The 144,179-nt window shown below is 37.9% G+C and overlaps 4 protein-coding genes across 5 annotated transcripts in view; 2 read left to right on the top strand and 2 right to left on the bottom strand.

Moving 5' to 3' along the window:
* eepd1 (endonuclease/exonuclease/phosphatase family domain containing 1) overlaps positions 1–25,421 on the top strand; it is a 56,298-nt gene extending 30,877 nt beyond the window's left edge. The window contains exons 2-7 of one of the 2 annotated variants that reach the window (XM_012964232.3): positions 1–32; positions 9,194–9,304; positions 18,910–19,044; positions 19,796–19,922; positions 21,664–21,858; positions 24,793–25,421. The exon at positions 1–32 is cut by the window's left edge and continues 20 nt beyond it. In XM_012964232.3, the coding sequence (XP_012819686.1) occupies positions 1–32; positions 9,194–9,304; positions 18,910–19,044; positions 19,796–19,922; positions 21,664–21,858; positions 24,793–24,986 (794 nt within the window). In that variant the 3' untranslated portion in view covers positions 24,987–25,421. 2 annotated transcript variants of the gene reach the window in all.
* Positions 25,422–28,388: 2,967 nt separating this feature from the next.
* On the bottom strand, positions 28,389–41,472 carry kiaa0895 (KIAA0895 protein). Its single transcript, NM_001114073.1, is given in 7 exon segments — positions 28,389–29,374; positions 29,758–30,078; positions 30,330–31,879; positions 33,752–33,884; positions 34,116–34,259; positions 36,600–37,279; positions 41,243–41,472. Coding segments are annotated over 5 exon segments (1,296 nt in total). The 5' UTR covers positions 41,268–41,472; the 3' UTR covers positions 28,389–29,374; positions 29,758–30,078; positions 30,330–31,565.
* Positions 41,473–52,310: 10,838 nt separating this feature from the next.
* Positions 52,311–82,790, top strand: LOC100491625 (anillin actin binding protein). The gene is made up of 24 exons (XM_002939414.5): positions 52,311–52,623; positions 59,146–59,299; positions 60,944–61,228; positions 64,404–64,750; positions 65,143–65,416; positions 66,717–66,901; positions 66,980–67,060; positions 67,848–67,962; positions 68,175–68,288; positions 69,167–69,429; positions 69,621–69,772; positions 70,941–71,088; positions 72,273–72,408; positions 72,516–72,689; positions 73,798–73,924; positions 74,593–74,641; positions 74,751–74,807; positions 77,154–77,189; positions 78,782–78,803; positions 79,004–79,116; positions 79,852–79,938; positions 80,448–80,555; positions 80,690–80,862; positions 81,091–82,790. The coding sequence occupies exons 1-24, from the start codon at positions 52,606–52,608 to the stop codon at positions 81,212–81,214; spliced, it is 3,342 nt and encodes a 1,113-aa protein (XP_002939460.1). The 5' UTR covers positions 52,311–52,605; the 3' UTR covers positions 81,215–82,790.
* Positions 82,791–83,783: 993 nt separating this feature from the next.
* On the bottom strand, positions 83,784–130,294 carry aoah (acyloxyacyl hydrolase). Its single transcript, XM_002939415.5, has 21 exons — positions 129,864–130,294; positions 125,212–125,307; positions 122,989–123,055; positions 120,139–120,238; positions 117,447–117,506; positions 115,250–115,329; positions 112,848–112,896; positions 111,672–111,742; positions 109,948–109,996; positions 108,253–108,301; positions 106,763–106,857; positions 103,207–103,298; positions 100,405–100,487; positions 97,405–97,438; positions 96,537–96,611; positions 94,299–94,471; positions 93,312–93,370; positions 93,020–93,079; positions 89,808–89,904; positions 86,970–87,046; positions 83,784–84,678 (listed from the first exon to the last, which is right to left on the bottom strand). The coding sequence occupies exons 1-21, from the start codon at positions 130,015–130,017 to the stop codon at positions 84,550–84,552; spliced, it is 1,749 nt and encodes a 582-aa protein (XP_002939461.2). The 5' UTR covers positions 130,018–130,294; the 3' UTR covers positions 83,784–84,549.
* Between the last annotated feature and the right edge of the window lie 13,885 nt (positions 130,295–144,179).

Below are 144,179 nucleotides of genomic sequence, written 5' to 3'. Positions count from 1 at the left end.
AGGAGCTGTCTGACAAAGATGCACTGGAAAAGGTAATTTTAGTCATTGTTTTTCTTTCATTAACATGCATTAAGTGTTATAGAGCAGTAATGGCTGGGAAAGTAGAAACCCCTAAGGCAGTTTATGCACAATGTTGCTTTCAGCATCTTGTTTCCATATGCAGAGGGTCACTTTTTTCTTTAGGTCTGAGGCGACTTTAAAGGTTTTTATTGATCCTGGTCATAGTATATCTAGTATTAGTAAATCTAGAGCAAGTGGACTTGTTGAGTAATCATTGAAAGGTGTGAGGGATACATAACCATCATGCCCAAAAGATGCCATACTAAAGGTATTATAGTACTGGAAGTGCACATCAGAACACTGCTAATTTGGCAGAGACTGGTGTTTTAGGTATTTATAGTGTCCTACATTAAAAAGAAAAAAATTGGCCCACAAATGTGTTTGTCAGTTCTTTTTGAATGTACACTGATGTTATCAGTGACATTTTCTATATAGTTTTTACAAAGGTTCTCTGCATCCTAGATAAGAACAATAGAAGACTGACTGTACCTTGCAAACAAACATATGTATATTATCCATTATACAAAGTACATTATTAAGCTCATTAATATTCCTAATTTTATGTCCAGTAATAACAAAAAATATTTTCATAGCAATGTCACTAGTGAATAAACATTAACCCATTTGCTAGTATGATAAATTTGTGATAAAAAAAAAAACTACAATAATTTTTGTAGTACTCATAGCATAAAATTTAAAGAACACATTTTTTGTGCATAAGTTATTATAAGTTTAGTTAGTTAACTTGTGGTCCCCCATGCACCAGCACTAGATGTGAAAGCAGGGGGTGGGAAGATGGAGGTATTGATAGATAGGGCCTAAAGCCATAGAACAAGGAGGGTTCACAGAGTCTACTTATCTTATCTGAAAGGGCATTTTCTTATCCCAGGCTATGCAAAACCTTTAGGACTCTGGTACACGGGGAGATTAGTCGCCCGCGACAAATCTCATTTGTCACGGGCGACTAATCTCCCCGAACTACCATCCCACCGGCGAACATGTAAGTCGCCGTTGGGATGGTACACGCTGTGCAGGCGATTTCGGCAAATTGCGCCGCCGCGTGTGCCATCCCACCGGCGACTTACATGTTCGCCAGTGGGATGGCAGGTGATGCCCACTCTGGGAGATTAGTTGCCCGCGAACAGGGAGTTTTGTCGCGGGCGACTAATCTCCCCGTGTGCCAGAGCCCTAAGGGTGAAGACACACTGGGCTATTAGTAGCAGCTACTTTTTCAAGGCTACTAAACTCCAGAAAATCCACTGCAATAGATAACAGTGAGAATTGCCTCTACTAAAGCACACATAGAGACAATTATCAGTAAATAATCAGCATTGTCTATTTTAGTAGCCACGACAAGTAGCTGCTACTAGTAGCTCCATGTGTCTTCACCCTTAGGTATCTTCTAGATATTTTCTTATAATAGTTCTAATGCTGGGGTGCCCTAAGTAAGCTGCAGTCAGAGTAAAAATGAGATGCCTGCAGTTAAAGGAAACACTGCCATCTACAGAATTTTTAACAGTAAGTGAACTGCACTATAAAAGAACAGCCATCACTGATGTCAGTTTTAACAAATAAATGCCTGCCCCTCAGTTCACTGAATGGCACAATAACATAGGTTTTTCTGGGTGGAGTGTTTGGACTTTGTCCTGTTACTGTATATGCCTAGCCACATTCTCAGAACTGTGTCCATTCAGTCTATGAGGCAATTTTAGAAAGGATTTATAGGCATTTTCAGTTGCTGGGTTAAAATTAATTTGAGTACAAAATCAGGGCTCATTAATATTTCATAACATAATGTATAAGACTTTTGGCATGCTTTTAGCAAATGTTTCCATATTGTATATTGTTGCAAAAATCACAACAGAAATGTTTGTCATTTAAACGTATATTACTGTAACCATTTTTAATTTATTCCCTCAATAAAGAAATTTTAAAGCAAGGACCTAAGGCATCACTTAGATGTAAGGAAGTTAGTAGTAATGAAAAGGAAAGCATTTAAAAACTGCAGGTCAGAGAAAAAAGACTTTCCTTTTAGAGAACATAAATATTGCAATACGTATTATAAGCAATCAAGAAGGCAAAAATAGATTATGATGAACTGATTGCTTTGTGTGCATTTTTTAATGTACAGTATATAAAACAGGAATTTGTGTTTGGGACTCACTCTGTAATGGCACAGGTACTTAGCTCAAACAAGATATTAGTGTCTCACATAGGATTTGGGGGCTTGTTTACTAAGATTGAAGATAAATATCACCAGTAATGTTGTCCATAGCAACCAATCAGATCTTTTCTTTCTAACTAAGTAGGTGACTGTTTAAATGTAATTGCTGATTGGTTCCTATTAACAACATCACCAGAGATATTTATCTTCCATGTAAGTATAGTACAGGTATGGGACCTGTTATCCAGAATGCTTAGGACCTGGGGTTTTCCGGATAAGGGATCTTTCCATAATTTGGATCTCCATAACGTAAGCCTGCTAAAAATTATTTAAATATGAAATAAACCTAATAGGCTTGTTTTGTCTCCAATAAGGATTAATTATATCCTAGTTGGCATCAAGTACAATGTTCTGTTATTATACAGAAAAAGGAAATCATTTTTATTAATAAAAATTAGAATGATTTGCTTATAATGGAGTCTGTGGCAGATGGCCTTTCCATAATTCGGAATTTTCTGGATAAGGGGTTTCCGGATTAGGGATCCCATACCTGTACTTAAAAGTTTGAGCAAAGAAAATGTGTGACCATGGCCTTAGGTCCAGAAGGAATATTCCTTTGAGTACTTAAGAAGCTGAGTTTTGGCCAGAGTTATTTTTTATTTTCTCACTCCCTCGAAAGTTTGTTAAGGAATCACATTCAAGATTATGCTCTGGGTTGTAATAAATGGGCAAAAGAAGCATTTGCTCATGGTCTAGCAAAAAGGGGGCCTGCCATCAGACTTTCATCTGCTAAAACTTGTGACTAAATTATTCAACCAGAAATCACAGACCACCTACTTTAAATCACTGTAACCGTACAACAAAATATTCATTTTGTGGATATGGCTTATCTGCTCCCATGGCTGTTGGGCCAGGACAGATTACAGACACTTCTACTATGGTAAGCATAGATAATTTCTTTACCAGCTGCATTATTATATTTGTTAGCCTGTTAGGTAGATCTTTGCCTGGGCCCACTGGTATCAGAAAGCTTTATGGCTTTATAAAGGACAGATTGCGTCAAACACATTTAATGTGATTTATGGGGAATAAATTGGAACAGTACTTACAGTGGGATTACAGTCGATGTTATCTACTTGATTCTTGCCAAAGCGTCATCCTTGCAGAGGTAGTATGTTAATGTTGATGCTGATAATGTTACACACCTGGTATTAAATATTATGTAAGCCACTAATGCCCTTAAAGGGCATGTCAACCCTAAAATAAAATTTAACTTAATTAAAAAATGTAATCCTAAGCAATACATTAATTAATTACATTCAATACATTAATACATTAATAAAATTAGAATAGGGAGTGATTTATCATCGCTATAATCGACAAGACTTGTAAGTTATATCCTTAGGGCTGCTATTTGCTTTAGGAAAATGTGATGGTGAATGGAGGGGATACATGCAGTATGGGCTGGGGAGTTGTGCCCAACTTATATACATGAAAGGAACATTTAGGGTTTGCATATCCTTTGAAAGCCTTTATTTGTCACTGTCAGGGCAGCTCATGCAACGTCTCGAGTGGGTTTTTCTAATCAGGTATTGTTTGCTCATATTGCAAAATATTTTTCTAATATGTTTCTTTATATTAGGAAATTGGTAATCTTTAATTTTTTTTAGGTATTATAAAAATTCAGGCACATCTAGGAAGCTTAGGTTGTGCTGAAATTAAAATTGTCTACTGATAAAAATAAAGTACAGAAAGTCTACTGCACAATGGGCCATTCTGTATTGTTAGTTATTTGTTGTTTGTAAGCTTTTACAAGCAGGTCCCCTTAATCTTACAGTATTATGCACTCATCTTAATTTATTTAAAGTCCCACTTGCTCTAAAATTATTTGAAAACAACTTGCAACATAATACACAATAGTGAAAATAAATTCAAATGTCAAAGGTGTCTCGTTTGGTTGGTCTGTGTTCTCCCTGGGCAGGTTTAACCATTTTTCTTTGGCCAACAGGCTCTGCTTTTGCCCACACAACTATAATAACATAATAGCTACAAAAGCCACGAAGACTGTACAGTGTGTTTGCTAACATGCACAGTCCTATCAGCTTCTGTAAGCTTCTGTTCCGCATTTCCATTTAGGCTGGAGTGGTGGGTAAACATTTAAACATTTATTTTTTCCCCACTGATAGCTCTATTCCCTTGCCCCCTGTTTTTTTGTATTTTGCTTGGGATAGCACTGTTGTTAATACACGCTCAGTTTTGGCTTTCTCCTCTTATTTCTACTTGTTTATCATGCTACAGCTTTGTTACAAAAACCCTTCTAAAGTGACCAGATTGTCTTACATTTATAATCTTGTATTTTTTTGTTTACAAATTTTTTTTACACAGGGACTATCAAATGAACAGTTCAATGAAAGTATTAGAACATCCAGCATCAATCATAAATTAACAATTAGTGGATTGTTGTTGCTGGGGTTTAGCTTGACAGCATCCACCAGAACCTATTGTTGTGTCTGGTAAAGGATTATATTTCTTAACTGAACTAAATTAAAACTAAAGATACTTTTGGCATGACGCCCAACAGATTATTTTGAGACAGGTGACCTAGTTATAGCACCTAGATCTAGATATAAGGTCTATATTTGCTGGCAGTGATACAAGTGAAAATTTAAGGGGGTTTAAACTAAACCACTCAAACATGTAATTCAGATTGCTCCTATATATTTTGACATAGTAGATGAGTTGAAAAAAAAAACAAACCATGTCTATCCAGTTCATCTTGAAACCTTCCTAATTGCTGGTTGATATAGAGGAAAATTAAAAAAGCCACTTCTGAAATCTCAATTTTGTCTCTGAGGGGAAACAATTCCTTCCAAGGGGTCAATAAGACCAGTCCCTGGATGAACTCAAACAGTCTCAAAGAGATTTCCACAACTTCACAGGTCCCACTGTCTCCTTTCTTAAGTAGGAACCTCCTTTTTTCTAATCTGAATGAATGCCCTTGTCTGCTGAAAGGACCTAATGATAAACAAAGCATCAGAGTTTATTGTTATTATATCCTTCCTAATTCATCCGTTCTACAACGTAAACAACCCCGACTTAGCCAACCTTTCTTAATGTTTTGTCTCTGCTTAAAATATAATTATAGGATGATAAAGGGCATGTTCCAATTGCCCCCACACATAGTCCTTCTCACATTAAAAGCTGTATTGATGTAAGTGCAAAGGTAATCTTTGTAGATCAACACACAACTAATTCTTAACTGTGCAAGCAACACAGTTTTAGTCACTTATTTTAAAGGGGAATTGTTCTGAAATTAAAACCTGACTTTATCTCCCACCTTTTCATGGTTCCCAAGGAGGGCTTATTCTAACCAGTGTTAGAACTCAAGAGGCTAGTATTGCTGACTTGCAGCACTGGGGTCGTGAGTTCTTTTCAAGCCAGGACACTATCTCCAAGCAGTATGTTCTCCCTGTGTGTGCGTGGGTTTCCACACTCCCAAAACATAAAGGCAGATTAAGGATAAGGATGATAAGGATCTTAGTCTGTAAACTCCAATGGGGTAGGGAGTGAAGTGAATGATGTATAATCTCTGTAAAGCATTTGGGGCTTTATAAATACAGGTATGGGACCTGTTATCCAGAATGCTCAGGACCTGGGGTTTTCCGGATATTTCCATAATTTGAATATCCATAACTTAAGTCTGCTAAAATTCATTTAAATATTGAATAAACCCAATAGGCAATAGTTTTGCCTCCAATAAGGATTAATTATATCTTAGTTGCGATCAAGTACTAGATACTGTATTATTATTACAGAGAAAAATGAAATCATTATTAAAAATAAGAATTATTTGCTTATAATGGCGTCTATGGGAGATGGCCTTTCTGTAATTCGGAACTTTCTGGATAACAGGTTTCCTGATAAGGGATTCCATACCTGTACCATAAATAAAGAAAATAAATAATAATTCTGGCATTTCAGGCCAATGGAACACACCATTTTCCACTCTTGAAGGAAAAGCAGATCCATCTTGCACCACCCCCTGTAGTGTAAAGAATGAATATGATCCACCTCTTAATGCACACATGTGGCTGATTTTGGTCAGAAAATTCAAGTATTTTCTGCTGGAAATCCTTCCTGTTTACAGACTAGCAGATCTCATTAATTCCTGTCACTAAACTCAAGATAGGTGCAGGATGGATCTGCCAAATATGTCAGCAAAGAAAATGTAGTGTGTGCCATTAGCCTAAAGTTTGATATCTAAATTGGTATTTAATTAGAAATAATAATAGATAAATCATGTAGAAAAATGTTATTCGGCTTTTTACTTCTATAGATTTTCCTATCCTAGCAAAGCAGCAGTACAATATGAATAACACAATGAATCCCCCACTGAGGAAAACTGATAGGAAAAAACATTCCCATGGGTAAAATTAATGGTTTACATAGCTTTAGGTGTGTATTGTTGGCAATATTTTCTTGTTGGCTAATCCAAAGCATTTCATAAGTAGGACCAAACCCAGCAAGAGAATTCAGGTTCTGTTAAGGTCTTCCTGGCCCTAAGGAAAAGTTATAAAGTAGTTTCGTTCTTAAGGCTGAATAGAAATGTTGTCCTTGGAATTAAGGTTTTCTGGGCTGTGTTCCTGAAACTTAATTTAGTAACTGGAAAATGTGCTTTCCCAGATGCTGGCCTTGATTAAAAGTCATTAAAATCAGCAGTCATTCTTTCAAAAGTTTCCTGCAAAAGGAGGTTTGAGAAGTAAGATTGTAAGAAAACAACTCAAATGGTTGCATCCACTAGGGAGATTTGTAATATTTGGCCATTTTAATAGATGTTTATGGCTGACAACACTCTTGACTTTTCAGGCCATGTAGTTAGGTCAAGGTCAAGGTAAAGGTGAAGCTCCAACCCTTCATCTAAGGGAGTGGATTTTACCTGACAAGTAACACCAAAAAAAATTGTTATTATATGATGATTACGCACCCCAAACCAAGATTTACAATAACCGGATTCTTTATACAGTTGGAGCGCCCCCTTCTGGTTAGACTGTCAGACTGGGTGTTGCTTGGTATTAGCTAAAAAAAAAGAGGAACAGAAAAAAGAGAGGGAAAGAGAAAAAATAGAGGAAACAATATGGATAGGAGGATACAGAAGAAAAATCATTTTATAGTGTAGTATCTACAGTGCAATAGTGAACTGACTTTTAAATTAGAATTAATCAATCATACAAGTACTAAGATACAAAAAGCATACATTTATATCTATAAAGTGCTTTGTATGCAACAAATAGTGGCAACTTCATAAAAATATAGGACATAAGGTGCTTTGTGCAGTTACTCCATAACCAGCCCCCAAACATACAAGCCGTGTCTTAAAAAAACACCACAACTCTCTGTATAGATAATTATCTATTTATCACACATCTCTCATGCTTCTACTCACAAGATTTACTTTAAAGGTGACAGAAAGCTACTGATGTGGTTTCTAACCAATGGATTAGCCACAATAGGGCAAGCTAGAATGCTATATTTATTCTGTAGAATGCTTTACCATACCTGAGTAAGCAGCCCTAGAATCTGTCTATTTTTTTAAGAAAAGTGAGTGTTTATGGCTGTATTTACAGAGACCTTTCTGATAAAGCTTACTTCGTTTAAGAAAATCTATTTCTTATTACTGTGGACAGTAAAATACAGACTTTCGTGTATAGAACAATACTTTGTTTTAAAAACAAGTTACAATTATACTCACAAACACATTTATATTAGCACTTATCAGACACAAGTCCCACATATGCCTGGCTCCTTCATTGAGACAATAAAGTTTGAGCAGGTAGAAAGTGGGAAAATAAAGATAAATTAATTTAGATCAGACGTCACTGTTTAGGAAGAAGCCAATAAGCAGAAAAACGTGCCAGCAGCGGGGCGCAGGACACAAGGAAACCCATGCCAAGGACTAAACTTACCCTTACTGTATGCAATTTGTTATTTGCATGAGATATGGTACACTTTTTATGAATTTATATAGATATATAGAATGAGTTTTACTGTACTACATAGCTCGGATAAATATGTTACATATGCGTCATTGTCATCATCATCACCGGTAGGTCGAGAACAGGCATAAATATTGCAAGATTTGACCTCACCATCACATGTGACAAAGCCCATAGGGGCAAAGCGTGCATCGGGCCTAATTTGAAATGCGAATATAATTGTGCCTAATACTGGGAAATTGATTGGTGCTTCTGACTCATAAGCAGGTGCCAATGTAGGGGGTGGCTTTGGGAATTAACTGAGAGACTCGTTATCCCAGTAATTGTATCTGTAATAATTTGACTCTAACACCTCTGAGAGAAACATGAATACTGTGTGCAGTCAAGCAGTAACCATACTAATTGTTTAGTAAACACGCAGGCCAGATGCTTCTGTGAGGCCTAGAGATCTTTAATATAGCAGTGTTGCAGGTGTTTTGATGAAGTACAAAAGTATAATTTATCAGTAGTGATTTCACACTACACAGAGCAGTAAATAGTACACAGTTTCTCGGGGTAGTGTTAGGCCTTTATGAGAGGTATTAGATACATATATAAACAATTTAGAAAAAAAATTGACTCTATATACCAGCTTGATATACCAGCACTTTGAATTGTTCAACTGAGTAGTTCAGAAATCGCAATATAACTTGATATACCAGCACTTTGAATTGTTAAACTGAGTAGTTCAGAAATCGCAACAGTTCCAGCCCAAGTGCAAAGCAGATTAGATCACAAACAGTTTTAGTAACATCATGCAGTTTTCCTCATGTAAAGTGTGTAAAGGCCAGGTAAAGGATCTGTTGGGTTGTGTTATGGGAAAAGTAAAATCACTTTAAAGTGACTAATATCTAAATGCAATAGGGCAGACTGGGGCACAGGAAGGTATACTGAAGAATTGTTTAAAACCTAACTTGTTTAATTTTTATGTTTGCAGTTATGCACAGAATTAAATCAACCATCACTGCCTAACATTCGTAAGTGGAAGGGAATAAGGGGATCGTGGAAGTGTGTTATTTCTGAAAAGCCATTATCCAGCTCAAGTGAGGTATGTGAAATCACTGTACCTGCTACCTAGCCGTGTACTTAAAGGAGAACTAAACCCCCCAATTCTCAGCCCCCCTCCATTACCTTCCCTCATTGCAACATCTAAAGTGGATATAAAAAGTCTACACACCCCTGGTAAAATGTCAGGTTCCTGTGCTGTACAAAAATGAGACAAAGATAAATCATTTCAGAACTTTTTCCACCTTTTAATGTGACCTATAAACTGTACCACTCAATTAAAAAACAAACTGAAATCTTTTGGGTGGAGGGAAGAAAACCAAAAAAAACTAAAATAATGTGGTTGCATAAGTGTGCACACCCTTAAACTTTGTTGAAGCACCTTTTGATTTTATTACAGCATCAGTCTTTTTGGGTATGAGTCTATCAGCATGGCACATTTTGACTTTGCAAGATTTGCCCACTCTTCTTAGCAGAAACACTCCAAATCTGTCAGATTGCGAGGGCATCTCCTCTGCACAGCCCTCTTTAGATCACCCCACAGATTTTCTGTGGACCATGGCTTTTGCTGTGGGATGTGACTAAAAAAATGTCAGGAAAGACCAACTAGCATGGGCGTCCACAGAAGGGGGCAAGAGGGGGCACTTGCTCCCCCCCCGGAAAAGTAGCAAAAAAAAAAAAAAAAAAAACCTTACTCCGTTTCTTCACTGTCCCCTCAAGCCCGTTTTGCTGTGCTCCGATTGGATCTTTCTTCTTGTGGATTCTCCAATCAGAGAACAGCTTCCTTGACAGACAGTAAAATTAACCAATCAGAGCACAGATGCACACAGGGATCAGGAGATTTTGCAAACTGGTAACAGAAATGAAGACTGAAAAGAAGAATCTGCAGCTGTAATTTTACCTAAGAACCAACTCTCAACTTTTGCTGCAGTTTTCATCCCACAGGTACTATACCCAGGTACTATACCCAGGTACTATACACAGGCACTATACCCAGGTACTATACTCAGGCACTATACCCAGGTACTATACACAGGCACTATACACAGGTACTATACAGTTCTAAAGAATCACTAGCTGACATTAAATTGTTTTTTGCCTGACCTGACATCTATAATAATTTATAATCTATCGCCTACCCTAACAGATGGAGGGTAAGTTAACTCTTTCCCTCTGAAAAAGCTCATTATGTGTTTATATATTTGTTGTTGTTTTTTGCACTTACTATTTTTTTTTTAATTTTTGTCATTGTTTTGTTCATTTATAGTAAGTTACAGTGGAGCCAATGTTGTGTATCAGTGCCAGTGTTATAGTGCCAGGGCCTGAATATCTGCCATCTGTACCCACTGCTTCTCACTGTATATAATGTGCTGGGTTTGTAAATACGGACTGCGTCTTACTGTATATAATGGAGAGTCAGTACCCACTGCCTTTCTTGCTATAAAACTAACATAAACACATCTAAAGGGGTGGTTTACTTTTAAGTTAACCTTTAGTATGTTATAAAATGGCCTATTCCTAGCAACTTTGCAATTGGTCTTCCTAATTAATTTTTTTGAATAATTTGCCTTTCTCTTCTGCCTCTTTCCAGATTTCAAATGGGGGCCAAAAAATATTGCTCTGTGAGGCTACAATTTTATTATTATTATAATTTTGTATTACTTATTTTTCCAAGTAGGCCCCTTAACTATTCATATTCCCATCTCTTGTTTAAACCACTACCTGGTTGCTAGGGTAAATAAGACCCTAGCAACCAGATAGCTGCTGAAATACCAAATGGAGAACTGCTGAACAAAAAGCGAAATAACTGAAAAACCATTAAAAATAAAAGTGAATTCGAATGCGAGGTACCCCTTTAAGCTAACTGATCACATATTTACATATTTACATACTAAACATTTTAGGGTAAAAAAAAAAAAAAGCACCCCCACCCGCACTTTTGCACAGTATCCCTGGGAGTCAGTGGGAACGGCAAAGAGGTAGTTGGGAGGTTAACTTTTTACGCCAGCAGCGAATCCACTAAGTGTCACATTAGCTGTAGGTCAGTCTGTGTATGGGCCATCTTTAGCCTCCCCCCCTTGGAAAATTTTCTGCGCACGCCCATGCCAACTAGAGCATCTGAACTTTATTTGGGGTTAATCAGAGGCACTATAAATGATGGCAGGTGTATCATTTAACATGATTTTGAATGTGATTGCTTAATTCTGAACACCGCTACATCCCCAGTTAGAAGAGGGTGTGCACACTTATGCAACCACATTATTTTAGTTTTTTTGGTTTTCTTCCCTCCACCTAAAGATTTCAGTGTGTTTTTCAATTGTGTGGTACAGTTTATAGGTCACATTAAAGAATAAGTAACCTGACATTTAACCAGGGGTGTGTAGCCTTTTTATATCCACTGTATTGCATTTAAAAGTTTTCCTGTGTGTGGACTTGACATAAAAGTGCAACGCTGAGCTTACAAGTGCCATCTTCCCCTGTCTTTAGATCCTCTTCTGTCAGTTTGCCGACACAGATTTAGCAGGAGTGTGCAAAGTTGAATCTACGTCTGGAATCAGTTTGGACTGTACAGGCTCCTGCAAGATTCATATCGGCGAACTGACAGAAGAGGATCCAAAGACGAGAAGATGGCACTTGTAAACTCTGCTGCTCAGCTCTGCAATTTTATGCCAGGTCCACACACAGGGAAACTTTTAAAAATAAATAGTTGCAAGGGGGGCTTAGTCCTTTTTTTTTTTTTTTTTTTTACATTACACATTGTAACGGGAGTGTTTTTTTCCTTGTTGTGGAATGTGCTACATTGTTGTTACCCTGAATATTTTTTGGCAAGAGCATGTTATCTGGTTGTTCTTTTCAGTATCCTATAAGGCTGTGCCAACTTATTTTTGGAGCAGCTTATTTAGGGGAAATTTCAGTTACTGAATTTGAAATAGTTACTTGTTAGAAAATAAGAAGCACAATAAAGACATGAACGTGGTGTAGTTTTAAAGGGATTGTGGCATGCTTTTTATAGTGTACTATAACACACTGTGTAAATAATTCTACCTTTTAAAATTTTATTCTAGAGCAAAGTGATCCTTATTTTTTTTTTAGTTTTAATAATAGTTTGTAGGCAGCCACCCCAGTTCATTATGCATGATCCTGTGCTTCAAAAACAACCAGCACAGCACAATGCAAGTCCTTTCAGACAACTATTTAGTTCTTATTTCATAATAGTGAACAACTCAGCTTTTGCTTCTATTTCTCTCTATCACTAGGTGGAGCATGGGAACTTTTACTAATGCAGACTATTTCTGACTTTTCCAGCCTTCAGATTTTATGCTGTTTGGAAGGGTTGGGGGGGGGGGCGGTCTAGGCTGTCATGAGCCTCTGAGCGCCTCTAATTGTATATACAGTAATATATTTGATACAGATAACATTTGAAATTGTCTCTTACTGTATTTAATGTGTTTGGGGTGTCATTACCACCCTCTGCCTCTCACTGTATAATATATATATATATATATATACATAAATATATATTTTAATGTAAATTGACAGCAAGTACAGGTGTTTGTCACACCAAAAACACACATTAAATTATTTTAACAACCATCTGTACTGGCAGTATTACACATTAGTATTACACATTAAGGCTGTGGTACACAGGGCATTTTGTCCTCCAGCAGTCAGATCAGCAGAAATGCCTTGTTAGCTCTCTAGATAATATTAAATAAAAGGAGTGATGAACATGGAACAGTGAAAATGAACCTCCACCTATCACCTCTACATGTATGTTAGCTTTATTACATTTCTTATCAGAAGATGTGACTCTATGTGCTGGAGCACTTAGGGAGATAGCAGATGGGGTGCTTTGTTGTCCACAGAAAATTACACTCATAAAGGGCAAGAAAGCAACCAAAATGCTTGGGGTGAGGAACCTGTTTTACTCACAGTTATTTACTTAGGGAATACTTCAAAGGTATTTTCAGGTACTCCTGCATGGAGCAAGATTTCTCAAGGTTGAGAAAGTGCCCCATTTGCCATTTTGCCTTAAGTGCCTCCCCTTTCCTGTCACTAATAAATGTGGCACTAATGAAGGTACGCAATGCTGTACTGACAGGGAAAGCCCCCCCATTCATTCTGTAGCACCCTGGGTTCAAAGGGTGAAGGCCAGATGGAAAAAGTATAAAAAATATGGCAGTTTGCACCATTTTTTTGCAGTTTGCACTCTTTTCTGCACTTTGTAAATGAGGTCCTATGCCTATGCCTATGTCTTTTTTGCTTTTGCATTTAACCTATTCAGTGCCAGCTGTTTCACATTTCCTATTTTTCATAATATTTGTATCCTTCTCTTTAGGGGCATTTTCTTGAAGGAAAAACTACAGTATATATTTTGTATATAATATAATATACCTGCATTTCCTTTCTAAATATACCAGAAGTCCACTTCTGTAACAAGATATGTGGCTCTAATATCCCCTGAATATGCTAGCACCAAATTTGTATTTTTTTTTTAATCCTTACTTGTTTCAAAGTATTGCTGAACTATACAGAATTCATGACATGACTGTGCCCCCCATAGAAGTGATTGTCTTCACTATGACCGGCAGTGGGTTTGCTCCTATAACTATGGAATAAACAAGCTAGAAGTCCATGAGGAGATACTCATAATGTTTGTTTGTGTCAGGGAGAAGATTATTTTATTTTAGGCATTGGAGAGACAGAATGAGTTGCTAGAAATATATAGCCTGTAAGGGGTAGCCTACCAAATTTTAGGGTATCTGATGCCTTCTGTCTCTTAAAAAAATGTGTAGCATTGTAGAATGCAGTAAAATTAGTTATGTGCAGTTTATGTCCAGCAGTTTAAAGGTTTAAACTGTTACATACTTAACCAGGATCAATGTTCCCCCTAAGGTGTGCATGCACACAAATATTGAGGCCAGGGCACACATCACACAACAAATTGTGGTGTGCACAAAGAATTTTGTTTTAAAATATTTTTTTTGAACTGTAAGAAAAGCAGCTTTGACATAGTGAACAAGACACCAAGACCTAAAGACTTTTTAAATTCTTTTATAGGCCTTGTTAGTAGATGGTTTCCTGCAGTGCAGCATGTTCTCCACCTCTTTATTATTTTATACAGATACCATCATCAATCGCCATACGCGTTTTGTGCTCAGGTACACTTAATCATAAGATATTTAAAGGTAATCCCCACCGATCAAAAGTGCAGACCAATTGACCGACCAATCATAAAAAGGCTTCACATTAGGGCACTCTCATTTCACCAAATTGGCGCCCTCATGTATGAAGTCAATTCAAAGAACAGAAAAATGTATTTGATGTTATTTAATGTTACAAAACATTAAAAACAATATTAAAAGCATAGACTATTCTAAGTCCAAAATGTATATTACCAAATTATTGGCATAAAAAGCACACAATTTAGAAGAAATTAGAAATATTCCTTAAGACAATTCATTAGAGAAAAAAGTAAGAACAAACAAGAACAAATTAAGTCATATACAGACACTTCCAGATGGAAAATAACAAATCACTGTTAAAAATTATCAGTAATGGTTGTCAAAAATAACACAAGATATCATATTCACTGTTCATACAAGTGGATATCTGGTGGCAAGAAAAAATAATCCATTTGGTTTCATGAAATAATAGTTTCTTGAATAAATCACATCCTTTCCTACCCAAGGAAACCCTCTCAATATCCTGAACCATGAAAGAATTTAAATCAGAAGTCTTTTTGAGACTTTTTGATCTGATACCTGGTTGATTTCTAGATGCCTTTGATTATTTTGTTATCATTGTTTAACACTCATACCATTAGCACACATTTGTTGGTTTACTTCATTTTTGTAAACTTTCCAAAGTATATAAATATACTAATCTTTTATTAGCATGATTTTATTTTAAATAATTTCTTCCACTAGTGGTGTATATTTATTTAGCTAAGGACATCCCCTATCTGCCTATAATCCCCTCCAAATGCACTTGTACAGAGTAATCCTGTCCCCTCACTCATGCTGACTTATCTACAAATTCACATAAATAAACTATAGATGCCAATACATATACTAATTGTAGATTTTAGTATCACAATAGCCTTTGACATTATGCTTATTCAAGAAATCATCCAGGCCCCTCTTAAAGGCATTAATAGAATCTGCCATCACAACATCACCCTGTGGGGTATTTTACAACCTCACTGTCCTCACCGTGAAAAACCACCTACGCTGCTTCAAATAAATGTTCTGTTCTAATCTAAAGGTGTGACCTCTGGTGTGTTGCTCATTTTTATAGGAAAAGGTTCACCTCATATTTATCTATAATCTGGTTTAATGTAATCATGTCCCCTTTTTTTCCAAAGAAAACAACTCCAACCATGAAAGTCTAACTTCATAGTTTTAATCTTATATTAACTAGAACAGAATTACAGTCTAGCCTAACTACTACCTATCATTTTTAAAGTGAAATAATTTTTTATTATGTTTCTTTTAACTCCAGACCATTGGAGGAGATTACTGTTGTCAATAAGTTTTTGGTATTATTTTGGGCATGTATCATTGATGACCTTAATGATAGGGGTCACAGAGGAGGGGGCCTGAGACACGGCTTGTCACCAACATACAATGGTGCGTTGACATCCTTACCCCGGCAGTTTCACAACAGTTCACACTTCCAGTCATGTACTTTGAAGGATTAACACCTTCATCAATGAGAATCTTGGTACCATTGTGATTGGATCATACCTTCTTACACCAGTCAGTTTCAGCTAACACCTAACTGAACAAGTTCAATGGAACCATTGTGATTGGATGTCTGTGACTCTACTACCATCAAGAGTTAAAAAACCGGGGAATTCCCTTCCAGTCATTTGAACTGAAGAAGCCACTCTGATGAGTGGTGAAAAGTTTTCAAGAAAAAACTCAGAAAAGTCCAGTTGTTTTAGACTTAATTCTACTAGATACTGTATATCATGACCTGGATGAATGAGAATCTTCATAGACACAGAAGTGATGCAAACCAAGGAATTACTTTATTGTCCTAAGCTTCTACATGAATGGCAACAATACAGACTTAAAGCATTAGTGGCCATTCTCTCCTTTATGTAAACAATAAACACTTATCCTTTCCCTACACTTAACACTTAGCTGACCTTGCAGTCTAACCTAGCTGGCTCCCACCTCTGAGTCAAGCTATTCAAATATCTGCTATCCCATAGCTCAGTGCTGTCCAACTTCTGTGGTACCGAGGGCCGGAATTTTTCTGGCCTACATGGTGGAGGGCCAATAATGGAAGCCAGTTTTGACCACTCCACTTTTTAAACCACACCCACTTCAAACTACACCCATGTTATCACAAGAGCTTTTAAGACCATCCCTACATTAATGGTGGCAACACAGCAAAAACCAAATGGTTGGTGCTCACTGAAGGGATATCACCCTTCATTCATATGTGAAAGAATTATATTGTCATATTAAGACATACACTTAAATCCATATCCTCCTCTTCTGTGGATAGCACAGCAACCACCAGCATATAATTACACACCTTAGGGACCATATAATGACTATTTCCAAATGCTAACAAACTCCCAGAACAAACCCCTGCCAGGTTCACCTCCCACAGACAGCTTAGGGCAGGGAGAGTAAGGCACACACAGGCAACATAAGAAAAGGCAGAGTATGGCACACACGGGCAGCATAGGAAAGGCAGAGTATTGCACACACAGGCAACATACGAAAAGGCAGAGTATGGCACACACAGGCAGCATAGGGCAGGCAGAGTATGGCACACATAGGCAGGGTAGGGAAGGCAGTGTATGGCACACATAGGCAGGGTAGGGAAGGCAGAGTATGGCACACACAGGCAGCATAGGGGAAGCATAGAGCAGGCAGAGTACTGCTTGCCCTACCCTGCCTGTGTGTGCCATACTCTGCCTGCCCTCCCCTGCCTATGTGTGCTATACTATGCCTACCCTCCCCTGCCTATGTGTGCCATACTATGCCTGCCCTCCCCTGCCTATGTTTGCCACACTATGCCTGCCCTATGGCACACACAGGCAGCATACAGAGACACAATGCTGGATGTGTCAGAGGGAATGTCTTAATTGTGAACAGGTGAACAATGTGAGTGATTACAGCCTGAGGTGTGAACAATTCAGGGGGAAAACAATGAAGGCATTAAAAGGTGTGAACAGTACAGGGGATTACATGATTAAACAATACAGGGGGATTAGTGGTGAAAAGTGCAAAGTTATACACTTTGATAGAAATAATAAAAATGTGAGTTACACACTAAATAGCAGTGTGTTGACAGGATCCTTAATTGAGCAGGATCTGTAGATAAGAAGTTTTCTAATTCCAGATGTGCAACTAAACTGGTTAAAGGGGATGGCACCAGAGGCCATCCTTTAAGATTAGAGGAACAGAACTTTCAAGCAGCGTAGGTGCTTTTCTACAGTGAGGGCAGTGAGGCTGTGGAATGCCCTTCCTAGTGATGTTGTGATGGTAGATTCTGTTAATGCCTTTAAGAGGGGCCTGGATGATTTCTTGAACAAGCATAGTAACCAAGGCTATTGTAATACTAAAATCTAGCATTAGTACTGATGTTGATATATGTAGTTTATATACGTTAATGTAGAGATAGGTTTGTATGGGTCTACTTGTGTCCGCTGGGGTTCTATTGGAAGGTTTGAACATGATGGGCTTTGGTCTTTTTTAAAATCATATCAGCTATGTAACTATGTAACCTTTCAACACAAGATCTAAATTATGTTTGGAACGGAGCTTTGTGACCCAAAAGAATTGGTTTAGAATGAGCACAATTTAATTGTTACTGACTATTGTAGCAAAACATTTTTCTTTACTGTAAGGGGGTCATGGAGACCTAAAGGGTTCAACAATAGAAAAATTATTTGGCATGCCACTCGCATATCTCCACAGGGTGCTTCAATTCCTTGGCTGCTCCCAAGCCACTCCATACTTTTTACAAAGGGAAGAAGCACACCAAATCGTCTGCCATGCCTTTCAACGCATTCACCAATTGTATGAAAGTTACTTCCTTTGTAGGTCCCCCGAGGATATTGTCTGATACACAATACATGCGCAGATTCAATTGTTATTTGACCAAAATAATCTAACCTGTCAAATTGATTAAACAACTGATCGGCATGGTAGGAACTAGGAAAATTATCAGGACTATAATTCTGAGCCCACACACTGTCTGAAAATCTTAGAAACTAGGTTTTATTGGTATGTGTATGACCAGCTTTAGGCTTATGTACTCTTACTGGCTTTTATTTTCCAGGAGGCACATTTACTGAACTGTTGCAAAGAATACATTTTCAAAACTAAATACCCTATTTTTTTTAACCTCAATGCAATATTTCCTCAAATTCCAGACTAATAGCTAACTCCGATGGCACTGGAAGTGATGCCATCTGCACACAATATCAGAAAACTGGGCACTGCAGGGGTGAGATGCAACACTCTGAATAGGTTGGGGAGATTAGGGCATGCATACCTGAGGGCTGCTACTCTTCAAGTATTAATACATTCAATATTAAAATATAAGTAAAGATATTTGCTGCATTTTTCACTTTTTCTTATGGAGCATTATAAATGGGTTTTTTTCTTTCCATTTCAGAAAGAAGAATATTTTGGTTTCATGTGGGATGTCTCAGCTGGCATAGAACTAAAAAATGTTATTTTAGCAGAAAATATGCAAACTAATGGAAATGGCAAGCACATGTATCTACAGCCCTACATTGCACATTTTAAGGTATTTGTTCTCATTTATTAGTGTGTATATTTAATGTGCACAGTGCTCTGGAATGGTATTTGGTATTTTATGGTATTTTATGTGGTATTTAAATGTTTATACCCCAGAATGTATGGAATACAGCCTTGTGTAGCAAGCTTAGGTCAGTTTAAGCCTTTAACCCTTTTTAAAATTACTTTTATTTGGTTTTGTATTAGAAGAAAGCTGATATAATTCATATGTTTAAAAATAAATTGCATACTCAGCCGGGCATTTATTAGACCATAAGGGGCAGATTTAGAATTTTTCTATGGGATTTTTAGAAGTTTATTTATCAAACAGTAAACTCTAACTTTCACCCATTAAAAATGGAATGAATTGAAGAATGTTTCTGTGGTGAGCGCTAATCTCACATTTTGATAAATCTGCCCCTTAATTTGACTGTAGTTAGCAAGTTATTTGAAAGTTTGTTTGTATTATATCTCTATCAGCGCTACTTGATTATAGAGTGCTGTTAAATTCTGCAATTAAGTGAAATAATAGTAGAGGCAGTTGAAACAAATATTCCAATAATTGATATTCACAGAAAGATTAAGTGCCACACGTTATGAGACATACAAGGAAAGTGGTCTACCCCATAGATAAATGGGCGGGTAACTTACATAAACAAATTGAAGGAAAATAGGTCCTATAAACTGTGATAGTCTGTAGTATGCATCTTTAGTTATAATCTAGTAAAGATCTACTATAACTTTGTCTTTTTTTCCTGCAGGTTGGAACATGTGATGTGGCCTTAGTGAATATTCACTTGTTCCCTCCAACAGTGGAAACTGTGAAGCATCAGAATGACACATACAAATCAGCAACCTTTGGCCAAACGCTGCAGGAGACCCTGAAAAGTATGTAAAGCAGCCCTGGCTGGAAATAGGATCATGTACCAGCCTGCCCCTGAAATGCCATTCCTAGAATCTTTCCTTTAGGGGAAGCACTAAAATGACTGTATTGTAGCATCAGGGAAATAGCAAGTATACAAAAAGCAGTCCTTGCTAAAACAAAATATATATTCATTTTTTGTTCTTAATTAAACATTTTAACGTGACTTAAGAGCAACATTTTGAAGATAGAGCAAGAGTATAATTATATGTGAGGCAGACCCTGGGAATGCTGTAGTTTCAGTCTAAAATGTCTTAAAAGGTATTTTTTTAATTTGAAATAGCATTGGAGATGAATGTTGCTAAACTCTGCCTAGCAGCAGCCCTTTGCTCATTTTGTATGTTTGTAGTACAATTGAAACTGAGCCTCATTATCACAGATAGAAATCGAAAAGCCTACAATCCAAAAGACATTTCTTGTCCCTTAATACAACTCCCTGTAATGCAGTATAGGATAAAAGAAAGTCCGATCGGCGCTTTATTCTGATGTGAATAGAGATGCTAGCAGCTCTCACCCAATAAGTCCACCTTGCAGGACTGTCACACAATCTTTAAAAACAAACTTTGTGGGAAAGCGCAAAACAATTTTCCTTGTGCAGAATTTCTAAATCTTTCATTTCAATGCATGTGAAGTATTCCTTTATATAGGCCCAAATAGTGAAAGTGCAGTGCAGTGCAATACCAACATTCTGGGGAGATTGCCTACTCAACAGATGTGGGGGATATATGAGCCAAATAAATACACAAAGTCTCCAAAAACCGTCAAGCAAAAAACATGAATGCTAGGTAGTGAAGTATGTCTTTTTTAATACAAAAAAAAATACTGATCATATATAAGTAAATACTTCACGTGCACTGAAATGAAAGATTTATTGTCTGTTAAATTCTGCACCAGGAAAATTATTTTGCGCTTTACCGCAGAATCCCTGTAATGCAGCCTTGCTCATTTAGCTATTCTTTCTTTGTTCTATAGATGTTCTGCTTTTCCTGTAAGTGCTGAAAAGTAGTTGCGCTTATCAAGTAGTGGTGTAACTTCCCACAGTCTCCTATCACTGTGCCTCATCTTGCCGTTTTCCTAGCCATCCCCTGATTTTCTGGTTTTCCTGGGATAAAATTAGTGTGCGCATGTGGAGAAACTGCATAGGAGCAATGTACACATGCGCAATGGGTGACTATTGACTTCAAGAGGAGTTTATGGGCAGACGCAGTGACACGTGCCGCGAGTCCCTTGGATTTGCGTTTCAGTAAGTTGACAGCTGTGCCCTATGTGAACTAGGGCCAGGTTTGCCAACCCCAGTTTATAGGCCAAACACTAATATAAATAATAATGAATATAATATAAATAATAATAATCCCCCTCTCCTCTCCCTCCTTGCAGAGTTGATGACACTCAAAAGTATCCCTCTTTGTGAACCCTATAATAAGAATGCAGAGTTGTGCCAGGGTTTACAGGCGCCATCTTTGGATCCTATTCAGTCACTGCACCAACCCAGAGCCTGTAGCAGCATGCAGAAGCTGGTGCCTGTGAACTACACTGTGCAACTCAAAAACTGCATTTTTAAGGCAGCTTTGCAAATAGGGAGATTTTTGAGTGTATTAGACTGAGTATTGCCTGTTTGCTCTATCTAAGGCCTGCTTTCTTATAACAGGGAATATAATATATTTACAGGTATATATATTTATTTTATTATATTTTTTCCTGTGTCAGGTGAGAGAGATGTCATCATTATGGGGTGTTTCAGTCTTCCAGCAGACGCCAGTGAGTTTGATTCACTGAGAAAAGAAAAGTTCCAAAACCTGCTTCCTCCTAACACCTTTACCAATATTAGCACCAAGAACCCGCAAGGCAACAAGTCCCTGGACAATATCTGGATCAGTAAAAGCCTAAAAAAGATTTTTACAGGTAATAATGCTAATAATGGGAAAGAAATGTCCCTTCATTTACAGCCCTTTTTCAGTACCCTAATTATTTATTTATTTCACAGCAATTTTATCTCATGTTTCAAGGGTACATAATCATGACACCAGAGTTTGCATATAGATGTAGTACCCTTTAAATGCTTTTGACGTACAACTTAAAAATATTGCAGATCATTGCTTCTGTGTGCCAAAACATATAGATCCCTCTCTGATCTTAATGTGCTACTTGTGTACACAGGCCTGAACATCAAAGTAATAGATTAATGGAACATATAGTAAATAATACCATAAGATAACAGGTTTCCTTATCTGGAAACCTGTTATCCAGAAAGTGGGAAGACCATCTCACATAGGCTTCACTTTAAGCAAATAATTCTAATTTTTAAAAATTATTTCCTTTTTCTCTGTAATAATAAATCAGTAACATATAATTGATCCAAACTAAGATATAATTAATCCTTATTTGAGGCAAAACAATCCTGTTGGGTTGAATCATTGCTAAATGATTTTTTAATAGTCATAAGATATGGAGATCTGAAAGATCTCATCTGAAAAACCTTAGGTCTGGAGCATTCTGGAAAACAGGTCCTATACCTGTACTTTAAAGATTAAAGGGGTAATGTGATAAATGGTCTTAAGTTTGCTGACATCTAGTAACCAAACAATCAGATGTTTGTATTAGGATACTGCAATACTGGGCTGATTCTTGGCTTGCAAATAATGCAGACTGAGAATCAGCCCTTACGCTAGCATCTGCCTTCTCCTGTGCCTGTACATTGAAACGCTTCATTGGTTCGGATGTAGGCATGTATGACACAGTGACACAGATGGCATTGCAGGGAGATTAGTTGCCCGTGACATCAAAGATTTGTCGCAGCGCAACTAATCTCCTTGTGTCACGGCCCTTAAGTTGGAAAACAGGGTTGAGACCCAAGAATTAATTAGAATAAATGAATTACATATACTGTATATTTTTTTTAACCACAGTGTTGTTATTGTTGTTATGCTGGTATGCTGGTGACAGATAAGTGTTTTCTTCAACACTGTATTTCCACCAACAGAGAAACTGCTCTAGAAACTGTGCTTGACCTTCCATTAAATTTAATGGAAACTGCCTTTCAGTTCTGGAAGAGGTAGTTTTTAGCCAAGGGATTATGTACATCCGCCCTAAGGGCTCTTCATTCCACTGCGGTAGGGGAATGTAGGAAGAAATGCAGCCTCTTCTTTCAAATGACTTCATACTCAGTGAGGCGCAGGCAAGGGCCAAATGCAGGTGGAGTGCATTACATTGCATACCGGCTGTGTTCATCTGAGAAGTTTTCCCTGTCTTCCAACAGGGCATTAAATAACTAGGTTATCTTCAATTGAATCTTCACTTCAATTCCTCCAGCCCCACTTTTATGTAACTTTGCCAAGGTATTTCCCACTTGCTTCTAAAGCAGAGTTCTGCACTATATCTCCACCAGCTAACTGCTGATAACTTAGGTCCTAAACCATTTCACACAGCAAGAACCTCATTGCTTAGGGAAATCTAAGACATAATTCCTGATGATTGGAATGAAGTGGCAGCAAATCATACAAAACAATGTGAGACTTTATTAAGTGGCTAAGGCTCATGCCCATGATATAATATGGCAGGTGTCCCATGATTAAATTATACTGGGCCCTTTTTATAATCATTATGGTGGATAATCTGGGAATCTGTAATATTGCTATCCGCTGAATCGGAGCATCTCTCCCTGTAGTTCAGGGGTCTCAAACTCGCGGGCCATTTGCGGCCCTCGGGCCATTTGCGGCCCTCGGTACAGTAATTTGTGGCCCGCACCAACGCCTTCTCAAAAGCAATGACTGGATTGCGATTCAAGGGATAATGCAAGGCACGGCGGGCGGGAGCTGCTGATTGCGGAAATGACGTTATGCCATCATAACAGTTATTATGGGAAGACGTTCTGTGTGCACAATTAGCTGCTAAGGAGCTAATTGTGCACACAGAACATCTTCCCATAATAACTGTTATGATGGCATAACGTCATTTCCGCAATCAGCAGCTCCCGCCCGCCGTGCCTTGCATTATCCCTTGAAAGCCAATTTTTTGTGAAATCCCTTATGCGGCCCAGCCTCATCCTGACTTTGCCTCCTGCGGCCCCCAGGTAAATTGAGTTTGAGCCCCCTGCTGAAGTTGCTTCCTGGCAGCACCTACTCATCAAGCCTAACCCTCAGTGTAGAAGTCTGGGGTAAATAAAAAAATGTGGCAAAAGCTGGTGTGAATCAGACCACCTCCAGACCATTTCCAGTAACGATCAGCCTTGTATACTCTGCATTGCCTTATTTAAACAAACCACAATATAGACCATGACAATTTCAATATTCAACTTTGTTCTTAATAAAATCCAATAACATTTACTTTTAGCAATAGGCAAAAAGTATGTTCATCATGAGTTCTGTTAATTGAACAATATGTTAAAGTGCACATACTGCCCCTTTACGGAGGTGAAAGAATCTATTTTAGGAAAAGCAGATGAGCAAGTCCTCACAGCTATGTTTACAGAAGGGCTACTAACTAACCAAACCTATTCTCATTATACTAGTACATTTAATCAGAATTAAAGGTCGTTAATATATGTATTTATTTTGGCTTGTTTTTCAACTTCTATTTAACGTCTCTATAAAAATATGTTAAACCCTGCTTCATACTCTCTAATACTATTCTTATTCTTTAACCTTTGTTTAATTATTGTAAGATGTTGAACTTTACTAAACAATTGTACATTTAATAAGAAAATTTACACTCAATCAGGATATGATAGATCCAAACCATCTGGCTTAAATTCAAATGTCTTTTTAATGTGGTGATTTATTTGATTCCTTACAGAAATAGGCATTATTAAAATAAAAACTTGTTTGCCTTCTGTTTCAGGATACTCCTTAGTTGTAAGAGAAGGCCTTACAAATCCCTGGATCCCAGATAACTGGTCCTGGGGTGGAGTGGCTTCGGAACACTGCCCTGTGCTAGCAGAGTTTTACATGGATAGAGACTGCAACAAGAAGGAAATGGCTACGAAGGCAAATGGAATGACAGCGGAACGCAATGACACAAAACATGAAAGATGAAAAAAAAACAGAGTAGCTGGGTCATTTTAGTGGAACAAGTGGGTAATATCCCTCATGTGTCGACTGTAAACTTTAAAAAGGAACTGCTATGCCTTGCACATCTTGCATATTAATGTTTGGTTTCGAATATCCCGCAACCTCTCATGCTAGAACTGGATATTCTAGAGTATCCAATTGCAATAGAACAGCTGCTGTCTGTAACTTTTCTCTGCCTTCTGTGGCCGCTTGGCTGCACATGGACTTTTGATATGGATATACACTGTGCAATAGAGAGAAAACGATCTTTATACATTTCAGTGGGACAATACAGATTTCTGGGAAAGATTTTCTTTTATTTTTAATGTTTTTGCTAAGCAATGCAATAACATAAGACCATTAACACTGTCATTTTCCTTAAAATTAATTAAATTACACAAAGTAATGAAAGTACTTTTATTAATTGTTGTGTGAGGTCTCCTTTAAGTTAAAAGTTTGCAAGAGTCAAACGGTATCACACTAAATGACAGGAAAATGAGTTTGCAAAAGAGTATTTTTCTAAAAAAATATATACAGTTTGATCTGGATTCCTGCAATTTCTTAACAAGAAAGAAAGTAGTATTTCAGTAAGCCCTCTTATATCACATGCCTCACCCTGTGGAAGCGCAATGCATTATGGTACCAAAGAGAACCGGTGAAGTGGGAACAAATGGAGAGAAACCAATGCAAACCACTGGAACACCAAATTTAAATGGGTGTTCTTCTATAATAAGGTTTTCCTTGTGTCACAGCTTAGAATTAGTTAGTAAGTGAAGCCTCCTCTCATTGTTACAGGCACAGTGTAGCCGAACACTGGGCACATTACTATATAAGTTGGCTTTCAAATCTTTTATAAAGAGCTTGGGGTTAATGCAAGCTGAGCATACTGAGCACTAAGAACAAACACTGCATTCATTGCTCTCACTGTAGCATAATAGAATCTGTTCAGATGCCCAATCTTTTTTTTTCACAGAGGTTATGTCTTTATGGCAAAACACTGCATTTCTCCAATCGTTTGTCCTTTCTTTGTTAGTCAGTGACTCTATAAAGGAGTAAGCACATAAACTCTGAAACTTGTATTTCAGGCACATCCACCTCCACCAGTGCCTAGACAACAAAAAGAGCTATAAGCAGTCACCTCTGGGGATAATTTGACAACAGACTGGCTTTTCAGGCAAAGTAAGGCATAGATATATTGATGTAAGTGATAGATATAATAATAAAGAATCACAGAAATAAACATATTGAGAAACAGGACAGGAACAATTAATCCAAAAGCACACCCAGCAGTTCATACAAAGTGAAACCAATAATAGTAAAGGATGGAGAACTGGAGTAGGTTTTACAGAGGCAGAGGGCCTGAATAAAACGATAAGCCATAAAAAGTAACAATAACATTGTATCTTTATTGGAGCTTTTTTGGCTGCTGAAGCCAGTGACCCTCGATTTGAAAGCAGGAAAAAGAGGATAAATATTTCAACAACTTTGAAAAATATATAAAATGAAGACTAATTGAAGAGTTCCTTCAAGAACTTGAAGAACTGGCTATTCTATATCATGCAAAAAGTTAACCAAAAAGTGAGCTACCTTTTCAACTACCTCATACAATACATAATGGGGATTGTAAGTAAACTTTCTTTTCAAGTGGAGCTACAAAGACGACTGTATAATGAATTGAGCACTGGACTCTGAGTTGACTATTCCAGGACTTCAGTATTGAAGAAATTTTGAAGGTTTGAAGGCTGAGTTTTCCTGCAGTCACCTGCTGTGGAGAATTACCCCACAACATGCCACCACCATGCTTCACTGTGGGAAGGGTGTGTTTATGATGATGATGTTAAGTGTTTGGCTTACCCCAAACATAGTATTTAGTCTGATGAACCAAATGCTCAATTTTTGTCTTATCAGACCATATAAATTTCTTCTAGCTGACCAGCGTTTTCCACATGCATTCTGTCAAACTGTAGGAGAGATGTCAGGTTAGTTTTAGTTAACAGCGGCTTTCTTTTTGACACTCTCCCATAAACCTGCAACTGGTAAATTACTAGATCAAAAGCTATATGCATAGTCTTTTCAATCTCAGCAATTGAGGCTTGTAACTCCTTTAGAGTTGTCATAGGTCTCTTGGTGACCACCCTCGCAAGTCTTCTTTCACTGTAACTCACTTTTGGTGAATAGCCTGTTGTTGGCCAATTTACATATGTGCTATATACTTTTCATTTCTTATAATGTTCATACCCTAGGGGGCTGATTTACTAAGACACGATTTCGAATCCGAATTGGAAAAATTCCGATTGGAAACGAACATTTTGCGACTTTTTCGTATTTTTTGCGAGTTTTTCGGCGTCTTTACGATTTTTGCGTAAAAACGCGAGTTTTTCGTAGCCATTACGAAAGTTGCGCAAAGTCGCGATTTTTTCATAGCGTTAACACTTGCGCGCAAAGTCGCGCCTTTTTCGTAGCGTTAAAACTTAAAAGGCGCGACGTTTTGCGCAAGTTTTAACGCTACGAAAAAATCGCGACTTTGCGCAACTTTCGTAATGGCTACGAAAAACTCACGTTTTTACGCAAAAATCGTAAAGACGCCGAAAAACTCGCGTTTTTACGCAAAAATTGTAAAGACGCCGAAAAAAACCGCAAAATTACCGATCATTACGAAAAAAACGCAATCGGACGCATTCGGCCCGTTCGTGGGTTAGTAAATGTGCCCCTAAGTCTACTAAAATACAAAATTACTGAAATTAGCATTTAGTACAAAGCTGATCCAGGTACTGGTCTGATTTTCATCACAGGGTAACAAAGGGCTTCTTCCACCCTCTGAGGCACATTTGAGAGGCTTTTGATGGTGTTTTTTTTTTTTTTTCCTTTCTCTGATCAACTAGTGATATGGTCATTTAGACCAAATCATTTAACACCATAGACATGAGTCTTTTAACCTAAATTTGGCCAGCAAACTACCAAATGAAGCTCAACAATACAAGTAACATAACGTAAATAAAAGTTGTATACTAAATGGTAATGTGCTGGGTGCATCCTTAATTGAAAATGATTTGGGGGTTTTGTGGATAATAAACAGTGTAACTCTAGCAGTGTCACTAAATAGCTACTAAAGCAAGTAAATCTTTGTAGTGTAGGCTATGCCACAACTCTGACACCTCAAAGAATGAATGTGGCATAAACTCTGCTTATGGTGACAAGAAAATAGTTAAAACATACCATTTATTTATATAATTAAAAATCTTGGACACTATGTGAAAATGTAAAACAGAACATGTTGTGGAGACACCTATGTCCAGGATGGGCCACTGGGCAATTAGCCATGCAACGCTTAAGTAGAAAAACAGTAAACCTCAGCTTCAGCAATCCCTCTTAGTGATGTAACACAAATAACACAAATTATTTTTATTTTCATTTTACAATAAAACAGTTGACTATGGTATCTTAAAAAAGATTGTGCAGCCACCAGAGCCCCTTGATATTTACTATACAGCCACTGGAAATATCTCCCTAAAATCCAATACATTTTCTTTTCAACATTAAATAAACCCAATAGGATTGTTTTGCCTCCAATAAGGGGTAATTATATCTTAGTTGGGATCAAGTATAAGGTACTGTTTCCTTATTACAGATAAAAAGGAAATCATTTATAAAAAAATTTAATTATCTAATTAAAATGGAGTCTATGGGAGATGGCCTTCCTGTAATTCTGAGATTTCTGGAAAATGGGATTCAGATAAAGGTTCCCATTCTTGTATCACTTATTAGTGTTCTCACTAGCTGGGGTTTGGCAAACATTGTATATCCTACAAATCATTATCTTAATACTTGGAGGCCCATTTATCAACATACGGAATTTAGTGGTTTTTCAAAACTTTGAAAAAATGATTATGAATATTTTCACTTAAACCACAAATGGCAAGTAATTTGTTAAAACAGCCTTAAATAAAAAGCACAAACAAAAAAAAACAGGGAAAAGAATGTAAATTAGAATACTAAAACCTCAAAATAGTTTTCGCAAGAATTTTCATGTGCATCAAAACCTCTAAGACCACAAATTAAATAAAGATTGTTACGATTTGCCTAGGACAGCTCTCATTGACTTCTACATGACCTCAACAGCTCTTAGACGTGGTTTTTATGCTTAATAAATGGTTTAAAATTAATAGTATAAGCCTAGAATTTTAGCGCTAAAAATATGATTTGTGAAAATGAACAAAATGTAAATGTTAGTGAATGGGCCCCTTAGGTATTGTATACAGTCTTATTCTTAAAAAAACAGGTTGCTTTTAAATAAAGGCTTTGCCTCCACCCCAATAAATGCCTTATGTGGTTAAAGGAGAAGGAAAGCCCTAGTCACTTGGGGGTGCCAAAATGTTAGACACCCCCCAGTGACTTTAATCGCTTACCTGCCTGCTCGGGTTGGTGCCCCTGAAGAAAACAGAACCAGCCCGGGATAGCAGTGAGGGCCTCCTCCTTCCGCGTGCGCTTGCACATTAGAGTGAAAAACCGATCTAAAACAACAAAGTTGGCTTTTCACTCTAATGTGCATGCGCCGACCCAGGGATTCCGCGGCAGGAGAAACACGGAAGAAGGAAGCGCTCGCTACAGGTACCCCGGGCTGGTGCTGTTCTCTCCTAACAGGGGCACCAGCCCGGGGTTAAAGGTAAGCGATTAAAGTCACTTGGGGGCGCCTAACATTTTGGCACCACCAAGTGACTTAGCCTTTCCTTCTCCTATAACCATCTGAAATGTTTTGTAAGGTATCGTATATGCATCAAGTTACAATGAATACAAATGTTACAGAATTAGAATTACATGTTGCAATTTGCTTTAATAGTTTTTAGTTGACATTAAAAACAAAACTTCTTATTGCACGATTGTTCTCCAGTTTTCAAAGATGGCCCTCATCTGATGCTCAGTCACTGATCACTGCTAGTTCTGCATCACTCAGCGCATTCACTTGCATGATCTTCTCCAAATATCTCATGTATCGATCTTTGTCGTGGAGGAACTGAGGAATCCGTACATTTTCCAATACTGCAAAGTCTTTAAGATGATTTACATCTTCATAGGAAACCTTTAAGTAACATATATTATAAGTCAGACTCAGGCAAGACAAATATGTAAGTAACCAGGAAGTTTTATTTCTTGTATTCCACACAAGTTTTTAGATTTTTTTTTTTATTTGTATAAGGCCAGCCTTGCAATATTTCCAAAGCTGCCACCATATTCACGTGTACATTATAAGGTGGTTATGAAAGCCAAAAAAACATTAACATTTAACATATGCAGAAAACATTGTAAATAAAAAAAAAGATAAATATGTACCTTTCCCATGGAGGTTAATAAGCAGAAATCTATGGTTTCTCTGTGCCTCAGAAGTTGAAGAATGCCATCTAGATAAACCTGATCTTTATTGAAGCAACCTAGAAATACAAAAAAGACAAATAAATATGGCTGTTATGCTTTGCAAATAGTAAATTGGCAATACATCAGCTACTGATAAAGTTGCTTTCAAGGATTTGCAGTATTCTAACTACAGGTATGGGATCTGTTAATCAGAAACCCATTATGCAGAAAGTTCAGAATTACAGTCCTGGAATTACACAATCACAGCAAACAGGCAGGTGCAATTTGTGGACACTGTTATCAAGGCAAGCTTTGTATCATGCCAAAATCTTGTGTATGTGATAGAACAGAGATAGTATAGGCATCTGCCTATACTCATGCACTGGTTACACAATTAGATGGTGAGGAGGGAGGGGAAAAATAAGATAAGAATTGTAGTGACATATAGAAAGTGCTAAATGGAAAGTCGCGGGCGACTAATCTCCCCGTGTGTCAGAGCCCTAAGGCATGAAGGCGGAGATCTTTAAATGCTTTTATAATGGGTATGGACGTGTTAATATAAAAATGAATTTGTGTTTCATGTATAATTTGAAAAGGATTCTTATTATACAGCTTTTTATTTCTGGGTGACAGGTCCCCTTTAAGGTATAGAGATCCAAGTTATGAAAAGACCCCTTATCCAGAAAACCACAGGTCCCAAGCATTCTGGAAAATATATTTGAGTTTTTAAATAGGTAATGTAAGTGTTGAGAATTTTCTCTGCTGCCTGCCATGGGATGCCATTTGTACCTACAAATAATTCTGTGAAGGCAATACAAATCAGTTAACTGCTACACCAGGGATCCCCAACCTTTTTTTACTGGTGAGCCACAGTCAAATGTAAAAAGACTAGGAGAGCAACACAAGCATCATAAAAGTTCATGGGGTCTAAAATAAGGACTAAGATTGGCTATTAGGTAGCCTCTATGCACACTGTCTGCTTACAGAAGACTTTATTTGGTAGTAAATCTTGTTTTTATTCAACCAAAACTTGCCCCCAAGTCAGAAATTCAAAAATAACTACTTTGGGCGCACTGAGAGCAACATCCAAGGGGGTTGGTGAGCAACATGTTACTCACAAGCCACTGGTTGGGGATCACTGAGTTACACTAATTACATGGTGGCACCTTGTAGGCCTGGATAGGTAATCAATAAATCATCATAAATAAAGTTTTTTCATTTACCTGGCAGTGATGTATCAGTCAAGCCTCTCTTTGCTCGAACACAATAATCCCACCTTGTGTTTGGGTCCTTGACAAACTGTCCCACATCTTTAAAGAGTTCAACAAAAGACATACAACTTGCTTTGTAGACAGTATAATAGAGAAGCGCGGCTCTCCACAAAAAAGGATCTTTGCGGAACAAGACACTATGGATACTTGCAAGGCCTTCTTCTGTTGGGTTGACTGGCTTTAGGCCATGCTTTTTACGCCCATTGCTGTTATTCCATGGCTGTAGGTTATTGTTCATTCCCCGAAAATAATGTGTACCTGCATAACAAAATTGTAAAATTTTTAAATTATAATGTTGTCAAGGCATGTCCATGCATATTACTCTGTCTGAAATACCAAATGGAGAGCTGCTGAACAAAAAGCTAAATAACTGAAAAACCATTAAAAATAAAATAGGACCAATTGCAAATTGTCTCAGAATATCAGTCTACATTATATTAAAAGTGAATTTAAAGGTGAACTACCCCTTTAAGCTAACTGATCACAAATGTTTGCAGATCCCCTCCTCACAGAAGTGCACGTATGAATACTTTTACAGTGGTTGGGGGGTTCATTTTTTACACCAGTAGCAAATCCACTAAGTGTCACATTAGCTTTAGGTCAGTCTATGTATGGCCCATCTTTAGCCTCCCCAAACAAAAGAGTCACCCTCTGCTTATGTTTTCCCCAATGTACAGGCCCCTCTGTAAACTATATAAACCAACATTTCTCACTACTTACTCTCCTTGTGTCTCCCTTAAAATCTCCTTCAACCTTCTAGCCATCCAATCCTCAGCCTCACCGTTATCATGAAATTCTACTGTAGACAATGAGGCTAACAAAAACTAGTTCTCTAAAAACCTAATCCGTCAGATTCAACTTTTAATTGTATCACACACCATCAGTGAATTACATCGGGAGAGAATACTTTCTCACCCACTTAGGCAGTAACACGCCTAAGCTCCCTCCCTAGCATAACTCATGGCATAGGTCACATCCCTTGAGGAAATCCAATCTTCATCTTGTTTTGTAATTGTTACTAAGCATTTGCCCTAGATCCCTAATAATCTATCCACCCAATTCCATCACATTATGAACACTAGCCCTAGTCAAAATACACTCCTATAAACTACACATTCTGGATATTTTAACAAATGGCAAAGAGGCTACTCTATTCTGTCATAGAATATTTTTTATTGGGCCTTAGTTTACACCAGGGTGTAAGCTGAATCTAAAGTCAGGCATGATATTCCACCCATATAACTGACCCATGGGGTGATCTAAAGGTCCCCATACACGGGCCGGTAGTAGCTGCCAATATTGGTCCCTCGGACCGATTTGGCAGCTAATCGGCCCCTGTATGGGCACTCCCGATGGGCCTGCCCGACCGATATCTGGCCTGAAATCGGCCAGATCTTGATCGGGCAGGATAGAAAATCTAGTCGGATCGGGGACTACATTGGCTCGATGATGCGGTCCCCGGACCGACTTTTCCTATGCACGTCATTATAATTTGATCATTTGGCCCCAGGACCAAACAAAAAAATTATCCTGGGTTCTCCCGATATCGGCCACCCGTAGGTGGGGATATTGGGAGAAGATGCGCTCGCTTGGCAACATCGCCAAGCAAGTGGATCTGCCCGTGTATGGGGACCTTAAGACTCCATAAATCACAATTCTGTAAATCTATGTACCCATTTTTGCCTTTGCTTCCCCATCTCCACTCCTAGCACCACTCAGTGCCACAAGCTGTTAAGTTAGGTGCTATAACTCATTGCAAAAGATAAACGCACCTGCAACTCACACAAGAATGCTCCTTAGACTGACTCCTCGCTGGATTTGTGTGTAGGGCAGTAGGCAACCTATTCTAGACAATAAGTTAAAATAAAACATGTTTGCAGATTCACTAAGAAATTTGGTTCACATATGCTAAATTCACCACTGAAACAAAAAGTGTGTTCCTTAAAGCCTACCAAGCTCACCTGCAATTACAATGTAATACAGTTTATTTACAGGATACTTGATGTGTATTTTATTAATCCCACAATTAATCATGGTCTGAAGCATGGGAAACAACACATTTAACCAATACACTAGTATTGGGCTGTTCTCAAAGTCTAGTGTATAAATGACACGGAACAAGGTAAATACCTATTTCATGTCTAAGCATCCCTTCCAGCCACTGCTCACGAGCTGTGGAGACATTGATGGTTAATGTTGGACAACCATTTACCACTGTCATAGCTGCACGTGAAAGGAGATCTTCAGTCAGGTGAACGACAATCTGAAATAGAATGTCAAAGTGTTATTCCCATCCCTATCAGACTTCAAAGAGGTTTCCATGATATGGTCAAAATAAATATAAAACCTATTTTAACCTAATTTTGAAACTATATGTATAACCATTTTTGGTTCCTATTAAATGTAATAAAACCATCACAAATCTGTAATAAACGTTACCTGTACAAATATTCTAGTTATTAATTTTAAGGCAAAGCTTCCCCTGAAAACCTACCTCACCCAGGCAACCTTCTCTTTCCATGTATTTACGCACTTGGTACCGTATCTGGTTTTTTGAGAGCAGACTTCCCCCAGTGGCTTGTTCAAACTTCTCATAACTTCCATATTTATTTAGTGCCCTCAGCATAATATTGATGGCCTGCACACAAAAAGAACAAATAGATAAAGCCCATAAAACAAAGATAAATGAAATTGTGAGTGCTTGTCTCTAGAGCTGATCAGCTGCTACTTTTTTCAGTGCTTATTTTAACCTACACTCTGGAGTTGACCAGCTCCTACAAACAATATACAGCCATTATTTGTACAGTCAAAAGGATGGGGGGGATGCTAGCACTCAAATTCAGAGTTAATCCGTTAAAATACATTTTCCACAAATTGAGGGGTTAGTACTATTTCTTGCCCAAAATATGTTAAGCTCAAGGCCCCATTTAACAAGAATCCAATACTGCCTGCTGTGTACTAAATATTGAAGTGCATTTAAAAACGTTCAACCACTAGCAACAATGTGCATTATATATGATTGATAACATCAAGTGGTAGAACTGTGTTCACTTTTTCTAGTTGGGTTCATAAGGAACTTATTTAAACACTGGACTCCCAGCAACAAACCTATTTATCAAATACAAATAATGAATAACTGCAAATACACTCTGTCTTTGTGAGAGCTCATCTGCTTATTTGGCTTTAAATATCATCTGTATGCTGAAGAGACCCACACATACTTTTTCACCCCTTTATTAGCAGTTAAAACTGAGACTCAAATCTCTAACTGCCTCCTAGCAATCTCCAGTTGGATTAACCAATGCCACCTCAAACTGAACCTAACAGAAACTGAACTGATAATCTTTCCACCTAAACCTGGTCCTACCCCCCCCACACACTCAAAAACCCTGTCAACTTGGCACATTGTTTGGGGGGATCTTTGACTCCTCTCTCTCCTTCTCTGACAATATTAACACCACTGTCAAAACCTGTCACTTTTTCTTACACAATATTGCAAAAACCCATCCCTTTCTTTCACCTGCAACAGTTCAGAAGCTCATGCATGCTCTTATCCTATCCCGACTAGACTATTGTAACCTGATATTAACTGGCCTGCCTAACTCTCAGAAGTCCTTATGGCTTCCCATTAAAGGAAAAATAACTCACAAACTCTTCACAACCTTCAAAGCCTTTCATTCCTGTGCACCTCAGTAGATCTCTTCTCTTGTGTCTCTATATGTTCCTGGCTGATTCTTCCACTCATCTCAGAGCAACCACTTAATTGCACCCCCCACTACTACTGCTGTTTCCCATCTTAAAATGTTCTGCCTTGCTGCGCCTTATATTTTTAATGCCAACCCTGAATTCCTTGGGAAAGAATCCTCTTTTAGTCCTTTCAGAACTAAACTCAAAGACAACCTTTTGGGGCACTCTCATAGCCCTGAACTGGGAACTGGCACTTATATTGCACCGTCACCCACTGTAACCTGCAGCACTCTGTAAGTTACCCTCCCATTTAGATTGTAAACTCTACAGGGCAGGGACCTTCATCCTCGTGTCTCTTTGTTACTTAGCTTTTTGGAATCTTTCATGCAACTTTACTTTTTATTATTTTGTATTCATTATTGTTCAAGTGAATTTTATATCTATAATTGTAACAACCCTCTGTTTGTTGTATTAATTTATTTTTCTGCTGTACAGCACTGATCTATATAAATAAAAGTATACATACAGTATATACATACATACATACAAATACTATGATAAATGACATTGGCAACCTGACCAGAGCTAAGACCAAGTCTTAACAACTTTCCAATATTCAAAATTAAAGATTGAAAGGGTTTATTTATAGTTATATTAAATATAATTTAAATCTTTCCTGCAATGATATTTCTAACTTTTATAGCTAGTAAATTGGCCTGTGAAGAAGCTCAAGGCATTGTTGAAAATGTAGTCTTGGATGCAGGAAAGCAGACTTCTACATTGCAGACACAAGCAGTGTCAAAAAGTACAGACATATATGGCTTTCAATTGCAATTATATTCACAAACAGTTTTAAAGGAGAAGGAAAGGCTAATAAAGCGTTAATCTCAAGCTGCAGGCATACCTAATTTTAGAGTTATATATTTATCAATGAGAGAAAGTAAGAGTTTATTTATTAAACAGTACTCTAAAAATACCCCAAAAAATAATAGAAAAAAGTGGAATTTCAATCTGGTGGACCGTAGTGAGCACTAATTTCAATCTTTTATAAATATGCCCTTATTTTTCCACAGTGGGAGGCAAGGATGACAATAATACAGTGGGTGCTTGCTCACAAAAAGATCACTGCATTGATTTGGCAAAAGCCAAAAGAATGGTTTAGAATAGGTAGGAGACCCTTGCAATCAAGTCCAGCAGTCCAAATCTAAAGGCTAAACTATTTGTTAAGAAGTTAATCCATGTGTAACTGCTCCCTCTATATAAATGGAATAAAATAATTGTAAATCCATACCTGTTTAAGAAATCTGTCAGATGCATTGTTATATCTGTCTAGGACAGTTGGTTGGGCGGGGTTGGCATATTCAAACTGAGGGTTGTAAGTAAATTCTGACTTGAAAAATTGAATCTTCTCTCTCTCCACATTTGAAGGTTTTATGGCATTTAATATACAACATTTCTTCCCTGAGATGCCATTACTTGTTTGAACTTTTGGCAGAGGAGTAAACTCTTTTTCTTGGTTCAGAACTGAAAAGCAGTGTTGTCTCTGTGCTCTGAGTTTAGGCCTGTGCAGGAGACCTACGTGGCTTCCTCTAACACATATGCTTTGTGACATTTTCATACTGTTGGGTTTATTACTGGAGACACAACCAGGTAATTTCTGTCTGATAAATAAACAATCACTGTGTAGAACATTGGTTCTATTTTTTTGGCGTTCCTTGGTGTGCATTGTAGGTTTGCTTGCCTTTTTGTGCTTTTTGTTTACACTTTGTGAGGACTGCTTTTGATGGTGTGGTTTCTTTTCCTCCTTTGTTTGAAGGAGAACATTATAACTGCTGGTTCCTGTTGTAAATGTGTCTCTAAGGATACTGGCTGATACTTCAACCACTGCCTTCTCCATGTCTGGGCACTGTTTATTGTCAATATTAAGAATGGATTTTCTGGTAAGTTCCTCCTCAGGCCAGTGTAGTTCTTCTGCATTAATAAAAGCAAAAGAAGCATTGAATGTACCAAGACTGTACTGTGCAGTGTATCTTCAAAACAGTGTACAATTTAAATATGCAAACTGTACATACTATACAAATAGACTATTATCACCAACACAAGCTACAGCCGCTAAAAATCGCAAATGATATATTAAACGTTTACAACTAAAACAATATTATTTATGATCTATAATCTGATATTTTTGAGTTGAGTTTTTTTTTAATGATATTTATCAGTTAATCAAGTGGAAAGCACACTTCTACAGGATCAACAGCCAACCATCATGTAATGTGCAACCTCTCTCAAGTGATTTTATTTTTTCAGTCAAAGAATAATATTCTAGGACTGCTATAATTTGGCCATATATGTGTGTTGTTATACAGATGAGTAGGAATCTGTTAGTCAACATGTTTTGTGGTTATTTTATTATTTTTTACTGAAAAATTTGAAATATATATTTTGAGATATAGAAAGAGTAAAATTACAAACCTAAACTATGGAAAGACCCCTTACCCAGAAAACCCGAGGTCCTGAGCATTCTGGATAACAGGTCCCATACCTGTATACCTATACCCGTATAAAAATAATTGTAGATCTTAAGATCATGATAGCCTTGGGTATTGTGCTTGTTAAAGAAATCATCCAAGCTACTCTAAAGGTCCCCATACATGGGCCGATTATAGCTGCCGATTCGGCAGCTTATCGGCCTGTGCAGGGGCAGAACCGAGGGGCCTGAAATTGGCCAGATGTCGATCGGCCAGGTTAGAAAATTCAGTCGGATCGGGGACCGCATCAGCTCGTTGATGCGGCCCCCGAAACGACTGCCCCATTGCCGTGTGTAGAATTCTATCGTTTGGCCCCAGGTGCCCGTGTATGGCTAGCTTTAAACCAAGGAAAAACAATCTGTTGCAAAATTATAGTTAGTACAAACTTTTAGTTGTTTTCATCTAAAGCTGGCCATACACGCACCGATAATATTGTATGAAACCTCGTTTTATACGATATTCGGTGCGTGTATGGCAAGTCAGCGAGGCGACCGATATCGCAGGAGGCTGCAGATATCGGTCAACTCACTGATCAGGCGGGTTAGAAGATTTTGATCGGGTGCCATTGAAGGCGCCAGAGCAAAATCTATGTTCAGGGCTGAATTGGCAGAAGGAGGTAGAAATCCTATTGTTTCTACCTCCATATCTGACGATTCAGCCCTGAATGTCAGTGGAGAGTTGGAATGATCAGCATCGTATCGAAAATCGCCACGTGTGTGGCCAGCTAGCGCCCGCCTTTTCTCTAGCTAGTTAGAACAATTAGTCTAGCCAATTGTTCATGTGTTTTAAGAAGAGTTTCCTTGAGGCTGACACGTCACACATAATGGGCCAGGTCCAATTCAGTGAGAAAAAGATACCTTATGGTTTACAAAACCCATGGACAAGATTCAATTTGAGTTGCAATTTAATTCAGAAAATCTTATCTCACTGTTTATCACGTGAAAACTATTCAAGTCTAACTGAATTAAATCTGGCCCAATATATTTTAAAATTGTTGGTTAACAATATAAAATAAATTTAAGTAGTACAGACCTCAGTCAGGCAGAGTGCTACAGAGTGTACAGAAGTGATTGGGAAGTTTCTACTGAGATTGTGTTGCTGTGGTTACCAAACACAGTCTCTTTTGTTGGGGGAGTGTAGCTGACAAGCAAGCGTCATTGCTCCGCAAAGAAATCTTTTAGTGCAGGGCTTGGGGGGCTTAATATGCACGTGTTAGCCCTGAGACAATTTTTTTTTTAAAGATAGATATTGACAATTTGATTTGCTATGCTTTTGAAATGAATTTATTGCTTACAAACACTGGAAATCTCATTTATCTGCAAACTGCTGATACGCACAACACCAAAATATGCCCAATAATTGTCCATCAATCACATTACCTGACAGGGCATTCCACAACCTCAATGTTTTTGTTTATTTCTTTGTAAAAAAAAAAAAGATCCTCCAGTATCTGACTATAATGTCCACTAATGTAATTCCTAAAAAGTATATAAACTATAAAATGACAAAATTTTGGAATATTGGTTGGTTGTTAGTGCCAGATCATGTACACTTCTTGAAGTAGGTTTCTCCCAGGGGTGTTGTTGGGTTCTCTACTAGGTTTACTTTTATTTAGTTTGTTAATTTATTACTTGGAAGTAGAAAGTAGTGTACCAGTGTTTACCAATGAGAACTGTTTAGGCCAATTAAAGGACAATGAAAGTCTAAAGGCATTCTTTTTAAGTACTTACTGCATATCTAAATTCCCAGATCCCTGCTTGCTTCTCTAAAATATGGTGCTGGCAGCCTATAGCAGTGTGAAGACTACAGTGACATCACTGAAATCTCTCTCCCCCTCCTGTAGGTGCCAGCGGCAGCCTTCCTGTTCTCTGAGCATGTGTGTAACTTGATCCTCTCTCCTGTTCTGAGCTTCACATGCCCACCAGCCAATCAGAAGCGGATCTGGCAGAGGGGAGGGGGGGAGGGAATGAAACACATGTGCAGTATGAAGCAAGGAGGGAAAGGAAGGGAGAATACCTTTTTAGAGATGGCTGCCTGTTCTAGAAAATGTGAAGTAAGTGTGACTGAGTAAATATTTGATTAGGTGAGCCAAAAGTGTGGCGTTTTTACTAAACAATAGGAGGACTATTGGGCAGTATGCTTTTTAAATTTTGACTTGCATTCTCCTTTAAGACCATTCAGGATGTATAATTATTGCAGTGGGATCTGGATAAGCTGGCAATCTGGGCAGCTAAATGGCAGATGAGCATGGCATGATATGTAAGGTTATACACCTTGGATATAAAAACATGCAAGCCACTTATAGTCTTAATAGCAGTAAGTTAGGCAAATGCTTGCTGGAGAAGGACCAGGGGTACTTGTGGATAAGAAACTTAGCTGTAGCACGCAATGCCAGTCAACAGCAGGAAGGGCCAGCAAGATATTGTTGTATTAAAAAAAAAGAATACAGGTATGGGATCCCTTATCCGGAAACCCGTTATCCAGAAAGCTCAGAATTACAGAAAGCCCGTCTCCCTTAGACTCAATTTTAATTAAATAATTCAGAATTTTAAAACTGATTTCCTTTTTTTCCTGTTATAATAAAACAGTACCTTGTACTACTTGGCTATGTTTAAAGTCTTTCATTTGCCCTGGCTTTATTTGCAATAAGGATGCAATGGTTATTATTGCATTTTTTAATGTACTGAGAACAGAAAGGTGCCCATTAAATTTGGTCCTCCCAAGTATAATGCCAGATAGATAGGAGAAAAAAAAACACACAGTTCTTCATGTTGTATAGAGGGCTGGCAATAAATGAACAAACAGTGCTGTGCTGAACAGCACAAATAGTGATGTGCCGTTAATCTACTTTTGTTTTATGGCACATTATTTCACATAAATACTTGCCCTGCCAAGGTACAAACTATACACAACATCACATTTGCATACAATATTATGCTACTTAAAGCAAGATTATTTGAAAATATCATAACAAAAAGTCATATATTCTTTTGATTTTTTTTTAATTAATAATTATATCTGTGATCCATAAAAATATTCTGTTGCAAAAGGGCTTTTTTCTCATTATGACCACATGGGTCTGTGTGTGTGTCCCTGACAAATGCTTTTGGAGATACAAAACTGTGCTCCATGTTTGATGAGAATTGTTTTCATTTTTTTCTATATACTGAATCAGAAACACCTATTTATAATATCATCCACTAAATATATAGAAGAACTAATGCTATAATATTATAACAGATGGTTATAGATGTGAAAGAGATCATGCAATAGGGTTAAGAAACCAGTAATGTGCTGCACTGCGTCAAACAGATTCACTATATATAAATGAAAATGTCTTACATTAAAATGAAAATATTTATTTTGGTAGAGACCATTGTTTTATGTTTTTATAATATCTACTCACCAGTTACGCAAATAGATTCAAGCATTTTGTCCTTGTACACCTTGTAATTCCTTTATTAAAGGTGTGTTGAGTCCTTCTTCGGAAAATGTTTATCAGTCTTAGTAAAAGATTTGACACGGTATCTCACCCTGTGTAGACCAGACAGGTGGAAGGTTAGCTTGATGCAGTCCATGAGAATATCTGGAAGATTTCTGAAAAGACAGACAGAGCCAGGCTTCTGTCTGACTTTCAGCCTGTGGCTATTGTTCCACTCCCAGTGACAACAGCAGAAAGCTATATGCTGGAGTGGCTAAGATGGTCTCTATGGCAACTGTTTGACGTGCGTCACTGAAGCAATGAATTGTAAAACTGAATGTTTTGTACTGTAAATAATATTGTATGTATCATGGTCTGCCAATGTGTTAGACAAAATGCTAGGTATACAATTTTTAACACAATACAGTTACATATAAGGAATTATTTAATAATACAAATTCAAACAGAAAACATGAAGGCTAAATTAAATACATCTAAATTTAACAACAAAGTCACCTGCATACGTTCACTATTTTCTATGCTTGCACCAAAACTTAACTTGCATCATCCTGTTAGATAGTGTCCTTTATTTATATATAGCGATCACATGCCACATTAATCATCTCTTTTCCAGTGTAAATAAGCCTTTCTGGTCAGCATTTTTGACACCAGAAATTAAACATTTTCTATTTTTTCATGTCAGTATCGCTTTAAATGAGTCAGCTATTTAGTTCTTATAATGGCTCATAACTTTATATTTAACCCCCAGCAAGGATGAAAAAATTCAACTATTCTGCAGAGTTTTGTTTCATAGGCAAACAAAAATACTGTGCATATTTTTCAGTAATATTCTTCAAGTCATAAATGAACATCTTAAGTAAAAATCAACCCAAAACTACTCTCACTACATGATCTTTCTGCCAGTTCGAAAATTTGTTTGACATGATTTGTTCTTTATAAATACATGTTCAGTACTAATTATAATGCAGTTCTCCAGGATATAATGTCAATTGAATTCTTTTCTATAATGGCAAGCATAAGAAAATAAACCCTTTTAAATAATGGAATTGTTAGTTTACAGTGCAGTGGAACTGTACCAGATGACATGGTGTCTGAACAAAATTATTTATAGTGGCCTAGCATAAAAAGGAAAAAAAAAGTCTTAAAGAACTTATGGTTGTATTCCTTTATGGCCCAGAGACTAAATCAAATGAGCTTTGCTTAAATGTTTGAATACCACTGACAGCATGCTCAATTTAACCTTTTTCTAATACTATTGCAGAGTGAGTCTTTAAAAAAAATAAAGCAATTAATTACTCACTTTCTCTTTGTCCCTTGTCACGATTACTGCTTTACACCACTCATGTAAAATGCCAAGCTGAAAAACCATTTATTTCAATGAGAGCCAACAGAGGCAATCATGGGAACTTTTAGCCTAGCTGGAATTGACCATGCTGAAAGTGTTTGTGACATTAGCTAAAAGCTTATTCTGGTTACAGATGGGCCAGGCCAATCTGTAAAATCGCATGTAAAAAATATGGGGAAGCTGGGTCAATGCATTTCTAAAATGGCCAGTTATCTTATGCACATGCTGAAAGTGACATTGAGAAGCCTCTGTGTAAATAAATCTATGCCCAAACGGCAGCCTGTAAGGCTTTTAGATAAGAAGTGGCTCATTATAAAGAGGTTTCTAAGAGGACTGCTGCTTTGTTTTAAAGGGGTTGTTCACCTTCAATGTCCAAATCTTATTAAACCACCAACAATGCTCTCAGCATGTTAGAAAATCAATTTTCTGTAAAAAAAAAAAAAGTAAATCAGTCCTTCTGTCTCTATGATCAGTTTTCTGAAGTGATGGGAGTGGCCTATTTGAACCTGACACACTGAGAACTTCCTATATGCTTACATTATCATGTCCAGGCTTTGCCCTTCCTTTTTTCCTATTGGACCATCATTGGTTGCTTGTGCCCCCCCAGCACTGGGTCTGTGCAGATGTGAAGGCTTGTTCTATTAATGTGAACTGTTAGATTTGTGAATATCAGGCAGTAGGTCCAGGGTTCCCTCAGCACCCTGAGTCAATCACTGGAGTTAAGTTGCAGAAAAAGAATAGGGAGCACACATCACCTGCACCCTAAATAGCAGAAATAATGCCAAGCAGACTTTAGAAACATTTCCTGCAACTGTGCCCCATTTGCACAAAGATTTACTAATCCACGAATCCGAATCCCGAAAGAGAAAAAATCGTATTGGAAATGAAAATTTTTCGACTTTTCGTATTTGTCGCGAATTTTTCGCCGCTGTCGCGACTTTATCATATTTTGCGAGACTTTTTCATCGCCGTCACGATTTTTTTGTATTGAGCCATAGTAAACGGCGGAAAAACCAATCCGATTTTTTTGCACCGGCGACGAAAAAGTCGAGGAAAATATAAGAAAAAGTCGCAACGGCGGCGAAAAAATCGCGGGACATACGAAAAAGTCGGGGAGGCGACGAAAAAGTCGCAAAAATACCGATCATTACGAAAAAACGCGTTTGGACGCTTTCGGTCCGTTCGTGGATTAGTAAATCTGCCCCTTAGTATATGGCAGGGCTGAAACCAGTGCAATTAGCATCCGAATTTCATAACCAGCCCTCAAGCATCAGCTTATATAACAGAAGATCCTAATTTTCTGCTTGATAATTTACAATGACCCCTAAGCTTTGCTTCCCACACAGCTGCCCACAGCACAATGAGCATGCGAGTGTCACTAACACTTCTAAAAAAAATCTAAAATGACAGCTTTAAAGGCCTGGATCATTACTAATATTCAAATACTGAACTTTTAGTCTCCCATGTGGCAAGGATGTTTTATTCCACTAAAATGCTAAAATAACACAATTGTTTTTATTTACTTATGTTATTGCAGTGTATAGAACTTTAATTTATAAAAAACACCAGTACCCAATAACTGCCAGTTACTTATAATTCTGGGGGCAGCATGTTTTCAAATGTTTGCTAAAGTACCAGAATCCATAACTTTAACAGAACAATTGCAATACACTTAGGGGTATATTTATCGTGCTGTGTAAAAAGTCATTACCGATGATGTTGCTCATAGCAGCCAATCAGATGCTTTGCTTTGGTTTTCTAACTGTTGAAATCTAATTTCTGATTAGTTGCCCTGGGCAACATCACCGGTAATGCTTTACTCCACTTTTTACATAGCATGATAAATATACCCCTTAACTAGTTAATTCTAACTCTGGGGGCAGCATATTCGCAAATGTTGCACTAAATCCTTAATTTTTGGATTTAGCCAAATCTCCCACAAAATATTTGTCCAAAACATGTATGTATGTATAACTTTATTTATAAAGTGCCACAAGGGTACGCAGTGCTGTAAAATTACACACAGGGAGGACAAGTGTTAATAACAAATAAATACAATAAATATATATATATATATAAATACACAGGGAGAAAGTGCCATGTGGTATGAGACACAGTAAGAAAGAGGTCCCTGCCCCATAGAACTTACAATCTAAGTGGTTGGGTAACATACAGCCACAAATTGGAAGGTAAGAGTGCACCAGGTATAGGCATTTGCCCTTAAGCGCAGAACTACATGATTTGCAGTAAGAAACAACATCAGAACTAAAATATGTATGTATGCTTTCAGCCTAGAGCTGTAAAGGCAAAGCAATACTAATATCTCCCAGGGATGCAGTTATTAGGCATTCCCCAGTGATTCAAGTCACTTACTTTTTACACTGGGTCAGAACCCCTCTTCAAAAATCAAACTAGCCTGGGGTACTGTATGCTCAGCACTGCCACCTGGTATTCCCTGGCAGCCCTGGACAAGAGCTGTGCAGTACTTAATACTTTCTCAGATATCTGTACTGCCCCTTTTGCTTTATGGAATCATTAATTCTCATTGATTCATAATGATCATTAGAATGTATCATCACAAATACTGATTCATAACAAATCAAATACAAAAATGAAGGCACATAATGACCAGTAGTAAACAAAACACTGATTGAGTAGAAGTGGTGGTCCAGGTGCAGCAGCCCCAGACCCTCAGCATAGGGTGCATAAAGCAAAAAGCAACAACCACAATGGGCATATAGGCACTCTGGAAACTCCACAGGGGTCACAAACAATTTTTAAAAGTAAAAAAGACTTTTTCAAAGTTACATTAAAACATCTCCAAAGGGTTGCACTGAGGTATCACTAATTGCTAGCAGGAAAACTTTACTGAATGACACTGCTAACCGGGCCCATTGTACAGTGTGCTTAGTTAATCATTAAGGTAAATATCCTTTCTGTTTAATTAATTAACTCCACCAATTACAAAAATGTAGCATAAGAAGATTTAGAGATTTCAATAAGGCTGAATACAGCTTTGATTTTCCATGGTTATGGCACAATTTCAAAAGTACTTTCACAACCGAGCAAACTTTTATGTAACCCAGCGAGGGAATTTATAAAAGTGGTGGTGTTTAAGGAAAAATAAAAAACTGGTGTGTTTGCTTCAGAAACCCTACTTTATATAAATACCCTGCTCTGTAGCCACGGGGGCAGCCATTTAAAGGAACAGTGTTTTAAAGTAATTAAAATATAATGTACAGTTGCCCTGCGCTGGTAAAACTGGTAAGTTTGCAACAGAAACACTACTATAGTTTATTTAAATGAGCTGCTATGTCAACACAGGGGCAGCGATTGAAGCTGGGAAAAAGGAGAAAAGGCACAGGCACATAGCAGGTAACAGATAAGCTTTGTAGAATATAATGGGGTTTTATCTGTTATCTGCTAAGTAACCTGTGCCTTTTCTCCTGTAAATGGCTGCCCCCATGGCTACACAGAAGCTTTATTATATAAACTATAGTAGTCTTTCTAATGAAAACACACCAGTTGTACCAGTACAGGGCAGCATTACATTATATAGTAATTACTTTTATACACTTTCATTTTTTGGTGTTACTGTCGCTTTAAGATGGAAAAAAGGAGAAAAGGCACAGGATACATAGCAGATAACAGATAAACACCATTGTATTCCAAAGAGTTAATCTTTTATCTTCTATGTAACCTGTGCCTTTTCTCTTTTTGAATGACTGCCCCCATTGCTACACAGCAGGGTATTCATATAAACTATAGTAGGGTTTCTGAAGCAAACACACCAGTTTTACCAGTGCAGGGCAACAGTACATTTAATTACTTTTATACATTTTTTGGTGTTACTGTTCCTTTAAGTGCTGTTTTCATATCTACCACTAGATAAGACATGGGAACATTTAAGTGCAGGTGTCAGTTAGCTGCTATTTTGCTACTTTCCCATTGTTCTGTTGGGGGGAAGCAAGGGAGTGATATCACTTCAACTTGAAGCTAAGCAGTAAAGAGTGACTGAAGTTTATCAGAGCACAAGTGAAATTACTTGTGACACCTGAGAAACTAGAAACATGGCACATTTCAAAATTAAATATAAAAAAATCTATTTGCTCTTTTGTTAAAGGGATTGCAATGCAGGATTCTGTTGGAAAAGCACTATTTTTGTTCACAACAGAATCACTTTATATGTGTGTAGCCCACTTTAGCGGATTCTTTTGTGGCACTAACAGTTGGAGCACGATACTTTGGCGCTACAGGAGTCCTGAGCCCCCGCTTACTATGGGGGTTTACAGGGATTTCTTCCCTTAATGGCGTGCCTCCACCCAGGGATGGTGTTGTGAAACTGTTATCCAACCCCTGGGAAACGATCAGGATGCTATGCCCCTTTGGGACCCACGTACTCCCGGTGTGATGTACTCACTCTTTGAGTTATTCCTTACCAGCGTAGTAGTGGTCCTCTGGGCTAGGTAGATACTCACAGCAGACACAGTTGTATACAGAATGAATGCTATGGTTTATTCAGGCAGAGACCTCTCCAGGAGCGGCATATCATTTATACACACGGCAGGGCATATCTCCTTACTTCTCATTGAGAACCTTTTCCTGTTGGTACTACCTCACGGGTTTCCCAGATGTGCTCCCATCTAGGTGCTATCCCCGGTACTATCGGTGAGACCCTCCCTTATGGAGTTCTCAGTACCCATGCTAGGAGTTACACCACAAGGACCCACATCAGTACTAACGTATGGCACCCTCAGATCCGGACTCCTGGACTAGCGGGGATTGGTCCACCTACCTAGCCACTTAATGCCCTGCACTCCAGAAGATGTAATGCTGGGGGGTCTTAACCCCACTACCACTCCTGGAGGGGCAATTTCCGCCCATTCTAGCTTGGTGTCCTACATGACACTCCTAGAATGTCCTATTACAAGAAACTACTATCTAATAACTCTATCAGGGGAAGCTCCTGGTCCCAGGAGCTATCCCAGCCTAAGGTGGCTCAAGATCGCTCACAGCACATGGCTGCAACCCTTTATATAGGCCTATGCACCACCCGGTGGCCATAACCCGAACTACAGGTATACTCCCTGTTAACTATGTAGACCCCAGTCATCCCAATGTCCCGGTTTAACTAGCACCAACCAGTGGCCTAGTCTAGGGGTGTCTGTCCTAAGGGCCCATTTTTGGTAAACCCCTACATGTGCATTGCACTTTTTGCATGCAACTATGGGCAGTGCACACAGAGATAACACAATGGCAAAAAAAAAACCAAAGGCTCCCTATTTTTTTAAATGCTGTCTAACTTATTGCAAGTACAGGTATGGGACCTGTTATCCAGAATGCTCAGGACCTGGGGTTTTCCGGATAAGGGATTTTCTGTATCTTTCTCCATAACTTAAGTCTGCTAAGAATCATTTCAATATTGAATAAACCCAATAAGATTGTTTTGCCTCCAATAAGGATTAATTATATCTTATTCGAATCAAATACAAGGTACTGTTTTATTATCACTAAGAAAAAGGAAATCATTTTTAAAAATTTGAATTATTTGCTTATAATGGAGTCTATGGGACTCAGAACTTTCTGGATAATGGGTTTCCGGATAAGAAGGAAGGATCCAATACCTGTAGTAAAAATCCTTTGGAGGGCTATATCTGGCCTGCAGGCCCCCAGCCTTGTTCTAATACATGAGATGTAGGTAAGACAATTTTATTTTACTAATTACATTTCAAACAGAGAAACAACATTGTTGTTTGAACATAATGGATACAAATACAGAGCAAATGGGCAAAGTATTTGTGAATGCAAGGCCAAATGGCATTTGTGGCCCATTGTTTGCCAAAAGAATACCCAGTGTATACTGGGTGTGTCCAAATAGTGCAGGAATTGGGGAATAAATAAATAACAGTAAAAAATGAAACAACGAAAATGTTGCACAGAAAATAATTGTCGCCCGCGACTATTCTTTTGACGCCTGCGACTATTCTTGCGACAATTTGGATGCGCAACTATTCTTTTGATGCCTGCGACTATTCTTGCGACAATTTGGATGTGCGACTATTCTTTTGATGCCTGCGATTATTCTTGCGACTATTCTTGCAACAATTTGGACGTGTGACTATTCTTTTGATGCCTGTGACTATTCTTGCAAATATTCTTGCGACAATTTGGACGTGCGGCTGTTCTTTTGATGCCCGCAACTATTCTTGCAACAATTTTTGGACGTGCGGCAAATTTTTCCATCCATTTCTCAAAACAATCCGTTAATGGCAAAACGCGGAAATTCGCAGTGAATCCATGCCTGGCAAAATATTTCGCCCATCACTATTAAAAAGGTATTCACAGCAGTTTAAGTGTCGGGGTCCATCTTAACACCTAAAGCTTGTGCAATACTGACTGCAGAAGGGTTACTTGAAGTTTTTTTCCCTGACACAGTCTCTTGTTTAGAAAGCTTAGTCACAGGATAGCATGACTAAAAACTATGGAATTTTTTAGCCGTTGAAAGATTAAAACAATATCAGCTTTGAAAAAGGGACATGACGGAATTTTGCACTTTTATGAGCCAAACTCATCTGACTAAGTAAAATGAAGAAGCACATTCTCTTAAAAGATGTCATATATGCTTGTGAAATTGCAGTGGCTCTAAGGAATGTAACTTTAACAACCAAACTTTTGAATATATTAATCGCATACATGTGCATTTTAAAAATCTTTTTTAATGCTCTTCCTTGTGACCACCTTGGAGTGTGTTTACTAATTTAAATGTTATGTGCAAAAACATGCACATTTGTTACCCACAATCTAGTATTATTTTCCAGTATTCTGAGGTTACATTTACTAATGCTCAATTTTTTCAGTTTGGATTTTTTGACACCAAAATGCGATTTTGTTGTGGAAATAAATTTGCAATATTTTCCGTGATTCATTATGCAACAAAATCACAAAAAAAGACACGCCATCTGAAACCTGTTGAGATCATGTAGAAGTCAGTGGCAGATGCCCCTTTTACACCTGAAAGATCTTTCTTTGATTTTTGGTTTTAGAGGTTTTCAGGGTTTTTTATTGCTGTAATTTGTACAATATGAAAAAGTCAGTTTTCACATTTTCCCACATCTTTTTTCATTCGTTCTTTATCAGTTTGGATTTTTTGATAAATGACGATAAATGACGATCTGTGGAAATAAGTTTATTTGTGGTTTCAAAAACTATAAAACCATTAAAATTCTAATGTTAGTAAATGCCCCCCTAGTGTACCTATGGACCACCACTAAGTTGTGTGCGGTGCAACTTGTGTGCAGTTTGCCAATGCAGATACAAAGCATTTGCAATGGTACATTGTGTGCAAATGTTGTTTTGCTATCTTCAGTGCAGGTGGCAGTGAAACTGGCATTATAATCTGATTTGTAAGTGCAAAATGCAATGGGAGCCCTGGAAGTTACACCTGCTTAATTCATAGGCTAATTTGAGTGTCCCTTTGTGTTTATAATCGTTTTTTTACACCTTATGCAGCAAGGCAGAAGTAACAGCAATTTTAGTGTAAGATCGGGTATAGTGGAGGATGACTAGAAGCAAGTACCTTGCTAAATAGTGTTTTATTGAATACAAGTTTACTTTTTGCATGACATTAGGATATGAGCCCTTAAAAATGTAGCCAGCTAAAGACACTCTCACAGAGACAGATCTTGGCCTTTTTTCAGCAACAAAACAGTGTTAGTTCCAAAGTGTTTGATTAGTTACAGTTTAGCTGGGGCCCAGTGCTTACTGTAAGTAACCGCTATTATGTTGCCATAAGCGTTTACAAAAACTTCTTATAAAGTGTTAGGGCAGCCATACATGGCCTGACCCATCAGCCCATGTGCCATGTGATGAAAAACCGTGCGAGGTAGCATGTAGTTTGGTCACCTTTCTGTTGTTCTGCTTGTTTTGGCCTTGAGGCAAATGATCAGAACATCAGTAAGCAAGAGGATCAGCAGCTTCACTTTATTTACTTATGCATCAAACATTGGCAGGTTTGGTGCATTGACAGATTGTTTTCAAACCTGCCTGACTGGCGAACCAACTGATATTTATAATATGTCAATATCATTCAGTAATGTTGGGCCATAATACACATACCAAAGTCATTTGAAACAATGTTATTAGTGCGTGTATGCTTACCTTTGCTTATATACTCCATACTGATTTCATTATTACATCATTAGCTTCAATAGCTTGCTGTCAACCAACAAAACAAGCATTAACAAAACAAGAGCAGCAGTTTAGGCAGTACTCAAGTATTTCTGTTGCCATGTTGCATAATAATATGCAACATACAGCCAAAGGAATCCAACAATTACCTACAGAATAGTCATGGCCATTAAACTTATAAAGGGGGCTGCATCTAATACAGATTGTGCCAAACTGTGCAAAACCATTACCAGTAGTCCCAGTATGGAAGGGCTAAAACTTCTTAACTTGAGAGATACATGTTAAGCTTTAAGCCAATGACTGACTGGTAGTTTTGTTGCCCTAGATTAGGGGTCTTTAAACTACAGCCTGCGGGCTGCGTCCTCCACCCTGGCTACTACCTGTCTCCCTTAGCATGGTCCTCAGCCCCAGTGCAGCATGTCACCTCATCCCACCGGGCGACGTTAATGACGCATCACATCACTGCGGCCCACGCTAATGACATGTCACGTCTCAGAGTCCTACTGGCCAACGTTAATGATGCGTTGCACTTGTTATGGCCAGAAAATACCCTGCCATAGACAATACTGAGAATTGCCTCTGCTAAAACATATGTAGAGACAGTTATTAGTAAATGATCAGCATTGTCTATTTTAGTAGTACTAGTAGCTCTGTGTCTTCACCCTAAGGGCAGTGGCACACGGGGATATTAGGTGAGATGGCATACACATCACTTTGGTCTTCCGAAGTTACCCGACGTTGTTTTGCAAAAATGTAAATTACCTACCTAAACTAGCCCGATATTATCCTCCTTTAAGGTGGCGACACATGTAGCAATTCTGATCGTTCCCACCCTCTACTAACGTTCAGGGCTGAATCGTCAGATATAAAGGTAGAAACAATAGAAATTCTACCTCCACCTGGCAATTCAGCCCTGAATGTAGATTTTGCTCGGGCGTCAAAATCTTTTAACCTGGGCGATCGATCAATATCCGCAGCTTTCTGCGAAATCGGTTGCCTCTTTGAGCCGCCATACACGCACCAAATATCGTATGAAACCTCGTACTATCGGCCTTTACTCAGTTAAATCCTTGACACCGTGAAACATAATTGTTCAATGACATAATGAAACATAAGTTATAGAGTGACATATAGAAACATAAAAGTTATGGAGTTAGATCTAAACACAATGAAACATCAGTTATGGAATTAATTCCAGGCCATAACAACATTACAGTTTCAGTAAAACATAATAAAGTGAAAAGAAAGCAAATTTTACAAAATTTAAGGAACTACTATCTTTACGAATGTGTTAAATTTTAATTGGCACATACAAACTCTACATTCTGTAAGCCGGCCCGCCCAAGCAGCGGCTACAGTAAAAACAACCTCCCCATAGTAACCCTCCGGGAAGATCATCCAAACAACACGCCCGTCCACTGCCCGGCTAACGCTCTCCCTCAATCCCCAATGAATACACTTTACTTTCCTGCAATACAAACCAGCTTGCAAGGAGCCGCCCACCATTCGATCCGGGGTGGGCGTGTCCCATACAGCACAGACGGCGCACCCGTGTCATGTGACCGGTAGTGAAGCACGGCGGGCGAAATTCAAAATTTTGAATCGCCCCTGGAGCTGTTAGAGACAGAAGGGAGAACGGGGAAGCCAAGCGGCACAGGAGAGAGACGGGTGCGCACAAAGTACACACAGGAGACTGGAAACATAAAAAGACTGCTGCGTATACAAGCAGGTACACGTGGCTGTGATATCCAAGGAAAGGTTAAACTTCCACCCAGGGGATCGGGCAAAATTACACATGGATCCGTTTACAGAGGTAAGTGTGGCTTTGTGCTGCCGGCCCCGCTTTCCCTATTCGCTCCACACCACCAACATGCCTTTCTATCGTGGTTTTACAGTTTCATTCCTTAATGAATACTAACTGGCCATCGGTTGATTTATACACACACATATATGTTTATATAAAACGAGATGCCCCGGTCAGTAGGTTCTTTGTTTAACAGAATGCCTCCAGGGGCGCCATAGAATCCGTTCCAGTGTAGCCTGTTCCACTGAGTGCTATGCTAAAAGGAGATACAGCTTTGGGCTTGGCTTTGCTGGATGGTTCGATATTAGTTGTGGAAGAAAAATGAAATGATTTTAAGTAACAGAAATTCAGACTGGGACCAATACAGAGACTTTACTTCATGTAAACTGTGGAAAATACTTCAAAATATATTTTAATATTGCTGTTTGAGTCCAGTGAAATGGAGAAAATGTATTCTTAATGGACATGTCAACCCTAAAAAATATTTTTTTGCCTAATAAAAAAGAACACCATTCTAAACAACTTTTCAATATCAATTTATTAAAATTATTACTGCTTTAAAAGTTATTTATAAATGTAATTGCTATAGAAAGCAGCATTTGCTGAACTCCTTGTTGTTACTTTTTAAACAATGTTGCAAGTGCCAGGCTCCTCCAGCAAGTCAGGTCTGTCAGTCTGCTGGCGTTTGTTACCTTGTTTCAATAGTCAGAGCCACCAGGGCAGAGAATAGAAAGAACAGGCAGACACTACTTTTAATAGCAGTCCTTTAAAGGCAGTCACTGAGGTTATTACGATCCCACAAAGCATTTTAGTTGGAAATGTCCTCCCAGGATACCATCAAATGATCAAAATGACTGGGGCTGCTGGCACACAACAGCAAGGATGCTGAGTTCAGTGTTTTCTTAATAAATTTGATTCAATGTTTAAAGTGCAATCCCCCAGTCCAGATCACAGTAGGTCACAGACTCCCTTTGACGTCACTTGCTAAAAATGTTTTGGGCAAGCTCTGTTAAAAGGCTGCAAAACAAACATATTCAACAATGCATTGTGTGTCAGCAGCAACTCTTATTGTGAAAGTAAAGATACCCTGCAGTTTTCATTATCCAGTATCAAATCACGCGTGGGGGGGGGGGGGTGATCTGCAAGTAATGACGGTTTTTGTGGAACCTGCTTAGCATTTTTGGGAAAGTGTCCGATCTCACTAGCCTTTAAAGGAACAGTAACATCAAAAAATTAAAGTGTTCTAAAGTAATTAAAATGTAATGTGCTGTTGCTCTGCAAAAAAACTGGTGTTTTTGCTACAGAAAACCTACTATATAAATAAGCTGCTGTGTAGCCATGGGGGCAGACATTCAAGCTGGAAAAAAGGAGAAAAGGCACAAGTTACATAGCAGATAACTAGTAGATAAGCCCCATATAATGGGGGTTTATCTGTTATCTGCTAAGTAACCTGTGCCTTTTCTCCTTTGAATGGCTGCCCCCATGGTTACACAGCAGCTAACTTATATAAACTATAGTAGTCTTTCTGAGGCAAACACACCAGTTGTAGCAATGCAGGGCAACAGTGCATTATATTGTAATTACTTTTATACACTTTCCCTTTCTGGTGTTACTGTTCCTTTAATTAAATGCATGTTAACATATGGATGCAGCTGGTTGAGCTGTCATTTTGGTCCAACTAGTTTTGCTTGCATTTTTGATGTCTGTAAGAATTTGACCTGTACTTTATAGTTAGATGGATTTTTCATATCAGAACATAAGACTTAATGTATGCTGATTAAATTCTCCGAGACCTTCTACAGCATAAATGTGATCCTGTCAACTTTTCCCATTTTATGATGTTCATAAGTTCACTTATCTACTATGGCTAGTTTTTAAGGCTCTGGCACACGGGGAAGATTAGTCGCCCGCGATTAACTCCCTGTTTGCGGGCGACTAATCTCCCCGAGTTGCCTACCCCTGCCATCCCACCGGCGAACATGTAAGTCGCCGGCGGGATGGCAGACGCGGCGGCGCGATTTCGCGCAAATCGCCGAAAAAGACTCGCAAGTCTTTTTTGGCTATTTCCGGAAATCGCCCCGCCGCGTCTGCCATCCCGCCGGCGGGATGGCAGGGGTAGGCAACTCGGGGAGATTAGTCGCCCGCGAACAGGGATTTTTATCACGGGCGACTAATCTCCCCCGTGTGCCAGAGCCCTAAAACTTTTGTATTCTTATCTTTAAAGGACCAGTAATGCCTTAGCTGAATGGCTTTTATTTGCATTTAAATTTAATGTGCCTGCAATTGTGTGTATTTGTAAAGTGCTGGCACATTATTGGACTGTGATATACTGGAAGTTTATTTGAACTTTGAATGTGATGAGACATCTTTGTTAAGCTTATATTTGCGTGGTTTATTTTCCCATTCAAATTTTGAATTTATTCTTGTTTGGTGTGACTGTGAGTAGCATTTTTTTCCTTTTAAATCAAAAAGAGCAATATGTACAGGGAGGTGGCATGATTTTTAACTGATATTTGCTACTAAGGGAACCATGGTCATAGTTATGGCAACTTTTATTACATTGTATGCGTCAGATTCACCATGTTGCCGCATGGCAGCTGTCTGGCAATGTGAGATAGCATTTTGTTTCTCTTTATTTAAAAAAAAGTACCATGAAACCTACTTATAGAAATGGTTTTAATAAAAAAAAATGTGCCAAATAACCATACAAAAACATCCCAGCCATTCTACTGATCACTTTGCCAGGCTATTCAGGAGAGATGGTGGCAGTTGATACAGTGTACTTTAAATTCTAGAATGCCAGCCGTTCCCCACCTTGAGTGCCAGTAATCAGTACATACATATTTTATTCTTTGCCTTACAGTTTTCAAATGGTAAAGTTATAGTTTACTGTCTCCCTGAATGATTTTCACATTTCCAAATTTAGAAATTAATAATAGGGGGTAACACATTTCATCAGTGGAGAAAGGCACATCATTGAGCACTACTAATTGCTGCAGATTGAATTTTGTTAGTTACACTTTTCAATCTCTTGATGATCCAAGGGCCACGAGCGGCTGCTAGGTTACCCAGTATGGCCCTATCTGATGTGGCGTTGGTTACGTTGCTGCAGAGTTTAGGAAACTGGAGGAGTGAGCAGGGTAGGCAATCCCTTGCAATGTCATTGTGGATGTTTTGCAAAGGCTTACAAAGTAGCTGTGTCCTCAAGTATAGTAATGCTTAGTGCAGGCTATGGGCAGTAGTTAGGGATCTAAAACACAGGCTTTTTTTTGTTTTTTTGGCCTTGATCTGCATTTGAGGCACAGCGTTAAAGGAACAGTAACACTAAAAAATAAATGTTTTAAAATAATTAAAATATAATGTACTGTTGCCCTGCACTGGTAAAAGTTGCGTGTTTGCTTCAGAAAGACTACTATAGTTAATAGAAATAGCTGCTGTGTAGCCATGGGGGCAGCCATTTAAATTGAAAGGAGAAAAGGCACAGGTTACATAAGAAGATACCAGATAAACTGTGTAGAATACAATGGGAATCTATGCTACTTATCTGCTTAGTAACCTGTGCCTTTTCTCCTTTTTTCAATTTAAATGGCTGCCCCCATGGCTACACAGCAGGGTATTTATATAAACTGTAGTAGTGTTTATGAAGCAAACACTCAACTTTTACCAGTGCAGAGCAATAGTATATAATATATATTAAGTATTTTTATACACTTTCATTTTTTGGTGTTACTGTTCCTTTAAGTGCACCTAAACACACCAGCTAATTGATTGCATTATATTCAGCGTGGTTGTACTATAAGAATTCAGGGTTGTGTTTTATGGCTTTCACGCTTAATGGTATTTTTTTTTTTTTTTTTGATGCTACGTGCACGTTCTTGTGCATTCAGAAGAGAATAAAAGAGTAGAGTGAGTGTTTGGAACTGACAAAATGCACTTAGATGCATTTAAAAAAGTGCATATAAACACTATATGCATATTTACATGCTCTGTCCATTTGTAAATGCATAAAAGCCTGTGTGTAAGAGCCCTTAGACATAAGGAATCACTCACTCTAATCCTTCACCCAAAAACTGTTCCTAGTATTCAAACTAGGTTGCTCTACTGGTGCTTTATTATGCTGTCTGGTTGCTTATGGATCATAGGGTTAATCAATACCCAAAATGGCAAGTTAATGTAAGGAACTTTTCTTTTTGTGTATTCACAATACAATAACTTTTTTCTGTTAGCTGGAGTGAATATTGCCATTGACACTTCCTTGTGTAGGTTTTCCATTAGAAAGCAGTTTTTTCCTCTTATACACTATCCCTCAAAGTTTAATAAGCAGAAAAAAGCCCACAGGCTTTTTCATTCAAATAAGCAATGTATATTTTATTCTTACCGCCTTTTTTTTTTTTTCTCTCTCTGGGATTTGTTTGGTGGTTTGAAAACAGCTCAGAACTTTCCTCTTGATTACATCAGCACATTTCTGTATATTCCATCTCCAAGCATTTTATCCTTAATTGGTAAGATGCAGCTCTTATTGCACTGCAGATATAGAGATCGTTGGCTGAAAGTATTGGGCAGTATTCCAGCTCATAGCTCATGAGGAATGCTCAACGTATCCGCTGTACTTTTTGCATGCTGCAACGTGAATGACTGCTTTCCCAATGCCAACAATTATTATTACAATTTAAATATTTATCATTGAAACTATTGGCTGATTTAAAAAGAAACGGATATGAGTGTTTGTGTCTCTACAGGGGCATTAGGACCAGTCCCTGCTTTCGCTTTTTGTATAAAGCATTTACTTTATTTACCTTGTGTATGTATAGGATCTCTTATCTGGAAACTTGTTATCCAGAGAGCTCCCAGTTACGGGAAGGCTACAGTGAGGTATTTAAGGTTTTTATGTTCAATTAGCACCTACAAATGAACTACAAGTATGGGACCTTTGATCCAGAATCCTCAATCTGAGTTTTCCGGATAATGAATCTCTCCATAATTTGGATCCCCTTACCTTAGTATACTGAAAAATCATTTAAACATTAATGAAACCCAATAGGATTGTTTTACCTCCAATAAGCATTAATTATATCGTACAAGATACTGTTTATTATTACAGAGGACAAATTTGGAAAATTGCAATTACTTGCTTATGGTGGAATCTATTGGAGATGACTTTCCTGTAATTCAGAACTTTCAGGGTTTCTGGATAACAGATCCCATACCTGTATTTATTTGCAACAATTGTTTTATATGGGAAACTAACATATTTTCCTGTACAGCTCAATGATTGACCTTTTGACATCTGCTTATCTTTATAGCAGTGAAGTAAACCCAGCTTGGCTGTTATCTGTAAGGCCAAGGGCTCATGTTGCAGATCATCTGCTTTCTTCACCTGTGGGGTTTTTTTTTTTTTTTTTTGTTTTATTTTACAGGCAGAGGAAAGTAGATCTGCTGTCATGCACTCCTTTCTGTAGCTCCATTGATAGGCATGGCAATGGCTTGTATAGAGTTGTATGGAGTGGACATCTGCTTGGAAATGCGAAAGTATGCATTTTCACCCCAATATCCATGTCGTGTAGCTCCACATCGCACATGCGCCACACACATACGGGATCAGGTGGAGGAAAGTGGATAATCCCCTTTGAGTGCCACTACCCTAGATATGAGCAGTTTTTCAACTTGAATAGTTGCCGCCATGGCTGCAATCAACTTATTTATTAAAACTATAGAAGTGTTTCTAAAAATATTTTCCCCCAGAGCAGAGAAACCATTTATTATATTGAAATACATAAATAAAGGTTTTTACATGCATGTCTGTCACAGTGGTGACCAAAAACTAGATTGTGGTCTCCCAAGTAAATCCTTGGCCAATGGCCAGTAGATCTTTACAAATAAATACCCTCATTAGTGTTTTCTGTTATTCAGAGTTTAATAAATATATTTATATTATGTACCTAGTGCTGTACAACAGAACAATACAATAATACTAATACAATAGAACAAACAGAGGGGCTTTACAATAATAGATACAAGTTAATACAATAATAATCTTTAATGCAGTCCCATAGAGCTTACAGTCCAAGTGGGAGGGTCACTTACAGATGCAGATAGGAGGCTATTAAGTGCTACAGGTTATTGACACTGCAATAAGTGTCCGTTCCCAGTTCAGGAGTTAGCAAGTGCTCCAAGAGGTAGTCTAAGTTTTTCTCAGGACACAGAAAGGATAAGTAAAATAGAGAGATTATGTTAATTTAAAGAACCTAGATAAGATCTTGATGCAAGAGCGTTCTTTTAGTCAGCACCTAAAATCACACTTCATTGCTGTCTGTGACTGTCACTTGAGCATTCTAATTCAAGTGCTTGCCTCTTAAAGGGTAAATATACCTCCTTTTTTGACATTAGTCCTGTTAATATATACTGCTCCTTTAAGAAAGACGTTCACACTTCATTGTTTGTGTGTATAATATTAAAGTGTATATATACTGTTAAAATATGTATGCTTAATATATACTCTATACTCTAATATATATATTGTGTTAATCTTAGAAATTGCTTGAAAGAACACGTGCCAGGAGGGAGAACTTGCAAAAGAAAATGGCTGACAGGCCAACAGCAGGAGCACGACCAGCAGCACTAAACAAAAGGCAAAGGGAGCCACTTTTAGAGGCAAATAATCAGCCACCAGCCCCTGCTGAAGAAGGTAAAATATAAATTGTGCCAGGAGTACAACATTAACTCTGACAGGAACTGTACACATTGGTTTATTCAATATATCACATAATAAAAGTTTATTCAGCTTTACTAGTTAAAGAACCAGCCTGTTTAGATATGTATATAAATGATTTTGTGACGATTAAAATTCTAGCCCGTTTAAAGTTATGGGAAAAGTGTAACATGCAATTACATCACTAGATGGCAGCAACCCATTAGGTTGGTCATAGTTTGGAATCCTCTGGAACAGTTTCTATATAAACGAGTCAAATTAAGTCTGTGTAACCTACATCAGTGGGTTTGGAGAATAAGAGTCTCTTTAGCCTGACTCATGGGTGGTCGACTGAAGAAAGTGCTTTCCCAGCCCAGGTCCAGGTGAAAGAGGCTTAACGTGCATAGAACTAGCAAGTGACAGGTTAGACCTGTAAATGTTAGATGTGAGTGTCAGCCAGGTGTTGTTCTCCCAGGAAGTATGAATGAGGCCCCCCCTAGTGTGATAATTTGTTCAGTCTACACAGGCTCTCAGTAGTGAACTGGAGAGGAGAGAGAGAAAACTAGCAAAGGCCATCAGTGCTTGGAAGACTGCATTGTTTGTGACTGTGATAGATTGCTGCAATAAACTATGGTTGACCACAGATTGTTATGCAGTTCATATCTCATTTTGAAAATATGTATTTTCGTACTGGTAAATAAGTATATGCGTGTATATATTTATATATAATAATAAATACGTATTTCTTTATTTTTAAACCTACACTGCCCTGAACTTTATTTACACCCTCTGATCCTGAGTTCTTTCAGACTACAGACTACAGTTCCCCCTTTGCTTTACACTTTTATAGTGTAAATATATACACTTTTATACACTTTTTATTTTAGCTCATAACAAGACTGAAATCTTGACTTGCCATGCTATAGTGTAGAAAAATATCCATGCTCTCCCTTACTCCAGCCTCTACACATGTCAGAATCACACTTAGATAACTTTTGATATATTAATATAGAAAGTTTAAACAGGAAAAGACCTGAGGATTACCAAATCTTTTGTAATAAGGTATTTTCCCTGTTTAACATTTTGCCCTCCATGTTTTAAAAAAAAGTTTACATGCACTAAGCTAACTGTTAAACAAAACTTTGTTTCGTACGATAATCAGTATGGCAGTAGACGAGGCGACTGATATCTGCAAAGATCTTGGGTATCAGTCGTCTCGCCGATCGGCCGGTTGGAAAATTTTATGGCACCCAAGCACAGGCAGACATTTAGTACTGAATCATCAGATAGGGGTAGAATTGTTTTTTTTTTTCTACCTGCATTTTTGATAATTCAGTTTTGAACGTTAGTGTAGTCTATGAAAAATATTTTCTGCAACCATTGGTTGTAGGAAAGCTACTAATTGTAACGTGTATGGCCATCATAATTTATTTTGGAGATGGTACAGAATTTTTAATTCATTATACTTAAAAAGTTTTTTTAATTAGATAAAGCTCATGATGACTTTATTTTTGTGAGTTAGTGGGGATGCATCTGTTTGGTTTTGCTGTGAATATTTTATTGTATTGTTTTAACTACCAATTCTGAAACATTTTATTTGAAACAAATGCAGTTTCCATTAAGCAATGATTTCTTTTTCAGGTAAACCCTGTTCAAAACCATCCCCATCAAAAAGACGCTGCTCAGATAATGATGCAACACCAGATTCTGGATCTGAAAATAAGCAGCCAAAAAGCCCAGAACTGCCCAGAAATGAGACTTCAACTGTTGCCTTCCATCAGCAAATAAAAGTGTCAAACCAAACCCCACAAGTCTCCTTGTTATCCAGTGATAAAGAACTTACAAATTCTAATATGAAAGCAGCTGGATCTGTAAAAACACGCATGCAGAAGCTTGCTGATCAGAGGCGATATTGGGATAATAATGGTAAGGTAATAAGTTCTGTTCAGTAACCATCATACAACTCAAGAACTGTTGTAAAGATTATGGTACACAGGTACCGCTCTATTTTGCTTTCTGTTGATAGCAATAGGAATATCCACTGTAGCCCTCAGCAGATTGTCACAATACAATGCACTAATGTACTCTTTCAAGCGACAGTTGCCTTTAGGGCTATGACACACAGTGCTACTTGTAGCTGCTAAAAATGCCTGAAAATACCCTGCCGTAGAAAATACTGAAAATGTCTCTGCTTAAACATAAGTATAGACAATTATCGGTGTTGTCTATTTTTAGCTTTATATCTGTGGTTGGGATATCACCTGACTGAAGCATTCCTTGACTGGATTAGCATTTAATTTGTTCTGATGAGTTGTGATCTTAGATCCGCTTTTCACCCTTTATGCCCATGGGACATTAAAGGAGAATTTAACCCTAGCCACCCCCTCCAAGGTCCCTCCTTGCAGCATCTATTCTTTTCAGAAGTTTTCTGTGTTTCCTGACCTGCCATAAATTATTAGAGTTGCGCAGCTGAGTTCAAAAGGGGCCTGTCACAGTCACGGCACTCTCAGCTACACGTGATTCTGGTATGGAGAAACAAGGGGTTACACTCGGTCACCTTACACGTAGGTTATACTAACAGACACACCATCACCCAGAAAATCTATTCTCTGCCACCATCTGTCATTAACAGGCAATAGAAACCTAACTGGAATATCTCCCTGCTCTCTCTAACAGGTAATATTTTCCAATACACAAATGTTTCACTCTCTCTCTCTAGTTAGGGTTAGCTTCTACTAATTCAACACGTACTCTAGTGGAAAAAAGGTTAAAACACAGTCAGACACTCCCTCTAACTCCCGCTAACAGTCGACTAGTTAATTAGCATATACATAGGCAACTTTCCCTCTACACACAAACAAGAAGTTAATACATTTAGGCCCAAGCTTTCATACAGGCTATGTGAGTTCTTTTAGAGCAAAGGACAAAATGTATTAAATTTTATATTTCATATAACAAAAAGCAAACGGTTCATATACAAAAAAAAGATATTACAAAGAAGCGACATACACATGCAAAACAGTAAATAAAATAAAAGGAAAAGGAGAACCCTCCTGAGGCAAGAGTTGGAAACCTGGGCACGTACCCCCAACAGAATTGGGTCCTCAGGTATGAGCTATAGTTACTGGAACTTTTGCCTTTTTATCCCCTGCTGGGACCTTTCCTCATTACTGTATGCATAAGGAGGGAGTGTCCAGAAACTTGTCACTGTAGATGGCTGCAATTTTCAGATGACTTTCAGTCATATAATATTGACACTTGACAGTACCCAATATTATGATGAAAAAATGGGCTTGCTGTGATCCATACGTGGGCTATCAGAATTATACCAAACATGAGGGGTGTCTCATGTTCCAATCCTCCAGAAACTGGTGGGTATAGGTTGGCTCTGTTTGGTATCATTAGGAAGCATGTGACCTCATAACCAATATATGATTTATGTGGATGTGAACCCTAAAGCAAAGGAGATATGGATCCCATTTTATAATCCATATTTTTCTCATAGCTGCTCCCCCTGTAGCTCTAGGTCCACAGCTCTTTCTTTGATCAACATATCAAAGAAGCCAATTGTCCCAGCTTCCTTGCTCAAATGCTCTGGCTCCAAATTGCCCTATATGCCAGTAAGTGAGACCTTTTTCACAGCCTCCTGCTGGATTATCTAATGAAGGGTCTCTTTTGGGCACAAAGCTAAATGTTGTAATGGCAGAGAAATATTGCTCTGCTATGGCATGACAGGGCCATCTTCCCCTGTCTTCTAATCCTCTTCTGTTAGAGTGCCGACACAGATCGCAGAAGACAGCAGATGGCGCTGTTAAACTCAGTGTGCAGCTCTGAATATTTATAGCAGGTTCGCACACAAGGAGACTTTTGAACAAAATAGTTTGGAAGGGAGGGAGCATAGTGGAGGGGAGGCCGGATGTAACTGTTAAGTTAGTTTGCTTTTGATCCTGAGCAGTCATGTGGGCCACCCTTTCCAGTCACTGTCTAACAGGTCAGAGAGATGCAATGGAGGAAGTTGTGTTCTGGCTATTATGTTACATCCAGGCCCGGATTTGTGGCGAGGCCACAAAGGCGGCACTCGGGCTGACCTCAGGGTGCCGTCGTTACGAATCTGCTGTTGGTTACATCCATTCACTCCAGCCTTTTTAAATTACATATTTGGCAACTAACTTTATTAAAAACATTTTTTATTTTTGCTCAGCCTATCTTTTTTTATACTCAGGTTTATTTTTACATGGAACTATTCCTTTAAGTGTATATGTGCAACTCATAAAATGGGATATTTTTGAATGATAGTATCCCTTTAAGAATGTGTGTGCTTCTATGTGTGCACATAAGCAAAGATATTTATGAATATAAGTGTGTGTCTCTGACAGCAGCACCACATTACTCCACATTAGTTACATTGCAAAATTCTAAAGCAACCATAGATTTGATTTAAGTCTCCTACCTGCAGTATGTGGGTCAGCTAATTACTAATGATATGGGCCATTAGGACACACACAAAGGCCCCAGTGTCTGTGTGTTTCACATGCCTACTTCCATTCAGTTTTATTTCATCTGAGGAACAGCCAAGAGAATGTGCTTGCAATACTTTTCATAATTTGAGGAACATGATCGCTGTACTGTTGGATAGGCAGTATGACCCAAAACAAGATATCAGCTGTCAGTGGTGTAGAAAGATCCAGGGGTGCAGTGAGATTTACATGACATGATGTTTAGTGATGCAATTTGTGTCAAATCACTTACTAAAACGTATGTATCAGAACAAATAATGTACCCTTGTTGTAAAATATGCAAGTACTAAAAGTCATGTCAGAGTTGGCATTTGGCCTCATGAAACTCCTCACTGTTTATTTTATACTTATTTCATAGTAGGGGATAAATTATTTGTTATTGCCTACTTATTCTGTTTTGCTACATGAATTAAACAAATCATTGCATACCATATACAGTCCAATGTGAAGATGGCTTTTGCTCGTGAGTTTTTGAACTCTCGGACAAATAGCATAAACTTATACTTTGAGTTTGGCTTTGTCATATTGATTAGCTACTTTTATTATGTAATATACACTTATATTTATTTCAATTTTATTTGTAGTTAGCCCATCAAGCTCTCCACCGGCCCATGCTCCGCCTAAAGATATAATGGTTTCTCCACCAAAACCTCAGATACCTACTGTTGAATATGATACTCCTTCAGTCCGACGGGGCCGTTTTGCTAATCTTGCTGCTACAATTAGCTCCTGGGAAGATGATCTAAGTCACCCCTGTGTCAAGCCTAACAATAAACAAGAAAAGCCTGGTACTGCTTGTTTATCAAAAGACTCCACTACCAGTTCAGCTTCTGCCAGCATCAATAGCCACAGTGTAAGGCAGGACACTGCATCATGTTCTCAAAGACCTAAAGACACAACTGTGAATAAAGCTGTCTGCTCTGGCCAACTGGTAAGTAGCATCTCTGCGTGTCTCTGTGTGTATATGTATACGTATACATATATATTTGATGTCTCTGCACTCTCACCATGACGTGCATACATATCAAAAATATGTACAATTTTGTAGGTAGGATCAGCACACTCTTGATAAGTAAAAAAAAAAATGTTTATTCACATACCATGTGAATGGTGTCCAGGGTTTTCATCCTAATTAAGACCTTTATCAAGGGTACCAAACAGTGGTCAATGTGAGACTTAATACACTCTGACAAGTGAAATGGCACCAAATTTATGTCAATTTTATACTAATTAGTAATAATACTAACTATAAGTAAATATGAGTAATAAATATGAGTTTGTGTTTTGTGAAGTTTTCACAACCTAATGTCTGTTCTCTAATAGAAAAATAATTTACCTGCACCAAAACCCTCGAGGTCTGTTGTCGACTCCACTGAAATTACTGAGAAGTCGAAATCACCTACTGCAATAACTTACAAGCCTAATGAAAATGTCCTGCCAGCATCCCGAACTCTGAAGTCTGTATGTACTGATTCCAGCCCACAGAAAACAGAGCGCCCAGCCTCAAGGCTATATTCAAATCAGCCAGCCAGTACTAGGAATGGGATAAATATTACCCCTGTACAAACACAACAGAAGGACAAGGTGGCAACATCAGGTAAACAATCCACTCGTCTCTATTTGTTGAAAGGGTTGCTATAAATATATTTAAGAATAGCAGCAGATCATGTAACTATCTTTTCACTAAAAATGCTAAATTACCTAAATAGTGGCTGTATGCGCAATTTATTGAAGTAGGAAAGCCTTAAAGGAGAACTAAACCCTAAAAATAAATATGTCTAGACATGCCATATTTTATATAATGAACTTATTGAACCAGCCTAAAGGTTCAACATCTCTATAGTAGTAATAATCCAGTCCTTTAAAGTTGTCACAGGGTGTGACCATACAGGACACTTCTGTTAGAAGGGTCTGCGACACTCACATTGCTCTGAGCAGCTGTTGAGAAGCTAAGCTTAGGAGGTCCTCGAAAATTATCAAGCAAAGAAAATATTTGTCTGTCAAATAAGCTGATCCTAATGGGCTGATGAGCAAAGTCTGATGCTAATAGCACTGGTTTCAGAGCTGCCATGCAGTAATCATCTGTGTTAACTTACATTAGTAGAGTGGATGACCAATCTTTCCTGCAACCAATGGTCGCAGGAAAGAACGTTATAGTAACTTGTATAGCCATCTTATAGGTAATGGGGCTGAAGTGATGTGGCGTGCTAAACACCCTGGTACAAGTGGCTAAACAAATTGCCCATACTCATTTTCTGCCAATACCAACAGGTCACAAGATACACAAAATTTTTACATTGTCATTTAAAAGATACAATTTGGCCCTTTAGTGAAAGGTAACATTTGCAAAATAACACATACTATTCATATCCATAATTTATAAATAGTGTATAATTGTAATTATAGTAATTTTGTTATCACTTTTAGTAGGAAAATACTGCTATATTTGTGTCACTATATGGTTAGCAAAAAATTGAAATGACTGGTAGATGCAAATATCAAAGGCTTAATAATAATAAAAATAAAGAATAAGTAAACCTTTCTTTGCTTCCTTGTGCGGAGTGAAGCCCTGCCCCCACATCCTGTTCAGGTCTCTCATAAAAAAAAAAAGAAAACCTTGCTAACGCACAGACTGGCTCCTGCTGCCTCCAGGCATGGCCAGAAGGCTCTCCAGGTCGACTACAGGTAGTCAAATTGAAGAGAGCACTGAACATGAAGTGGTGGTGGGGCTTCAGCTTCTAACTGATGAACCAGTTCAAAGAGAATGCTGGGACAAAGGTAGGTAATTCTGGAGGCTGTCTAGAGTAATTTTACTGATAGAAAAAAAAAAGTTTACTTATTTGTTTAAAATAATTGTGAACTGCAGCTATTTAAGTCACATATTGTTTGTGTTACAGGCGGGGCAGGAATAAAGTCTTTCCTGGAGCGTTTTGGTGAGAAGTGTCAGGAGCATAGCCCAGCACCATTAAATCAAGGCCAGAGGACAGCTGTTTTGACACCAAACACAAAGAGCATACAAGAAAGGCTGTTGAAACAGAATGATATATCTAGTACTGCTAGCTTAGCACAGCAACAGAAAAAGGTAAAGAGGGCACTAGTAGTCCATTGGTTTTGTTTTATCTTATGGTTTCCTCATTAACAAATTCTTGCTTCTTCTAAGGAGCGTGAAAAGGAGCTAGCAGCACTTCGGGGGCGGTATGATCGGGGTAATGTTTGGATCAAACAGCAAGATGAGCAGCGGGTAATAATAAAGAATTTTTTCTTTTCACCCAAAGCCTCAGTATTGTCTGATTATGTTTTGGTTAAAAAAAAAAAAATGGGTGCTAGTGTATGTGATACATTAGATACAAGTATATTTTAAAGAAGAGTCAAATATCACAGTATCACACTTGGCTAAATTCCCCCCCCCCCCCCCACATTGTTGTGACTTTTAATGCTTTGTGTATAATGAGACAGAATTTCAAGAGTAAGCGTTACCACAAATGACCAATGTGAATTAGGTGGCAAAAACATACCATATTCATAAACCAGTTTCTTATTTAAACCACTGCCCGGTTGCTAGGGTAATTTGAACCCTAGCAACTAAAAGTTAATTTTAAGGGGAACAGCCCCTTTAAAATAGTTGGGCAGTATCTGCCATTTTTATGGATTTTGTTTATGCTTTATATATTTCAGAAATATATACATCTATTATTGTTAAAACATTGCCAAAAAAGTCAGGTTTAATTGGAATTTGTTGAATGCCTCTGTAGAGTAATGGCCCAAACAAAAAAAAATGGTGCTGTTCCTTTGGGGCATAGCCCTGCAGCCTGAAGTAGAAAACACGGAACATACTATTTTATATTTCGATATTAGCCATTAAAATGTGTTGCTTTTACACTACTCTTGTTTTGTTCAAAACTGCAGATTTTATTCTTTTTCTTACTTTTGAAAATGTTTTGTGTGCATGTATCCCCTGCCCCCAATATGTATTTATATGCCTGACTTAGTGCTGATCCTAGCAATGCTATATTATTGGACTGTTGTAGGAGACTCCGACTCATCCTGAAACTTCAAGTAATCCACCCAAATCAGATATAGCTCCTTGTTCAGTGACAGAGAGAGCTGAAGTCTCTGCCATCACATCTGAAAAAACAATATCAGGTGAGAGTAATGTTGCAGCCTCGAAGAAAACCTAGAAACTAGAATTAGTTTGTAGGAACCATTCTGATATGATTTGATTAGGTTGTCTCAAAATAAAACATGCAGGACAGTTTCCGTGGGCTTTAAACACACTTGGGTTTTGTGTAAATATATCTTTACATTATTTTACAGTCATACTCTTTTTCTAATTATTCTTTTTAAAAACTTCTTAGATAATTTCCATCCAATTATGGCTGAACAGGTTCCTAGTCCTCAGAAAAGCACAACACTAGTACAATCTCAGATGCCCTCAGAATGTCCGGGACTTGAAAATGAAAGAAATACTGGTTTGTATTTGAATTAAGAAACTTTGCCCATGTAATCTTCATGTAATGTGCCAGTTATCTTACAAATAGAGTATAGTTGGGAGTCATATTATATTAAAAAGACTAGATTTTAGTCAGAAACCTTGACAAGAGTGAAGACTATGAAAATGCATTGGGGCCCTGCATATATCAGCCCGGGTAAGGTTGGCCATGGACCCTTATTAGCATTCATATTAGGGATGCACCAAATTCACTATTTTGGGATCTGGCTGGATCTTGGATTTGGTGCTTCTCCAATTTATATAAAGTATATCATCCAAGTTTGAATAAGGTGTGTTACAGTTTATTGAAAAATTATAAGTAAAGCCTTATTCCAGATACCTTTGTTTTAATGGGGTAATTTACTTTTGTTATAGAACTCTTAGCAGCTTTAGCAACTAGATCTTAGCAACCAACTCTTAGCAACTTTCCAATTGGTCTTTTGTTTTAATTTTTTTTTTATTTTCCCACATTCAGTTGGTGGACACTAAACCCAACAGCCAGAAAAATTGCTCTGTGAACATACACTATACAAATATCTCTGCATAAAAAGTTAGTTATAATAATTGTTCTTATGGCACCAAGAATCAACTATTACTCTAAAGCATGGACCTCCTTGCTTTCAGTTATTATGCCATGAACATGTAACTAAAAGCTGAGACAATTCCTGCCATGCTGTGCATTAAGTAATCCTTTAGATATACAGTAAGATTTAAATATAAAGAATCTGATACAGGGTTTTCTATAATCCACTACTGCAGTTACAAATGTTGAAGCAAAATTCCTACAATATAAAACAGTGACTGCAATAAGGCAGTGAATGTCTTTCTAAATTAAACACTGGCAATCTGTCTTTACAGCTAATGTGATGTGGGAGATTGAGATGAACGTGGATGGCAGCCTAGAAGAGATAAATAGTTCAGGTGTTATTACCAACATTTTTAGTGATATCCTTGGACAGCATGATGAAGAAGAGGAGGAAGTTGCTGAGTGCTTAGTTGAGCAAGTAGAAACAGCCACTGATGACGAGGAAAGAGAAGATGAAGAAGAGGATGCTCTGAACATTTCCTCTATGTCCTTGTTGGCTCCTTTAGCAGAAACTGTTGGTATTGAAAGTCCAAAAGTAAGCGATGGGTTTATCTTTATCTATCTCTGTCTTTATTTGACATAAAAGGTTTAGCAAATTATCAATACAAATTATTTAAATTATAATTTTATGTAACGTCTACTTACTGTTTATATTAATGGGCAATGTATAAAAATGTAGTTTAATCTGTTAATATATTCTTTTTTTTTTTTTTTTTTTTTTAACAGGCACTTCTGTCACCTTCTAATAGAGCTGCAGCTGGGAACGGTGAAAGTTGTGGTAAAAGACAGTCAGGCAAGCTTCAGAGGAAACATTTACCCAGAGCAGAGTCTAATGACAGCTTACGTTCTCTAGAGGAAAACCAAAACCTTTTGTACAGGTACTAATAAAATAGTAGGACAAAAAGTGATTGTACTCTTGTAATTTGACACAAAGGAAATGGTTTTCCATGCAAATTTACAGCTAGAACATAGAACACTAAAGTATGAAATATTCTTTCTAAACAACCTTGATGGCAGACAGCCAAAAAGTTCAACCTTTTTTGTGCAAAATAAACCTACTTAATTGCTGGAAGGTGAAAAAAAACATCTAAATCCATGTAGAAAGAAATCTGACCAATCCCTGGATCAACTTTGTGCTAAACTAGTACCAGTGACATTGTGTTTTCTCACTTTTCTAAAAAGGTGTCCAGGCCTTACTTGAAACACTCTTGAAATGTCTAAGTATATTGCTTCTCCTGCTTGTTCAATGATTGATGTGCTGTGTAGAAAGGTTTTTAAGGGAACAGTAACACCAAAAAAATCAAAATGTATCAATGTAATTAAAATATACTGTTGCCCTGGACTGGTAAATGTTGTGTGTTTGCATTAGAAACACTACTGTAGTTTATATAAATAAGCTGCAATGTAGTTATTGTGGGAGCTATTGAAAACTGAAAAAGATAAATGACACAGGTTATATATCAGATAGCAGCCTTTGTAAAACACCATTGTATTTTACAGAGCTTATCTGTATCTTATCTATGTAATCTGTGCCTTTTTTCCAGCTTTATGGGCAGCCCCAGTGGCTATAGAGCAGCATTTATAGAAACTATAGTAGTTTTTCTAAAGTAAACACAGAAGTTTACCAGTGCGGAGCAGCAGTACATTATATTTCAATTACTTTAAAACTCTTTAATAATTTGGTTTTACTGTTCCTTTACTGCCCAAAAGCAACACCTGACTGCCATTGCACTAGGTTGACCCTCTCTTGGAACTTGTCTAAACTGCTGTTGCCATAGTAGGACATGGCTTGGGAAGGGTTTAAGTCAATAGCACATGGGGTGTTTTATCTCTGAGTGCTTTCTTCTTGTGTGTGCTTTCCATTGACATTGCAAGCTAGTGGCATTAGTCTGTCCACTCCCTAATTACCTCTACAAAATATCCTATTACTAAGCAATTTATTTCTGCCCCAGCCATTTTACAATCTCCAGGGTGCTAGCCTTATAAAAATGCTTGTTCTGATGTACCAGTATTTCATATAATTTAATATTCTTTTTTTCCCCAAAGTATTGACGCATACCGTTCCCAGAGATTTAAAGAAACTGATCGGCTTCCAGTAAAGCAAACAATTGTCCGCAAAGAAGACGTGTCTTCAAGGCTGCATGATAAAAAAACTGCATCTCCCCGCTCTGTTAACATCAAACAAAGAATGAAGGTACTTTTTGAATGTTTTCACATAAGATTGTAATTGCTCCTATATGGTTGGCCAAAGTCCTAAAAACAGAACAATGTATGGCTAAATTGGTAAAAGCATGGAAACTTGTTTGTAGTTTTGTGACAAGGGTTACAAACGATATTAGAAAAGTTTGTGTGCACTTATGTAGCAGTTGAATCTTTTCCAGATAATACCCTTCCCCACAAAAAAAGCATTTATTGGAGTAGTTAAAGAGTTGATGTAAAATGTATTCATACTGAGTGGCCCATATGAACCAACTGACTAGCTAATGTTTGCTCCATCTGTATGGAGTTCAACCTAAGTATCAATTTGACCTTTTCTGCATTGGGCATTTTGGAATGAAAATTTCCTTTGTGGTGTGCACAAAGTATTTCATGTGAAATGTAACAGTTTGTGTGCTCTGACCTGATAAAACCATTTTTAAAAAGACGCACAAATTTAAAATGTGCACATGAAAGTTTTTTTTTTTTCACACAGTCGAAAAGAAATTAGAAGGAACATTCATTAACAGATTTGTCTGTTTCATCTAGACTTATGGTGCACAAAGATTTTTGGTTAATGTTGTCTTCTAAGAAAGCCTGTGGCAGTTAGAAGCCTAGTAATATGAAAGTGAATGGGCATTCTAACTTACAGAGGAATTGAAGCTTAACAAAGAAGTAGGGCAGAAATGCTGCACATTATGTTTGGGGTGTCGCAACAGGACCCAAGATGGTGAGCTCCTGTGCTCAATTTTACTGTTACTGGTGCATTAAACTTAGTATAAAAATATAGCATTTGTAGCCATATTTGTTTTTAGGGTTTTATTCTTCTATAAAGGCTGACCTGTGCATTTTACTTTTGCAAGAATTAGAAGGAAACAACTGCTGGTAGGCAAGGGTATGTGGACTGGTTCTTCTGGAGTTCTTCTGGACAGGCAGTTGGTATAGTTCTACATGAAAGGCAATAATGAACCACTCCCTGTGTTCTGTTGGCAAGTTCTGCACCGATTGGTATAGAATTTTGCATAGAATTTTTCTTTGATTTGCAGAAGAATTCAGTATTTGGTTAAGTGCTGAAGTTTGATGCTTTATTTGATGTTTTACTTCCAAAACTGCTGCTTATCTTACTGCCCCCTGCGTTTTGAAACATCTCTTTAAGGTGGTTTGCTTTGTAAATGTTCCTAGGCTTTAAACAATGAAGTAAACTTGCAGCAGACTGTAATTCACCAAGCAAGCCAAGCTCTTAATTGTTGCATAGATGAAGAGCATGGGAAAGGATCTGAAACAGAAGCAGAGGCTGAGAAACTACTAATAGTAGCAAGTAAGTGCTTTAAACCCTGAGGCTGGAAAATTGGGCAAATAGAATCTGTTCACCGTGTTTATCACTGTTTAACATTTTTTTTATTCTATTGCTTTTTTTTCTACTAGCGGAAAAAAGAGCTGCTTTGATAGCTGAACTAAACAAAATAAAAAATGAAGGCCCTCAAAGTCAGAAGAAACATGTTTCTAATGAGAATGCACCGTCAAGAGGTTGTATATTTGTGTCTGAAATGTTTCTTCCATTGAAAGCTGATTTTGTCTGCAACGCCTCTCAAAGGATGGGTAAAAATATTTGTTTTTATTCTTACTTTGCTAATCAATGTCAAAAGATTAGTTAGTGTTATACCTTAATTTTAATATACCTTAGTTTCACTCAAAGCATGGGTAAAAATATTTTTATTTTATCCTTACTTTGCGAACATCAAGCTATTAGTGTTATACCATTATTTATTATGCTTTAGTTTTATCTAATAAAACCTATGTAGTCGAAACATGGTTTTGTGTAACTAGTAGATGGTGGTGTTACACTGCATGGATACATTTGATCAACTACAGATTTAAATACAAAATAAATAAATAAAAGTATATTTTGAAACCTTGCATGCAATGTTAATGATGTTGTATATATTATAGCTTGTATTAAAGCAATTTATATAGTGAGAAAAATGTCCTGGTTATAGAGCTTCACCAGTTATGTAATCCATTTTTTTTTTTATTATGACATCTTCATTTTGCTAATACATGCAATTAAGCACTAAGACTTGACAGTAAAAGCATTTGAAGGTGCAATTTATATCTTCATTTGATTTGTGAGGTGTGAGTGCTATTTAAAAATGAGAAGCAAGATCTGGAAATTTCAACTTTTAGGATAGTGAACATAGTGTAAGTATAGTTTGCACTTGAGCATTAGGAATGGCAAACATGACATTTTGTGACTTTTTTTGGGAGGTGTGGCAAAATGCTAGTTAATGTCTGAATTGATTTCCCAATATAGTTTTTAGGAATCTTTCATTTTAAGACACGCAGGAACACCCATTATCCAGAAAGTTACGTGAAGGCCATCTCCCATAGACTTCATTATAAGCAAATAATTATTTTTTTTTAAATTTACCTTGCACTTGATAATAATTACCTTTTATACTTGATTTTAACTAAGATGTAATTAATCCTTATTGGATTTATTTAACATTTAAAATATTTCTTTACTAGACTTAAGGTATGGAGATCCAAATTACGTAAAGATCCCTTATCTGGAAAACCCCAGGTCCGGAGCATTCTGGATAAAAGATTGCATACTAGTATATTAGTTATATGCATTCGATTTTTCAGTAACTGTTCATTAAATGAATTGATTTGTTTTGTTTTTAATAAGTTCCATGTGTACCTACAGATTCTGCAAATTATTATTTCTTCATGATGATAAGAGCTGGAGCTGAAAACATGGTAGCAACCCCACTTGCCAGCATTTCAAGTACCATGAAAGGAGATGCTCTTGCCTTCCCAACAACATTTTCTCTGTGAGTACTATGGAATTATATAATTACTTAACTGCTGCTTGTATTAGTGACACCAGCATTTAACTATCATTCCTATTAGCCAGGTGGAAAAGCCAGAGACCTATAGCTTTAAACCAAAGGTTTATGCTCAATTAACAGTAACGCCAAAACATAAGTGTTTTAAAGTAATTCAAATATAAGGGTATGGGTAAGAGTCACACAGAAATTAGTAGCCGTGACTTTTTAAAAAGTCGCAATGACTAATCAGCACAGCGCAAATGGCACGCAATTAGTCACAGAGACTTGTATAGTAACCTATGGCGGGTAATTCGCCAGGATTAGTCGTCGCAACTGACTTTTTAAAAAGGTTAAGCAGCAGATAACAGATAAGCTTAGCAAAATATAATCGTGTCTTATCTATTATCTGCTTTGTATCCTGTGCCTATTCTCCTTTGAATGGCTGCCCTTTGGAAGCTCAAATAGTATTTTGCATTTTTGCATATTAACTAAATGAGATCATGTCAAAAAGGGGTTATATTTGCCCTTTAAAGGATCCAAAGTAGTCCTGTGTAACCTTAGGTTAACTTGATTCCAAATGGATGCTTTTTGATATCTATATTTGTTACACATGCATTCCTGTTTGAGATTCTTGTTTTTAACATGATTAATATATTTTGTTTCCATTGCAGTGAGGATGTTTCCAATGATTTTGAGATCTGTGTTGAAGTATATAGCTTGGTATGTCTTTTTTTTTTTTTTTTTATATATATATATATATATTTTTCCTCTCATAAACAGTTGGTTTCTTTAAAAAGCAAGAATCGTAATGTATTCTTCTGGTTTGCAGGTACAAAAAAAGGAAGGTCTTGCCCCCGATAAGAAGAAAAAAACAATGAAGTCAAAAGTAGGTATTGGTAAATACATTTGTAAAGAATCAGAGTCTCAAAAGTCCTTTCTCAAAAAAAAAGTTAAAATATTTTTACATGTTTCATTATTAAAATATGCGCCTGGATAATGGCTTGAGGTGCATTCAAAGAGTGGGTGTAGCTTGCAGAGCCACACAGTTGTGTACCCTCTTATCATTCAGAAATAATGGGCCAAGTTTCCAAAAGTGGTGCATAGCTTCAACATAAGAGAGCACCCTTTGCCTTCTGCCGCTTATTTAAAATATGCCTAATGTAAGTAGCTAGTGGAGTTCCCAAGAAGGTTTTTGGATGGGTAAAGTAATTTAAAATCTGTGTATTTTTGTATGGTTAGCTGCTCTGCATTGCCCCTCTTCCTTCTCCTATCCCTAGTGATGTTATTTTCCTATGTATTTTTGTATTCAGGAAAAATACAGAAATGGCCAACAACTAAACTTAGAAAATATGTCTTGACTGCATTTGTATGTTGAGCTAAAAAAACACTGCCCAGAGGTCAGATAGGAAAACAGATGAACAATGCATAGATCAACTTGTGTACATTGCCTAAATGGTGTACAGTTTTCTATTAACTTTAACGGCTCTTATAGCAAAACATTGTTTAACAGAATATTGTTCTCATGCTATTTTAGCTAAAAACATGCTAAATGTGGATTCTCCTGGCCAGGCTATTTGCAGAGCTCCTTGCATTTCTACATTTCAGCTAATATAGAATGCTTGTTTGTTTGGTACGATACTCTGTGTACCTACCATACCTTGTGCACTGGGTTGTGGTGGTAGGTGTGCAGTGCTCTATACCTGTTATCAACCTTTTAATCCATTGCTCATCAACACCTATGCCTTACTTGTTTGAAACACCAGCAAGTTGCAGTTAGTTATTTGATCAGTAGTTTAGTCACGGGCCAGCAGTCCTATCATGTTCTTCAGAGAAACGTCAATGGGATTGGATTTTCCAACATGGTAGATTTTTTTTTTTTTCTGTCTGAAGTGCACTGTTTTGGGATCCTATTTGTTTGGCATTAAGATTTATGGATTTTATAAGGTGCCCATAAATGAACAGACAGCAGATGCTGATTTGGCCTTTCCTAACCAAATTGTTAGAAAATTATCCAGGATATAGAGCCAAAAAATTGCAACCCCCCGATCAAAATCCTAGATTGGGCTTTTTTGAGTTGGGACAAGTGTCAATAAGTGCGCAGTGCATTTGCACCTAAAGAATTGTGCAGAAGTCAGTCACATGCTAAACAACGGAAATTATGCCATAGTGACAAAAAGTGCAGTTGCATTTGTTTTGCCTAATCGGATGAATTTTAGCCAGACAGAATGCAGCTGTAATGACACTTGCATTTCTGCATTTTGGGAAAGTGGCATTTCTCTTGTGCTCAGCTGATGTAAATGAACCCTAATGTTTCTACTCTATTTTATTAGAGTAATTTTTATAAATGAATCCATAACATTATTTGCTTAGAGGTGTTTTTTTAACCTGGCTCAAGGGGAACCTTGGTTTTTGTATAGTGTCTGCTAAAGCTGACAAAATATTGGCTTTACATTAACTTTTTGTTGAATTATTAGCTTTTTTTCTGCTCTGCAGTTTGGCTTATTTACCCTAGCAATCAGGCAGTGATTTTTATTGCAGACTGGAACATAAAAAAGAGAGAGGGACTGAATAGAAAGATGAGCAATATCAGAAATAAAATTATAGCATCACAAAGCAATGTAGATGTTTGCCTGGTGTGTTGCTGACACCCATTTGAAAGCTGGAAATAGGCAGAAGAGAGAGTTTTTGAACTATTTGCCTATGAAAAATGAAGACCATTGAAAACTTGCTCAGAATACAACATACTATAACACACCTAAAGTTAACATAAAGGCAAGATGTGTTGTATTTATTTGGAAGTACCATCAGGTAAGGAATGTATCCGATCATGGATGTGGGCCATTTCTAATGGGACTGCACAGGGCCTCTCTGTGATGTTGTTTGTTGGGGTCAAACATAATATCCATGGCAACTGGGATCTTAAAGTCTACAGTTAGTTTAGTATAGGTAATAGAACAGGTATGGGATTTATTATCCAGAATGCTTGGGACCTCCACATTGACCACACTGTGTCTATGCAAGACCATGTATGGAGCCCTGCACACCATGTTATGCACGGTGTATACAAGTCTCACCAATTCATCTGCAAAAAGTATGTTTGAATTCTGTAAAGTCATTTTATTTGTTTGCTTTGGTTTTGGGGAATATATTTGTTTGTTACTATTTTACATGTTTTTAACAATTGTGATTTTTATATTGCTCATCCTCATGAATTTATTGTGTTCTTATTTAGGCAATAACTCCAAAGAGACTGCTAACCTCTATTACTGTAAGTTCAAGCGGAATATGAAATTTTCTTTGAGAATCCACCATTAATGTAAATGGTGACTTGTGCCCTTCTAGTAGCTATAATACAAGTTTATTGGATTAATTAATAAAAAAAACAGTACAAAACATTTATATATAGACTTCTAATAAATTTATCTAAAGGCTTCTAGTTTTTTTGTATTTAAGCCTTTTCCTCTTTAAATACGTGGGGAAAAAAGCTAATTGCATAGAGTAGCACCACCTATGTGAATGAAAAGCCATATTAACCTCATCCTTTCACTTTCTGATGTCCTCTACTGCTAGGCTGTTCTTATATATGCAAAGGGGCTATTTTCCAGTCAGGGCACTGGCACACATGGTGATTTAGAGCATTTTGCCACTCGTAGGCTTACTTGCTAGTTGAGCATCAGACATTCCAAACACTACTACCCCATGACTTGAATGGTAATTGCCTGCAGTGCACTCCTTGGTCAGGAGACTATCACTTTGGAATGTGGCAATGAACATTTCCAGGCGATATTCTCTTTATCTGAGTGCACTGGGCCAAACGTCAGATAAGCTAGCATCGGAACTCCAAATTGCCCCATGTGGCGGTACCCTTTGGTGTTCTCTGGTGTTCTTAATTACTGACAGCAAGTCACTTCTGTGCATGTGTGCAGACTTTACTGTCTGCAGGTTGTGTTATATATTTGTAGGGCATGTGGACTCTGGCATCCATTTTTTGTAATTCATGTTTGTTGGGGTTTTTTTCACTTTTCTGTTCTGCTCTTTCCATAGTAATTTAAGTTGAAAGCCGATACATATCTATCAACGTCATCTTTTGTGTTTAAATGAAACCTGCTTAACTGCTAGTTGATCCAGAGGAAGGCAAAAACCCCATCTGAAACCTCTTTAATTTGCCTCAGGAGGAAAAGAAATCCTGACTATAAGATGGCGATTGGACCAGTCCCTGGATCAACTTGCACAAAGAGCTATCTCCTATAACCCTGTATTCCCTCACTTGCACTAAGAGCTATCTCCTATAACCCTGTATTCCCTCACTTGCACTAAGAGCTATCTCCCATAACCCTGTATTCCCTCACTTGTACTAAGAGCTATCTCCTATAACCCTGTATTCCCTCACTTTCTAAAAAGCCATCCAACCCCTTCTTGAAGCCTTAAAGTATTTTTTCCATTGCATGCACAAGTGACCATAGCAACACAAAACACTGTTGTCTAGAATGTAATTGTTGTAAATAATTCTTCCTCTCTTTCCTTCTCTCTTAAGGTGAGATAAATCCATTTTAAGATAAACTAGATTAGGAGAACTTTTATTAAAAGTAAAGCTGCATATTTCCTCTGTCATAACTGAGATAAACATTTACTGAAATACACATGATTCCTCTGAGAATAATCCATGTAACAAAGTCCTTCTAAAGCCACAACCAAGATCAAACACTTTGCCCTTATCTACATGTATTCATTGCAAAGAGATAAATAATGTTGTTGATTGGGTTTATAATGTTGCCAGAATGCTTTGCCATGTTGCCTGATTGTATTAACATGTGTGGATCTTAACACCATGAATTTATTTCTTTCCTTTTCTGATTTCAGAAAAGCAATATACATACACCAGGTAAGCCAAATTTAAAATTGTTTGTATGCAATCTGCCTATTCGGTATGTGAAGTAGGCTTTAACTGATCCTTGACTATAAAGGGCTCCTACATTCATTCTGTTTTCCATCAGAATATACAGGGGAATTGGGAAATGTCTACTGCAAGCTCAGCAAATACTTTTTTATTTAACATTTTTATAAATGATTGTTCCATTATAGCACTGGCAAGTCCCGGAGGACCTAATGCTGTTCGTACCAGTAATTTTGTACTTGTTGGATCACACAAGCTCACACTTTCTTCAATTGGGAGCAGTAAATTCCTTCTGGACAAGGTATACATGAAATGATGATAGAATGTAGGTGCAGATGTGGAATAATTTATTTGAAAACCCGATATACAGAAAGCTCCAAATTATAAAGGAAGGCTCTCTAACAAAGCAAAATAACTGAAAAAATTGAATTATTTATCTTTTTTCTATCATAATAAAACAGTACCTTATATTTGATAACTTCTCCTGCATGAATTGCTGGCAAAACAGTCCTATTGGGTGTATTTAATGTTTAAATGTTTTTAGTAGACTTAAAGGAATACTGTCTTGGAAAATCATGCTTTTTTCCCAAAACACAACAGTTAATAGATCTGCTCCAGCAGAATCCTGCATTGAAATCCTTTTTTCAAAAACACAAACAAATTTTTTTTATATTTGATTTTGATAGCAGCTCCCAACAGTCCAACAACCAAACCTTGTTTTTTAATGTTACATAGTGAAAATGTTTAATAAAAGGCACAGGTCTATCATGTTCAACCTCTTGAAAAAGTAAGTCTTGACAATCATTTCATTTAGTTTCAAAAGGTAAACAAATCTTATTCCTGGCTACAAGAGGACAGTTGGATATGCTATGGACAAAAAAAAAAAAAAAGCAATATTTATTTTCTTTTTATTATACCCACATTTTCAACCCAAAAAAAAGTTTTGGTATATTCCATATCTTAATGATATCATAATTATTATGCTAAACACAGCAAAAATAAATTACGATCCAATTTCTATTTTATTTTTTTGCAGGTTCCATTTTTGTCTCCATTAGAAGGTCACATCTACTTAAAAATCAAATGCCAAGTGAATTCTTCTGTTGAGGAAAAAGGTTTCTTGGTAGGTTTTACTTTGTTTGGTTTGCAGCTGCTTCTTAAAAAGTGTCTGCATGGTACAGCTTAAAAGAATTGCTCACATACAGACATGGCGCCATACCCAAAAGGACAAATGCTAAATGCAGAAACATTTTTTTTGCGTTAAGTGGTTTAAAAATTAAATCATGGTGTACTGTACCCTTGCCGTGTGATGTCTTAGAGAAGGCTGAATAACCTGCTGTGGGTCCATACCCTAAACAGTCTCTTTTCCCCTGTCAAAAAATGAAGACTGAATCAGAACCTATCTTGGTGTGGTCAACATAGCTGCATAGTGAATACAGATTTCTAAATATATTTAATTTAAGGGTGATCCTTAAATATGGATCTGTATACGTTGCACTCATAACTAAAAATTAAGCCCAGGAGAAAGATCATAATCGTATTTATTACTTTATTTGTGTTAGGATTTTGTGCATTATAGCGGTTAAGGAAACGTACAAAACATGATCTTTTGATCTTATTTCTGTTGTGCAGACAATGTTTGAAGATGTGAGTGGCTTTGGCGCATGGCATCGACGCTGGTGTGTTCTATCAGGATACTGTATTTCCTACTGGACATATCCAGATGATGAGAAAAGAAAGGTACGTACTTTTAAAGGCTGTGTAGTTGGTGTTTTTTTTTAAAAACACCTTTTTAAAGCAGTAAAACCAAGTATAAGTAGTATGGGGCTGTATTATGGTGAGCTCATATATACTGACTGTTTTTTATTTTTTAGAATCCAATTGGCCGTGTTAATTTGGCTAACTGTACCAGCAGAAAAATTGAACCAGCTAACAGAGAATTTTGTGCTCGGCCTAATACTTTTGAACTTATTACTGTGCGTCCACAAAGAGAAGGAGACAGAGAAACATTAGTCAGCCAATGCAGAGACACACTTTGTGTCACCAAGTAAGTATATATTTTTGTTATATATTACATTTTGGTAAGGATTTAAAATGTGCATGCCTTTAATTTTTAGCAATGTCTGGCTTGGGTATTCTGGCTTAGGTAGTTTGTTTGGATATATACAGACAAGTAGAGGTTTAAGTTAATTCATATGCAAAAGTGCCCAGAAATACTGTTTTGCTGTGATGGTGACATATAATTATAATGATATTATTCATTTCTTTACTCTAGGAACTGGTTATCTGCCGACACTAAAGATGAACGGAATCTCTGGATGCAAAAGCTGAATCAAGTTCTTGTGGATCTCCGAATGTGGCAGCCAGATGCTTGTTACAGACCTACAACCAAACCTTAAATGCGTCATGGATATTTGGCCCCAAAAGCCACCCATTATTTAGTACCTCATCTATTTTAAACACGCAGAATGTATTTTGCTGCAAGCTTTTAAAAAAGGTTTTTTGTCTGCACTTTGCTCCTCCTAACCATTTACAGTACTTTAAACTGGAGCGTAATAGCAGGGTCTATTGTTTACTGCCAGTACTCTAAGCACCTCTAGCTGGGGTTATCCAAGCAATCTACTGCTTGTGTTGCTTTTAAGGAGGATTGTGTGTGTATAGAGGTAAATTTGTTTTGTTTTTTTATTTGTTGCTATTTGGGAGAGATTTTTTTATTAGCATTATGTGCAATATACAAACTGATTGCTTCCAGTTGATATGCATAAACATTTTTTTGTATTTCAGTAATTGCATGTTCTCTGAAAGGTATATGGGCAAACAGAATGCAGTTTTTACTTTGTATATCTAAAAAATTATACACTGTCTCCAAGCTCAGCGTGCTTTAATGTCCACTTTTCCAATGTACTGGGAATTTTGGAAATCTTTTTTTTTTTAATGAAGTATTAATAATCTTAATGTAAATGATAGAGGTGGACTTGTGTACCCCAGGAGGTTCACCAGCTGATTGCTATCATGGATTACATGTTGGCGATCAACAACAGCTATAGAGTTCAATGTTTGGTATTCCTAGGTTACTTCACTCTCTAAAGTCATATTTGTATTAAGTTGCCCAGTTCATATGTCTGGCCTGTGTCCTGGCTGTCTGCACCTTTAAAATGATGAGAATTGCAAACCTAAGAGGATTGTTTTGATGACTGCCTCCTCATGGTGTGGTTGTCTACATTTTAGGAAAAGAACAGTAAATAAATTGTGCTCCCCATAGACATTCCTTTCTAAAGTCTCTGCTGTATCTCTGCAAATATTTGCAGAGGTAAACTACCACGTCTTACACAACTGAAAAAAAAAAACCTACAGAAATCTGTAAAATATTGACTGTAGTTATTAGTATTGCCACAAAGAACAACCTCCTTTCAGAATTTTATTTTAATAAAAGCTGCTCAGTGCAGTAGTACTGGCCAGATTTTTAAAGTTGTTAAAATATTTGTATATAAATATAGTCTATTACTTTGAGTTTTGTTTGATAGCTGCCAAGCCAAAAACGTGTAAACCTGCAGTTTGTGAATAGTCAGGAGCCTATAATCTCTGAACATTTACTAAAGCTAAACGTGTGATCAGGTTTATTTTACTCCAGAAAGGCAATTGGAAATAAATGGCTTGAAAGTGTCTGTAAGCAAGGGCCGTTATGGCGGGAAGCCTTTCATACAGATATTTGAAATAAGTGTCTTTTTTTAGGGTTCTTGTCACTAGTTAGGTGAAAACCAAGATATTCTAATATATAAATTCACATTTATGTTGTCTTTGTTCAATTTATACTACAATTACTTTGAAACACAGGTAGTCACTAACTACAAATCTGCATTTTCTTTCTGCATCATCTAGTCTGTTTTGACTTTTCTCTCCATTTCACTATTCACTTATGTATGTTTCATTAAAAAAAAGTTTGTTTCAGAATAAAAAAAAATACATTCTTCCATAGCCTGATCAGTTATTGCTGTGTTTATTTTTTTGAGTAACTCTAGAGGGTTGATTAGAACAGGGCGAGTCATAGGGGCATATTTAACAATGTTCAACATTGTTTTTACGGAGTGGTAACAATTGTTGATGCTCGGTAAAAAAGGTAATTCTTTCTGACCTAAAGGGTCAGCGCACCCACTTGTGCAACATAAGCCCAGTATATAGAGCTTGTGCTGAACATACTTTTTGCCTATTATTTTAATCATGGAAAACCTCTAGGGAAACTAAAGCTACTTATGTTTGGTCTTTGAAACAGATATAATTATATTACCAATATGCCACCATTTCCCTTCCCCCATTGTTGTAAGCAGAAGTCAGTTATGCATGTGGATTATCTGTGCACTGGTAATGTAATCATCTACCTATATATTAGGGATGCACCGAATCCCGGATTCGGTTTGGGATTCGGGCCGAATTCAGCCTTTTTTGATGGATTCGGTTTCGGCCGAACCGAATCCGAATCATAATTAGCATAAATTAGCATATGCTAATTAGTATTTGGAAAGGGTTACAATTTATGGGGTGGGATTTTTAGCCGACCGCGGCAACTTTTAACCCTTCGGTTCGGGATTCGGCAGAATCCATCAGGGGGGTTCGGCAGAACCCAAAAAAGTGGGTTCGGTGCATCCCTACTATATATAAATTTAGTATTTGAGCAGCCCAAAAGATTAATTCAATGTCAAATATCTGAAATTTGAATAATTAAACAAGGGCATCTATCAATATATACTATAGACAGTGATGTAAAAATAATTTAGGACATGAGGATGCATTTTATGCATTTCATGCCTGATGGGGTACTTACTAATAGGCTAGTGGGTCCTGTACATTTCATTTTAAATGATCTCTGACTATCATATTGGTCACATTGTTACTAAACTCCAGCTCCATCATAGTGCAGTAACTTCCCTAGTAAAATGATTATGCGAAGCACAGAAGCATCTTGCTACTACATTTCAAAGAAAATTGTATTTTATTGTAGTACATTACTGTAATTTAAGTACATAATATTTAATTATCATTTATCTCTTGTGGTACTACAACGATGTATTGTAAACAAACCTCTTTAGTATAAAAACATTGCTCAAAATCCAATGTGATTAATCCAAAACCTTCTGCAGTGCATTCCATAGTGATCTTGCATGAGATCAAGAATATTATTCTGTCAAGAAGGTAGGATTAAGGGTTCTGCTAAGTGGCTCTAACCCATTGCTTTTCGTTTGTTACAGTACCTTATAGTTACAAGTACACACTCTTCTGTTAAAGACACATAGAAAATAACTAGGATGTATACAGATAATCACACCTCTCATACAGTATATTGTCCTGAACAGTCAGTGCCAAATAATTTGCTACCACCAGTGGCCCTTTTCATACATCTATGGCATAAACGGCTTTTACTCTGAAAAGGTCAATTCAGACCAATTTTGTCCCTTGTGCATAGTAACAGTTTAATCCACCTGTCACTGAGCAAATGGGCTTATTTTGGCCAGAAAATGCAAACACCAGTATTTTCTGGCCAAAATCCACTCTGTTTGCACAGTGGCTGGCAGTTCTCTATCATTATGCACACAGGACAGATGCAGAAATTTTCTACACTGGCAGAGAAATTGTGTAATAACTTTGAATGTACTGTGTATACTGGGATGGATAGCTGATGTATAAATGAAGGAGCTGTATCCGAGATAAATTCCTCAGTAGTTATGCTTAAGTTCATGACTTAATGTCCTCCTTGGTCTCCAAATATTGCTGTAATTTCTTCATTGTAGGGATTATTTTTTCCAAACACTTCTGGTCGCATATTTACAACTTCTTTCCAAATCAAGTCTGCTCCAAGTGCAGAAGCAATCTGTTTCCGAAATACAACACAGCACAAGTTAATATCCTGGCTACTAAAATTTTGCATCAAAAGATTTTACTTCTATTTTTTTTTTAAATGCACTTTACTATGTGACTAATGCTTCTCCCGCTGATATAGTTAACTGACAAGTAATGGTCTCAATATCTTGTTCCTGTTGCCAGAAAATGGCAACCTTTCTATGTTGGGCAAAGTTGCCTGTTTTTCATGCAGCCCACTCATTGCCTGTTGCTCTTTTATTCTAGGGATGGTTGACAATTCCTTAGACCAGTGCTGTCCAACTGGCGGCCCGTAGCTCCCCACCTGCAGGGCTGCTGTGACTGCTTACCTTTGTGTACCCTTTAAATGGTATCAGTACTGAGATTAACTGGCCCCTGCATTGTTCCTCAGATTTAGGCTGTAAACTCCTGTATTGTTTACCTGCTCACACCTCAGACTGTAGAAGCAGTGCCAGCGTTGTGTCACTGTACTGCCTGCCCTATGCTGCCTGTGGGAAGTGAACCGGGCAGGGGTTTGTTTTGGGAGTTTAGCATTTGGAAATAGTAATTATATGGCCCATATAGGTGTGTAATTATGTGTTAGCGGTTGCTGTGCTTTAATGAAAAATAAATTTGTTGGTTTATAAATTCGATTTTAAATGGTAAAGTAAATTATTTGCTATGTAATTTAGGAATAAAAAGTATACCATAAAAATGACAGATTGCTTTAAGGATTAAAAAAAAGGAAGGTGAATACTGTGGTGCTGGTAATTTCTCCACATTGAGAATATTAAAGTACAGGTAAAGCCTACATTTTCCAACAATGTATCAGTTGGGCACGTCTCCCCCACCCAAATGGCATCATTTGTACTGCATATATCCCCTCCGTTTGCCAGCACCATCACATTTTCCTAAAGCAAATAGCAGCTTTCACCTGGTGGCTATTTTCCCTGACACATCATCAGGTATATTTAAATCTGCAAACACGCACATAATTTTCAGCATAAATTTTATCAAGAATGCAGGCTCACACAGGCAGAATGGCTTTGTTTGAGTACTGTAATGGTTAAGCTGAACTCAGGAGAGGAAGTTGGGAGGAAAAAATAGGAGCTAGAGCTGAGTGTTTATGAGAACCAGCAATGCCATCTCTATACAGGCTGCTAGACTGGGGGATGTGTTTAGTAATCAGCTTAGAACAACTGAGCATGCCCAGGAGCCAACAGCCAAAGCAAATTCCCGAGGGAGGGGGCTGAGTGGGTTACAGGAGGAGAAGGAAATCTAAGTGATTGAGGGGACACTGCAGCCTTACTATTAACCTCTGGACATCCAGAGTGACAGGTATTGAAAGATTTTAAAGAGGCTGTTCACTGATTGTTTCTGTTGATGAGTGAATCTTATTTGTCTAATCTAAAAAAGAAACTATAATTTCAGAAAAAGTTTTGATTTCTGGGTCATACTGCACCTAAGCTGGATCATCCTGTTGGACAGAAAAACTTACTTAGCTGCTGCAGCTAATTTTAAACCACCTGTAGCAGCAACTTCAGTTGCCAAATCTCCTAATACGTCAAGATGGCAATTGCACCAGTTCCTGAATAAACTTTGATCGAAGAGTTAATTTAAGTTACTATGTCATTTGCTAAAAAGTAAACTGAAATAGAAGTGCTGGCATTGTAGACTTAGGGCTATATTCCATTATTTATTTTTACTGCTTGTCTATTCTGTTTCTGCTGGTGGGTGGAGTTGCACTGCAATCCATGTAAAATGCTTAGACAAGCAGGAAGCAACTCCTACCAGGTACTACAATCAGATCATCACTTGTGGCACTGGTACCACCTACATACACACAAACACTCCATTGTCTATTTAAAGAAATATAACTGGGATATATTTTAAGTTTTTTTATATGTCAACATAATAGCAGTTTATTTTAATGGAGTATAATGGAGTCAGAAAATTGCTCAGCTACCTGGATGGCCTCGGGGGCTGTTACCCCCACTTACCCACTCTGCACTTAATTATTGGTGTTGGAGTAGGTCAAAGGGGGGGGGGGCGCGCGCGCATGGCTAGTACAAAGAGCTCTATTGCATTCTATGCACCTGAAGAACTGAAGTTCCATTTTAAAAAATGGAAATTGCCTTTGATGTAAGGTTCGTACATTGCTTGACAGCAGGAACAGCCCTGGCTAGCAATCATATTAATCTAAAAGTATGTAGGCTTTGGAGTGGATTAGGGGTGTAACTCGGTGCAACAGATCAGGGTATTTCATTAAACACATATTTTTATAAGAAGAATGTGTTCTTGCACCTGGTTTGGATGAAATCCATCTACTGGTTCAATCAGGTCCACTGGATCCTTCCCCATCTGCCTCCATTTTGCAAATACTGTAAAAGAACAGTTATAATAAATATAAATGCAAAGTATAAATAAAATGTTTGTTTTCTTTCTGTTACATATTTTTGAATTAGTCAAATGTGATTTTAAATAAAGTTTAATCAAATATTGTCATGGTTTTCAAGCATGTTAAGCCTTTTGGAGACATTGACATTTCATATTACACTTCTTATACACACCATGTGCATGTGTAGTGATCTATTGGCCCATTTAATGAAAATGCTCTTTACATACTGGGGTCCAAATGTATTTCGTTACCATAACACACTGAAACCTCCTATCGTTCCCACCTGATGTTTCTTGAAGTAAAGCACAATTAATTATTTAACCAATGCCTACAGTTTGTTATCCAGTTCATTTTATCCAGGCCACCTATCTTGACAGTAATTGGTGTTCTTCCTTGTGTTTTCAAACAAAAAGTGGATTTAGTGCTCTGTTTCACAGATGTATTATGAATCTCAAAAGTAAATGTATCATAAATACATTTATGGGACCTGTTATCCAAAATGCTTAGGAACTGGAGTTTTCCAAAAAGGGGTCTTTCTGTAATATGCATCTCCATACATTAATTCTACAGAAAAATCATTTAAATATCAAATAAAGCGAAAAAGATTGTTTTGTAATTTTATCTTGTTTAGGACAGGGTACTGTCACATTTTTAAAAATGATTTCCTTTATCTGTAATAATAATATTACAGATAAAGGAAATCATTTTTAAAAATGTGAATTGATTAAAATTGAGTCTATGGTATCTAAAGCAATGGATCATTATTACCCTTATTATGACATGAAAGTGATTGACCTCTCTGCACCTAAGAGAGACAGTTCTTTGTAGCACATGCTCTCCTCGGGAGCCAGCTGTACTAGCCATGACTGTACTGGGAAGGCAAAAGGCCCTTAGTGGTGAGTGGTACAGCTCCTAAGTAGCGCTATAGTGTACACCAGTGTTCCCCAACCAGGGGCTCGTGAGCAACATGTTGCTCCCCAACCCATCGGATGTTGTTCCCAGTGGCCTCAAAGCAGGTGCTCATTTTTTAATTTCTGGTAAAGAGGCAAGTTTTGGTTGCATAATAACCAAGGATATTGCCAAACAGAGCCTTCTGTAGGCTGCCAGTCCACATAGGGGCTATTATGTAGCCAATTATAGCTCTTATTGGCACCCCCAGGAATCTTTTTCATGCTTGTGTTGCTCCCCAACTCTGTTTCCATTTAAATGTGGCTCGCGGGTATAAAAGGTTGGGGATCCCTGGTGTACACAGTAGGCAGTTTATATTGGAAGGGCACAGCAATGTCATGCACAGACATTACAGTAATGTATAGTGAATATGATACATTTCCAAAGGGAAGGCTGCAGTCATTATTTTGATTTAAGATATATATGCATAGAAACTTAGCAAGCATAAATGACTGTACGACAGCGAACACTGCATTCTAAAATAATGTAGACTGACAATGTGAGAAACCATGAAATATTTAAATCCCTGCAATGACTCGTTAGTTCAATCAGAATGCGCTCCAGTGGCTTGAAAGCATAATGAGTTGTTTCTTTTAGTAGGAAGTAACATCATTTCTCTTTTCTAAGATCATTTTCTTTGCACGGACTAATGCTTTTATTTATATAACCATGCAGCTTAATGCATATGTAAAATCCTTTCAGTCAAAGGAAAGAATTCCACAAAAAAACCCAGTATCTATTGAACGGGGACAGAGCGTGATGAATTAAAAACTATAGCACATAGTTATGTGCAATCTGAAATTTTAATAGGATTAATTGGATTCTGGTGAATGTGACCCATTTGTGTGTGTTTAAACACAAGTGTGGCTGGGATCCATATGAGTGATTAAATATCTGTCATTTAGTGTATAATATGCTATAAAAGCACATTAGCTATGCTGCTGCAAACAGAGTTTAAAATGGAAACATAATAATTTCCCATTAGAGGATAGGATTGCAGCATGTATTACCCACTAAAGGATCCTTACAGAGCAGAATCCTGGCCCACCAAGCCCGCACACATAGGCCCGCACCACACAGGCAGAAAAAGAGAAATCTGCCCCTCTAGTTGTGCTTACACCTGGAAGCATTGCTTTGGTCCAGGTGCAGGTGATGCAGCATACAGTATTTTATGCCACAACTGCATACTAGAGCAGTTTCCGGCTGATAGATGCTGCATGTGCCTGCACCCAGGCCAGACTCTTCAAGCATAGGGTCGGATTCTCAGCCTAGGTTTAACAGCAGCTTGTAAACTCACAAATTCAAAGTATGCAAGTTTTTCCCACTATATGATTAATAAATTGTGAGTTTATTTGAAGTTAAAAAAAAATATAAAATTCACAAACTCAAAAACTGATAAATAAGCCCATTAGTGTTCCCATTAGGGTCCATGGAAAGAACAAATAGTCTACTTTTTATTCAGGCCTGGACCCTGTCTCCCTTAGGCCGATTTGGCAGCTTATTGGCCCATGTATGGGCACTAATGACGGGCCTGCCCGACCGACATCTGGCCTTAAATCGGGCAGATCTCAATTGGGCATGTTTGAAAATTAGTCAGCCCGGGGACCACATCGGCTCGCCAAGTGAGTGGATGTTAGCGTGTGTGGCCACCTTTAGACTGAAGATCTTTTAGATTTTGGGTATATACTGTATCTAAACTAAATGGCAAGCGGAACAGATATCAGATATTTCAGTTGGCCTACATTTATTTGAAATAATATGTGAAAAGTCAGCAGAAAAAAATGTGAAAGATTTACCTCTCTCATAAATTCTACCAATGTAGATGACATCAAAATTATGAAATTTTTGTGACACTGCTATTTCCTTAAGAACATCTGAAAGCTGATTGGCTCTCTGAAAGACAAAAGTAATAATAAATAACTAAATGTTAATTAATATCATGAACATATTTGTTTGTTAACTAAGCCTTTCAGCAGATATAGTGCTGCTACTAAATGTCTTTTATTTATCACCAGTTTTGTAAAGTGCTTTCTTAGATTACCTTCATTCTTTATCCCAACCTCACATTGTGTACCCTAATTCTATTTACTGACGTTTACCAGAAAATACTTTATTACTAAAATTTTAATTCTATTGATATGTCGGAATGTCTGAACTGTAATCTCTTTATAAATGTAGGAGTAACAAAAACTTTTTGTAGTGGCTGCATAGCGAACTGTGTGTTGGCATACATTAAACTCTTTAAAAAAAATAACACACAAAACATATAAGGCTTTAAAATATAAGGCTTTTATAAACATATAAGACTTTAATATTTGATAGAATAGGCTCTCAGTGCACAGCCTGGCAGACTCTATGCATCGATTCTCAATCAATAGAACCGCAAACACTGAATTAAAGACATTAGCAGAAGGAGCACAGAAGAATAGTGATGAGCGAATTTTTTGCGCCAGGCATGGATTCGCAGCAAATTTCCGCATTTCGCCATTGGCGAATTGTTTTGCAAACCTTCCGTAAAAATTTGGCACGTGTAAAATGTTTTTGTCGTGCATCAAATTGGGCGCGGTCGTGTCAAAAAAGTGCGGGTGACCAAAAAAGACGCGGACGACAAAAAAGTTTTGTGAATTTTTCACCGTTTCGTGAATTTTCTTGCCATTTTGTGAATTTTATGGCGAAACGGGACAGATTCCCATAAGGCACTACAATAAACAGCTGTTTGCAAGGATAGAGATTTTTCTGAGCTCCCCCTGCTAATGTCTTTGATTTGGGCTTCAATATTTGGGCTGATTTAATTTCAATAAAATGTATAAAGGAACAGTAACACCAAAAAATTCAAGTGTATAAAAGTAATTCCAATATAATGTACTGCTGCCCTGCACTGGTACAACTGGTGTGTTTGCCTCAGAAACACTACTATGGTTTATATAAAGAATGCAGCTGTGTAGCCATGGGGGCAGCCATTCAAAGGAGAAAAGGTACAGGCACATAGCAAATAACAGATAAAACAACATTGTCTTCTACAGAGCTTATCTGTTATCTGCTATCTAACCTGTGCCTTTTTTCCAACTTGAATGGCGGCCCCTATGCCTACACAGCAGCTTATTTATATAAACTATAGTAGAGTTTCTGTAGCAAACACACAACTTTTACCAGTGCAGGGCAACAGTACATTATATTTAATCTACTTTAAAAAGGTTTATTTTTTTGGTGTCATTGTTCCTTTAACTACACCAGTTGGCAGTGGTGTTCCAGTTTGTGCCATCTATTGTCTCCAAAAAGATATAATTTATTTTTCATATTTTTAATTTCAGAAGCATGTATGCCTGAACCCAATGTTACTGTTGCTGAGTGTCCATCCAACTTTATAACTGGTGTCTTTTATAATAAATATTAGAAAAATGAAACTACAAAGTAATTCGGTGAATGCAAGTACTATTCTGCTTATAACAAAAAATTACTTGTGCCATTTTTGACTATGGGATACAGTTTTAGGCAACCTTTTGCAAAAAAAAACTGGCATTGGAATTTGTGAATTATATAAACATTGAAGCTAAGATTAATTATACAAATCAGAGGCATTAAAGGGTGACAATATGCATTTTTATTGCAAAGATAGGTTGTAGATGGTCTATGTATTAGACAAAAATAGTCAGGTTGTAGGGGGTCTATGTATTAGACAAAATAATGCCGGATTTGTCTAGATCTATTAGCCATAGCAACCAAGGAAACATTTTACTGGTTGCTGTGGGCTACTACACATGTTGAGTTAGACATTTTTAATTTTGTGGTACAAATTTGTGGGCAACAGGTCTAAAGCTAGTCATTGGACAAGTGTCAGCGCTACGTGATAATACATCAAAATTGGATTTCAATAAATTTATTTACCTCTAAATTCTTACTAAAGAAATAACAAATAACATACATGTATCATAATTAAAACAACATGTACTGCACAAGTCCTATTTATTAAACTAATATTGGAAAAGGGAATGCCCCTTTAAGGACTGGATTCTTATTTAGCAAGTGAAATTTTACAAAACTGCCTAAATTAAGCTGAAACATACCCACTTTTTATATATAAGTAGATGGGCTTCTGTAAAAAAGGTGCATAAACACTATCGTAACTGCCAAAAGAAATATAAATGTATTATTTGTTCACAGACATAAATTATTCCCCATTGTAAGGATATTTTTTGTTGTGTGGCCCACCCCTCCCAAAACATATGTCCGTGAGGGGTGAACTAGAAAACTGCCAGTTTCCATATTACATCCTTTGTAGCCACACATATCTAAGACCCAGAGAGGCCTATTTATCAACATTCTCATTTTCAAGGTTTTAGAGATTTTTGAAATCACAAACAAATTAATCTTCTCTAAAACTATGAATGGCAAGTGATTTATTGAAAGAGCCTTTTAAAACAATGCAATTTTTTGGTTTTCACTTGTCAAACAAATGAAAACAGCCAAAAAACCCGAAAACCTCCAAAACCACAAAGCAAAGAAAGGTCTTCCACTTGTAAAAAGGACACCTGGCATTGACTTTCACATAGCCTCGGCAGCTTTTAGATGGCGTATTTTTCATTTTATATTTGTTGCAGTTTTGGGCGAAAAAAATCATGTTTATCCGCAAAAAATAGTTGGTAAAAAAGTGTTGGTAAATGTCCCCCTTAATGTCAGCTTTTGGGAATGTCCTCAAATCATACAAAAATTCTATTAGGTAAATATTTGATTACTTGTACAGACATCTGTGACCTAATTTAGCAAAACTGGAAAATTCTCCACATGGGAAAGATTGACCTTGATAAAGACGTGTCTCATTAATGTTCTGCTGCAGCTCTTTTACAAGCAAAATATGTCATTTCTTTTTAGCCTATTTTTCTCAGTAGAGACACATTTGCCTTAAAATGTATCTGATTATAAATAATGAAGTCCTTGATGATGCCATTTGTAATGTTATTGAAAGCAGTATTGCTTATTGTTAATCTCACACAGATACACAGATACTAACCTCAGTGGTTAGATTTCGAAGAGTTTCATTCTTGTTCATCCATCCTTCACAAGGGTTGCTCTAAACACAAACCACATTTTTCATGAATAGCATCTGATTGCTGATGTGCCATGTTTGCTTTGCTTTAATTTACCCAGTATTTTGGCAAACAAGTAATAATTACAGGAGAAGGAACATAGTAACACAGTGCTTTTCTATGTAAGTATATATTTTTTTTTAATAAAGTAGAGACGTGGTCTTCCTATCCAATATTGTCATTATGTATATGTCCACAAATACAGGTTCAGCTTACCTCAAGACAGCTTAGGAAACCGTATAGTTGATTATATGTCACATCTTTATTCAACTGGCCTGTTTAACAAAATATATAACAAAACAATATAAATATGCCATTTATATGATATAGGATACTGTATTTTAAGAAAATATTTCGGCAAAAAAGGTTTTAACTTGAATCAGAGCCTCAGGATTGCTAATATAATCTAAAGGCAAGGGGTTTTGAATGATGGCTGGAGGGGTGTAGTTTCTTAATTTCAGAACTTCATATGAATAGGAGCTTCTTATTGGAAAAGCCACCAACATCATTCATACAAAAGGTTGTAGGCATTGAAGTGCTCCTGAAATAGTGGTGTGACAGTACATTAAACTAAATACCTCTTTTAGCATTTAATACATTTGTAGTACAGGTATCGGACCCCTTATCTGGAAACCCATCATCCAGAAAGTTCCGAATTACGGCAAGGCCATCTCCCATAGACTCCATTTTAATCAAATAATAAACATTTTTAAAAATGGTTTCCTTTTTCTTTGTAATAATAAAACAGTACCTTGTACATTCCAATGAAGATATAATTAAACCTTATTAGAGCCAAAACCATCCTATTGGGTTTAATTACTGTTTAAATAATTTTTTTAGTAGACTCAAGGTAGGAGATCGAAATTACGGAAAGACCCCTTATCCAGAAAACCCCATGTCCCGAGCATTCTGGATAACGGGTCCCATACCTGTATATGTGTCTTTACCACTGGTTGAAACACAGAGGGCGCTTTGCTGTGCCTACATAAGTTTGTTGTCAGTACCTGTTCTCTTGTAACCCTATTTTACTTTTGATTTAAGAAAAGTCAGACTCTAACAAGGATAATTTTAGTTGATGGGGATTAAATAGAAAATCACAGACAGAAAAAAAAGATAAAACAATTGATAAATAAAAGGGTCACTGACAAAATGAGTAAAGACTTTTAAAAGTCCAGTTCTTATTGTTAATAAAATATACATTACCAATTGGGTGATATTTGTCATGTAGGATGTCCCATAGTAAATGCCCCGCAGCTAGTGCCACCAAGACAACATGACTTCCTTTTGGTAGGAGAGTGTCCAAGTGTTCCAGTGTAGTCATAACATTAAGCTTCATTTGCTTAGGTGTAGTCATGTGTTTGAGCGTGTCTGCATGGCTGACAAAATTGTCTCATTTAGTTATACATTGGCAGAGAAATAAAATCAAATAGTCATAATATGATCAGTCTGACCCTGTTGTTTGGCCCCAGAGCCAACAGTTGGATCTAAATGGGGATGATGCAGACCTGTCAGGCAAGGCAAGTGTGCTTGTTAGCAATCAAAATGTTACTACATTAACCAGGAGGGAAGTTTAAGGAATAGAGAGAGTTGTATTTCATGTACATAGTTGCTTTTGTTAATCCAGTCATTAGATAGTGCTGTTAGGCAAGGAATCCCTTTGAGGATTTCCTAAAGCAGGTTATTCTCTGTGCAGGGCCGCCATCAGGGGGGAGAGGAGGTATAGTTGTGCCAGGTCCCGTGAAATCTTCTCCCATAAAGGGCCAGTAGCATAACAAAAGTTGCGCAAATTGTGGAAAGTTACGCATAAAGTTATGCCAAAAGTTACCTATTTATATTTACCTGCAATACTTGCCTAGTAACTTGAGTATCAAGCAAAAGATAATATTGAGAAGCTTTGCCGGGACAAATTCCGCTGACCACCAATGAGCTGACTGACTTATTAGCACATTAATTATTCATTTTAACTATTTATATGAACTGCTTATTATAGAATAAAATCAACTCTTTATATTGGGATCTATTTATTGAATTATATTAGCCTATATTATCTTCTACAGGCAGTGTCGGAATGAGATGCCAGGGGCCCACCAGGAAACCTTGGACCATAGGCCCACTTTCTAAACTATTATTCCTCCTCTCCTCCCTCAGCCTCTTTATTATCCAAGTCCCTTTTCTTAATCCTTCCATCTCTTTTTCCCATACAGAAATAGGGAATGACCATGCAATTGGCCAATTAGTTAGGAGCAGGAGGGCCCCCTGACACCTGGGCCCACCGGGTGTTTTCCTGGTATACTGGTGGGCCAGTCCGACACTGCCTACAGGAACTGTGCAGCAAGAGAATGACTGGTTATTGGCCTCACAGCAACATTATTGGGCGCCTACTCTTACGCAATTTACAAAACTTATGCAAAAACCTACAGAAACTTATGTAACTTATGTGTGAACTACACTGACTGCCAATTAAGACTGACTTAGTAGCACATTCATTATTTTTACTATTTTTATGAACTACAACTGACTAGTTATTGGGCATGAGGTGACCTGCCCCTGTCACACTGCTCTGCCATGTCATAGTTTTTTTTATTCATTATTATTACTTTTCTTACAGGTTTTGAAATATAAATGCTTTGTTAGTGTATTCCTCAAACCCAATAGTTGACCATGCTGTTTAGCAATAGTTTGTTACTAATGCTGGCATTAGTGAGCTACAGCAAGCAAAATTTGTTGCTTTCTTATGTTGTGCTTTTTTATTACATTGACCGAATAATTAGGTGGCAATGGGTAAGGCTTTATTTCATTTTGAGATCCAGGTTTAGACTAAAAAGGTGTTCATGCAGGTCCAGATTTAGGCTGCCAATTCAGACCAAGTTGGCAGCTTTTGTGCCCATGTATGGGGTCTTCTGATGGGCATGATGGACTTTTACATGTACGCCCAGCTTAAGTCCAGCGGCTGCTGTTCTCAGTCACTTTGTCTGGTTTAATTTATGTTATGATATTTAATGCAGATCATAAAAGTTCAGTTTTATTAATTAATATATTAGAATAGAATTGATCTATACCTGTCTGGGCTGCTCTTGACTCCAGGGTAGATGAAATAGTTGTGTCAGTCCATAAGTTTATTTCAGTTTGTGTTATGGTTATTTTTAAAAGTGATACAAACATGTTCCTTTACTTATAGGAAATGCTCAATATCACCAAATATAAAGCAGCATAGTGTTCTCTGGTAACACAACTATCTATAAGCCCCTTCCAACATTCCTTACAAGCTAACTTACTTACATTATAAGTAATGAAAATTTGCATTTTAGTGAATAAGAGTATTCCTCACGAGTTACCGTCTGGCGAAACTTCACTCCTTAGTAAGTGCCCCCTAGTGTAGTAGGATCACTCATTCCCCCATGCCTTATTACATACTGGAAAACAAGCCTGAATGTGAATTACCTGTTACACACATCATTTCCAATCACTGCATAAAATACAACTGCAGGTTTATCAAGCTCTTGATCTCTTGATAGGCTGGTATAGAAACGACAAAAAAGAAAATGAGTTAGTCTGATGAAGCATCAGCTGTGGCCTCCTAAACCAGCGGTTCTCAACCTTCCTAATGCCGCGACCCTTTAATACAGTTCCTCATTATTCCTAAGACCATCGGAAATATGTGTTTTCTGATGGTCTTAGGCGACCCCTGTGAAAGGGTCGTTCGACCCCCCAAGGGGTCCCGACTAACAGGTTGAGAACCACTGTCCTAAAGGATTTAACTTGAAGAATACCCCCAGCACCCAGTGGCTTTTACTAATTTATAGTGGAACTTATAGTGCCTCATTAAGCAAAAAAAAAAATAGACTCAAATCCAAAACAGGAAACAATGCTATTTTGTATGCCCTTTTTACAGAGAATTCTGTGGGGCAGTTACTCGCTCATGATAGCAACAATCTGTTGCACAGAGTAAGTCGTACCGGGGGTTATTAGCTTAAAGATGCTGAATTTCATTCATTCATTAAACTAATATTAAAAAAGTGGTGTATACTGCCCTGTTAAATGAGCAGCAGTAGCAAGGGAGTGGCTATTAAAGCATTATATATATCAGCAGAGTTTTGTTTTAACCTTTGTCATCGGTACATTTTTAACTTCATAAAATAATATTACAGAGGGGATTCTACCATGTTGTGCAGTATTACCTGCCAAAATACACAGAAATTTGGTATACCTAATACATGCCCTAGATATGAGAGTAGGTACCACTAAACAAAACATATCTCCTATATTTGTTATTCTTAGCTGCTTCAATATCTATTCAAAATTCCATTACCTATTTGTATTCCGTAAATTGTCAGATGAATAACCTGAAAATTAAACATGATAGCATTAAAAGAATCACAAGCTTTTTTTTTATAAAAAACAAGTTTTAGACTATACTCAGCTCTGCATTTAAGCAAAATTCTGGTTGGTTGCTATGGTTTTTGTGGTTTCTGATTGGTTGCTGAGGGACTGAGGGCACAGAAAGTGCAGAGGAGTTAAGGTGGCCATACACGAGCAGATCCGCTCGCTTGGCGATGTCGCCAAGCGAGCGGATCTTCCCCCGATATCCCCACCTACGGGTGGGCGATATCGGGGACCATTTAGGTAAAAAAATAATAATCCGATCGTTTGGCCCTGGGGCCAGACGATCGGATTATGTGGGCGGCAATGGGGCAGTCGGATCGGGGACCGCATCAACGAGCCGATGCGGTCCCCGATCCGACCAGATTTTCTAACCTGGCCGATCGAGATCTGGCCAATTTCAGGCCAGATATCGGTCGGCCAGGCCTCTCTGCTCTCCCCATACACGGGCCGATTAGCTGCCGAATCGGTCCAAGGGACCGAAATCGGCAGCTAAAGTCGGCCCGTGTATGGCCACCTTTAGACAGGATCTAATTATAAAGGATTTATAAGCCATCTTTACACTAGTGGTATGAATGGAATTCAATTAGAAATCAATTATAAATTATTTGTCATTGATTGTAATGAAATTGACAACAGATAATTGCTGACTGGTTGCTATGAGTTACTTTTGTGTACTTTTGTACCTTCTATAACTGAAAGAATACCTCCAGCACCCACTTGCTTCAAAGCAAAAATGCTTTCAGTTGAACCTGTAAGGCCTCAACAAGCAGGAAAACAAGGAAACAATGCTATTTTGTTTGCCATTTTTACATAGAATTGCTTCTGACCTGGGGACCTAGGGACCTTGCGATTGTGGTACCATTAGGAGTAAAGACATAATGGGGCCCTAGGGTACAGTTTCCATGTCCTGTTGGGACCTCGTGTCCCATTGCATCATAAAAACAAAGTTGCTTGCTATGTAAAATTTATGTCAGTTTTTGAATTGTGCCTTAGTTTGGAAGTACATATGCTTTTTAATATGAATGAAATGCAATAAAACTTTCTTACTGTATCAGATAATAGTGAGAAATAAAAGTTACAGGACCACATACTGAAAATATGCTCTCTCAAATGATATTAAAGGTAAGCAAATAACACAATGCAATAAAATATTGCATTCGCTAACATATTTGCAATAGTAGATAGCAGTGAGATAAGTAGTCTAGAAGCAATAACTTGTTTACAGGTAGGCAGAGGATAGGTTGCAGCAATTTTTTGTTATTTGTACTTCAATGCAGAGGAAACTGTAAAAATGGCAACGCTTATAGGATCATACACAGTTTGTGGTTTATCTTTTGATTATGCATTTGAAATATGTGTTTATTCTTCTTAAATAAAGTATATTTGGAGGTATTTTTACTCAATAAGATACAGTTGTTTCTTGAGTGCTCAAAATAGATATTAGAGGCTTTTTAAAAATTGCATAAGAATTAAAATAAAAATAAAAAGTGTTACCGTTTTTGGCTAAATTTTGATAGTCTCTATGGTTGCTGAGGGACTGAGGGCACAGAAAGTGCAGAGGAGTTAAGGTGGCCATACACGAGCAGATCCGCTCGCTTGGCGATGTCGCCAAGCGAGCGGATCTTCCCCCGATATCCCCACCTACGGGTGGGCGATATCGGGGACCATTTAGGTAAAAAAATAATAATCCGATCGTTTGGCCCTGGGGCCAGACGATCGGATTATGTGGGCGGCAATGGGGCAGTCGGATCGGGGACCGCATCAACGAGCCGATGCGGTCCCCGATCCGACCAGATTTTCTAACCTGGCCGATCGAGATCTGGCCAATTTCAGGCCAGATATCGGTCGGCCAGGCCTCTCTGCTCTCCCCATACACGGGCCGATTAGCTGCCGAATCGGTCCAAGGGACCGAAATCGGCAGCTAAAGTCGGCCCGTGTATGGCCACCTTTAGACAGGATCTAATTATAAAGGATTTATAAGCCATCTTTACACTAGTGGTATGAATGGAATTCAATTAGAAATCAATTAGAAATTATTTGTCATTGATTGTAATGAAATTGACAACAGATAATTGCTGACTGGTTGCTATGAGTTACTTTTGTGTACTTTTGTACCTTCTATAACTGAAAGAATACCTCCAGCACCCACTTGCTTCAAAGCAAAAATGCTTTCAGTTGAACCTGTAAGGCCTCAACAAGCAGGAAAACAAGGAAACAATGCTATTTTGTTTGCCATTTTTACATAGAATTGCTTCTGACCTGGGGACCTAGGGACCTTGCGATTGTGGTACCATTAGGAGTAAAGACATAATGGGGCCCTAGGGTACAGTTTCCATGTCCTGTTGGGACCTCGTGTCCCATTGCATCATAAAAACAAAGTTGCTTGCTATGTAAAATTTATGTCAGTTTTTGAATTGTGCCTTAGTTTGGAAGTACATATGCTTTTTAATATGAATGAAATGCAATAAAACTTTCTTACTGTATCAGATAATAGTGAGAAATAAAAGTTACAGGACCACATACTGAAAATATGCTCTCTCAAATGATATTAAAGGTAAGCAAATAACACAATGCAATAAAATATTGCATTCGCTAACATATTTGCAATAGTAGATAGCAGTGAGATAAGTAGTCTAGAAGCAATAACTTGTTTACAGGTAGGCAGAGGATAGGTTGCAGCAATTTTTTGTTATTTGTACTTCAATGCAGAGGAAACTGTAAAAATGGCAACGCTTATAGGATCATACACAGTTTGTGGTTTATCTTTTGATTATGCATTTGAAATATGTGTTTATTCTTCTTAAATAAAGTATATTTGGAGGTATTTTTACTCAATAAGATACAGTTGTTTCTTGAGTGCTCAAAATAGATATTAGAGGCTTTTTAAAAATTGCATAAGAATTAAAATAAAAATAAAAAGTGTTACCGTTTTTGGCTAAATTTTGATAGTCTCTATGGTTACAAAGGTTATTCTTCCGTAACTGTAGATATATTGATTCTGTCCATCCTCTAAAGTAAACAAAAAACAGTAGTAAAATAAAATTCAGCTTTCACTTTGTCATATAATTTATGAAAAGTCAATAATAGCCCTAGAGTATTCGTGATGTTAAACAAAGTAGCACCTAATTTATGTGGATATGCATATTAGACTAACTGGACATGGGCATATTTAATTTCTGAGAAACTAACCAGTGGGAATTGTGTCCTGTAATTATCAGTAGGAAGATGTCAGCTTCTGGCACAAGAGTGTGATCCTATGAAACCATACTCATTTTCAGTTAGTTCTCCCGTGACACATGCAAGTCAAGTGCTGCCCAATAGAGGCAAAAGAGTAAAAAGTGCCAGGATCAAACACCAGATTCACACTTGATATTTATTTTGACTTATCCTGACACCTGACACTTAATTCAGACCCCCCATGAGTTTTCTTAGGAGAAAGTACCTATATATTTTAGTACTTATACAACCCGGATTCCAAAAAAGTTGGGACACTAAACAAATTGTGAATAAAAACTGAATGCAATGATGTGGAGGTGCCAACTTCTAATATTTTATTCAGAATAGAACATAAATCACGGAACAAAAGTTTAAACTGAGAAAATGTACCATTTTAAGGGAAAAATATGTTGATTCAGAATTTCATGGTGTCAACAAATCCCAAAAAAGTTGGGACAAGGCCATTTTCACCACTGTGTGGCATCTCCCCTTCTTCTTACAACACTCAACAGACGTCTGGGGACCGAGGAGACCAGTTTCTCAAGTTTAGGAATAGGAATGCTCTCCCATTCTTGTCTAATACAGGCCTCTAACTGTTCAATCGTCTTGGGCCTTCTTTGTCGCACCTTCCTCTTTATGATGTGCCAAATGTTCTCTATAGGTGAAAGATCTGGACTGCAGACTGGCCATTTCAGTACCCGGATCCTTCTCCTACGCAGCCATAATGTTGTGATTGATGCAGAATGTGGTCTGGCATTATCTTGTTGAAAAATGCAGGGTCTTCCCTGAAAGAGATGACGTCTGGATGGGAGCATATGTTGTTCTAGAACCTGAATATATTTTTCTGCATTGATGCTGCCTTTCCAGACATGCAAGCTGCTCATGCCACACGCACTCATGCAACCCCATACCATCAGAGATGCAGGCTTCTGAACTGAGCGTTGATAACAACTTGGGTTGTCCTTGTCCACTTTGGTCCGGATGACATGGCGTCCCAGATTTCCAAAAAGAACTTCGAATCGTGACTCGTCTGACCACAGAACAGTCTTCCATGTTGCCACACTCCATTTTAAATGATCCCTGGCCCAGTGAAAATGCCTGAGCTTGTGGATCTTGCTTAGAAATGGCTTCTTCTTTGCACTGTAGAGTTTCAGTTGGCAACAGTGGATGGCACGGTGGATTGTGTTCACTGACAATGGTTTCTGGAAGTATTCCTGAGCCCATTCTGTGATTTCTTTTACAGTAGCATTCCTGTTTGTGGTGCAGTGTCGTTTAGGGGCCAGAGATCACGGGCATCCAGTATAGTTTTACGGCCTTGACCCTTACGCACAGAGATTGTTCCAGATTCTCTGAATCTTCGGATGATGTTATGCACAGTTGATGATGATAAAAGCAAAATCTTTGCAATTTTTCACTGGGTAACACCTTTCTGATATTGCTCCACTATCTTTCTGCGCAACATTGTGGGAATTGGTGATCCTCTACCCATCTTGGCTTCTGAGAGACACTGCCACTCTGAGAAGCTCTTTTTATACCCAATCATGTTGCCAATTGACCTAATTAGTGTTATTTGGTCTTCCAGCTCTTCGTTATGCTCAAATTTACTTTTTCCAGCCTCTTATTGCTACTTGTCCCAACTTTTTTGGGATTTGTTGACACCATGAAATTCTGAATCAACATATTTTTCCCTTAAAATTGTACATTTTCTCAGTTTAAACTTTTGTTCCGTGATTTATGTTCTATTCTGAATAAAATATTAGAAGTTGGCACCTCCACATCATTGCGTTCAGTTTTTATTCACAATTTGTTGAGTGTCCCAACTTTTTTGGAATCCGGTTTGTATATAGGAGCAGTTAGCAGTCTCCCTTGCAGAAATCAGCATCCTATAGAAGCAGCCTTCAGTGGTTCAATGTTAAGAGTAACTAAAACTGGCACTAATTAAAATCATTACAGGTATGGGATCCCTTATCCGGAAACCCATTATCCAGAAAGTTCCAAATTACGGAAAGGCCATCTCCCATAGACCCCATTATAAGCAAATAATTCTAATTTTTAAAAAGGATTTCCTTTTTTTCTGTAATAATAAAACAGTACCTTGTACTTGATCCCAACTAAGATCTAATTTATCCTTATTGGAGGCAAAACAATCCTATTGGGTTTGTTCAATATTTAAATGATTTTTAGCAGACTTAAGTTATGGAGATCCCTTATCCGGGAAACCCCAGGTCCCGAGCATTCTGGAAAACAGGTCCCATACCTGTACTTTGCTATTGATCCAGATCTTTACTGTGTGCAATAGCATATCATACGACACCAGAGCTTCTCACTTTTCACTCACTCACATTTCTAGTACAATTGTAAATGAAAAGAATGGACTGCTATATGAAATAGATACTGTATTTATGGAATCACATTATAACATTTACCATATTTAACTTTCAAGCTGTTTTTTATGTAAAGAATAACAGTATTATTGTACAGGTCAATATTATCCACGCAGCCATATTCTTACCCAATTGTGGAGTTCTGATATCCAGTGTACATGGAGAGCTGAGGCCAGTCAAATTCATTGGAAATGGCTACTGGTAAGTTGGAAAATGTTTGCTAAATGTAAAAAATATGAATTACAACAATTAAATATCAAAAGACAACAACAACAACAAAAAAGTGAGCAATATAGATTGCTTCATGTGTAGCCTTTTATAGATGGGGTTTGCAAAATGCCAGGAATTTCTGTTCCACTGTAGTCAACTGACGGCATATTTCAGTGACAAGCTGCAATATGTGAGGCTTATTGCATGGATTCTCTGATTTAAACCAGACCAGCTGAAATTAAAACAGACTTTAAGGGGTCGTTCACCTTTTGTATGATGTAGAAAGCACTATTCCAAGACAATTTGCATTTGGTCTTCATTTGTTTGTTCATTTTATTTGTGGTCTTAATTTTTTAACTTTTTGTTTAGAAGCTTTCCAGTTTTGAATTTCAGCAGTTATCTGGTTGCTAGGGCTTAAATTAGCTTAGCAACCAGGGAGTGGTTAGAATGAGAGACTGGTATATGAATAGGAGAGGACCTGAACAGAAAAAAAGCAATAGAAAGTAACAATAATATTGTAGCCTCATGGAGCAATAGTTTTTTTGGCTGCTGGGGTTAGTGACCCCCATATGAATGTTGGAAAGGGTCGGAAGAAGAAGGCAACTGAAGACCAATTGAAAAGTTGCTTTGAACTGGCCATTAAGTTAACTTGAAAGTGACCACCCCTTTAAATAGCAGGCTTGGTGTCCTTTGGCTTCACTTACATCATTCTGAGTAAGATCTGTTCAATACTTGAACTAGGACTTGGAATTACTTGCTATGGTGCTTTTTTTAAAGCCTTAAAAAAGCCACATATTGTTATGAACACAAAGTCGACATTCAAATACTGGAGGTTGTGCACATCTAGAACTATCAAAAACTCCATTGTATACACCCCCCTCCCACTCACTATGCATGGAAATCACCCACACTTTATACAGGACAGTATTTCTTCTTGGTTTTACAGCAGTGATATGTGCTTTTAGCTCTTTTGGAAGATATTTCTTGCAGCACACAAAAGCCTACAACTGCAACAAAGCAGCTAGCACATTTGCAGGGAAAAATGGACTTTGGCATATTGTTAATATACAGATGAGAGCTGGAAGGCATTGACATGGTCACTGGCCTGCCTTTGAATTGTTCATTCCTCCCACTGAGTGCCCTGTGGCTGAAAGTCTGTCTTGAAAGAGACAACTAGACTAATACAACCCTTTGTGGCAAAAAGAACATTTTGTTTTCAATTGTGCCTTTAACCAATAGAGTACTGGCTAGCATTGGATTTGTGCTATGTGTTGCCAGACAACACATGCTGTCGCATAAATCAAAGACAAACCCAGATACTTGACAGACTTCTCCAGAAATATTATGATCTACAGAAGTAAAAAATATTTTTAAACAAACTAACATAATATCTATTTTGAGTAAATGTTTGCATTTTTTGCAATTAAAGGGACAGTATACTCCTCTTTTAACATTAGTTCAATAAATACAGCTTCTGATAAACATACTTTTTGTTTATGGTTTTATCTGTGCTTTTTGTTATTTCTTTCCCTCAATAGGATAAAAACCTAAACAGAAAACCTTGCACTTTCCTTACAAGATGATTTAAGGGCATGATACCCTCTTTTCAACATGAGGTCAATAAACAGGGCTGAACATATTGTTTGCCTATTATTGTAATCACAAAGTTCTAGGTAGTCTTTTAAGTTTTTAGGAGTCAGAAATGTAATGTTTACCCTGTTTAGTGGAAGAAATAACAAATAAGTACCCTTTTAATTCAAGTAATAAGCTAAAAAAACTGTTTCTGCATAAGCCGGATTCATTGAACTAATGTCTAGAAAATACTCTTAAACATACTGGTACCGATCGCTACTGTCAGTCTAAGAGAGTCCAGCTCAGTTTCCCTAATTTGAAAAACCAGGTAGGGAGATTTGACCCGGAAAGCCCTTCTGAAAACCAGACTGTCAAAGGTCAAAACTGGGCAGGTGGCAACCCTAAGTAGGAAGCAGGAAGTGAGAATTTGTGTTGAGCAACTGAGGCTTTGTCAAAGGCAGGTTGTGGAGGCAAAATAGATATTTTGGTGCCGAAAAAATAAACTTTAATTTGTTAATTTGCTTATGGAAAAATTGGAAAAATTGGCCTGTGCTGTTGAAAACCCTGCTGTGAATAAAACACAGGTACATACAGTATTTGCATACAACTACACTGGATGTCACTATCTCCTTCTTGAAAAAGAAGGAAAAAATTACCTTTTTGCCATTTGAATGAACCCCTGCAGTATAGACATTTCTTCAAAATGAATATAATTATTTTAAACCATGCTTAATATTTAAATGCATTTCCTACTGTACAATTTATAGAAATCATGAAGAGAAATAACAAAATAAGTATTTATTATTAGTATTTTCTCTCAAATGCATTTACATATTGGGCCCGATTCACTAAAGTCCGAAATAAGGAGTGCTATTTATAGCATGCGTTAAAAATCTTATCACTTCTTATTTTTCGCTCGATTCACTAAAAGGACACTTGTCATAATTAAGAAGCGATGTTCTTGGCGTTATTTATCTTGCGACAACATATTTTCAAGCAACGTGCTGCGTAATATGTTGTGCGCTGCGTAATATATTGCTTGAAAATATGTCGTCGCAAGATAAATAACGCCAAGAACATCGCTTCTTAATTATGACAAGTGTCCTTTTAGTGAATCGAGCGAAAAATAAGAAGTGATAAGATTTTTAACGCATGCTATAAATAGCACTCCTTATTTTGGACTTTAGTGAATCAGGCCCATTGTCTCTTAAGGGGCAGCTATATGAAAGATTGAACCGGACAATCCATAGGATAAGGCCCCACGAGGCAGATTGTCAGCCTGCATATAAGTGCAGGCTGACAATCCACCAGAACTCTTGAAAAATCTTCTAATTGTGCGTACACCCAGCAGGCACATGCAGCCCATATTCGCCAACAAATGCGAGACTTGCCATTTGCTGGCAAATATCGGTTACTTGTACCTGCACCGCGGCAGGTGGAAGCTTCTCACTAGCAGTACAATCCGGGCCTGGCAGAAATACAGAAAAATACAGAAATCTTTATGCTTTATTCACCAGTAAACTCTTCCAGTAGACATGTGGGCATTCATTCTGATTACAAGAAAGGAGGTTTCATCTTAGGGTTTTTTCACGGTGAGAGCAGTGAAATTGTGGAATTCTGTTACAAAAGCAATTATACTGGCTGAGTTTTTAGAAAGTGAAAAATCAATACAATCAGTACAAGTTGAGCAAGGGACTAGTTCAACTTCCCTCTTAAAGTTACATAGTTACATTGGGTTGAAAAACTACCAGACCAAATTGGCTTGGACAGTCTAACCTAACTGAAGTGTCCCTTTTGTTGCCCACCTGTGTACTTGCACTACAATCACATCCATTTTTTAAAATATTTTTGTTCTCTTTACTGAAACATATAAAACCTAAGATCTGATAAAGATGTTCTCACCTCAGACATGTTAATTGCTGTTAGCCATTCAGGGGGTATATGGAAGTGGGCAGCAGCTGAATCCCCCAGTACCATAATTCCCCTTGAGTCTGTGCCTGTAAAGTGACCAAATAATGATTATTATTATTTTTCTTTATATAGGGCCAATAACATTTTGCAGAGGTTATACACCATTCACATCCCTTCACTTTCAGAGGACCAAAAATGCACATAAATCATGGCAAAAGTTAATATATCAGTCCCTTAATAACTTCTATTGATTATATACATGCATATAAATTCAATTTTAAGAATAAAAGTGGCAGAACTGGGCCAACAGATACTGGCACCCAGCTTTACCCCACCCCTTCCATAAAAGCACTACCTGAACTGCCAAACTTTGGAAAGATCAGTTTGTTTGGCAACCTTACAAAATGAGCAGATCTTTCCATGTATTGCTAGCTCTAAGCAGTGTCTTTTATCAAAGAAGAAGGGGAAATGTTCCTCAGGGGTGTGGAAAACTTGGACCTGATATGTTGAGACTTGAAGAAAATAAAATTTTTGGATATGAGCAGTGTCTTACTGAGAAGTATGAGACTTTTGAAAACACATTTTGAAATTGCACATATTTTAGCGGTTCACTGGACTCATACATACCAGGGCCCCAAGCAGTAACAGGGTGTATATCCTTACACCTCTACATATAAGATAAGTGAAACTCAAATTTTCCTTAATGTCCTGTTAATGCCAGTATCTATGTGAGGTAACTAAATTGCAAGATGTGGGCAGTTATTATTATTCACTCCAAAGACTCCCCCCTTCGTCTGACATCAGTGTATAGTGGCATTCTAAAAACAATGAGAATTTAAAATACAGTAAAACCCCCAATTTTTAATTTCCCAGGGGATGTCATCAAATGGTATAAATTCCAGGAAAAGTGAAATGCGGGAAAAATAAAACACAGCTTTCCCTGAAGAAATTCCAGGACAACATAAAATCTGTTTACTTCCAATACTAGAACAGTTGCCTTTAATTTAAAGGTGGTAACCTTGTTGGTATGGGCACCACCCCGGCATTGGGCATGTTGTAATTCACACTATCAGTCCATCTGCTGTAATAGTTTCCTCAGTAGTATGACTTACAGTAGTTTGACCACATTTGCCAACAGTAACCCATTGAGTTCCAACACATGTGCAGTAGTGTAAAACTTGCCATGTTGTCTCTACTGTGCATGCACAAAGAAGAATCTAAGCAAGGGAGGCCTGGGACACCAGTAGAAAGGCAACTTAATGGTAGAGCAGCTCTTAGTTTTCCTTCATGGCCTGGTGCTAATTTCTCTGAACAGGAGCACTGGCCTGGGGAAAAAAGTTATTCATTATACTGTGTGGTGCTTAAGCTTTACATGTTATTTAAAGCACTAGTAATCAAAACCAGCAGGATTTTGCAATAAAAAATGGTTTATATTACTAAATTTAAGATTATTTTTTAAAACCTAAAAACAAAATAATCACCATCGCAGAATTTTTTCTCATAAGGAATTTTATCTTCTGGATCAAAACCCTAGAAGAAAACAAATGAGAAGACAAAAAAATGAGACATACAGCAAGTGGGGCAAGAGATTAACATATCTTTTCATTCAGCCCAATGGATTTTGCAAACTTTTTTTATCTGTGATGTGTGTACAGACACTCCTTCAGACGAATGTGACCGATCAAGGTTTGCAGCAAATGTATTCATTACAACAGAAACCAGGATGACTTGCAGCTCTGTATTTTGGCCTCAAATCACACTGTACCCATCCTCAGCCCGATAGGCACATGCACATGTCTGCTGTGTGCTAAAGTGGACATCCAGATCCCCAGGTCCCAACCTAAAAAATATGGTGCTGACTGTGCAGTAGTGCAGACATATTCTCAAATTGTTTCCCCTTACACTCATTAAATAAGGATTTTGGAGGACAGAATGACCAAGAGTTCTGAGACTGAATGATTTTATTTTCTACTCAGGATAAGCTTTCTTTTATCATTGGTGGTCTCTTAAAGGACATGTAAAGCCTACATTTGCCTACAATGTATATCAGTTTGGCACATCTCCCCCACCCAAATGGCACCATTTGTACTGCATATATCCCCTCCGCTTGCCAGCACCATCACATTTTCCTAAAGCAAATAGCAGCTTTCACCCGGTGGCCATTTTTACTCTGATACATAATCGGTTACATTTAAATCTGAAAACAGCCTACACACACACAAACCCTTATTCAGCATACATTTCATCAAGAATACAGGCTCACACAGGCACAACTGTCTCTGATAAAAGTTCTGCTTTGTTTGAGCACTGTAATGGTAGAGCTGAGCTCAGGAGAAACAATTTGAAGCGGACAGCTAGAGCTGAGTTTCTATTGCAACCAGCAATGCCATCTCTCCACTGGCTGCTAGACTGGGGCCTGATTAGTAATCTGAGTTTAGAACAACTGAGCATGCCCACAAGCCAACAGCCAAAGCAAATTCCTGAGGGAGGGGGATGAGTGGGTAACAGGAGGAGAAGGAAATCTAAGTGATTAAGGGGATGTTGCAGCCTTACTATTAACCTCTGGACAACCAGTGTGGCAGGTATTGAAAGATTTCAAAGATGCTGTTCACTGATTACATTTTTGTGTGTGGGGTTTACATGTCCTTTAAGGTGCCCATACACTATAAGATCCGCTCGCTTGGCGATGTCGCCAAGCGAGCGGATCTTCACTCGATATCCCCACCTACGGGTGGGCGATATCGGGTAGCAAGGGACTTAAAAAAAAAATAATCCGATCGTTTGGCCCTGGGGGGATTACATTTGAGCTTATGGGGCAGTCGGATCGGGGACCGCACAAACGAGCCGATGCAGTCCCCGATCCGACTGGATTTTCTAACCTGGCCGATCAAGATCTGGCAATTTCAGGCCAGATATCGGTCGGCCAGGCCGCTCTGTTCTGCCCATACATGGGCCGATTAGCTGCCGAATCGGTCCAAGGGACCAATATCGGCAGCTATAGTCGGCCCGTGTATGGGGGCCTTTAGACATCCACAACGGGGTCACTTCCAAACATGGAATTGAATGCAATGCCATTTCGTGTTTCCATTTACACGTGTGGCTATATAGTACTGTAATGCGCATACCCACCAAAATGAATCCTTACATTTTCAGTTTAGGAACATATTGAAACATACCCAAATTCCATTACAATTTGAATCTCGAATCAAATCCCAATCTTCTGGTCTAAAGTAGGATAAATAATAAAAGACAATGATTATACCAAATAAGATTGCAGCTCCTAATAAATATTTTTTTTTGCAATTGTTGTACAGAAACGCATACATGTATATAAAGTATTTTCAATAGTTGCCATTACTAGCCCTTTAAAGGGGTGCTAACTTTCATTATATTATATAGTTACATATAGTTACATAGGGTTGAAAAAAGACCAGTGTCCATCAAGTTCAACCCATTATGTTAAGGAATTACCTAGTCATAGTATTTTTTTTCAAATGATATTCTGTTCAGACTTTATGAATTATTTGCCTTTTCAGCTTTCAGACCCCAGCAGCCACAAAACCATTTCTCCGTGGGTATAAAAATGTATTGGTATTGTTACTTTTTATTATTTATCTTTCTGTTTAGACTTTTGTTATTTATATTCCAGTCAATCCACTTCCTGGTTGCTAGGGTAAATTGGACCTTAGCAACTAGACAGATGCTAAAATTCCTGACTGGAGAGCTGATTAGAAACAAAATACCTTGAATTTATTCAAAAACCATACAAAATACAATAAAGGCCAGTTGCAAATAGTCACAGAATATCACACTAAAACTTCATTTAGAAAGGCAAACAAACACTAAACAGCATGTTTATGAAAGTTTTAATTCATCTTCATCATAATATACAGTATCAAGCAGTGGTAAGTCTGAAGCAACTGGACTGAAACATTTTCACCAGTTATTCAAGTCACTAAAAAGCCACTCCTTTTTTCTAATTTGACTGGATGCCCCTCCCATCCATTGGAAGGATCTTCTATTGAATACAATATCAGCTACTGACAGTTTGTTGTAAATTTTTAGAGTAGGTCCTGTAACTCTGACTCCTCTAAAGGTTGCCATACACGTAGCAATAACAATCTTTCCTACTACCATTGGTCGCAGGAAAGATCATTTGTTCTTTCCCTCCATTGACGTTCAGGGCTGAATCTTCAGATATGGAGGTAGAAATAAATGACTGAAAAGACTGCTGATACCAGGGGCATAACTACAAAGGAAGCAGACCCTGTGGTTGCAGGGGGGCCCGGGAGTGTAGGGGGCCCAATAAGGTTTTAATAGTGAGCAATTACAATGTATCTTGTTAGAAACGGTCAACTTAGTAATGTTTTGGGACCCTAAATTGAATTTGCAGTTGGCCCAATAGCTTATAGTTACACCAGGAACCACTAATTGCTAGCTGCTAATGTACATCTAATGATCTTTGCCTAGAAAGAGTCACACAAGTTTATATAGACTGTAACTGTGTTTTACTACTTTGACACATAACACTTTTCACTCTTGAAACATGTTAAATATAAGGTATAATTCAATGTGCACATATGAATCTGCTATTGCTGTTTTTGTTACTAGAATCTCATGTATGAAGTTTTATGTTGAATCTGTTATTGTATTTGTCTGCTAGTTAATTGTACCTTAATGGGGCACACTGCAACATTGACTGTAGGCAGCTACTTGTATGTGTGTTTCTCTACATTCCAAAAGGCACAATATACTTCCTTTAGCAATTGTAACATATGGCTGCTGATAATTCCAGATATGGCTAATTCTGTTTAAAAATAGGTGGATGTGAATTGTGTGTTGCTGTTTTATGCAAGCCAATGCGTTTTATGTTGAATAATAGCAAAAAAAAACTTTATACCTTCGACCCGGATAAAAAGAATTGTCTGTATCATTACAGTCTCTTCCTCTCCAATGATATCCTCTTAAAGACTGTAAATAAACAAAGTTTGACATTAGTCAGGTAGTTGTGCTATTTCATTCTTAACTCATGGATCCTGAACTGACCTTAAGATCTTGAAATATTTACCCACCCCCCAGAGCTTAGTACAGGCATGGGGCCTGATATCCAGCATGTTTGGGACCTGGAGTTTTCCACATTAGGGTTCTTTCTATAATCTGGATTACCATACTTTTGGGGGGGGGGGGGTGATTTATCAACGTTCAAATTTGAATTTTGTTATAAAAACTGCAAAAAATGTCTGCAAAAAACCCAAACACTTGAATGTAAAACTTTGGTATCTAAAAGCTTACAAGTTTATGTAGAAGGGGTTGTCCTAGGCAAAGTCAAGCCATATTTTCAATTTGATATTTTGAGTTTTTTTCGAGTTTGTAAACTCAAATTCAAGATATTCGAGGTTTTTTATTCAAGAAAGTTTTCCATATTAATAAATTAGCAAGCATTTGAATTTGATTAAAATGCCAGTTTATTTGAATTAGAAAAGAAATCTCAAATTTAAAAATTAATAAATAAGCCCATAAATCTACTAAAATCATTTAAACATTAAATAAAGCCAATAGGATTGCTTTGCTTCCAATAAGGATTCATTATATCTTAGTTGACAAAAAGTATGTGATTTATTATTAAGAGAAAAAGTAAATCATAAATAAAAAATACTCTCCTTTTATTTACTAATATAGCAGCTAAACTGCAGTAGTGCAGTTGCAGATAGCAACCAATTAACAGTTTTGCATAGTTTACTATAAGCTCATAAATAAAATCAGAAAGCTGTTTGGTTGCTATGTGTAACTGCAATGGTGCCGTTTAGTACTCATGTTAGTTATAACCCCATATATATGTTAGTTATATAAGCCCAAAATAATTTTTGTTATTGATATGTCTGTTTGTGAACATACTATATATGTATATGTAAACATGACCATCAACTGATTTTCACAGACCAAGAGAAACTTGTTAGAAAAAGGTAACTAGAGGGAAAAACCTTTAAAAGTTCAGCTATAAGTAACCAAGCCCCTTGTGACCTGCTTTGTCTGCCTCAACTCAGTGATTGCTTTATACATACCAGAATTTACTTACTGGAAAGACACTGAAGTTATCTTGGTCAATATCTAGCATGGGTAATGATCTGTGAAAATATAACAAAAACATATATATAAAAACATGAAATATTAGAATTACATTAAGGGGCACATTTACTTACTCACGAACTGGCCGAATGCGTCCGATTGCGTTTTTTTTGTAATGATCGGTATTTGGCGATTTTTCGGAAAATTGTCGCGACTTTTTCGTTGCCATTCCGAATGTTGCGCAAAATCAGGAGATTTTTTTGTAGCGTTACTACTTGCGCGAAAAGTCGCGACTTTTTCGTAGCCTTCACGCCGAGTACGAAAGATTCAGATTCATTCAAGCTTCAGTATGGTGACTTTTCTTGGGCCAGGTTGGAGCTGCAGGGTGCCATTGAGTCCTATGGGAGGCTTCCAAAATCATGCAAAGTCTGAAAGTTTCGCCCACCGCTTACGAGCGCTGAATACGAAAAAGTCGCGACAAGATACGAGCGCATCGTAATGGCTACGAAAAACTCGCTTTTTTTCACGCAAATCGTATTGGTAACGAAAAAGTCACGACAATTTCCGAAAAGTCGTAAAGGCGCTGAAAAAATCGCAAAAAATACAAAAAAGTCGCAAAATGTTCGTTTTCCAATCGGAATTTTTCCAATTTGGATTCGTGGGTTAGTAAATGTGCCCCTAAGTGTAGTATCATTTAATAAGTATATCTATGAATTAGAGTCTCATAATAAGATACCTCTCAATGCAAAAATAATGATACCATTTTAAAACGCTCTAAGACACAGAAAGCTAATTAGCTATTTCTAGTACAAGATGCTATTAAAGGACATTAGTTTCTCTGAGATATTTCTGGTTGTCCAGAGGTTAATAGTAAGGCTGCCACATCCCTTTAATCACTTAGATTTCCTTCTCCTCCTCAAACTCACTTGCTCCCTCCCTTTAGGAATTTACTTTGTCTGTTGGCTCCTGGGCATGCTCAGTAGTTCTCAGCTCAGATTATTAAACACGCCCCCCAGTCTAGCAGCCAATGAAGAGAGGACATTGCCGGTTCACATAGAAACTCAGCTCAGGTTGTCTTTTTTTTGGTGTTTTTCTCCTAACCTCCTCTCCTGAGTTAAGCTTAACCATTACAGAGCTTGTTATCAAAGGAAGTGATAAAATGTATGCTGAATAAGGGTCTGTCTGTTTGTATGCTGTTTGCAGATTTTAATGTAACTGATGATGTGTCAGAGAGAAAATGGCTGTTGGGTAAAAGCTTCTATTTGTGTTAGGAAATCGTGGTGGCAAACGGAGGGGATATATCCAGTATAAATTATGTCATTTGGGTGGGGGAGACGTGCCCAACTTATTTACATGGTAGGAAAATGTAGGGTTTACATGTCCTTTAATCGTGAGGTTGCATGCTGGCACTTCCAGTTACATTTTTGAAAACACCAAATTTTTTTTTTGGACACTCAAAAATTCCTTTGACATTTGGAATTTCAAAAGAGTCTTCCATTCATTCACATTGGTAAGAAGGGGGAAACATAGGAGTAAAAAGTTCTGGAATGCTCACCTACTGCTGCCATCACCATAAACTAACCTTATGCCTTTATTCATTTGAATTCATGGTTTATATGACCCACAACAACACCCTGACAACAGTGCTTAGCTTCTTACAGCTTCTATGTGTTTCCTGTTACAAATGGCAGTGCAGCACAATCATTAAAATAGGCAACTGAGCAGTGTTGTCAGGATAGTGATCTAGAATGAACCACCAGAGGTTTTTTGTACCAACGTACCCTTTGAATATATATTTGTTCACCTTAGATAAAGTGCCAAGTGAGTTACATTTATATATGTTACATAGGCACCTATGGAAACATTATATTGACTCAGTTTAGAGTTTTATAATCACATAAACAAATATATTAAATCAACTTAGAAGATACTTCAAATTGTAGGTGTTTACGGGATTATTCCTAGCCCCATCTTCATTATTTAAGGCATATTAAGTTAAAATTACAAGGCATTAAGAGATTCTTTTTCTAAAATGTTAATCTTCTAATACAAGCACAAATTATAAAACATTTGAATTTTTTATCTATTCTGCAGAAAATTTGATTTATCCTAAGGCTTCCATTAAACTTGAAACTGAGGCATGCAAAGTACAAAATACAAATCAAATCACATAATCATAAGAAGGAACCAATTTTATCTTTAGTACCTAAATGCCAGACTAAATTTGTGCTTGTTAACATACAAGCATCAGAATCTATTGAGAACATTTCACACCATTCTGAGCAATCACAATTCCAACATGGCTCATGTCACTTGTCAGATAAGAAACTGATGTGCTTTGCATTGGTGTGGAAGTTATCAGGATAATGCAGACAATATATAGTTTTGTGCTGTGTTAGTGCTGACACTTACGATTTTGTTTCACAAAGCCCTTTCAGAAGTGGCTGGTTACAGATCTTCCTGAGATATAGTGAAAGAAATTCTGTGTTTCTCTGAAAACCAAAATATTTTATCAATAAACTATAATATTTTTAAGTATGTTTGGTACTTTTAAGTAGGTTGAGTATGTTTGTCTCACATTACAAAGAGAAGGGGTGCTAAGGAGAGCAAACTAGAGCCCCTTTGAACCCATACACTTTCACACTTGTGTCCCTGCTGATGGTACATACTTATCCACTTTGCAGCTGGGACTGTATTCAGAATAAGGCTTCAAAGTAAGGGAAACTTGCAATAAGTGGGTGAGCATACCTCCCAACAACAGAGGGACAAAAATATGTGACGCAGGTAGTGTGGCAATTTTTTTTGGCCACGCCTGCTTTGTGACCACGCCCCCACACGTCACACCCACGTTATATGCCCCAGATGTGCCAGTATAATCACTTAATAAAAAGAATAAAGGACATATTAACTTCAAACGTGCCAGTATGACTACATTAAATTGATAAAGGGCATATTAACCCCAGACATGCCAGTAAAATTACTAAATGAAACTGATAAAGGACATATCAACTTCAGACATGCCAACAGTGCATTTTCCAAAGTTATAAACAGGGCCAATTCCAGTGGTACATAAATCTATGTTATTTCCTTCCATTCTTAATCAGTTGAAAGCAAAACAATATTAATGTATCACTAGAATTTCTAGCCATATTAACAAGGCCAGCCTAAGGTTTCCAGACTTATAAGGGCCCCTTTTAAATGTCTGCTATATTTTATGAACGGATCAGTGATACCTCTGTCTTCTCCTGCATGCTGTGTTCTGCCAGAGATTCCCAGGAGTGAGAGATATATGTTAGGGGTGGAAAGGTGAAACTGCCCAGCACACAAATAAAGGGCAGCAGCCTCTTCTGCCTGATAAAAGACAGAGCGCACCCTCAGCCCCTGACCCCATGACCAGAAGCAAGGAGAGGAATGCACGCCAATGCCGATAGTCGACCCTTGCCTGTCACAAATGCTCCTCCCAGGACAATTAAACATCAAGGTAAACCTGTGAGCTTGAGGTAGCAGGGGAGATTCAAGAGTTAAGGGGCGGGCTTTATTCCCCCAGAGCAGAGCAGGCACAGCAATCAATGAAATGGCAATTCTGAGAAGCGGGGTATCTAACAATGAATCTGGGACAGCGGGCAGTGCTATAAATATCGGGACTGTCCCGCTGAAAGCGGGACGGTTGGGAGGTATGAGAACTGGGCTCCCTATTGCATCCTGCCCCCAAGTACTCTGGGCTTGTGCATAATGAATAACACACATGTGTCATCCACATTTCTGGCTGCTTGTGTCCTGCCCCATACTATTTGTAGCAGCTAAGTTCTATATGCCTCAGCCTCGCTGTCTCAGTGACAATAATTTTTCACCATGCACCTTCATTAGGCTGCCCTTTGTTGCAGTCACAGTGACCTTTCTGTTAATATGTTTGTGCCTTTACACATTTTTTACACAATGACCTTTCTGTTAATATGATTTGTCTTTACACATTTTCTGCATTCTATTCTATTTTCAATTTCTCTAGTGGACGTGGGACATTTATTGGCTTTTGCCGTTAGTTTGTGTTTTTTTCTGTGGTAGACTATGTGGGGGTTGACTGAGTCACCTGTGGTTCTTAAATGCTACTGACAGTCTGCCTGATCCTTGTTGTATTGTTTTGGCTACTGGGCCAGTCTGGGCAATTGTGGTCTCAGAGAAATTGACAAATCAGCATAATTTATTAGAGGTATTTCAGTCCAAAGCTGCTTCTTGCAATTGCGTTTTGGTAGCAAACACCATTGCGCCATGTTCTCCATTAATTATTTAGCTAAATTGGGTGCAAATGCATTTATTGAATTGAAGGTGGTAGTATTGTATCGTTTGGGAATATTGGACCAGTTTAAAATGAGCAGTTGCAGTGCAGTTGCTGTTATGTAAAAATTGATGCGTCAATTGGAACACACAGCTGTCAGCATCAATAAACACAATGTGTTTGCACCTAAAGACATCTTTGACCCCCTCAACTGTACATTATGATCTGGATTTATTAATTGCCTTTATTTATTTACCAGCAGTGTCGTTATATGTTTTACGATGGTCTTGAAAAACAAATTTTGCCCTGAAGAGAGTGGTAGGAATAGATACATACCATAATGCTGGATTCCTTTAGGATCCACTGTGCATATTTGATTGACCTTTTTAGCCCAGCCTTCAAAATTAAATAGAAAGATGTATTATTGTTAAAAATATACCCTCTAGTGGAGTGCACATATAATAGACACATGCTTACAAAACAGTCACAGCAAAGGGTAAGGGGGTAGGTTGTATATGGGCAATTTAATTATCTGTTTCAGAAGACCCAAACATGGAGTAGATTCAGTTTTCCTGTTTGCCATAGACCTCAGAGAATAACATAAACCATAGATTGTTTTTATGAATAAAACAACAGGCAGAAAGTATGTCCTGCACACTCTTTATCATGAACTCAATTTAAACATGGGGTAAACTGCCTCTTTAATTAAAGTGGACCAGAATTTGAAATGACTGTTTCTGCAAATAATACACACAAGAAAATTCATCAGTTTCAGTCTGTCTATAAACTTGTAGCAGTAATAATGTATCTCTGGGTGACTGAACACATTACGATATTTCCTGAGTTCTCTGCTTAGAGTACATTGCACCCGCCTCCGAAATAAGATTTGAAACTTATTTATATTCATTGAATTGACTTCACTTTCAGAGTCTCTCTGTTATGGTGGCAGGCTTTCTGATTTTTATCTCTAAAAATCCATATCCATATAGCTCACTCTTTTTCATTCCAAACATATTTTTAAGAGGCAACCGGTGATTTTAATGTATATTATTATTATCCCTTTTTAAATATAGGCTCATGGAATATGTGGCATGTTCTCTGCTGGTGTTTTTTAACTGGTGGTTCAAATATGACAGTGTAGCCTGTTATTTGCTTTAATGGAAACCACTTCCAGATTTCAGTCTGAAAACAACATAGTGATTATAATGTGGTATTTATATTTAAAAGCAAACAATTTTATTAAAAATACCTTCATGCCTTGATGATAACTCACCAAACTGGTCAGGACTGCTTTGCCATAAGGGAAGGCAAGAACCTTGCATCAGGTGACAGTACATTAATAGCTATGTACAACTATGTACACTTTATAAGTAATCACAACGAGGTGGCATATTGTACTTTTTCTAATTCAAAGCCAACATTTATAGTAAAATACAGACAGTACATTACAATATTCAGTTAAATACATACCACCAGCAACAAAATACAAAGTTAAACGAGAAGTGGATACCTATGCACAGGTTTGGACTGGGCTTTAAAATCGGCCCTGTCATATCTAGAACACAGAAGCCCAAAAAGCCCCATGCCAACCCAATAAACAGTGAGGAATTCTGATGAATGTGATCTTCACATATATATTTATCTATATTCATGAGGGGGCATCTCACCCTCCCACCCGCTAAATAATCAGCCTCCTTAGCGTTCTTGCAGTAGCACCTAAGATCTATATTAATTGCTCCTCTTAGCAAACTCTTAGGTGGCACACAAAAGTACAAAACCATTTTACAGTGCAAAGAATAAACATATTATATTAACTCTATAGGGCTGATTCACTAAGGTGCGTTAAAACGAGCGCTATTTATAGCATGCGTTAAAAATTTCATTGCGTCTAATTTTTCGCGTCTTAACGCACGATTAACTAGAAGGATACTTGTGTTAATTTAGACGCGATGCTGTTTGCATTATTGAAGTCGCGAAGACTATTTTCGTGCGGTATTTGACGCAACATGCGCTAATTAACGCAGCGTGCTGCAAACTGGAGGCTGCATCACTCTAGGGCCAACACAGACTTGAATAAATTAATTAACGCATGCAGTAAAATTAACGCATTCGGTTGCGCGCTATTTAACACACGTGATATGCAACTTAATGCATGCGATAATACTTTAGCGAATCGCTCGTTTTTTTTGCAGCAATTTTAATGCAAAAAACCATGCGATAACATTTATCGACCTTTAATGAATCAACCCTTAGAAGTGAATCAAAGTATATTGCTATATATATCAAAGCACATATTACTACAAATGATTAACCGCATACTGTTGTTATAACACTAACAGAGTTCTTGATCATTATGTATGTATGTATATCTTTATTTATAAAGAGCTACTTATGTACGCAGTGCTGTACAGTAGAATAGATTAATACAAACAGGGTGTTAAGATAATAGATAAATACAAAGTATAATAATAAATACAGATAAATACAGCAGCAATAAGTTAAGAGTCGAGGACACAAGAGGAAGGAGGTCCCTGCCCCGTAGAGCTTACAATCTATATGGGAGGGTAACTAACAGACACAAATAGGCAAATATAAGTGCTGTATGTCACAGTGGGTGACATTACAATATAAGTGCCAGTTCCCAGTTCAGGTGCTGGGCGAGTGCTCCAAAAGGTAGTCTTTAACCTTAGTTTTAAAAAGACAACATGAAAGACCCAAAGACAGGATCTGCTAATTGTTATCCTGCTGTATACCTATAACCTCACAGGCCTGTAGCAGTTTTCAGTTTTTTAGTATGTTTTCATTTGGACAAAAACATTTAACAACATAGACATATCACTTTTTTCAACCTCAATTACAATGTTGGTATGTAAATGCTAATACTGTATGTAAAAATGCTGTCAAGCTGAGAACTCCTTGTTTTGCTCTCATTACTAAGCCAAAGTAAAAGGCAAGTAGAATAACACATTTCTGAACTGAGCCTGAGACTTAAGGGAAACTTGAACATAAATTTAACAATAGTACTTACCTTAGGCTTCTGGAACACATGACAAAAAGGCTGAACTGGGTCATTACTGCATAGCTGCACTGCATGGCATATTACATCGGCATTCAATTTATGGTTTATCCTAAAAAATAAATCATGATATGTTGGTAGTTAAAGAAACTTAGTAAAAGAGTTAAGCAAGTCTCCATAAGACTATAAGACAGCCTTCTTCTAATTTTGTGATATCATCAATAGAAGGAAAGGTAAAGACTAAGTAAGCTTTATCAGAAAGGGCTATGTAATTACATCCCTAAGCACTTACAGTAATGCTGCACTGAGTCCTCTATCAAAGGAAACACAGGATTTCTTATCTCTTTTTTTGTAAACATGAAGTTCCAGTATCTGACTTCCTCTCCCAGAAACAGCATTAATTCCCGGGACCAGAGTTTGCGCAGTTCTCTCCTCTCTCTCCTGCTCCCCTCTCTCCTCTCCCTCCCACAAGAATGCTAAGAGCTCCCTCCCCCCTCCCTTAGGAATGTGTGATCTCAGCTATAACAACTAGAGACTGCAGGAAGGAAGCTACCTAAAATGGCAGTTGCTATCTTAAGCAAAAGGAGAAAGCTTCTAAAGCTGTTTAATCAGGTATGTTAATGTTTTGAGGCAGAATAAATATATTGTTCGAGGTGGCACTAATGTGGCAAATCTATTGGCAGAGAAATGCCAAAATGACTTTCCTTCTACTTTAAACCTTTTTAATTTCTTTTTTTCCACTAAAATTGTTTTATTGCCCAGGGTGGCTAATGCATCTAGTGTTTAAGCACCGCCCTTTCTGGGTAAGCCTTTATTTTAATTGTAAAAATAAAAAAAAATCCACTGGAGAGCCAAATGCGTTCTGTGTTGTTTATTAGTTTAGAGATGCATAGCACGCACTACATGTTTCGGACCTATGGGGTCCTTCCTCTGGTGCAGTAGAGGAAGGACCCCAGAGGTCCGAAACATGTAGTGCGTGCTATGAATCTCTAAACTAATAAACAACACAGAACGCATTTGGCTCTCCAGTGGATTTTTTTTATTTTTACATGGTACCTATTAGTAGACCTGGCGAAACCTACACCATTGTGATTGAGCCTCCTCACTGAATTTCACAATTTGTGGCACACCAGCTGTATTTTTCTTTTTGTCACTTTATTTTAATTGCTTGTTTTTTATTGCATTTTAGTATTTTATTGCATTTGTATTCATTTTATTGCATTTTCAGTTCTTCATACCTGTTAATTGCTTGTTTGTGCAGTAAAACATTTATAGCATAGCAAAACAAAACAATGGAAATGGCATTATTTTCATTTTAGGGCCACTGGGTTAGGCTAGGTTAGGCTAGGTTAGCGTGGATGGAAATTTCTTCACAACTTTTTGAACTAAACAAGGCACAATCTGAAAAGGGCTCATTTATGTCTGCAATCACCATATTTTTTTCCCACAATGCAGAATTTTTTCCTCAGAATTCCAGCATCATTGTGGACTTAATGCAACTACCCTGCAGTGACACAGGATGCTGTTTTAACCCTGAAGCTACTGCCTTGTCAACCGACGCAGCAGTGCCTGATTCAGAATAGAAGGCAGGAAGGACTAAGCAGTGTCATACACAACTATATGAAAGTATTATGGATGCAAGTAACAAAGAAACAAGAATTGTTTTGGGTGAGTAACTCACTGTGGGGAAAAGTGCAAACTGGCCACTGTGATTGTGGTTAAAAATGAGCCCTGTATCTTACTTCCTGTTGCTCTGAGCAAATCAGAAGTGTAATGAGAAGCCCACTGTTTAAACAAATCCCTCCCTTCAACCAGCAAAGCTGTTAAGATGGCCATACACATAGCAATTTTGATCTTTCGTGCGACCAGTCGGTTCAGAGACTGCATCAACGAGCTGATGCGGTCCCCGATCCGACTAAATTTTTTTACATGCCTGATCCATATCTGCCGATTTCAGGCCACCTGACGGTCAGGCAGGCCCGTCATTGGTGCCCCTACATGGGCCGATAAGCAGCTGAATGGGCCTAAGGGACCGATATGGGCAGCTGGAATCGGTTTTGTACGATAATATCCTGTCGGTCGGACAGGTTAAAAGATTTTGATCGGGCGCCCAAGTAAAATCTATGTTCAGGGCTGAATCGTCAGATATGGAGGTAGAAACAATAGAAATTCTACCTCCACCTGCCGATTCAGTCCTGAATGTAGATTTTGCTTGGGCGCCCAATCAAAATCTTTTAACCTGTCCGACCGACAAGTCGACCGATAGCTGTAGCCTTTTGTGATATCGGTCGCCTTTTTAAGCCGCCATACATGTACCAAATATCGTACGAAATGAGGTTTTATCGGTGCGTGTATAGCCTGCTTAAGGCTTACAATTAAGGAACAGCTCAGTTAACTCTTTTGATTTTACTCAAACTAACAAACTTTCAGTTTCAGAGCTTGTTTAGAACAAGAAATAGCAAAAATTGTTCATATTTCCTAATTAAAACAACATGCAAAATGTATGTTTTACACAAGCCATACTGATTACACTAAAATTAGATATACTGTTCTTAAATAAAGGGCCAGACACTCCCTGATCAGATGGAACACCTACTACCCCTTTTCGTGGCCCACAATACAGAAATGTCCCTCTGAAACAAAAACTAAATTTAGCAAGTAATGTATTTTGTAAGTTTCAGTAATTTCTATGTCATGGCATTCTATGTCTTCATATTCATATAAATTAAAGGTACCAGGTCCCCTTTATGTATGTTTAATTTTGCAAACAGGGAAATTTAGGCTACTTCATGTGACTACAAACTGCAGGAGCTGATCCACTGTATCAATCACATTAAAATAAAGCATTAAAGAAGAACTTACAGTTTAATAAGATCTGGTCCAAAAAGCTCAGCTAGAACAATGCAAGTGCTTCTTAGTCTAGCTTCCTCTGTAAAAATTAGCATTGCATTACATTTAGAACTTTAAAGCATGTTTTAGAGACATACACAACTGATGTTTACATTAATACTATAGGTCAGTGCTGTCCAACTTCTGTGGTACCGAGGGACGGAATTTTTCCGACCTACGTGGTGGAGGGCCGATAATGGAAGCTAGTTTTGACCACTCCCCTTTTTGAAACTGCACCCACTTGAAACCACACCCATGTTATCACATGACCACACCCATATTAATGGTTGTAGTACAGCAAAAACCTGCCATCCCTACCCTGCCTGTGTGTGCCATACTCTGCCTTCCCTACCCTGCCTGTGTGTGCCATACTCTGCCTTCCCTACCCTGCCTGTGTGTGCCATACTCTGCCTACCCTATGCTGCCTGTGTGTGCCATACTCTGCCTTCCCTACCCTGCCTGTGTGTGCCACACTCTGCCTTCCCTACCCTGCCTGTGTGTGCCATACTTGGCCTGTGTGTGCCATACTCTGCCTGCCCTACCCTGCCTGTGTGTGCCATACTCTGCCTGCCCTACCCTGCCTGTGTGTGCCATACTCTGCCTGCCCTATGCTGCCTGTGTGTACCATACTCTGCCTGCCCTGTGCTGCCTGTGTGTGCCATACTCTGCCTGCCCTGTGCTGCCTGTGTGTGCCATACTCTGCCTGCCCTGTGCTGCCTGTGTGTGCCATACTCTGCTTGCCCTACCCTGCCTGTGTGTGTATGGCACACACAGGCAGCCTACAGTGACACAATGCTGGCACTGCTCCTACAGTCTGCACAATAACTATATATTAAAAAACTTTTTAATTGCAGTACCACCTCAGTATATGTTCTCTTTGTAGTGTGCAGGGATTATTTGTGGGATTATTTGTGGGTCTGAGGTGTGAACAGGGGAACAATGTGGGTGATTACAGCCTGAGCTGTGTGAACACTGCAGGGGGTGAACAATGCAGAGATTAAAAGGTGTGAACAACACAGGGGATTACATATTTAAACAATACAGAGGGATTACAGCCTGAATCTGAGGTGAGAACCATGCAGGGGGGTCAGTTAATCTCAGTACTGATGCCATTTAAATATTACACAAGAGTAAGCCATCAAAGTAGCCAGACAGGAGGGGGGCCACACAGAGGGGGGTCGCGGGCCGCCAGTTGGACAGCACTGCTATAGGTAAACAGTAGAAATGTATGTATGTATATGTATGTATGTATGTATATTTTTATTTATAAAGCGCTACTGAATGTATGTATGTATGTATATGTATGTATGTATATTTTTATTTATAAAGCGCTACTTATGTACGCAGCGCTGTACAGTAGAATACATTAACACAAACAGGGGGTTAATAAGATAATAGATAAATACAAAGTATAACAATAAATAAAAATAAATACAAGATACAGTTACAGTTGCAATAAGTTAAGAGTTAAGACACAAGAGGATGGATGGAAAGCAAAGCATAGGTTGAAAGCTGCTTTGCCCATTTATTTATAAAAATTATGGAATCATACACATTCTGGTACATGATGATTTAATGATTAAGGATTCAGAGGGGTGTTAAAGCTCAGCTCAGTGCAGTGGGTGACTCTTTCATGATTTTAAATTAAGTTTTCCTAATTCTGACCATTAAGTCTATGGCACATAGTGGTGATCAAAATGATTGCTACTTAATATGTATGTGAAACAAAGCCTGGGTGTCCCATGTTCCTTTATTTCAGCAATAAGCAAACCATGGGGAAGGATTTGTAGCAGGTGTTTTGACCACCTCTTCAATTAGCATCATGTACCTTTAGTTATAATCAGAACCAGTCTGTTGAGGTAATCTGTCCCAAGGTAAAAAGGTTAAAAATACATACATTAAATATCCATCTCAGCACACCTATATTCTGAATTAATCTGCATGCCCAATGTAAAAAGGTTAAACATTGTCCTTTTGTGGATATTACATATTTATTCAATAACACCTATATTCTAAATAAATGCTTGAGATGATCAGCTGAATATAACAATTGGCCGTAGAGGTAGTACTGCCTCTGAAATGACACCACCCCGATCACAAACACTTTTTAAACAGAAAAAGTGACACTTTGGGTTAAAATGTTTTAGCCAAATTAACTGTAAATAGTATAAAGAAATATAACTTAAAATTACTTGCCTGGTAGATAGCCACACAGTGTTGTCATGGCCTCTTGTACTGAATTGTTATGGACTTGAGCAAGCTGTTCAATTATGGTAACCATCAGAACACATCCTTGTACAAAAGGAGAAAGAAGCCAGGTTAACCAAACAAAAAATTACCCAAAAGAAAAACAAATGTCTAGTTAAGGTCAATAGCAATTGGGTAATTTTGGGTGTTTTGCTACTGACTTGTTTCCCATATTAGAAATACGCCTGTACTTGTACTTTTAAAGCAGAGGCAGTAGGCAGAGGAGGGCAATTTTACGCGTTATGATTCTGCTTTTTACAAACCTATTTGTCCCAAGTGCTAAATTGGCATAAGTTTGTTATAATTCAAGAATACCATAGAAATATGATAGCAGTGTTCTTTATTTCACAACTATGAGACAGCTACAAGGATTTTGGTGAGATCACCATGTAAATAGATGTCAACTCAATTTTTGCACCTTTTAGGATATACCTTTACCCCAAAGCAGGTAGCAATTAGGTTTTACAAAATATCTTTTATACATTTATGATATGTTGAACTAAAAATTGGTGCTTTTCAAACATAGGATCTTCATGGATATAGTCATGTTACAGAAAAGATACAAATGAAAGTCAAAGTTCCAGCTGATCCAGAGAAGGGTGTAAAAACATTGAAGCTGCCTCCAAAAACATCTGTAGACGCTGTTGTTATCTTTCACTTCTTGAGTTTAGATTAACTCACATTAACAGTCCACTTGCTGGGGAAAATAAATAGGCTCCTAAGCTCTAAAATAGGCACTAGAATACATTATGATACACGTCAAACAGTAAACCAGATCTTTCTGAATTGTTCATTTATAGCGTGCCCCATACATTAATGGTAAATATAAGAATAAATGTATTTTATACAGTATAAATAGGGTACATGCATTCTACATTGTTATTGTTCAACAGGTCACTGGCTGATTACTTCATACTTTATAGCCAACAGTAAAATGATTCCTGATTCAAGTTCATCTGTTCAGATAAGACAGAAATGATATCTGCGAACAGTAACAAATCCAAGACCTTTAAACCAGCTGAGGCCCAATCTAGTGATGCACAAGCAGACTTTAAACCAACTATGTTTCATTATTTGACTGTGACTCTAAATGTGAAACAGATCAACTTCATTGTAAGAAACAGTATGAATTTCTTCATATTACCATGCATGTTAATGGCAGGTAAATTTACTCATTTATTACCCCAAATGTTCTATTTATAATTTACACTTTTATATTTATTCATTTTTTTAACATTTAAATTGAAGCTTCATATTTTAGTCAATTTTCACAGAATCTTCTGTAACCACAGAGAATTTTTTTTAGAAACTTTGCACTGCTTAAAGAAATACTGTCATGGGAAAACATGTTTTTTTTTTATCAGTTATCAGTTAATAGAGCTTCTCCAGCAAGATCCTGCATTGAAATCAGTATTTCTAACAGATTTTTTATACTTTTAAAAAAATTTCACATGGTGCTAGACATATTCATAGTTTCCTAGGGTGTCACAGTCATGTGACTTGTGCTCTGAAAAACTTCAGTCACTCTTTACTGCTGTGCTGCAAGTTGGAGTGAAATCAACCCCCTCCCTTCCCCCCCCCCCCAGCAGCTGATCAGCAGAGCAATGGGAAGGGAGCAAGATAGCAGTTCCCAGTAGATATCAGAATAGCACTCAATAGTATGAAATCCAAGTCTGGCTTGGGACTCTGGGACTCCACAGAAACAATAGATTATCTGAAAGCAGTTCTGTGTAGCCCTGGCTCATTCTGAAAGCTCAGGATCAGGCACAATGCACTGAGATGGCTGCCTACACACCAATATTACAGCTAAAAAAATATACATTTGTTAGTTAAAGAATAAAATGTTAAATGGTAGAGTGAATTATTTGCTATGTAAACAGTGTATTTAGTGTGTTTAGAAATAAAAAGTATACCATTAAAATCATGACAGAATCCCTTTAACCACTTCTGTTACAATCATTATACTGGTTGGAAAGTCTTTTCATAACACAGTAACATAGTCACATAGTATTTATGCTGAAAAAAAACACGTCCATTAAGTTCAACTTGCTGGTCTTAATTAACCCTTCCTAACAGTTAAATGACCTCAAAAAAATATCTTAATGGACTTGAAAAGACAAACGGTTAATATAACCAATAAAACAATTTGTTTAATTATATACACAGCTGTCATCTAGAGTTTTAGATGTTGTTGAAGCAAAACTGAAGAATGCAAAAAGATATAAAAAAAAACAACATATACACACACAATTTGGAATGTAAGTCTTTGGTTCAGTGGAATGGTGTGTGCTTCAGCAACTTCTTGTAGAACACCTTACAATACATGATCTCATGACTGGCCCTTGTCAGTTGGTGTAGAAAGGGTGTTGGTGAACTAGAAATCTCAGGGTGAATAAATCAGTTTGGAGCACTAGTGGTCCCTAAAACAATAATAACTCTTTATTTACAGGGAAGTAGAACAATCTCTTGCAGGATAATCACAAATGATACTGTGCAGTTGTTCAGCAATTAATGACAACAAATCAGTGCTTTCCCAAATCAGGGATCAGTGACAGTCTGTGAATTAGTCTCACTCAAAAGTGTCCAACCCCAACTACAGGCCCTCCAACCTCTGTGGGATGTACCCCTATTCCTAGGTCTGTACACTTGCACACCCAGGATTACTAATAATTCTACTTTTCTGGTCGGAGCACCAGGCTGCTCACTAACTACCCTGATCCTAACTCTGACTCCTATTGGGAGCTATTACACCTACTTTGCCTTCCTCTACTCAGGGAGTTCCATCCACCTTCCCCAAAATGTGGGAACCAAAGAGGCCCACATGTTAGCTTTCCCTTTAAAGACTAGGAACATGACATCTCCTGGTCAGTTACTGAACTGCCGGGATAGGGAAACATCTCTCCCTCCCAACTGTAAATTAGGACCAGCACTTAGCTGCCCAAACATTTAGGGGACATGCCTGTAATAAAGAGACTTCTATTATTAATATTTTTATCAATGCAACATATTCTGCAGCATTGTAAAATAAATGGGTGTATACATTAGATATGCAAAAAAAACACACAAAACAAAAACAACCAGTAACCACAAGAGGTAAAGATGGCCCTACCCAAAACAAACTCTAGTGTAATGAGTGCAATTGTGCTCCATGCAAAGCAATACAGCCACCCTTCAACTTGCTCCAATGCAAATAAGGTAGGGTGTTGACATCAAGGGTTGCTGTTTCCAGTGAAGATCAACTTGCTTCATGGCAGCAGCACCCCTGACCTTGCTGTTCCAGTGACCTAAATCTCCACAATATTTTAAATCTCAGGCCTTTTACAGCCATATCCCTTAACCTTTACAGGTCTCAACCATCAAAGCTGAAAATATTAAATTCTTTGGACCCCCTATATCCCTGAGCTGGTGCAGTTACAGTCAATGTAGCCCTTATAACTATACCATTTGGGAAAATAAAAGAAATGCCTTTACTTAAGTTCTTAAGCTAAATGTGGTTTAAAGGGACTACTACTTTTATTTTTAGATAACACAGTTTACATAGCAAATAATTCACTTTACCATTTAACATTTTTTTCATGCACCAACAAATGTATTTTTTTTTAGTTGTAATATTGGTGTGTAGGCAGTCATCTCAGTGCATTGTGCCTGAGTCTGAGCTTTCAGAAGGAGCCAACGCTACTCATTAGAACTGCTTTCAGGTAATCTATTGTTTCTCCTACTCCAATGTAACTGGAGGAGTCCTAAGCCAGACTTGTATTTCTTACTACTGAGTGCTATTCTGACACCTACTGGTGCTATCTTGCTACCTTCCCATTGGCTGCTGGGGGGGGAGACATCACTCCAACTTGCAGCGTAGCAGTAAAGTGTGACTGAGCACATGGTTGTAGCACCCTGGGGTATAAGGAATATGGATAGACCCATGTAAAATTTCAAAATTAAATGCACAGCTGGCTGAACAAAGCAATGTATATCAAATGGATACTGTCATCATATATTTAAACTTTTGGATTTTTTTTAATACTTCTCTTTCATGTTTTATACACTTCTGGTGCTGGGCAGTTTTCAGTAACTATATCAATGTGGTATTCAAAAAATCACATATTTTTAAAGGCTAATTAGGAGGGTGGCCTAACACTTTTTAACCCCTCAGCCTGCTGCTGGCCACTTTCTACAAAGTATGGAGCCAGAGCTGTGGAAGGCTGGTGTACCCCACTTCTACCTGATCAACGCATGTGCATAAAGGGCCATGTGTGGAGAGAGGGTATAAAACAATTTATAGATACAAAAAATGACATCTTACTGAAGCAGATACACATTGTAGATTTAGCATAGTGTTAAAGAAGATATGTGTGTGGGGGGGAGGGCGAGGGCAGTTGTTACAGGAACAAAAGGTACAGCAATATTTTTTGTTCCTGTCTATGCTTATTACCTGCACCTAGGCATGCTGTGGGTATGTTAAGTATATATATTCATATAATTGTGTGTGTCTGTGCATGTAAAATGTCATAACACATACTATTACAACTCTTTTATGAACCGAGAAGTACATATAAAAAGAAAGAAAGACATGTACACAGAATAAGCAGAGAAAACATACATACCAATGCAAGTATATCTGTTGGACACGAAGGGCAAATCTATCGGCGTGTGATTCGGACCAACATTGCCATGGGAAAACTTAAATTCATTTCCTTCTAGAAACGGCATTAGAATGAATAATAGGCATAAAAAAACAGCAGTTCCCTTTGTCTTCATTATGTCAATTCCAGAACATAAACAGCACAGAGTGACTGCTGCAAAACTGCCACTCAAATGACCGAGGGAAAGAAAATGCAGCGGAAGAACATCTTCCAACCCATGATTTTGTTTTCTGTTAAAGAGTAAAAGAAAAGTTCCAGAAGACGTAACCCTGCAGCAGATTATGCCCTAAAAGTAATAGAAAACTTTCTGCATAAACAGGTTGTCATTGTACTAGAGAGATAGCCGTTGTTTTTAGCTGACTGACTTCCTCCTTTTCACATAATCACAAGCAGACAAACTAGTCTCTGTTTAAAGTTACAGGAAACAAAGATTCAGCTGACTGATAAGAGCCTCTTCCTCATATATGTTCTGTCTTGTGATTTTTGTTTTTTTTTAGCATGGAAACTTCAATTTCTTTTATTACATCACCTCCTAAATCATGTGCTAAACATTCCCTATGTTTCCAGATAACTGCAGTTTCATTTTTCTACTCGTAAATATGAAAAGAAGCAGAACATTGGTTAAGCAATGTTTAACAGGTATGGAGGTTGGGGGAATTTCTACTTGTCTCCCTCCATGTGTGTCCAAGAGGGACATACGCATGTGACAGTTTTAGAAGCAGTGACAGTTGGACAGGGGAATTGTGACCTACACTGCTCTGAAGGGCAATGCAAGATAAAACGCCCTTACCCTTAGGGAGTCAACAGCAATACTGAAATGGTGACTGGCACACATAGACAGGAGTGTTGGAAGTTTACAAGGTCAATGCACATCAGGACATATATAAAAAATAGCATAACTCACCACACATACTTTGTGTGTGACAATATGTGAACCTGAAGATGGTGGTTGCTCCCTGAACAAAAATTGTACAGAAAAGCCTGTGATAAACAAGAAACTGATTTAACAACTTCTAGTATGATGGGTGTGTGCCCTTAGGGAGATAAGCCCATTTTATGCTGCCTAGTAATTCATTTGCTAAGAAAAACATCAGCCACAGCAGGGTTGTAACAAATAAAACTGAGATTGATTTGGGTTGAACAAAAGATTTAAAAAAACACTAATCAGTGCATAGTTTCTTTAGGGCTCTGGCACATGGGGAGATTTGTCGCCCGCGATTTTTTTACCGGTGCTTTGGCGACAAGACGAACGACAATACACATGAAGAGATTTTCATGTGCGTTGAGTTCCAGGCGATCTGCTACCACGAAATGATTAGCCCTCCCAGAGGGAGGAGTAAGATTGCGTCATTACGCCGCGTCTTTACGCAACGTCATAAGTCGGCACAAGCTCCGCGTGCTCATTTCGCGTCTTCACTCAGCGTCTTTGTTATTCGTCTTCACTCAGCGTCTTCCAACGGTGGTACTATGGCATATGATAATAATATGATCATATTGATGGCTCTCATAGTATTCTATTTCTATTTACTACAAAAGGAAAAACAACAGAGGGCAGCTGCTAGAAAATATTGGGTACATCCCATTACGAATCAGCGTCCAAGCAAAGGACAGTTTCATGTACTGCATTTCCTACATTTTGACATCCTTTTACTGTATGGCTACATGTTCAAGAGGCTAATATTTATTTTCACTGCATAAGGATTATGGCTAAGGCATATTATAATGACTTGGATTTAAGAAACAAACTGTGTTTTATATATTTTTTTCTTAATGATTAATATAATAGCGATGAGCTAATTTTTTCGCCAGGCACAGATTTGCAGCGAATTTCCGCATTTCAGCATTGGTGAATTGTTTCACGTAACTTCCATGAAAATTTACTGTGGAAAAATTCTGATTAATCATGGGGAAATGTCTGCTTTTGCATTTTACTGCAATTAAGCTGAATCACAGCGAATAATGTCATTTACCTGCAGCAATTACCTGTTTGCAATGGGTTAGGCATTTTCCCAGAGATTTATTAACCACCATAGCCAATTTTCAACACAGGCAACAAATCTGGATCTATGATCCTAAAGAAAGATGCTTCAGTGTCATTTTTTCTGAGATATGGCACATATGTCAGGAGCTAAATGCATGGGTAAAGTTTTGTCGTAGGAAAGTAGAATTTGGGTTCCTAGAGCACTGGGTTGATAGTTCTTCAGGGTAATATCGCTAAAACCATGATGGATTACACATCAGTGGAAGGAGGTCCACTATGCCAAGGAAAAGGATGGCTAAGACTGGAATTTAAATTACATATAGAGGGGTGGGATGTAGAGGGGTGAGTTAAAGCATTTAGTGGAAGCTAATGTAGATAGAGCTGTGAGATTATAATGGGGTCATAAGTGGGGAGTAAGAGATCCCAGTTTTACAGTGAAATTTGGTTAATAATTCAATAATTCAAAATTATGAAATCATTGTTAATATGAAGACCTGGTGGGATGAAACATGTGACTGGGTTGTTACACATTTTTAGGAGGAACATAGGAATTACCAGGGCAGCCCTTTGGAGAGTGTGGAATCCTTTTGAGTAGATTTCAGCTGGACTAAAGATTTTTAAAAATATTATTATTGGTGTATTCTAGAAATCCTCCAGTTTGAGGAGAATGCAACCTAGCTATTTATACAAATGTAAAAGGCTTCACAACTACGTCAAATAATTATGGACATTGACTGGAGTAATTGATGTATAAAAAGCAACCAGATTTGTGAATATTCTAAACGACAAGTTTTAGTATCAGGGAGTTCAAGAACCTAATAGAAAAAATTCTTCTTTTGAAACTTGCAGTGGCTAATAATAATAACAATTCATCTCTAGCACTAGTGTGGGTGAGCATTGAGGTTGCAAAGTAACTAAGACACACTATATTTAAGATGTGCAAACCTTGGCAGTATAAGGGCATCTCTGCAATATATTAACTGGGAAAGGCTTTTCACTGCTATAAAGACAGAAGGAAAATGGAAAACACTGCTAAATAAATTATACATGTCAGTATATTATTCTTGTTAGCAAGGAAAGACATTAACACCCAACACCATTATTGTTAAACTGGAATAGAAAGGTTAGTATTGAGATTGGTAAAAAAAAAATGTGTTTTTAAGGCATTCATGTTATCTGGGATAGCTGACACTTTTATTAGGTACAAGGAACCAACAAAGCATAACTAAATTTGCCCCCATAAATGCCTTCTCCTCTTACTGTTTATGGTTTGTATAGAGGAAACTAACATCTCTGGAGATTTCTAGGAACACTCAAATTATATATGACATACATTGACTAATACATTTGTGCATATTGCAGGGAACTCCTTTCTCTTTTTGAATATTCCACCAAATTAGCAATTTCTCTGTAATAATAATAATAATCTGTAGCTCGTACCTGATGGTAACTAAGCTGTATGAATCCATATTGGTGACAGAACAGTCCTATTAGGTTAATATCATGTTTAAATGATTTTTAGTACACTTTGGGGCATACTTTAAGGCAGTGCTGTCCAACTTCTGTGGTGCAGAGGGCCGGAATTTCTCTAGCATACATAGTGGAGGGCCGCTAATGGAAGCCAGTTTGACCACTCCCCTTTTTAAACCACACCCACTTTAAACCACACCCATGTTATCACAAGAGCTTTTAAGACTATGCCTACATTAACGGTGGAAGTGCAGCATAAACCGAAATGGTTGGTGCTCACTGTGGGGATATCACCCATCATTCATATGTCAAAAAATTATATTATGTCATATTAAGACACACCCTTACATCTATATGCCTCCTACTCCCCTGTGGATAGCACAGCAACCCCCAGCTCATACTTACACACCTTAGGGACCATTTAATGGCTATTTCCAACTGCTAACAAATTCCCAGAACAAACCCCTGCCAGGTTCACCTCCCACAGGCAGCATAGGCCAGGCAGAGTATGGCACACACAGGCAGCATAGGGCAGGAACAGTATGGCACACACAGGTAGCATAGGGCAGGCAGAGTATGGCACACACAGGCAGTACTCTTCCTGCACTATGCTACCTGTGTGTGTCATACTCTGCCTGCCCTACTCCACCTGTGTGTGCCATACTCTCCCTGCTGTACCCCTCCTGCCCTATGCTGTCTGTGTGTGCCATGCTCTGCCTGCCTGCATGTGCCATACACACAGGCAGTATAGGGCAGGTAGTACACACAATTGTGTACACACAATGCTGGCACTGCTCCTAGTCAGAGGTGTGAACACGTAAACAATGTGGGTGATTACGGCCTGAGCCTGAGGTGTGAACACTGCAGGGGTGAACAATGCAGAAACTAAAAGGTGTGAACAACAAAGGGGATTACATTTTTAAACAATACTGCCTGATTACAGACAGAATCTGAGGTGTGAGCCATGCAGGGGGGCAGTTAATCTCAATTCTGATTCCATTTAAAGCTTACACAAAGGTAAGCCATCAAAGCAGCCAGATAGGTGGGGGGCCACACAGAGGGGGGTCGCGGGCCGCCAGTTGGACAGCACTGCTTTAAGGGGCACATTTATTAATGATTGAGCCTTCAGGGGGTTCCCAAACTCTAACTTGGTTTCTACATCCAAATAGCCCGATTTGTGCAAATCGGGTTCTTCATGTCCCTGACCAAAAAAAAAAGCTTGGCAGGTTTTAGGTGCCATTATATCTTGTTCAGGAAAAGAAAAAAACGTGTGGTTTTGGGATACGATTGCTCGAATGTTCATAAATGTGCCCCTTAAAATATGGTGATCAAAATAAAAAAAAAAGACCCCTTATCTGGAAAACCCTAGGTCCTGAGCAGATAAGGGGTATTTTTTTTAATACCTGTGCCACCTCTTAAATTTACTGTAAGACATGTATAGACTACCTTATGAAAGGTATCAGCTGAGGTGTGTTAATGTACATGAATGAAGCAAGGTGCAAGGGGACCACTGTGCTGTGCACTGCTTCTAACACTGCATTTGCAGACAAAGGCACAATCAGGGCAAGCTACACAGTGCACGCACTATACAATTGTAGGGATTTAAAAAGATTTGGGCCCGTAGGATGGACACCCCTAGAGCAACCTCAGAGGGTAGTACTATGGTGATGGGATGTTAGCAGTTAAATGGGAGTTCCCTGTATTTCGAGTAGCCACCACTGGGTGTGGTACGTTAGAATATAAAAGGGGATAGCTCCCATGCTTAGCAGGTTTTTAGCCTGGGACCTCCCTCTTGGAAAGAGGTGACCAACAGGCCTGGGTAGTAGATAGAAGTTCAAGTAATAGATCGCTCTAGGAGTGATATGTAGGCTAAAAGTTAGAAAGGGCAGACATTGCCCCTCCAGGAGTGATAAAGGGGTTAAGACCCCCCAGCAATCCATCAGCTGGAGATCAGGGCCCAAAGTGTCTAGTCAGGTGGAGTAAGGCCTTGCTAGAGGGAGATTCCTAATCCAAGGGTACTGCAGTCGAGAGTACCGGCATGTGGTCTCATGGGAGGGTCAGCCTGGCGAGAGTACCAGGGAGAGCCCTATGAGAGGATCTCCCGGCGAGAGTACCGGGGGGGGGGACTCCCAAGGAGGATCATCTGGCGGGAGTACCAGGTGAAGAATCCCTGTCACCCCATAGTAAGAGGGGGCTCAGGACTACTGTAGCACCAAAGTTATAGCAAGTAGCAGCACTGTCACTAAAGTGGGCTACACAATTATATATATATATACACCGTATATACTCGAGTATAAGCCGATCCGAATATAAGCCGAGGTACCTAATTTTACCTAAGAAAACTGGAAAAAGTTATTGACTCGAGTATAAGCCTAGGGTGGGAAATGTAGCCGCTACTGCTAAGTTTCAATAATCAAATAAATAATAAAAGGACACTCAACGTGCCCCCCTGTGAACTCTTCATAAATTTATCATGTTGGCAGCTGCAGATTAGGGAAAGGTGGATGGAGGACCCTTTGCCTCCCCTTGCCTTGAAGAGCACTGCTGATAACTTCAGGGAAAGAAAAATGCTACAGCAGCAGACAAAAGCAAGTTTGGGAAGGGTAAGGAAGCTGCCATACTAATAATGGGCATCCTGAGAGTGCTAAATGTACTAATGTGGCCACATCATCTATCATACCCCATTTCATAAACAGACAAAGTTCAGTGTGTTTACTTTTATTGAACAACCACCAATTTTCATCCTTTTCAGTATCTTGTTGATATAAAAAAAGATTTTAAAGAGCTTATAATAAAAAAAGACCTGCAGCTGGGTGCCATTAAATGGACAGTCAGCAGTTTGGCCTTTTAATCACCCAGCCCTCTTTTAACCCTTCTAATCCAGTTTGGTGTGCAGGAATCTGTGCTGCTGAATACTATTGTCATTGCACATGAAATTTTGATTTGCCTAGTCGAAGGTACATATAGTCCTATAAAAGCAATTTATGCAGGAAAGGAAGGACTAATAGCTGCATCTACCCTATTGATTCCCATTATTCCCGAGTGCATACTTACTTTTTACCTTGTCATCTTTATGAGGTGCCACATTTATTTTGGTGCATTCTTTACAAACGGCTAGCATTTGCATCCCTCTTCATTGCACAGTTAATGTAGTATCTTGGAGCTTGTTTCAATGACACAGGCAGTCATTGCGCCCCCCACGCAGTCATTGCGCCCTCCCTGTGGCCGTGTGTGCATGCGCACACGCTCGCACGCAAGCACGCACGCACCCACGGGGGGGGTGCGGCCAGTTACATCTTCAAATCCGTATACTCGAATATAAGCGGAGGGTGATTTTTTCAGCCCTTCTTTGGGGGCTGATAAGCACAGCATCAACATGCGCTGCTACCCCATCCTTATCCCCTGCCTGCCTCTTACATTATTATAAGGGAGGAATCATGACTTAAGGTCTAATTTATAAAGCAGACCTAGGGTACTAAAGCCAATACCACTAACAGGTTTGTTAGACAAACACTGGAATATATAGTGTGAAACTATGTGTAAAAAAACAAACTACCAGAAATCTACTACTACAGAAATGCTGGTGACAACAGAATAATGTTTACCTTTGAATCATTACAGGTTTGTTACAAAACATTTGAAACATATAAAGTGTGTTTATCTGCAAAATGCAAAGTAATTCCCTGAAAGCTCATGTCTAACATTATTTCATAAAATTTTAAACCAATAAACCCCTTTCTCCTCTGACCCCCTCCACTGCTGATCACCTCTCAGCTTCAAACTGGGCCCCTGGTGGGCCCCGGAGGCCCAGACCCTATCCCCACCGGTCTCCCTTCCCCGGCATGCTGCAGGTAAATTTAATTTAGGCATGCTTGGGGGAGGGGGTCGGACGGGTGTTGGGGGCCCCTGTGGGGCACATCTCTGCCCCACCCATATTCCTGCTTCATCCACCCATTTCCCCACCCATCCATTTCCCTGTTCCATTATGCCATCACCATGCCCCCAAGCAACATCACTGATAACCCCCCAAACTACAGGCTGGTATTGTAGTAGAAGAAAGGTGGCAACATTACCCATTATCTTAGAGTACCAAGACAAAATAACTATAAAAAACAAACTCTTCCTGTTTCCTTTTGATAAATTTTATCTCATATGTGATGACAATATCTGTATATGATTTGTGTACCAAAAAATGCTATAAAAATGGGACTGTTTGAACATGTAGAAATAAAAACATAATGTACTGCCTGTGCTTTTAGGGCTTTATAAGAGACCCTACCATTTACCTTTTGTAAGTTTACACAATGCTGCATTTACACAAAGCCAATATGATTAACTTAAATTGGACTTTTGTGTGAAATGCCTTTTCTTTTAAGAATAATTCCCTATTTCACTGACATAAAGCAGCAGGAGTCTGATTTATTTTTTTTAAAGTAATTTGTCTGATTTATGCTTGCTTTTAATAGGAACTCTTAGTATAAAGAAAGTTTATCCAGGTTCAGCTTTAACAACCCTTTTCTAAGATTAATTTGATAATTAGACTACACTGTAAAAGTAATTCTGGAAAAATAAAAGCAGCTTTGCAGTTTACTTTCCATAGTATATTGGAAAGAGACAAAATAACATTACCCTATTTTCACTTATACATGTATATTGTGCTTAGAAACACGCTATTTATTTTTACTTAGTAAAGATCTTTCTCATAAGTCATAAATATCATATTTTTGCTAATGATGCACCATATCCATAATTTTTGAATTTGGGAAATACCAAAGCCTCCTAAAAAGGTTTGACTAAAAACCAGCCTGGGAATATCTGGAGGTCCTAACTTTTGGTCCTTCGGTAACCCTGGTCCTTTTTGTGTATGTATGACTATCACCCAAAAGGAAACATATCACTTAATCTCTTTCACTCCCTACCTTTAGTGGAGAAAGAAAGAGTAAAGGTTAGGTATTATGTGTGTTATAAAGGTCTAACCATTCAAAGGTTAGCACACCTTAGATAATCTACAACAGTGCTGTCCCACTGGCCCCCCTCTGTGTGGCCCTCCACCTGTCTGACTTGTAGGTGACTGAGGGATACCTACACCGGTTGCTTCACAATAGGGTGCATGAGAATACTGTGAGGATGACTTATAAACTACCATACTGAAACTATATATGCCAAATTTAAAATGATATTACTAACATTGGTAACCACATTCCTATTAATCAATTTTGATTAAAAAAGTAAACATTTCCCATAACCTACAATGTGGCATGACCAATTGAAAAGTTGCTCAGAATTGGCTATCTGTGATTTAATGTGGGCAGCAAGGTGACCCAAGCTTTGTTGCCATTAGAATGCTGGATTACCAAAATGTACTTTATCACATAGTCTTTTTCTAGTGTTATATAAAGGGTGTGCGGTGAAATGTTTTTGAGGGCCTGGTAAGTCAACAACAGCAGGTAATGGAATATTCCAGACACGGGATGCAGGGACACTTATTTTACACCTTTAAATATTAGATACAACACATGACACTTGGTTTGTATAACTGACAGCCCCCACAGGCTGTCTGCATACTGTGACATTTGGCAAAGGGCACGGAGACAAAATGAATTACCATTTGCTTCATTTTTATTCTTATCACATTAAAAAAAGTGTGGGTCATAGATTCTCAGTAGAATACCATGCTTGGTATTACAGGGTTTCTCTGGAGTTTTGTATGTAAATGTCACAAAAGACAGAATACGTTTCCTCAACAGCTGCTACTGATTTTGTAAAATTGACTTGCATTTATATGTGTGACTCCTGGTCGGGCCCAATTACTAACTCACCTTTGAAACCATTTAAATCATGTATTTTGGAAAGTTGCTAAGAATTAAATTTTTATTTTATTATGCAAAAAAATGTTTTTGGGCGGAGTTCCCCTTTAATATGACTTTGTATCTGTAGCTGCGCACCTGCTTCCTGGTAGCCCCCTATTCACATACTGTACATCTTTTATACTGTAACTGTATACTGTAAGAACAAGGCCCTATTTACCCCTGTTTTAATCAGTATTTATAACTAATTTTTATGTTTGGTCTAAACACCCTTCTTTTGTCTCATTATTCAGCTGCAGATTTCCAAATAGATGTCAGTGAAGATAAATCATATTTTTCTCATCAAACTGAAATCTGGTTCAAAGTGGTTAAGACTTTGTAGGGACCCATAGGGTTAACACTTCCTGTAACACTTCCTGATATGTAACCACTTTTGATATTTGCATCTGAGCATTTATTGGCCACTAGACAACTTCCTGTAATATAGTGTTATGCAGGGCATGGGCATTCCTCTTTGGCCTTCCTCAGCAGAAGGTGGTGCACATTGAGCCTGGGACCCAAACAGGCCCAGAAACCTGTGGCCTAGAGGAAGCCATCCTACTAGTGATCTAAGGTAAAGTTAGTGTGTAGGTCAGACCTCTGTTATAGCAGCTCTGGGAGTGTGACTTAGCTCAAGGTTATTTAGCAAGAGCAGCTGTGTGCTCCAACAAAGGAGAATTTAGTGGGTTTAGTAAACCCAAGGCTCTGCTGCCGTATTGAAGGGACCGCAGTTAAGACATAGGTGTCAGGTTAATCCTTATCCCTGAACCACCATTGGCTGTAGAGATCCAGGCCATTTAAGGTGGACACCCTTGGCACTTCAGTCTACTTTCCCACATTAGTCTCCACAGTGGTGCTACAACATTCTGCTTTTATACCAACTGCACCTGACATTGTACAACTATACATCAGTGCTGTGAGTATTCACCCTGCATCTGCTTTGTATTGCACCAATAAACCAAGTTCTAGTTAATTGCAAAAGAACCTCTTGCGTCCTAATTCCATCATTTACACCTTTGGCAGTGAAGAGTTGCAGTTTCTTCCCCTTTGCGAAGGCCCTTCCTGCGTATCAGAGTCACATGTGCTCATGCTGTACTACAACCATTAATATGGGTATGGTCATGTGATAACACGGGTGTGGTTTCAAGTGGGTGCGGTTTCAAAAAGGGGAGTGGTCAAAACTGGCTTCCATTATCGGCACTGCACTACGTAGGTCGGAAAAATTTCAGCCCTCGGTACAACAGAAGTTGGACAGCACTGCTCTAGGAGAATTTCTGTCAGACCCATAATTATTACAAAATAGCAGGGCACTCGAAGACTTGACGATGGCCTATGGTGGCTGAAACATATTAAGAACTTTTCTTTATTAACTGAATAAACTATTTTTTGTAAGTAATAGCCTTTGCAGTGAGCACCTACTATTTTGTGTGGCATGCTGCTGATCCTTAATACAGTTCTTATGTGCTGATCCACAGTTATTGCCCATGTCATTCACCTTCCAAGCTGTCTTACCTTATTGTTATGACTGATGTTCACTATAAAGGAGAAAGTCACCTTGAAATAAATACGTTAGATCAAAAGAAAAAATATCAACTGAAAATTGCCATTGTCTACATCATACAGTTTAATGTTTTGTTCTGTAGCCCCCCAGTTTGAAATATAAACTATTATGTGGATTATAGGGTCTAACTTAACAAAGCAACATAGCCGTTGCTTGAATATTTGGGATAATAATTACCACCCACCCCCAAAAAAGGAGAACAATGGCATTTTTGTTTCACAATATTTATGTCTACATCCTACTGTAAGTTTAAGTGATCTACCTTGTCATAGTATGACAGCATAATGGTTAATTACAATGCAGGGGTGGGAAATAGCAAAGGTTCTCTTATAAATAAACAAAATCCCTTTATGGGTTACTTCCAAGTCAGAGCTGGACATGTTCACAGTTGCGAGTGGGAATCGAGTTCCCTGGTAGCTCATCTATTGGCCAATTGTTACAACCCCACTTGCAGGAAAAGGTGGATGGTGCTGAAAAGCCTAAGGCAGAGGTAGGCCTCTGCTTAGGGTAATTACTGAGCAGCCTTAAGCTCCAACAAGGAGAGCAGAAGAACTGGTATCCTGGGTGCATCCCAAAGAAGTTCTATTTGGCAAATATTTGGGAATATTTGGAGATTGAACACTTTCAGTTAAGTACTACCCACAGACTGTAACCAATACCCTCAAGAGAAATTACGTGTAAGCTATTTACTAAACAGTTGTATTTACGATCTTCAAATCGTTGGTTATATGTTACAGCAAATTAACAGTTAACTACCCTTAAAGAACCACCGATGCCCAAGTTATTGAGAGATCTACCTGTGTATACTACACTGTGAGGGCCCATCCCAGGAGATTCACGCATATTTTACTAGTGGGCTGCAGGGAGTTGCAACCCAGCAGGTTTGAGTTCAGGACTGCACTTACAAATAGCAGTATAGCAACATCCATCAGAAGCCAACAAATTTATTTTCTAAAAATTGTGTCCTAGATAGACACAAAAGAAATATACAGCCACCTTCTGTTGTTTTTGTCATTTGAAAAATTTTAAGTTTCTTTATTTTGGTTGTGTTTTTGCTGTTGCACTTAAAACTTCACTAACGTCCACCACCTTAACCTGGAATGCACAATGTTGGCTTACTAAAGGTTAATGCAGAATTCAGTATGAGGAGTGCAAAAAAAAAACAAACCACAATTATGCATCCTGCCTTAGCATTCTAAAAAACCATTGCAGCTCTAAAAGTGGAGACCAATCATATTTGCAGAATAGAAATTGATCTGTGTATGTGTGCGTACCAGCTCTCAATGAGTAATTGAATGAACAACGAGTCACTAGTGATAAATAGATCCATAAAGATAATAATCACCCTTGCAGTCTCTCATAGATTTTATTAATGGACAGCCATATATCGTACAAGTCACATTTTAGCTTCTTCTATAAAAAAGCCATTTTAATGGATATTTCTGTGCTGTCCAGTCCTAATAAGGAACAAGAGATAAAACCCTACATTATATTATTATGTCTATATTAAAACTTATAATTTTACTGTGGATAAATATGTATTTAGAATTGAGGCAATATATTATATATAGCTAGAAACCATTTTTGCAAGAGGAAGATGAAAAGTAATGTATTTGCCACAAATATAAAGCAACAGCTATGTTGTTTTGTCAAATTCCATATAATCGGTAATGCTTGGCAATGCTTGTGAATTTTGCCTATTTGTTCTCTTTCCATTTAGTAACATAACAAGGGTGCGCTGGACCCCCCAGCAAAAAATCTTCTGAGGGGCCTTCTTCTGGCCTGCTCATGCCACACCACCCAGCCTACCATGCTACTATGTTAAAAGGAGAAGAAGAATGGGGGACTACAATGCAGCTTACCCCACAGTCTGAGCCCCCCAGGCTGTTGTATAGGTAGTTATGCCACTGTTTCCATTCATTCCAGTCACCCCCGTTTCCTCCTTCTCCTTTTTGTAACAGGTTATGATATGTAGGAGGGTAAAGGTTTTGGTTCCCAGAGTGGCTAACTCAGTATAAGGCTGGGTCTATTCTGAGCTGGGAGAAGGAAGCCATTTCTCTTTCAAGATTAAAGGTTTCCCTTGTGGCTCCTTATTGGCCAGGGGTGTCATGTAACATACCTCCCAACTGTCCTGATATACACATGACAGTCCAGATTTTCACAGCTCAGCCCGCAGTCCCGAATTCTTACTTAAAAGTCCCTGCACTGAACGCTAAAAAAATACAATGTTTCTCAAACTTAATTAAATAAGTAGCTTTGGGCAGAGAGCCCAGAATACTTAATAGGCAACACTTGCTCTGAGATACAATTAATAAGCTAAACAGGTCTCTTAGGGGAACTGAAACTTTCAACTTAAAGGGCAATTTCACAATTTTTTTTAGCAAAACAGTAATAATCCAAACCCCCCAGAAATGTGTTCAAACTTTAAATAACTTGCCAAATTTTGTAAAATGGGAGTGGTATTTAGGGGGTGTGGTCAAAATTTTTTTGCCACACTACGTGCAGCATTTATTTTTGGCCCTCTTTACATTTTTTCAAACGTTGGGGTGTTGATGATGTAAAAGAGACTTCACCACGTGTTTTTGCCTCTTTGTATTCCACTTGCTGGAGAGCCTGAGGTAGGAAGCCTGAGTAGGAGTGTAAGGGTAGATTTTGTAGTTAGCAGAGCAGCCAAATGAGCAGAGCACAAAGGATTAGTATCCTGGATGTCACCTGAGAGTGTAGGGACTGAAGCAGTCACTTGTTAGTTACTACTACAGCTAACTGTTACTAATGCCCTACCTGTGCCTAATGCTGTCAAGGGAAGTACAAACTGAGATACTGTGTGACTGTACCTGTAGTAACAGTAAAATAAACAAATAAACAGTTGTGTGTGATATCATTGTATATAATTGAGAGAGGAAGTCCCGTGTAATGCATGCTCTACTAGGAGCTGAGGGAGTTAACCTCAGGGGCCAGCTCAAACTTGGTAAATAAATATTTTATATTCCTGTTGTTTAGTGTTCAAGTAATTTTGTCTAAATGAGAGTGCCACATTTATAAGTAAAATTAGTTTATCAGGTATTGTCATTGCCATATTATAATTTTATGCTTCGATATAGCTTACTTAATTATACCCCATATTTCCCTGCTAGATCCACAGAATCACGTTCATATAAGCCAGGAACAGGACAGGATATACATCCATTTGTGAATTGGGTGTGATATAATATTACCTTAATCACCTCCAAAACACACCAATCTAGGCTTCTGTTACATGGTCTCTTCAAGCGCTAGTGAGGGTAACACCTGGACTCCACGCTGTGCAGATCAGTATCTTTCTATACTATAATTCAAATAACTCCAAACCTCAGGAAGTATATTTGTCACTACAAGTGGTTAACTTAAGAGGTGCTTACAGGGAACTGGAAAGACCACAC

Source organism: Xenopus tropicalis, chromosome 6, assembly GCF_000004195.4.
Source record: "Xenopus tropicalis strain Nigerian chromosome 6, UCB_Xtro_10.0, whole genome shotgun sequence".
NCBI classification, from domain to species: Eukaryota; Metazoa; Chordata; class Amphibia; order Anura; family Pipidae; genus Xenopus; species Xenopus tropicalis.
Note: the sequence above shows the minus strand (reverse complement) of the source record. Positions and strands in the feature narration are given on the sequence as shown.

What these genes read in the sequence shown, in the direction of transcription:
- aoah (XM_002939415.5), bottom strand. Translation starts at nt 130,017, where the DNA reads ATGAAGACAAAGGGAACTGCTGTTTTTTTATGCCTATTATTCATTCTA. An exon ending in ATAACTTCAGTGTCTTTCCA is followed by an intron (nt 111,743 to 112,847) that starts GTAAGTAAATTC and finishes GTTTATTTACAG; the next exon opens with TCTTTAAGAGGATATCATTG. An exon ending in TGACAAATATCACCCAATTG is followed by an intron (nt 93,371 to 94,298) that starts GTAATGTATATT and finishes TTTGTTAAACAG; the next exon opens with GCCAGTTGAATAAAGATGTG.
- LOC100491625 (XM_002939414.5), top strand. An exon ending in CTGTCTGCTCTGGCCAACTG is followed by an intron (nt 64,751 to 65,142) that starts GTAAGTAGCATC and finishes GTTCTCTAATAG; the next exon opens with AAAAATAATTTACCTGCACC. An exon ending in GTAAATTCCTTCTGGACAAG is followed by an intron (nt 79,117 to 79,851) that starts GTATACATGAAA and finishes ATTTTTTTGCAG; the next exon opens with GTTCCATTTTTGTCTCCATT.